This window comes from Melospiza georgiana, chromosome 20 (genome assembly GCF_028018845.1).
Source record: "Melospiza georgiana isolate bMelGeo1 chromosome 20, bMelGeo1.pri, whole genome shotgun sequence".
Classification (NCBI taxonomy): domain Eukaryota; kingdom Metazoa; phylum Chordata; class Aves; order Passeriformes; family Passerellidae; genus Melospiza; species Melospiza georgiana.
The window spans coordinates 8,708,753-8,823,508 of NC_080449.1; the positions used below are offsets into that span (position 1 = coordinate 8,708,753).

General features: G+C 41.3%; 1 protein-coding gene across 1 annotated transcript; it reads right to left on the minus strand.

The window, feature by feature from the left end:
• Positions 1 to 473: 473 nt before the first annotated feature.
• On the minus strand, positions 474 to 86,431 carry MED27 (mediator complex subunit 27). The gene is made up of 8 exons (XM_058038356.1): positions 86,217 to 86,431; positions 83,464 to 83,608; positions 52,945 to 53,075; positions 28,669 to 28,762; positions 18,058 to 18,165; positions 10,803 to 10,844; positions 3,657 to 3,734; positions 474 to 909 (listed from the first exon to the last, which is right to left on the minus strand). The coding sequence occupies exons 1-8, from the start codon at positions 86,420 to 86,422 to the stop codon at positions 775 to 777; spliced, it is 939 nt and encodes a 312-aa protein (XP_057894339.1). The 5' UTR covers positions 86,423 to 86,431; the 3' UTR covers positions 474 to 774.
• Between the last annotated feature and the right edge of the window lie 28,325 nt (positions 86,432 to 114,756).

Sequence of the window (114,756 nt, forward strand, 5' to 3'; positions counted from 1 at the left end):
TTGCTGGGAGGGATCCTGCTCTTCTCCAGCGTGCTCCATGCACATTTTAAATCATTTAGGAAACACGCTGGGTATCTGTGCTGCAGAAACTCTGCTTTAGGGCTGAATTATTTCAGTTGTAGAACACGACTGTCACTGCTCATCACACGTTTTCTAACCACTTAATACATGCAGATTTTGTTAACATTTCTCATTACAATTTCAGTAAAGGGAAACATCTGGTTCCCCCCCGCCTCAGAAAGTTACACTGCATCTTCCAAGCTGCCACAAACCTTTGAAATTCTGTGTTTAATCAATGCCATAATCTCCTCTTCCACAAAAATTCCACAGCACTCAAATAAGCATCCTTGCAACAATTCCCCCCCAACATTTCAGCATGTTTAAATGTTTCCTAAAGAAAAGAGCAGCACTGAAAAATCCACACCAAAACCAAAGGCTTTGCTGACCAAACAGCGAAACAAACAGCACAAATCTTGAGAATACAAAATTTATTTCAAGCTTATAAAAGTCCTCAGCATTGAAAATTCTGTCACAAAACACAAACTGTACAATGGATATTTTCATTAAATTTTGGAGTAATGATAATTAGTGCCAGATCTTCCCAGGCAGATCATTTCAGATCACACACACACACAGCTTCTCCTCCAGGATGGATCAGTCTCACACGTGCCTTGCAGATGGCTGCTCCAGAGTCAAATGTTCCAGTGCAACCTCACTGCTCAGAGTGGAGCCACCAGGGCTGTCCCAAAGCCCAGCGCTGCCTCCCCTGGGCTCCTACTGCCTGCAGGTGTCGTGGAAAGCCTCGAGGGTTCGGAAGTCCCTCCACGTGGGTGGGAGGCCATCCTGCAGGAACTTCCCACAGCGCTGGCACGGAGCCTGGAACAGCTTTATGTAACTCCTTAACCAGGTCTAGAAGGAGAAGGGAGAGAAATTAAGGAAAACTGGATGTGGATGGTCCCCTTCGTCATTACTCTTGTCAAACAGGAGCAGCAAGGACAGAGGATGTGCTTTGGCCAGGCCCCAGTGAGGTGTTTTTATAAACACACTGAAGACTACAAGGTCACTGTAGAGCTGAATTCCCACTCTATTAATCATCTCTTTTTTAGTCAGTGAAGCAAATTCTTTAATAGAAACTCCTGCCCTGTGAGCAGGAGGCATTTGCAGCTCCAGAGCTGTGAGGGGAGGCGAGTGCTGCAAGGCCTCACATTTTCACTGGGATATAATTGTTCCTCCTGGTGGTGCCTTCTCCAGCCGAGCATTGGTTTGTCCCTTGCCATGATCTATCACCCCCTGCTGCACTCCCACTGCAGGCTGGGCTCTCCAGAGCTGAAGACAGAAGGACTCCCACATCCAGCTAATGAACTTCCTCTCTAATGCGATTTCAGGATCAATACTCGCTGCTCATAAAAATACTGAGCCATTTTAAACCTGATTACACTGATGACTACATAGATATAAAATAAATAAAAGGCTAGTAGTGGTGGTGTTTGTGAGGTCTCCAGGATGAGGTGAGAGATGAGAATCTGACTCCATGTTCTCAGAAGGCTGATTTATTATTTTATTATATTATATTCAAAGAATGCTATACTAAAACTATATCAAAGAAAGAGAAGGATACAAAGAATGAATAATAAAAACTCGTGAGTGACTCAGAGAATCCAACATGGCTTCGATTGATTAATTTAAAACAATTCACATGTTTGGATAAACAATCTCCAGATTACATTCCAGAGCAGCAAAACATGGAGAAGCTGAAACTTCTCATCTTCCCAGGAGAAGAAATCCTGGCAAAGGGATTTTTCAGAAAATATGACAGTAACAAATAATGCTGAACAATACAGGGTAAGCTGAGATGCTCCTTCACAAAGTTCCTGCCTCTGAAATGGGTTGTTCCCATCATCACACGCAGCAATGAGCATTGCATAACCCAATTCCCCACTCAAGGAGATACACAACTAAAAAAGCCCTAGACCAGCAGATTTATACTGTGAAGGATGCACATGAATCTTGTCATTTAAAGTCCTATTGAATTCCATCGATAAGAGAAAATTGTTCTCTAAAGAAGAGGTCAGCTGAGTTTATTGAAACAAATCCTTCCATCTTCATCAGAGTCTTCTCTATAGCAACCAAACCTTGGGCTGTCAATAACTCTCCTCCAGAAGAACCAGATCTTGTCTGGGTTGAGCAGTAAATATGGGGACAAGGGCAGCACAACTCTACAAGTAAATTGCTGTTATTTACTTCAGCTTGGATGGGCTTTGCTTGCACTATTAAGAAATCGAATTTTCTGAGCCATAATACAAAAATAAGTAAATGAAGTTAAATTGTGCACTTGAGACATGTGTTGACAGAAAAGAAAGGAATGGGTTCTTCATTCCCATCAGAAAATTAGGGCTCCAGAAGATCCTGTCATGAGGATTGCACAAGTGACAGCTGAAAGGCCCAACATATTGACACTTGTGCTGGTTTTGCTTTGTTGGAAGCTTTGGTGTTTTCTCTGATCAATACAGCAGGGCCTTGGCTCACACAAACCACTTGTTCTACTCAACATTCATTTGCAGGACCATGTTGAACATGGATCTGACCAGTAATGGCTGCTTTCCCCTTTCAAAACTGATTATTTTAAGATGCACTTTGCAAATCTCTAATCTTAATCTTAGTAGCCTTTTTATTAAACAACCAATTCAGCACAGCAGGGAGGAGAGCCTGACTGCTCTGAAATTGCACACTTGAAATTAAGGATGTAAAAGAACTGGTACTAAATACTCCTAAAGACAGTGAATGGCAAAATGAGATTTATGTTTCCCAAAGTCTCAGCTGCATTGCTGCAGGTGAAGGGGCAACATAAAGGAAGGAAGTGGAGGAAAAAGCCTGAATTGTAAAGAAAATCTCCCCAAATCCTCCTCTGACTGCAGCAGAGAGAACAGCAAGCGCTTCCACTGCCAGAATTCATCTTGGTAGAAGGAATCCTGAATCCTAATTCCTTGTATTCACCCTCTGATTAACACGGCTGCTTCTTATGCAAGTTTATTTCACAAACAGGATTCTAAATACAAAAAGAATTAAAGGGGATAAACTTAAATCTGTACATCAAGGTAGAATTGTATTGGATTAATTTTACTCAGTAAGAGAAGATCTGAATCCTCCAGTATTTCCTTGCTTTTCCAGACAGCTGCTGCTGAGCTGGGTGAGTACACACAGTCCCACAGGAACAAAGTTTGGATACAAAATGGAACTTTCTGTAAATAATGCCCATCACTTCCCATGGTAAACTCCTGGGTAAACTCCCTGGGTAAACTCCTCAGCTGGATCACTAATTCTGGGAATTTCAATTTCCTCTTACCAGGGAACTTTCAGTTGAGGAGGTTTTGTACATCCAGAACTGTCCAAGGGCTGGGCCAAAGGACAGAGTTTGGTTGAGGGAGTTTTTCCTTCTGTTCTGACCTTTGCAGACAGGAATCATCAGGCCAATACTGAGACCTGGACAGAAGAACCATTCCCAGCTCAGTTTTCCAACACCAATTCCCCCAGGGAAAGGGGGATGAGATCTTGATCCCAGTCTCTGGGGAAATTCCAACTGCATCAGAACTGCCTGTGTCAGTCACTGCAAACACACTCAAACTGGGCTGGAAAAAGGTGTTTTCCAACACACTTACCATGAAAGACCTGACCACCACATCTGGCATCTGGGGCAGCTGGTAGTGCAGCAGGGCAGTGGTTGCATGATCTGTCACCTGCATCAGACCAAAGCAGAAAAAAATACCTTTATTATTTTATCTTTATTCACTCCCCATTTCACACAGAGCAGTGTCAGCCTGCAGGAAAACCATGAATTCCACGGGGAGGTAGCAAACCAGGGAGTACAAGGATTACTCGGTTTCATTTCCTCTGACATCAGGAATCAATTAATATGATTATGGTTTATAAATACTTGCATTACTAAAAGATTTCTGATAAGAAGCTTTTTAATTTCCCAGACAGAGCCATAGCAAGATCACACATCTGGGAATTGCACATGGGCACAATACATATAAAATGTGTATTTATAATAACAAGAATAATTACAAGAAAAATCAGGAAAACTAACCAATGCTGACAGACTTTTTTTTTTTTTAAGTACAATTTTTCAAATTATTGTGGAAGGGGCAGTTTCTGACAGTTATGATACACTTTTCTAGCAGTATTCAGCCTGTCAGCTGTTATCAGCACAGTCAAGAGCTTACTGCTTCTTAGAAATTCCATGTTGAATGCAAGAAATTACTGGAAAAACTCTTTATGCTGGACAATAAAGAATTCAGAACAACAACACAACCACAAGAGCTCTTTCACAGATTTCAACTCATGAATCTCAATGGTCCTCATCAGTAATGTCAAAGCTTCCAACAAAATACATGACTTTACAGAGAGTGATTTAATTGTATTTTCTAGTTCTGGCATGGGAGTGGAGCTCTTCTCAGGGCCAGTCTACAGACTATAGCAAAGTTTGAGTAAGAGGAAGTGAGAACTGAAATTCCCAGTGCTATTCCCAGCTAGCTCCAGTTGCTCCCCATTTGCAGTTCAGTCCAATTCAGCAATGGGAGCTGGAACACTCCAAGTTTCACTGGAGACAAGAGAGGCTCGTGCTTGAAGCTATTCAGGGAGGTGGTTTTGCCAAAGATATATTCCTGAATAAATCCATGTATAGCCAAGCTCTCATTCACACCACACAAACTTCCTCCACAGAGCTCTCCATCACATCAGGCTGACTGAATCCAGTTCTGAGTTTTTCTGCTATTTCAGACCCAGGATCTGCTCCCCACCATTCTCACACACCCAGCTCCCTCACTCACATGTGATTCTGACATTTGGAAGGCAAAACTTTCAGGACTTTGCACATCCTGGTGAGTTTGCAAAAATATTCACAAAAAGGACCCCGGCCTGTTTTAGCCATTCCTGTGTTACCATGTAAAAATAAATATGAGAAATAATGTGATGAACTGTGCATTAACAGCACAGCATAACTCAAACCAGCCATTGCTTTTAAACACATCTCATGCAGTGCTCAGAAGCCCCACCAGCTATCTGATTTTTTTTGAGCTGGTGCTTTTATAGGATAGTAGCAGACATGTCAAAGAATAGGAAGTTCTGAAGATATTTATGAGCAGCCGTTCTCCTTCTGCTGTATTTCTACTTCTAACAAACTGTGGTTTGTTATTTTTCTTTTTTTTTTCCTCCTGAACAACAAAGTTGTTTTCTCTTGGCACTGAAGGAAGTTGCTTAAAAAATACTGCTATTAACAAATTTAAATTGACTGGCCACTTTGGCAAAGTTGCCCATATGCTGTTGCTATTGTAATGTAAAGATAATGAGATTCCTTGGGGAGATGAAAGCCTTCCCAGCATTGCTGGAACACTAATAATGCCTTCTGCACGAAAAGAAAGCAATTTCTACCCTAAGCAAGAGCTGGTAGCTAAAAAAGATCAAAGTGGGTGTCAAATTTGAGGAAGAAAAGTGAAGGAATGATTCCCCACCCCTTCCCAACCCAGCAGAAAAGAGCTGGGCCATGGATAAACTGCCCAGGGCATGGGAGAGAGGGAGAATTTAAATCATTTAACCCCCCCAAGATAAGAGACAATGAGAGAAAACACAAACTGATCAAGATTAAAAAAGAAGAGGAAAAAGGAAAAAAAAAAAGAGGAGGGGGAAAAGCAAAAATAAAAATCCCAAAAGATCAATACTCAGCTTTCCTAATGGCAATACAATTTCACAGCAAAGCAAAGCAAAACAAACTGTGGATGTGCCAGCTCACTTAAGGGACACACTTCTTCTTCCAGCCAAGCTGGAATCAGAAACTAATTTATTCTGGGTGTAGGATGATATTTTGTACATCTCAGGGTTTTATTTTATTAACTCCACTTTTATCGTTGTGCCTTACCTGCTGCTCTCTAAGTTATCAGTCACTTTGTAATTTCTCTACTTTTTTTTTTTTTTTTTTTTTTTTTTTAATAGGGAAACATATTCAGGGGAGCACACATTGATTGGGATAGCTCTGCTCTGGACCTTGAAATGGATTTTCAAGAGATCTTGCAGAAGAGCTCAATATTTCACAATTCATCTATTGAAAAGCACTCGTGTTTCTTGTCTAAAAAAAGAAAGGAAAAACAAGGCAATCTCCTGCAGCAAAATTCTGCTGAATAAAATAGCCATTGTTGAACTAAGCACTTGGAGACTGAGGAAAAGAGACTTCAGTGACATGGAAAAAACAGATTTGGGAAAAAGTCTCATTTTTTCACAGGCAGAGCTGTAATGCATTGGAATAGTGGTAGGATTTCCAAAGGTGACACATCCAAAAATGGCTTTATTGGGCTTTGATGACACTGGTTAGTCATACAGCATTCCCAAAGCCAGAAAATCCATTTAAAAAATTAAATTATACAATTTACAGGTGGAGAAGGCTGAGCAAGTGCTTCCTGTAAGTGGGAAAAGCAGCACAAAAACAAAGACCTAAGGCACAGCTTTGCCCCACCACAGACCAGGTGGATGCAGCTACACCTGGCCTAATAGAAACCATCACATGGCTGAATTATAAAAGCTCTCCCTCTCCCCATGCATTTTATCTCACTGCCAGGAAATATCCTTCTCAAAAGTAAGTGCAGAACTTCCTTTAAGAGCCACAACTTTCCTTGCCACTCACTGCTTTATTCCCTCCAGCATGGCACTGACAACTCCATCTAATATAAAGGGATTCTTTCAATCCCCTGAAAGGTTTTTAATTTTTTTTTCCCAAACCCTTGTAAGTTCATGGCCTTAACAGTAGCCTGTAGCAATGAGCTGTGAAGGCTGATCACAGCACTGAGGGAAAGGAAAAAAAAAGGAAGTTATTTTATTAGTGTTTAGATCTTTTATAGCGTGGAAAACTGCACCAATGCCTTTGTTCATTTCCAAGGATTCCCATTACTCAATCTTCTCTCCAGGAACAGATCTGAGTCTCTCTGGAGGGAATGTGGTGCCTGAGAGGTGCCGGGAAGGATGATGGATGGAACAGGCACTGAGGAACTCACACAAATCTCTACACACCATCCCCAGTTCAGGAAAGCACCACCACACTCCTCTGTAAAACAGGATTTATCAGTTCTTTTCAGACCTTGCAATGTTTAGTTATTATTTTGCTTGTTCTGCTAATTTGGGCTGGGTGCCAGAGGTTTTATTTCCCTCCAGGAGGTCTCTGGGGAGAGGCAGGGGCTGGTCCTGCCCAGGTGACCCTGGAGCCACCAGCTCCTCTCCTTGAGCAGCAGCAGCAGCAGCAGCAGCAGCAGCAGAGCCCACGCTCTGTCTCATGCATGCATTCATCCTGCATGTGATCTCACTCTGAGATTATTGACAGGAATACATCTTCATACATTACAATACTTATGTGCCCTTGTGCTGGTGAAAATGCCAGCACTTTGGGATCACAGGGCTCACAAACAGCTTCTCCAAGTGCTGCTGAAAATCTGCTTTGGGGAGAAGCAGATCAAGCAAAATCACAACCAGTTTGTGGCATTCCTAGACTGTTTAGGTGAAAATAAGGGTGGGACTCTGAGAACAGAATGAAATAAATGGGTTTAAAGCTTTTGCATATGATTTAAACAGCCAACCTCCTCATAGTACCCAGCAACATCAGCTCTGCTGCTCTTAACTGAGCAGTTGTTTGACACCATCTCCCAGTTTGATCCCCTCACAGCAGCTCCAAAATTCTGTTCTTCCCTCATTTTTTGAATGCAAAGTTATGAACATGGCACCATTGTTTACAATTAGAATTTTGAACTCTCTGCACAATGACTGGAATTATGCAGCCTTCATGTATACCAGGATTTAAGCCTCAAAATCTTTCCTTATTTCCTGTTTTACTCCTCCTCTTGCTTTAGTGGATCAAGAGGCACGAGGTGTTAAAATTAGGAGGTTTAAGATGAAAATATTTGCTCTTCCTGTGGAGTTTAAATGTCACACCAACATGGCAGCCTGAGAAACCTTTTCTTTGCTCCTTGTGCTTCTGCCCTTTGAGCATTCCCCTCTCTTATTTCCCAGCTCCATTCTCTGGATCTAACCCTGCTGCTGCATTCAGTGCCTGTAAGGTTTGGTCACCCCAGGAGCAGATTCAGGAAGTCTCCAGGGAACTGGGAAAATGAGAGTACACTGGAACAGAAATGGCCCTCCAGGAGCTGCCCCCCATCAAATCACACATACCCAGGTCCCCTGCCTAATAAATAGGAGAAAGAAAAGCCTTGCTGACACAGCCAATGTGTGCAAACAAAAAGTCAGGACAAATTTAGTTTGGTTTGACAGGGTTGCATTGAAGATCAGAGGTCTCTGGTCCTACAAAGTTGTGCTGCAACCCTGTGAGGATGTGACAGGACTGCAGCTCCCCCAGGCAGGGATCTGGGGAGCTCCACATGTTTTATTCGTGTTATCATTGAAGACAGATTTTGGGAACTTGGTCGGGGTTTTAAAGAGGAGCAGCCCTGTACTTCTGTTCATTTAAAGGCAGCAGAAAGGGCTGCTCAGCCTCCTCCATGGGGGCAGCAGTTACTCATCCCTATTTTCCCTTTTTCCACATTGCCATACTGGTGACTGCCATGAGAAACACATTTCAAGAACATTCAGATGTGCTCTGACACATTTACTCATGATTTTTTAGTGGCATGAAAACATTTGTTCAGAAAATCCTGCAGTACAGACCCTACCCTGGTAACAGAGTGTGATAGTTTCTGTAACACTATTTTATCTATTTCCTTCATTTTGCTACTCCTAAATCACTACTCCTGGGTATTACAAATAGACACAAGTGCAGCTTTAGAGAATAAAGAGGAAATCAAACCAAGCACTGCACCACAGAGAATTTACTATGCTGAACCACAGCACTTTCTGTCACCTGTTTGAAAACTTGACGTGGGTCTCAGCCTTAACTTCTTCAACTATCAGCTCAATCTGCACCATCTATTGATTAAAAGCTGCCATCACCTTCCATTTTTATCACATTTCTCAGGCAAGAATCTGAGAGCTCTATGCAACCAATTCAGTGAGAGCTCCTGTCAAGTCAGCAAATATTACCCCAGCCTGAGGGATGAGAAGCTCAGCCAAAGAGAGGTGAAGTGTCCAAGGTAACACAGTGACAGAGCCAGCAACAAAATCTATAAAACTACTATAAAAACCCCCCTACAAACAGTTGTTCAGCTGTTACAGAACACCCTTTCCCTGAAGTCTTTCTGGGTTGGATTTATTTATTGGTAAATATGAATAATTTGGTATTTATCAAGAGAAAACTGGACAACAGGAACTTAGGAAGAGAAGAAAGATTCTCATTTATCCATACTGCAGCCACAGAGGCAGGAGGAAGAGGGGTATTTTATGTTTTCTCACTGATCTCTTCCATCTTCTGCTCTGAAAGCATCACCTGGACATGAAGGGAAATTTATTCCACTTATTTATGCATCCTAAGTCCTTAACATAGACATCTAAGCAAACTGGACATTTACTGAACTCTGTTATCTTGCTATGGACAATTATATCATCAAAACCTGATTATTTATTATCATTTAACACAAATTTCAGCAAGTTATTCTAAACAAAAACATCCAGGAGGACAATTTTATGCCCAAATGAGAGTACAACCAAACACGCACAATGGGAAATTGAGATGATGCAGGTCATTCCATAACCTTACATTTATTCCACTGAAAAAATCACTTTAAAGCAGGCTGATAAACAAATGCTGTTTTACTTCCTGCTCTATTACCCTACTTGATGCTAAAATAGAAAGAATATTTCAACCACTAAATCTCTGGGGTAAAGAACCAACTGCAGCAAAAATTCGCTTTAATGCCAGGCAGAGAAGGGAGAGCAACCCAGCTCCCCAAAAGCTGTCTTTGATCTGCAGCAGGGCAATATCCCAGGTCAACATCCTCCCCTCCTGCCTGCCTCAGAAATCTTGGAAGGGAGCTGCACAAGCACAGCCAAGATGCCAGAGTTGTGACCCCTGTTTTTAAGCCCTTTCGAGTCCCTGACCCACATTTGCTTCACAAACTCCAAAGGAGGATGAAAGGAGCCAGAGCAGCAGCTGGAGGCTCCAGCTCCTTGAACTGAGGCTTGAGGGAAGGGAAACTGGAATTTAAACTTGGATCAATGTGAACTTACAGCATTCTGACAAGAGGCCTTCAAAGAGAAATCTTCCCCTCCTTGAAAATAGCAAGATATAGATCTTTCTAAAATACACTTTAACCCTCTTAGCAGTTTTATTTTTATTGCTGCCATTCTCTCATCGGGCTTCTCTTACTTCATGGCACAACATTTATTCCAGTAAGTCCCTCCTCTGGCTTACATCATCATGGGAAGAATACACCCAAACACAGTACACCCAAATATTTCCAAACTCATTCTGGAAAGGGGGTTCCACTGATTTATTAAACTCAAGCTCTCAGGAATGTGAGGCAACAAACCCCATTGAAAACAACAAAGCAAAATTCAAATGAACCTGTAACAGTCCTTTCTCCCTCAAAAGATTTAAACTGATTTCTCATGAAATTTTAAGACTATTGTAGTATAATCTCTGATTTCCTATTCCAAACCATGGACTGGAACTGTGATGGGAAATAAATCCAAATTAAATAACACTAGAAGTGATCTTCTTTTCTGCTCACAGTTTTCCATCATTACAGATTATTGTTTGCTATTTACAAGTTGTGATGACAAAGAATAAATTCTGAATTATTTAACATAAGGGCCCAGATATTTAAAATCAATTCCCCATATGTGCCTTAGGTAGAGAGAAATGATGTGAGACTTACCTTCTGAAAAACTTGATAGTTGGATTTAGACCATATGTCAAGCTACAGTAGGGAAAAAAGAAAAAAGTTATAAATTACTACAGATAAAGAAGCAGCTTTGGAGAGAAAATGGATCAACAAAGATGCATCTCTGAGTTCACTCTTTTGACCCCCTGCCCTCACCTGTTGCAATCCAAGAAAGGGAATTAATAACATAAGATTTCCTTTGTATTGCAATGAAGAATGAACATAGTTCAGCACAGTTTCAATAAAAAAATATTACATACAAGACCTGTTGAATTAATGAGTTCTCTTTAAAAAAGCAAAATCTTCATTTGTATGGGGTTGTGGCTGATCTATGCAAATATTCATCAGCTTGAGTGTGTTTCCAAAATGAGGGCATTTTTATTAAGTTTATGCTTGTCTTGTGTTGAATAAGTGATTCAGTTACAAACGACACAAAGAGCATTTAGCTGAATTAAGCCAAAGCTTTGGGTCTACTGGGGCTAAATAAAACATCCCTCAGGAAACTGCATTTACATTTGCAGACAAAAATCACACTAAGAGAGATTTAAGGTTGTAGATAACTGCATGCATCCATGACTTAAACGTGTGCTCAGCTACACACAAACTAAAAGAACAAAATTGAAATTGAAGATTTCTTAGCTCTGGTGTTTAATAATTCCTACTGACATGTCAATGCTCTCTTAGCCAGCCCTGTGGAACAGCTCAGACTCTGTCAAGGGAAAGCAGCAGGGAAAACCAAGAGGAGCTCCCATCAATCCCAGACTTGCAAATCACCTTTTTCCAACAGATCCCAGTGTACTCAACAATTCTGTATGCACAGAACTTGTCACAGGAAAGGTGTTTGATAAAGCATTAATCTCAGGAATCTCAGTCTAGACAGAAGAAGTTCTGAGTGAATTTATGAAGCAGGAGTAGCTCCTCTAGTGCCTGATACCAGGGTTGGACACACGTGTTCTCACAAGGGGTTCTCTCTTTTCCTGGTACAGCTGATTATTTCAGCTCTGCCTTAGGTGCCCATACATTCCAACTGACAGTACAACTCTCCAAAGGCACAAAAAGAGCCTGAAATGAAGTAAGTCATGTGAAGTGAGTAAAACACATTAGAGGGAGGTGAGGGAAGCGAGGGGGAAGGATGCTGAGTCCAAGTGATTAATTCACCATGCTAAAAACGGTCAGAATGCTAAAAGCTCTCACTCCTGTAGGAGCAGCAGTGTGAAGTGGCCCATGTCCAAATCCTGCCCAGTGACTCCTGGGTCCCCAGAGCTCAGAGGGGACAGGATGATGCTAAAGCTTCAGAAGCTGCTCCAGGATCGATGTTTCACGGCTCAGCACTGCTGACCTTGCCCTGAGACAAAAGGCAGCTGATGTCTCAATGTCCCAATGCCTTCTCCAGGCTGGATGGGGACAGGAGTACCCTGAGGCACCTCCCTGCAAGCCTGGTAACATTTCCTGGCTCTTGGGGTGAGATCAAGAACTCCTGTGAACACCAGCATTCAGACCTTGACCCAGGCTTGATTTATTATCCCACCTGGGAAAGCAGCACTGCACTTCCAGATTAGAAAGGCCTACATTTGAAAATAAAAAATTAATGTGTATTTTTAAAAAAACCCACCCTGTTTTAATGCAATTTACAGCTTTTCTTTGACTGCAGAGTTGCTGTAATTGGAATGTATAGATGGTTTGCTAATCTCCAGTGATCAAACCAAGTATGTGATCCTCTCTAGTTAGGCTCAAAAAAAAAAAAAAGTCCACTTCAGATGCTGCTTTAAGATGAGTCCAACAGGTTCTGAATGTTCATTAGTTGGCATGGAGATGGGAAAGCTGAAAAAGTAATGAATGCCTGTCTCACAGATGTGATGTTATCCATGTTAAAAAAGGAAGAAAGAAAAAAGAAAGAAAGAAAAAGCCACTAGCCCCTGCTCCATGCATACATCCTAAATGAGTGCCCACCTCTCCCTCCTGAAACTGAGGATTAAGGCAGAGGCAGATTAAAGAATGCATCGTTATAGGTCTATTATTCTTCAACTTTTCACTTTCAATCAAGACACACATTTGTAACGAAAAAACTGCTGAAAGCACAATTTCAGGGCATCCTCTGCATGTGAATTAAACAGGGGCTTTCTCTCCCCAGTGCCCCTCTCCCCAGCCAGCCCCAGCAGCTGGAACAAGAGGCCGTTTGCTGAAGGTCGCGGAGCGATTTCAAAGGCGATAACAAACCCGAATGTTCCCCGCATCCCATATCAAACAGGTCCGGTGCCAACACTTATTAGAGAAATCAGATTCAAGCCCCCCTTCACCCAAACACACACACAGCCAGCTTTGAAGTGGTGAGAATGCAGGGATCAGAAATTACCCCAGAGACAGCTCTGCCTGTCTTTGAAGCTTTCCTTTGATACCACTATTTCTTCTCCTCTCTTACGCTAGGAGGCTAAAAGCTGCCTTTTCTTATTGATATGGGGTAATTAATGAAGCCACAGCATTAACATAGCCCAAGTTCCTGAACATGAGAATTCAACAGAGACACTTATGTTTCTTTAGTTAAGTCTAAGGGATGCAAAATAGGAATCTGGCTAGTGCCCACATGCCCTGTCAAGGTGGTTCTTGGTCTCTGCATCAAAAGAAAATCATGGTATCATCATGCCAAAAAAAATCCCAATATGATTTTTTTGTTGGCAGATCAATGACTCAGCTGCCCTGTGAAGATGAGCTGCATAGCTTCATTTAGTCAGGAATCAGGAAAACACTAGTAATTAATTACCATCCATGGTTAAATTTCAATGCACAACAAGCATGTCACAGTCTGAAATTAAGGGTGGCACTGTGCCACCACTAAAATCATGAGGGTAATTAAAATGCATCAGTCTGTGGTGGACATGAAGGGTTAGGATGGTGAGCAACAGCAACTGTGAGCAGGTCCAGCACCCACGACATGTCAGAGCCTGCCAGATCTCACTTATTGTTTTTGCAAAGTGGCACCAAAAATGTCCAAGTTATGCAGCTGGCAGCTTGGCAAAGACATTCTGCAGGGTCTGTGAATAATTCACGAGAGAGGTACACGAGGCACTTAAGAAATGCAATGATTCTGTCTGTATAAGCAAAGCTTGAAAAAAAACCCCAGAATGGCTGGTCTTGTTTTACTCACTGCAAGCTTAAAACTTCTGCTCTTTCACCTTAATTTTGAAAGGATTTAAATGTATAAGAGGGAGAATCCAATTTAGGGAGCCTTCAGCAGAGACCACGTGAGGCTCTCATGTAAGCACCTGTCAACGTGCACAGCTCAATGTGTGAGCACACAGCAAGATAAAGCAACCTGGAAAATGCCGTGTCAGCTTTCCTGGGTAACTGCTGGTGTGTCACTGTAGAGCTCCACCACCAGGAGAAAAACCCAGATTTGGGGTTTTTTTGCCAGACTTGCCTGACTGAAGGACCAGAGGAATCTCAACAGCTCTGCTGTTTGCACTTGTCTCTTCCTTTTATCTCCCCAGCAATGTAGAATTTGCTAAAAACCAGTGTATTTTCAGTAATAAATGATGACTGCTCTGATCAGAGGGGAAATCCTTGGCCTCTTTTGTGCACAGTCCATTTCTCACGTAGTGTCTGTGTGACCAGTCTCCCAGTGACGGCCAGTTCTCCTTTTTTAAATACCACTGAATACATTGCCTCAAACCCCCCTCTACTTGTAAAAAGTCTTTTTCCACTGAATTTCACTTTTTGTACCTTTCCAATGTGTGCAGTTTGGAGGGTGACTCAACAGACCCTCATCCAGTTATTTAAGTGCCAAGAAGATTTATCCAGTGTCCCTTCTTCAGCTTGCCTTACAGAAAAGAGGCACTTCAGCATTGCCATATTGCATGTTAGCACCTAATTCCTCATCTCCCTGTTGTTTACAAATATTAAATGTTTCCTAGGAATACATAAGCTAAGTCCCACGTCAACAATGACTGTGTAAACTGCTCCCTGGAAAAATTATCACCGCCCACTGTGTTCCTGAGGGTTCTCCATATTTCTGTTATTTAATAAGGATGATACTCACTGATCTTTTTCTTACTTTTTTGGTGTGTTTCTCCTTAATGCTGGTGCATTTTTCATGCTATCAGGCTAGCAACTGAGAAGGCAGAATGGTGCAGAAGCCTCACTGAAGTACCTTCCCAACAGCATCTGTTGTGACAGGGAAGGAATTGCAATGGACTCTGTTCCTAACTGACTGCAATCGCTCATTCCCAGCAGGCACAATAAGGAAAGCAAATCATTGTGAGAGCACAATCTTAATTCTTATTCTCCAATTACCAGAGTAGTTAATTAGTGACAAAAAAAAAAGGAGCTTACTGTTTGTCAATATGTGCTCCAGTTGGCAAAACTAGCAAACTACGCATTTATTTAATCTTCCAAGCCAAATTTGCTCATGATTTAAGTGGCTCCAACTCCAATTCTACTTCAGTCAAATGAAATGTTCATATTTATACCTGAAACAGAGACCTTCAGGTTTGCAAAATCTCTGGGATGCCCACTGGAATTGCAAAGTGCCACGTAAAGGTCACAGGTTGGTGCATCCTTGCAGGAGCAATGACACAGCCCAGGGTTGGACACAAAGCTAAATGAGTAGAGAACAGACTCCCCTGCAGACTGGCTTAAAGCAAGAAATGAGGCAGGTGTTAACAGCAATGCTCTGGAGGAGCAGAGCTGCTCCCCACTGACAGCAGGCAAAGGTTAGTGCCCCGTGCCCAGAGCTGGCCTTGGCAAGTCCTGCTGTCCCCTGGCAGCAAACGATGGCAGAGGAACAATGTGCAGCTCCCAGGAGAGTTCACCTTGAGCTCAACAGAATCCCAGTGCCAGATGCTGAGTTTCAGAAAGGAACTCCTTACTTAGCTTTTCAGCATATATAGCATTATTGTATTTCAAGGGAGCTTCAAAGGAAACTGGATTCATCAGAGAAAACGAGCACACCCAAATGAAGTGTGACATGGGAATCCATCACACACTGTCAGGGCTCTCTCAGCAGACCATCATTTCACTTCCATGCAGAACTTAGGGTGAAGAGGGGCTGCTACTGGAGCTCTGTATTTATATGCAAATATACAGGGACTAGAGAGCAGCTGCTTCTGTTGCAAACTGGTATTTAAACCTGCCTATATGAAAAAGGCAAATTAAAATTAAGCAATTTTTATTTTACTACTTCTTAGGCCAATCCTCCACCCTTTGAGGAAGAATGTCTCACCTGGGAGATGGAGCTGCACTATTTCCTTCAGCAGCTCAGCTCCTGGCCTTTCCCAGAGAACAGAGGTTCAGACTCAGAGCTGCTGAACTCTGGGTCAGCACACAACGTGCGTCTGTGTGCTGAAACACAGTTATCACTTCTGAAAGGAAAAGAAGTCTCACCTCATTATAACATGGCCTATGGGTGCCAAATATTCATCTTGATATAATGAACTTCTTATTTTAATAGGCTTCATAATCAGAAGAGAAAGCTCCAGAGAGACAGTGTGAAACATGGAGGTATTTAGTGCTGTTGCTGGAACAGAGAATCCTGGTGGATGTCTCAGGAACAGAGATCCTTCCACCCTGGAAAGAGACCTGAGCTGAGCCAAGGCCATCAGGTCCTGTTAACATCTCCTGATGTGCTGAGGAGAGCCAGGTGGAGAGTGTGCAGGCACAGGAAATCTCAGGGTTCAAGCAGGGTGAGCTGTTCACAAAATAAATCACTTGTGGAAACAGGTAACACTTGCTGTAGTAGCTGCTGTTCAAGATGTGCTGCTGCTGGCAAGCAAATTCTTGAGGAGCACCTACCAGTGATCCTCTCTGTTGTGTTTATCAAGCCAAAAAAACCAGCCCAAGATTTCTCAATGGCTCTCAGAAGAGGGAAAGCTGGACCTTGAGCTGTTGATGTGCTGGTACACTGCAAAAATGTTTTCTCAGCAGACACTACGAACACAGCAACTGGGGTCTAAGGTGATAAATCAGAAATTCAAGCAAAGGCTTCAGAGCTTAGAAAGAACTCAGAGATATGGGATGCAAAACCCAAGCAAAACAAGACAGATTTAAACTGGAATGTTCTGCAAACATTCCAAGTCCTTTGCCAGTTTTGCATTTCCAGTGTGCCTGCAGTGGGATCCCAGTTTTCTGCCATGAAAACAGATGGAAATGAAGTGCAGGCTGTGACCTATTGTATTTGCAGAGCCCCTCGTGGCAGGAAGGAATGATGAATCTGACTCCATGTTCTTGAAGGCTAATTTATTATTTTATGATACTATATTATATTAAAGAATGCTATACTAAAACTATACTAAAGAATACAGAAGGGATACTTACACAATGCTAAAAAGATTATAATGAAAACTCCTGACTCTCTCCAGACTCCCAACACAGCTTGGCACTGATTGGCCAAAGAGTGAAAACAACCCACGGCAGAAACCAACAAAACAATCACCTGTGGTAAACAATCTCACATTCCACATGTGAGCACAACACAGGAGAAGCAAATGAGATAAGAATTTGTTTTCCTTTTTCTCTGAGGCTTCTCAGCTCCCCAGGAGAAAAATCCTGGGTGAAGGGTGTTGGGGAAGATGAAACAGGAAAACCTTATAAATATGATTGTCTGGCAAAAGATTTGGAGAATATGGAAACTATAAGCAAGACTGAAATGAAAGCAAGCTTTGAGATACCTTACTGAACAACTGGAAAACAATGGTGTGGCTGGCTGAAGGTAGATGAAACAACACTCTCTGCTTGCAGACAGGTCCTAGGGTCAGAGCAGACCCTGCCAGCTTGGCAGAAGGGGCCCAAAGAGGAGTTTTTAGGGTTTAAAATGTAACCCAGTATGGTAATGTAATGATTCTTAGGGGCTTTATGTAAATGCTATAGGATTTGTGTCTCATACTAGATTGGTTAGTAAGAATTAGAATATTCAGCACGGAAGAAGATTTATGGTATTGTAACGGGGAACCTCACTCTCTTACCCTCTTTTACTCTTTACCTCTTTTACTCTCTCATAATTTTTACCACGCTCTTGCCTTCTCTCTCTTTACCACCGTCTTTACTTCTCTGTGGCTGGCAGCTCCCAGCAGGGCCCTGCACCCAGGCCCTTTGCAATAAACCCCAAGTTTCACCACGTGGCCTCAGAGATCTCTTGTCTCCGTCCATCCCCACCACTCTACCCCTCGTCACTCCTACAGAAGGGATTTTTCAGAGGATTTGAGTGCCCCAGTGCCCCACCTTGTGAGTGCCCCAGTGCCCCACCCTGTGAGTGCCCCACCTTGCCATCCTCAGTGTAGACGTTCTCGCTGTAGCCCTTGACGATGGTGCGGTCGATGAAGAGGCTCCGCATCACCACGATCACCTTCAGCACCTTCCCCAAGGTCACCTGGCAAGAGCAGGACAGGGACACAAACAGGCTCAGGGTGAGCTGATGGTGTCTGAATTTGTAAGACCAGCGAGTTAACAGCTTAAGCTGATGCAATTTCAGTTTTCAATATTTTATAGAGAGACCAAAATAAAAGATCTAAAAGCAGTGTGTGATATGAGGAGGAGAGATGCTATAAAGTGCAGAACAAACAAACATTCATTTGCAACTGAAAATGTATGAGTTCACAGAATTCCCTTGTGCAGACATGACACTGCCAAGCAATTCTCTCCATTTTATTAACACCACAACTCAATAACTTGTCAAAAACAATGGGCAAATGTGATTATTTTCGATGAATTTGATATTCTCCAATATAAGTCCACTTAGAGAAAAACAATTTGAAAGAGGAATCGGACTCTTCTAATGCTGCCTTGTAAAAGCATACCATGAGTTTAATGGAAAACATTTTCTGTCCAATAAAAATGTAAAATTATTTCAAAGGAAACTACAGCTTAAAGTAAAAATGTTACATTTTCAAAGGTTTCATTTCCTTCTGTGAGAGTGCTAAAGTGCAAAGAATAAAACTAGTATAATGGAAAATATAGAGGGTCAGTCAGAGTACAATAACAGAAACAAGCCTAAATTATATTATTGACAAAAATGCAATAATGAAGGCATTTTAATCTAAAAATCAATTTACATTTCAAAGATGAAGTTGTACTTCAATACTGTTAAGATGTGTGTCTAACAAGGATCTTGTCTTTGTATTTTGTTATGCAGAGATTATTAGAGTTTTTCCTCACCCACAAATGCATAAAACTGAGATAAAAAAGAAACAATTAGCTCATTTTAATATTTCCCAACCAGCAGCAGCTCATTTTCTGCCAGTGTTCCAACATTTCATCCTGTATAGATTAACACCCACTAAAACAAATGTGTTTTTACTGCTGACCTCAGCAGACAAATCCACACCTAAAGAAACCAGTCAATATGCACCTTTATTGATCTGTTGGATGTTATTCCTTTGTAACTTCTGGTAATGACTGCTGCCCATCACCTTGTTCCAACACCAACAGCCCCAGCCTGAGCTGATTTAATCAGCACTGAGCAGGACAGAGCAACAAACCCTGGACAGAACTGATGCCAAACCTTTGGCAAAGAACAGGGAGAACTCCAGCAGGGCAGGACAAATTCACAGCAAGAGAAAAGACAGGGGAGCAGGAAGGGGAGACAATGACAGCCATCAAGCAGACAGGCTGCCAGGCATAATGCTGCAAGAACATAAAAAGTGGGTCAGAAGAATGGGTAATTTGTGAAGAAAAAAATGTGAAAGGCTGAAGGACAGGAAGCTGTATCAGGGCCTGAGCCATGCACACACCAGGAACCATGAACATGTATGGAAACACCAGGTTGTGCTATCAGGTGCTGTGAATTTTTGGTTTAAATGCAGTATCTTGCCAGGGTACTCTTAAACTAGTCCTCATATACAAAAAGCTGGCAGAGTTATTTCAGCACCTGGCACTGAATTAATTAAGTTATAAATGCAAAGTCATTACCCAGAGGTGCCCAAGCTATGATCCTGATCACCACTGGAATCACAGAGTTGTCATAATTGCTAACAGGAGGAAATGAATCAACTTTGAGAAAAGTTGCCAGCACATTAAGAGTTAACAGTTTTCAATTTATTTTTCTGCATTATTAAAACTGGCACTTCAGTGGGATATTGGTCTGCTGAGAGAACTGACTCTTATTTATAACTTCACACTAGGCATCAACCATACATAACAAAATTAAAAGGAAGAAAAGAAGACATTTTAAAGAAAAAGAAACCTTAATGGAAGAAGGATAAGGCTGCCCTACAAACACCCAGACCCAGCTTTCTCTATAATATTTCCTATCCTCACCGCCTTCACACACTTTAGCTGATGCTCCCTTCTTTCCTCTTTCTCTTTCCATTGTGCATTCACAGCACCTCCCGTTGCTGCCAGGTAGAAATAAATCTGAGGTTGATCTGAAGCTTGTGTGGGATGTTCCTGAAAATCCTCAGAGTGAACAGTGGAACATAATACAGGAAAAATCCTGTGTGTGGCACTCCAGCTTGCTGGAATGAACTCACTGCTGGCCTCAAACCTCCTCATGAGTTTCACATGATCCACCTGCACAGATGCTCCTGCATTACCTCCCTGCCCTTTCCCAGGTGATCTGACTTCACACCCTTCCAGTGGTTCACTCCCCACTTCCAGAATCCATCACAGCACTAAAATGTCACATCCTGCACAATGTCCAGGACAGGACCTTGATCAGCCACTTGCCTGACCACAGAAATTCAAAATTCCTGTCTCCCACATGTGTAAGGAGCTGTGGAAACCCAGCTCTGGCTGGGTACCTCAGTGATCTCCTGAGAAAGGTCCTAGAGCTGCACTTCCCCTTTACAGGGGCACCCAGGCACTCTAGAAATCCAAACTTGGGCTGGGTTGTCTGAATGAGCTCTTACAGTGCTCTGGTACTGAAACAAAAACTTCCTCTTTTGTACCACTCTTGTTTTGACAAGAGATTCCTGCAGATTTTACTCTGGCTGGGAGAGAGATCGAGACATTGAGATGATTTCTGTAGGACTGGATCATTAGTCAAGTCTGACAGAAGCAGGAGTTTTGTAAAAGAGCAGCTCAGAGAAATTACAGTTCATGGTTTTGAGAGCACTGAAAGAATGAGGGTAGTAGTACAAAGAATGAACAACAGCCTGTCACCAGACTGGGGGATGCTGTGAGACGTGGAAGCCACAACTCTGCTCCACAGCTATTTTCAGGGTGAAGCACATTCCATATTGTACACACAGCAAATGCAATAGCCTTTATTTTTTCCTCCAGTAATCAAGATTCATAACTATTTCCAGGGCTTAATGTTTTTTGTTCAATTCTGCTGTATTTTACAAATCATGTTTTTCAGCAGATCATTTTATTCCAATCCCTGCTCACTTTGGCTGCTTGGAGGCCGTGTTCAGAACAGATCTGTGTATGGAACATAATTCACATTTACAGTCATGCAGCTGTGTCCCTCCAGATCACCTGAAAGAAGCTAATAAAACACTAATGCCTTTGGTAAACCAGAAATTTGATAGTTCTACTCCAAGCTCCAAAAGTGCAGATCTCTCCTGGAGGTCCAGACTCACCCAGATGGTCTCTATTTAATGGGCACTGAAATGTCCCTGCATTTCCACAGGTACCAACTGAGAGAAATTTCCTTCCTTGTTCAGAAAAGATACCTTTCAATTGTGACAAAATGGCAACAATTTCCCTTCTAAGCCAAGTTTTCCTATTAAATTTCAACTTCTCCTGTCGATATCCTGTTAAGACAGCACTTGGCTTTTTAATATTTTGCCTGAAGGATATATGCCAACTCGTCCTTGATGTAGAAAATTTTAATTCAAATCAATACATGTACAAGGTCACTTTAAAATTCAATTAATATGAATGAAAAAATATGCCCCACAGTTCTGTGAGCTGAAAATGGAACAGTTGCAAGTTAAATACTTCTGTAGCTTCTGTTTTGGGCTGTGTAATAACAACATGCTTCTAACTTCCTTTTAACTAAAGTATACTAAATTCAGAGAGTTAAGTTATTCATAAATCCCCTGCTTCCTAAAATGGCAAGCCCAAGAAGAAGGTAGGACAGGCAGCTGATTGGAATCTGCAATATTATGCAGCTTTTCTGACAAAGACATATAAAATAAAAACCTTCTTGAAATATCCCAGTTTTAAAAATATTTTGTCTATCACCAAGATAAATCTCAAGGAGCATCTGACAGACACAGTATGCCAAGAAAGGGAGAGGGGGAAACAGAATAATCAGGGAGAATGACTTAGATAATTTCTTGTAAGACTGCTCAAGAAAGTTCCCATTTAACACCAGTTATAATTATAAAAGAAAGTACCTTTCCAAGTAAGTCAAAATCAGGGTCCACATGAGTTTACAAAATGAAAAGGATCAAAATTATTTTACCATGCCAGAACTCTGCCTTGAGGAATCAGTTTGAATTTCCCCCTTTAATTTTGCCTCCTCAGTGAAACTAATATCAAGTGAAAAGCCCTTTTATCAACCATTTAAACAACACATTAGCAAATGTTCTTTCTTAAAATAAATTTAAGTTTGATATCAGGAAAATGTATACTGACAACACTGAGCTGCCATACTTTGTGAAATGAAAAATTCCCAAAGCTGCAGATTTCCCCTCAGCATTCCAGGGAATTTGCTGCTGATTTGAGCTGCAGATGCTCTGCAATGCAGAGCTAAAAGAAAGAAAACATTATTTTCAGTTAACATGGGCACCTCCCCACTTCTATAAAAAGGAGCACAAGTGTGTGTGTGGTTTTTATTCACCTCAGAAATAAGGCAACATCCAAGCAGAGATGTAACCAAGCTACAGATTTCCAGCAAAAGGCCAGACACCTGCTCCTTGCCATGGAACCAGCCATAAGCTCAGCCTCCCACTCACAGATCCTTCTTACTAATCAGTACAATGCATGGAAATTGTATTTAGATATGCTGGAAAAAAAAAGGTTTTGCATTAAAATAAAGTTTTTAAAAAAACCCAACACACAGACTTTCAACTAGATTTTTTTCCTCTCATTTTTTATGTCTCATCTGCTGCTGGTATGGCTGCTTTTTCCCTCACATGCTCATTATTCTTTAATGATGCCTATTTGTAAATAGCAAGATAAGATGCAATTAAGCCATTAGAGTCTAAATAAACAAACATACTAATTAGGTTCTTTACACGGATTTCTTTTTTTATGCAAGGGCTGGAATTTACCTTTCATTAGTCTAACCTAATTGCAATAGTGCCTGATAAAAAGTCAACATAAATGAAGGACTTTAAATGCTCCCACCATATGAAGGATGAGCTGGCTCTTTTCCCTCACTAACATTCCCTTTTCTCTTAATAAAGCAAAAAAACTGGCACAGGAATTTTGTTCAAGGTTCAAGGACAGATTTTGCCAGTGGCCAGTCACACTTAGGGAACACTCACACCAGTCCAGCATTGCTACAGAAGATGAAATGGATTTTGTCTCTTTTTTCCTTTCTAAATTAAAGCACACCAGGAATTTTACAAGGATGAAAATGACGTGTGATCTTCCACAATATAAATCTATGGGAATATCAATACACACCTGAGAGCTTTGGGCACAAGCAACCCTGTGGAGGGAGCAAAGGTGAGGACATTTCTCACAAGTCTTTATCCACTTTTTTCCTATTTTTTTCCCTTTTCCCAATGGAAAGGACTCTTCCTCATCTTCCTCATTCTTCATTAGACAAGCAGAGAACACTTTCCAATTTACTTGCCAGCTCTTGTTCATGTACTTTGTTAATTCAAGACATCCTTCCCCTGCCCATGCCACCTCAAACAATGCCCCTTAAATGCCGATTTTGATGCTTTTTAAATGCTGGTTCTCAAATAATGCCCCTTAAATGCTGATTTTAATGCTTTTTAAATGCTGGTTCTCCATCTTAAGGCACAAACTGTGAAGCCACTGCAGTCACAAGTCCCACTGTGAGCTCAGGAGTGATTCCTTAAACACCATCCCAGGGGTTCCCTTCAACACCAAAACCAAGCTACTGCCTCCAAGGCAGTAAATCCCTAAATGAATATTCATCCTACAGCCCTAAAAATCAGGTGCCCAAGCCACCAAAGGTGACCAGCAGAGCTACATCCCTCCCATGAACTGCCTGCTTGTATCCCTGAGCACTGCTCTCCTGATAAACCATCCAACAGGAAAGAAGGAAGGAAGATTACACTGCAAAGCACTTTGGAAATATGAAATTGTTTTAGAAACAACAGCACTGAATTGTTTCTAATCAATACAGCATGAATACTGATTTTAAATCACTTTGCAAATTCCTCCCCACTCCTCCCAGATCTCCAACATCAGGGTCTCATGCACAGAAATCAGTTTGGTGCCTTTCTTGATGGGCAAATAATAAATTTCAGCATTCATTTTCCTTATAAAAATAATAATGGTTTTATGTAAAACACTAATAAACAACAATGAGACACAAGGAATTATTCAGTTTCAGGGAACAGATGTCTGGCCTATTTGCAATTAATACAACCCACTGCCACACAATCAGCCTGCTGCAAATGCTGGGAACAAGATCTGAAAGTTCAAATGCAAATGTGTCTGGTTTTAAGGAGATGGAATAAAACTCTATAAAAACCTGCTTCGTATTTTTATATGACAGATCTATTAAAAATCTAGGCAGCAGTATAAATTAATAAAAAAACAATTTAAAATTTTGTAAGATAACCTGGAAAGAAAAAAATCATGATTCCTGACCTGAGTCTGGCAGAAACAATTCAGTTTTTTGGTTGGAAGTTACTTACACATATCATTATGCTTTAGAAACACAAATTACAGAAAACAGTTCCATTACCTGTAAAAATATTTACCACTGCTTGCAATTTCTGTAGCAGCTCTTTACAAATATTGAGAATAAAAAGAATTTAAAGACAAAGTAGTTCCCAGACATAGATAAGAAAATAAGCTTCTTCTCCAAGTAGGACTGGAAAGGAACTCAGATTTCTCAAATGGAAAAGTAGGGCTGAAGTTAGTAGGGCTAAAATCTTTCTGTTATTAATGAATATATTGTACACAGCATTTGTTTCACACAAAAAATATGCTGAATTTTGGTAATGGAAACAAGGTGTGTGAAACAAATACAAAATAATGTGATTAATACAGTAGGAAAAATAATATATCTAGGAATATGACACATCATTTGAGAAAAAAAGACTAGGTATTTTCATTCATGAAAAATTAGTTAATGTTTTCTTAATACACAAGATAAGGTTTATCTATTTACAATTCCTGGCATTTGACCAACAAAATCTCACAAAAAACCTTAAGGAGTCCACATTTCCCTGTGCTGCTGCTGGAAATTAATTTTGCATTACACAGTTATTAGAGCTGATATAATTCTATGTTTAGTCTATTTTCTACATAGTGCTATTAAAAGATTAATTGAAAAATCACTGGTGAAGACTGGGATTAAACAGCACCTTGAAATGCCACAATAAACTGCTTTTAAAATCAGCTGAGGATCTCACACAGCTCTGAAAGGTTTCAATTATTTATGTGTTTGGCCTGTGTAGCATAAATCCAGCCTAATGAGGTACAATTGCTGTGTGTAAATCTGAAGCATAAAAAACCTCCTCATTGTCTGGAGGCAGCAGTTCATTTTTCTCACAGGAATTTGCAGATTCTGGTCAGGGAGAGCCCAGCTGAGCACGAGGGTTATTTGCCAGCAGAGCTCGACCAACAGGCTCACACAACTCCTAATTATTCCAGAATTCCAGAACTGTTGGGGTTGGAAGGGACTTGTGGAGATCATCTCATGCAACCCTCTGCCCAAGGGAGGGTCATCTGGAGCAGGTGACACAGGAACACACCCAGGGGGGTTTGGAATGTCTCCAGAGAGGGAGACTCCACGTCCTCCCTGGGTGGTTCTGCCACCGTCCATGGAAAGAAGTTTATCACAGAATATTCTTGTTGGAAGGGACCCACAAGGATCAATGGGAATGGCCCACAAGGAGATCAAACCCACAAACCTGGCACCACCCCTGGCACCATGCCCTAACTAAGGGAGCTCATCTCAGGGTTCTTTCTCATGCTGAGGAGAAACTTTCTGTGGTTTCTTTTAGTTTATGGCTGTAACTCCTTCTCCTGCCACTGGGCACCACTCAAGAGAATCTGGCACTGACTTGACACCTCTTGGAGGTAACTGACACCTCTTGGAGGTAACTGACATGGATTGCTGAGATCCCCTCTCAGCCTCCCCTTCTCCAGACTGACCCGGCCCAGCTCCGCGGTGTCTCCTCATCAGAGAGCTGCTCCAGCCCCAAATCCTCTGGGTGTCCCCTCACAGGACCCTCTCCAGCCCCAAATCCTCTGGGTGTCCCCTCACAGGACCCTCTCCAGCCCCAAATCCTCTCGGTGTCCCCTCACAGGACCCTCTCCAGCCCCAAATCCTGTGGGTGTCCCTCACAGGACCCTCTCCAGCCCCAAATCCTGTGGGTGTCCCTCACAGGACCCTCTCCAGCCCCAAATCCTGTGGGTGTCCCCTCACAGGACCCTCTCCAGCCCCAAATCCTCTGGGTGTCCTCACAGGACCCTCTCCAGCCCCAAATCCTCTGGGTGTCCCCTCACAGGACCCTCTCCAGCCCCAAATCCTCTGGGTGTCCCCTCATAGGACCCTCTCCAGCCGCTCCTTGTTCTTCTTGAAGAGAAAGAAATCTCCTTGAACCACCAGATGAATCTCAGTGGTGCAAGTCCCACCTGCACAGCTAAGGACACCAACAGATTTCCACGTGCACATGAAGTTGTAGAGTCTGGGGCTGAAACTTTCTCTCTTGGGTCTTTTTCCTAAAGATAATTTGTTTGGGAAAGGCCCCAACGTTTCTTGAGTTTCAAAGAGTCTCCCAGACTTCCTTTCCCCTTCTTCCCCATCTCCCTCCAATAATTTACATATTTTTAAGATATGTATAGTGCTTACCAGTGCCTTTGAAGATGAATGCAGGGGTTTTCTCTAGTAGATGGAGCAATTGTATTTAAAGATGCTGTAAAAACCAAATCTTTGCATCAAGGACCTTGCTAAGACACCAGGTGTGCTAGGAACAGTCCAAGGATGAGCATGGTTGAGATTACAGTTAGTTAATTAACTCTGGGCAAACAGTTTGGCTGTGAAATATTTTGATAAAATGAGCATTATCTGGAGCCTTTGGCACTGAGGTAAACCACACTGCAGCAGGGGAGCAGCTCCAGATGTAGCTTGGGCTAAGTTCAGAGTGAGAAATCACAAGTGCTGAAGAAACCTCCCTCCTTCTGGAGGAGGTGCTCTTCACACTGCCCATCCCTCAGCACCTTTTCCACTGAAGGATCTGTGGCTGAAAACAGCAAAAGCTTTTGTAGCAGTCAGGGCCAGATGGAAAGTGCCATATTGGCAACATCAACTGAGACAGATGGGGAAGAGGGAAAAACCTGGCTAAAAGCAAAAATGATAAACCCATCACACAATCACACACAAAAATACTTTAAAAACAATCTTTTTTGATCTCTGATCCAAGGAAAATATGCACACCACTGGTTCAACATGGGGCTGGGATCTTGTAGGAACAAAGATGTCCTTGATTTAGAGAGCAACTGCCACATGGAATTCACTCTGTTACTGCTGCTGGTGGAAGGCACTTCCTTCAGTTACCACCCAACCTTGTTCCTTGGCATCACATCCAAGATAATTTACCTTATTTCCTAATTGTGCCTGAGTCTTGAAAAACATCATCTATTTCCTGACCACCTCAAAAAGCCACCAAAAGTGGAAGGTATTTCAGTATGCAAAGAAGGGCTCCAGGAAAATGAAAAGCATTTCAAAGTAAGGAAGTAAAACCAGACATTTTTTTACAGCAAAATAGATAAAACACAAAGTCAGCTTAAGAGGAAATGCAAAAACTTCTAAGACTTATAACTTCTTAAGACTGCACTGATGAATTCCATTCTTTTCTGGAATATATTTTTCCACTTGGTGAATCCAACAATTGCAGATTAAATGTTTTAATGCCAGCTGTTTATTTTAACCTCTGACTCAGTTAATCTCTTGTGAATTTGTGGCTGTTCAAAGAAAGTTAATAATGACATGTTAGACAGTTGATTAATTAAAAACTAAATACAATTAAAATACTTAAAAATTAAAAATAATCACAGCAATAGTTGCTATAGGGAAATTTCCATGAGAAATGTGAGGTGGAAAAGACTGAACTGGCCTCAGTTCTTCATCTGTGCATGTGGTGCATTTTCTAGTTTTATTTAAAATTTGGCAAAATATGTGACTTCTGCCTTTCCCTAGAAGGAAATCAGCATTCAGCTGCCACACCAGGGACTCCTCTTCCACCTAAAGTCTTAGAGCCTTGAAGACTTTGCTGTAAGCACAACAGCTGGCTGTAAAAATGGATGTGAACAATAGGCTCCTCTGCAATGAAATCTTGCCTGGTCAGGCAGAAATAAGTTGAATGTATTGGACTTGTTTATCTCAAATCCAGCCTTTACTGCTCATTTACTTCAAAGGCAAATTCTTAACTTCATCATATAACAGAAATTCACTGACCCAAGAGCAATGTGAACAAATTTAAATCATATTGGTTTCCTTCTTCTTTTCTTCTTGACAACATTCTCCTCCTTCTTAATTATCATGATTAGGATTCACTCATTGCCAAGTCTGCCAAAACCCACAGTGAGTATTTGAGTTTTGCGCTCCTATTTCTATTTCATTTAACAATAAAGCAATAGATCTTCTGTTTAAAGGGGAAATTATTTTTATCACTTATTTGCCTAAGAGCAAGAAGGATGCTGCATTGCTGTGGCAAATGAAGAATGACATGTTTCTGGGGAAAAAAATCTTTAATACCCTGCATATTTGGGACAGTAATTCAACCTGTGAAGGAAATGAACTCAAGGATTAAATGTTCCAGCTTACCAGAAGCATTGCAGAGGTTCCATTGGGCCGGGAGAGCTGGATGGACATTTCAGGGAACATCCTGTCAATGCGACTGATCACATCATCAACGTACCTACCAACCAAAGCACACAGCACCATCAACACAGGGGCTCTCTCACACACAGACTATACAAACTATGCTTTTAAAAAACACTTATTCTTTTTAGGAATTATCCTTTTAAAAATTATCCTTTTAAACCCTATTTATGGGACTTTCCTGGACCAGTTTCTCTCTGATACCTGCGTATTTTTCAAAACCACATGCAAGCAATAATTCAAAAAGTTGTTGATAAGAGGAAACAAACCAAAGCCCTCTGCAAGTTGTTTTGAAAATCAATTACTCTGCCCTTAAAAACATGCACTCTTAAATTTCAGTCCAAATCCGTCAGCTTCAAACTCCTGCCATGGCAGTTCTGTACTTTCTCCTCAGGAGGGTTGAAGGACACATGATTACAATTACTCCTCCAGTGCAGGAATTCACAGGCTGTCATGTCCTTACTCTCTTTGATAAACGTAACAGATAAAGCTTTTATCAAAGTCTTTGGATGATTCTTAGAGGTGTTTCTTTTTTTTCCCTGAATCTTTCCAATTTATTTCATGCACTGGTGACTCTGAAATTGGTTGGTAAATTCCAGATGTTTCTCTGGAGCAATCAAACACAAAGGTAAAACAACATCCTTTCTGCTGGGTGTAATCCCTGTTTCTGCAGGCCAAGGTGAGCTGGCACACAGTTGTCCTGTTCCCTGGGATCAAATTAAGAACTGACCTCCATTAACACTGAAAAGAGCCTTACACAGACCTTATTTCCCAGGACACATCACCCCAAGTCATGGACATGCCACTTCAGCCACCCCTCTGGACACATTAAAATCCAAACATTTGCTTTAGCAGAGTTCCCAGGACAGTCTGTATCATCTGTGCACTGATCTGTCCCCATTTACAAACTCAGACCCATGAATGAATTTATAAATAAAACTGTTTTCATGCTAATCCACATGTGTGCTCTGAAAAAAAAAGACTTTGGGAAAATTGGCTGCCTGAGTTATATTAACAGTAAAAATTAAAAAAAACCCAGGCAAATAATTTCCCTTTATTCTGCTTAAATAAAGGCAAAAAAAAAAAAAAAAGTTGAATTCTTGCTCTTCAAAGTAATTAATTTCTAATGTTAGTGCTAAAATCTCCTGAACAACAATGAGGTGCTATGCTCCAATTGCTACTTTGCAAAGGATTAAAACAACCAGGAAAAAATAAAATCAAATCAGGAAAGCTACACCTCCTCAGCTGGTAAAGTTAGCTTTTAAAAGTAACCAAAGAATGAGATGAGTTAGGACAATTTTGGACAAAAACCTTAATCCACACTTGTCATTGTACAGAGAAAGTTCCCCATTCAGTGCAATGACTCATTAACACTTGCTGCTGGTAAGAAAAGCCAAAACCATCCAAAAGCCAAGAACTTCCTCAGCACTTGGAAGAGGAGGCACATCAGGAGGAATCAACCACACATGGACAGCATAAACCCAGCTCATTTCAAACACTGCTGAATCCCAGGCTGATTTCATCCAGCAGGAGAGTTTATTCTGCTTCATAAATGCCATTACTCCAGGCTCTGCAAATAAATTAATCTCCTGCTTGTGGAGGACCAGGGATGACCAGAGATCCTGTGGCTCTGAACATGTCGTGATGTAGATTTGTGCATTGCTTAAGTTTTGCAATTTGCCAAGCTTTAGGCAAGAAGAAGTTAAACAAAATGAAAAGTTGTAGAAAACAAGACACTGGCATAGTCAATGCAATTAAGGAAGGAAAATTCAAGAAATTCTAAATCATGTGAACAACAGTTGGATGTGGGCACTTAATCTGCTTACGTCCTTCTGAAAATCCCAGTGGACATGTACACTCATCCTTTGAAAATGGGATCCAGGCTGGCTGGAGGTAATCAATTCTTCAAAGTCTTTCTCAGATAAGATTATTTTTAAATGTAAAACTTGTCTTGACCACGAGGCTTAAAATCTGACTCAAACCCAAACGTCACCTTGTACTACGTGAGCAGTGTAAGGCAGAACAGGGAACTCACAGGGTTGTGGAATCTTCCCTTTAAATGAAATCACACATCCAGCAAAGCAGAAATCTCCTAATTTCCTTCTGAAAGCACTTCAAGGTGAGTTACTGTGACTTTTTGGGCTTAGATGCCTGTTAATTTTGTACCACTTTTCATAGATCAGCTGACAGAAGAAGGAAAATGAAAATCACGTGCTCCAAGAACTGTGATGTTTTACTTTGGCAGCTCTGTCAGGACCATCACACAGGGAACCTTTTCCTTCTCTTCTCCATCAATGAGATATCAGAGAAGATCCCAGACCAACAGGAGAAAATTCACTGATGTGTGCAGCATTGTTTTGTGCCCCCATGCCTTTTTTCCAGTAGTCATCAGGCTTTCCTGAGCATTTATCAGAACACAGATTCTTCCAAAAATACATATATAATTACTCAATTAGCCTGACTGGATTGTGTATCAAATACAAAATGACAAACAGCCTTTTCTAAGGCAAAATTCTGTAGATTTGCCATTCTGAGAAGACATTTGGTAAAATATCTTGTAAAGGGATGAACATGAGAAATCAGGTGCAGTGAAGTAATGTAAAAGTGTAGCTGGTGATAACTTCAGAGAAAACTGAGGAACACATGTTAAAGAAGAGATAAAGTGCACTCCTGAGGCTGTTTGGAAAGAGGGTCAAAGAAAAGGCTGCTGTCTGCAACTTATTTTGTAGAACTGAAATACAGACATTTCCTGCCAAAATAAGCACTTACAAAATTTACACATCTCTGTCCAGTTTTAGCTCAAAAATACGATGGTTCCTATTTATGTTACAGAACCCATTGCCCAGTCTCAGAGAAGCAAAGCACTTGAGGATGGAGAAAAGTCTAATTTTACTTTGCCAAAAAGCACTTCTGACGTCCTCTGCACATCTCAGTTTTCTCCTACATACAAAAGATGATGGTTGGAAGGAGCATTTACAAACCCAGAAGAAATAACACAAAGTGGGGAAAAGCAAATGGCAATAGATTTGTCCAGACATTTGGCTTATTTTAATCTTAAGAAATTAATGGAATTCTCAGAATTAAATACAAGCTGGAATTTCATGTCCTAGAGCAGGCATTGTTCCACCTACAAAGGGCTGAAGAGTGTGTCTAGACAAATTCCCTATTGCTTCTCTGGGATGCAAAGGTTGTTCAAAAAGGTCTGAAGCCAGACTGCAAAAGATTGTACCCAATAATCCTCATTTTACAGCACAGAGTTTTAACTCTTCATAGACAGAATTTCATATTATGAACTATCCCAGGTCTCAAAAACATTTAACAAGTTCTCATTGCAACATCCAGAGTTAGTCCCATTCCATTTAATAGAGCTTTAAGTAATTTCATCAACACCTGCAGCCTAATCCAGACCCATAAGTGTCTCCTCATCCAGATTCCTGAACATCCTACTCAGAAAAGAACAGACTCAACCAACAGGTCTTCACCTCATTACACCTCATCAAGTACTAAAACAATTTCCCCAATGTAATTTTACTGGTCTGGGGAAAAATTTTTAAAACATCTTCTACAGCAGGTTTGTACCAACTTCCCCCTCTCATTTTTCCTTCTTCTTTCCTTCATGACAGAAGTTCATGATTTTTCAGGAGGTATTAAAATTCTATTTTAGATATAAAACCTTTACATTAAAAAAAAATGCTAATATTGTCATGCAGGAGTTTGCATCTGAATGTGCAGAGCCAGCCAGACCCTCAGATGCTCTCAAAGGCTGTCAACACTATAAATCAGTATTTTTATTTTAATGTAGAAGAGTTCTTTTTTCCACAAACATGCCAGATTAATACTACAAAAGTCAAAACAAATCTACTTCGTGAACATCAGCAATGACTAAAATTAATTCAAAATATTACACTTCAAATGAAGCTTTGTTAGGAACATGCAGGGGAACAAATAGAATAAAGGAATAGAGATATTAGTTGAAAAATCTCTGCTATTTTGCTAGTAAATGTACACATAAATCCTTTAGTCCCTATTACAGAAACAATGCCTGGGACATGCAGAAAACACCTTTGAAACCAGTTAGAAAATCCTGTTTAGAAAGGCCTAATTATCTATGCAAACCACTCATAGAGAAGTTTCATGCTAAAACATCAGGTTGACAATGTAGAAATAATTCAGGACCCATTTTTGTAGATAAATGGTCTTGTACCATCTCTTTGATTCTCATAAAGGCCCCCCAAAAGACAGCAATATAGGAAAGTAATTCATTATAAATGCCTTTCAATTCCACACTGGACAGATGGCTTCACTCTCTAATGTGACCTCTCTTTTTGATTTTTTTTTATTTTTACTGGATTACATCCAGCAATCCAGTGTTAGTGTGATGTTTAACAGATTAGACAAGACTTAAATAGCATTTTTCCCACACAGTGTTTCACTTGCATGCTGTTCTTTTTTTCCACCCAATACAATGATTTAAAAATTAGAAATATAGGTTTATAATAATTTTCTTTTGGAAGAAAGAAAATTTTGCTAAGTGATCTTGAGAAGATGGAGATAAAGAGAAAAGGGGCAAAAATACACATTTGTGACAGGAAAGAAGTTAATCTATCCTATACACTTAGCAGAAAACACAACACATAAGACAAAAATAAACTCTACAATTCTGTCAAATCTGGATTCATGGTATTTTGGAAAGCAACAGGGGAAACTCTCCACACATCCTCTCACTAGCACAGTATTTACTTGCTCACAGATATTTTTTTTTTTTTTTTTTTGGCTTTCAGTTAATATTTTCAACCCAGTTAATAATTTCTTTTCACATGTGTGATATTTCAGAAGCATGAGCTGGCCCTGCTGCACATGTTGGGTTGGTTGATGGAGGCATCAGGGGACAGCGTTTGCCTGCACTCATTCCAAGACCTATAGAACAGCTATTTTTGGCAGAATCAAGACTCAAACACAACTTAAACATTTTAGCAGCAGCAGAATTTAAAATATTATAATCTTACAAAGAGATTTAATAGTTTTCAGGCAGGCTGACTGGAAAAATAGTATATTTTAACACACAGAGAGTAATCACAGTTCTAGTGTGATTTATTCATCATGGAATTCAAGTTTTAATTTGATTCAGCTACCTGCTAGGCAAGTCTCTGCAGGTAGCAAATTCAAGTTGATAGAAAGCTTTTCAGAAGCATCAATTAACAACAGTTATTAAAACAGTGACCTCTGCCAGCTCTGGTGAGATGACACTTCCTGCTTGGATAGGCAATGAGGAGCGTGAAAAGAAATCCAACACCACTCATGCTGAGAGAGCCACTTCACGTCTCAGGACTAAATTAGACAGCTGGCAGCATCCCTGACATCTGTACAACAATCCTGGAAGTCTTTGCCTCCTCTCACAGATTCTACAGGTTCTGTTGGGTTTTTTTTAAATTATTGTTAACACAAGGCTCTTGCTTTTCACTTCTGCAGAACCTCTATGAAATGCTCGCGGTTTCCTGGCTCCTGTACTAAATTCTCTTGTTTTGAGCAACTTCTCCTCCAGCTATGAGTTTCCTTGCCAGGCTGTTTTCTCATACAGTTGTTAACACCGTCCTCTTGTCCTTTCTAACAAACTGCTTCAGCAGTTTCCTCTCTCTTCTCACCCAATTTCCAAGTTTCTCCTGGTGGAAGATTCCAGCCAGGATCCTCTTGGCTCATCTTTCTCTTCCCTTCTCATCTGCACACTGACTTGGTCTCTGCTACTCCTGCAATGCCTCTGTTCCTGCTGTAAAATCTTTATTCATGACACATCAGAAAGGAAAAATATTCTTTCAAATAACTAACTGACTTCGAACTACCAGGAGGTGAGGGGAGGGCAAAAGGAGCAAATCTGAGTTGTGCACATTTCTTCAGTCTTGGGGCTAAACCACAGAATGAGCAGGAGGGAATTTCAGCACTGGAGAGTAGGAATCCACAGGTGTGGGAAGAAGTCAGGATGTGTGGGCTGCAAGGAATTGATTTGCTAAGACACCTTGAACAAAGCTCCCAAATTTGCTAAAATTTTTGCCCAACCCCACTCCACCTTCAGAGGGGTGGAAGCACTCTAAGATCCAAACCTGAGAGAAGGCAGACTTCCACTGATTCTTAAAAATCCTCCTGCTTTCAACTTTGCTATGGATGTTATTTTGGTCATAGAGGAATTATGCTTTATTACTGAGTGGATGCAAAAGATTAAGTTAAGTGCTTAAATAGTCTAGCAGTGTTTACATATAAACACAGGGTGGTCTGCTGCAAAAGCATATGCACACAGAGCTGTATCAAACACTCACCATCTGCACTTCTCACTCACAACAGGCCAAACCTGGTACAGCACTTAAGGACACATGTGGAATCGTTTGGACAGCTCTCCAGAAGCCATGACAGAGTGTTTAAGGGTTGGATTTACAAAGACATTTAGAAACCTAAGGCTGTGATTCAACAATTTTCAGGCTTCAGCAGCAATAGTGACATAAGGCACTGACACATCCCCTCCTGCACAGCATTCAGCCCCCTCAGCTGTGCTGTGCTGGAGGAGCTGGAGCTCACAACTGAAAAAAGAAAAGTATTCGTTTAAATCTAAACCAGTTTCATGATCCAACTCCCTGTGTGGCTGCACACACAATTCCTGGCACTACACATCATGGGCCAGCACTGCTGCACACTGGGGTCGTCCTATTTCAACAATAAAATATTGGTTTATGGTAAAATGTTGTTACTTAAGAGGCGTTGTTTATACAGCAAACACAATTCAGAATTCTTCAGTGCCACCGTGAGCCCACTGCTAAGAGATGTGGTGCAGACCTGCCTGGAATGTCCTCAAAGGTCTGAGCTGACAGTGATGGCACAAATGAACACAGGTTGTCCTGGTGAAAGCCTCTGCAATGCAAACCTGCTGCTGAATCAAACAGTCTCTGGGCATCTGCACATTTACATTAAATATGAACAAACAGCTTTGTAACACACTTTATCAGTGCATACTTTGTTTTTTAATACAGAACAAAATGACATCTCTTCACAATGCTGAATTCCAGTGCACCACCTTAAAAAGCATAACTTTAATAAGGAAATTTTAAGTTACAAATAGAGACCTTGCAATCCAATTCCCAGGGCTATTTTATTATAGTATTGAAATAGCTTTCTTTGTACTTATGTGGAAAGCTCTTCAAAATGCCTTTAATTCACAGCAGTAATCACGAGAGGAATATGGATATTAGAATGTGTGAAAACTGGTTAACAAAACAAGCATGCATCTACTTTACAGTCATCACCAGGATCCTGCCTGAGCCTGCACTGGTCTGTGCTTTATGAAAAAGAAAAGCATTAACTCCTTTACACACACCTTGAGAGGGAAACCAGCCCTCCCATAACCATTCAGCATCAGAGGTAAAATAATTTCAGAACCAAAGTCCCACAGCACAAATGCATTGTTTATATTTCCACTTTATGAAACATGATGTTGCACCACAACAATAATAATATTGTTATTATTAACAACAAATGCTAAAAGCAGTAATTTTCAAGGGCCTGGGTAAGAATTAGAATTATTGCATTAGATGGTTCTTGAATTATTCCTGACTTTTCAAGCAATTTGAAAAGTTTGAAATTTTAAACTCAACACATCAGCCTAAATTGCACATGCACACACATTTCCATACAGCAGAGCTGAGACAGAACTCTTCAGGAGAAACCCAACCCAGAGCCCTTTAAAAAGGAAAAAGAGCATTTTCACACAGACAGAGCTGTGCCCATGGTGTTCCAAAGCTGGATAATGCCCCCACCCTCTCGGGGCTCACCTGGGGGTGCAGGGTCAGTGCTGGGAGGTGAAATCCTGCAGGCAGGGACAGGGGGTGCAGCTGATGCTGACCCCAGTAAACACCAGGCCCTGGGCCTCAAAGGAAGGCACAGAGTCCAGTCCTGCCTCGAGGAAATGAGGGGCTGGGATGGTTTCTTGGCCAGCCAGATTCCCAGGGGAAGTGAGTGGGGCTGTTTCCCATCTGGGAAAGGCCCTGCTGTGTGCACCAACCCCCTGATGGGACCCTGACACCATGCACCACTCCCCACTGTCACTGAACTTGAGTTCAGCCTTCTCAAGCTAGAATTCATTATTTTATAACATGTTATTTTCAGCTCTCCTATTGAAGATTTACTGCAACAGCAAAGCCTTCTCACTCTCTTTCTTTGTGCTTTATTTCTCCCTCAACAGAGCAGAAATTACAGTACTTACCTCCTTTTATGAACAGCAACAGATGATGCATGATACCTATTATTTACTCTATACTTATGGGAAGCAGAGAGATTTTACCTTTGGGTGCAGTGAGTGATGAACAGGAAACACAGATGTTGTGCCCAGTCAGACCTTTTCACACTCTGGGCTTGACCATGACAGGCACTGCTGGCAGGAAGGGATCTCAGTGATCACTTCTCTTAGGCACATCAGCTCCCTGAACTTAGTGAAGGCATCACAAATTCCAGAGGCTGGGAGGAAGGGAAGATTAGGGATCTGACCCTCTGGAGAGCAGAGCAGACCATTTCATACACAGGACTAAAAATACACAGAATTAGCATGTGAAGACTCAAATTTTAGGCTTCATCAATAGAGTTCAAACAGCCACTCCAAAAACATCATCCACTTCAAGGTCTAGAGCTTTTGTTAAAATTATAAATTATGGTAGAAACAGGCAAGTCTTAATATCACTAGTTCTAAGGGTACTTCAGATACTTGATATCAGCCTTTAAGGATCCTTAAGATCAATTTGTTCTGTAATTAAGAGGGAAGCAAAGGTGAAGAAAAAAGCAGAAAAGATGAGATATAAATGTTGCACAGCCCACTGCAATTTATTACACAAGCTTTTACTCATGCAACTTTTGTGATCACTTAGTTGAAGTTTTCTTGAGGGAATTTCATAATTAGTCTTGGTTTTTAGCTCTTCAGAATGATGATCTGACCAAGTACTTCGATCTGCCTGTGATACTACAGAGATAAAAATCTATCTTACAACTCAGGGGTTTATCAAAAGACTCCTTCAAGGTCATCTTCACACTTCAGTAGAAAAACTGGAGATAACAAGAACAATTAGGCATTTATAAACTCAAGACTCTCCCAGCACAAACATTTAGGAGAGAGAAGCCCTTCAGAACGCTATTTTATAAAAAATATGCTTTCATCACTTCTTCCTCCAGCATGACAAGCTGTTCCTTAGGTTGGGATTTTTTATAGGGCTTATGGAAATTAATTGCGTGGCTTCCGCTGAAAGTCAGCATGGGGGAGGAGGGCGAATTCCCTGGAGGAAACTCTCTGAGAAAAACTCTCCTTGAACAGAAAAGTTGGTTAAAGGAAAGGGCTCCTCATGGCTGTAACTCCTGGGCTTGGGGAGCACAGTGCAGACATGGCAGCAAAGTGGCAGCAGAAATTCACTGCTCCTTTCTGGCCATTTCCCCACTCCTGTAATCAGATTCCCTCTCATTTGTTATTTCCACTCACACAAGGATCATGTGCAGCCCCAGCAGAGATCACACAGGTTTGAAGTTCACTGTGGCTTTTGAAATGTTAGAGCCTCTGAGCTGGAGTTTAAAGTCTTTCATGGGGCTGAGAGCTGGACTAAAGCCAGAATAAGAAATACAGAAATTCAGAAGTGTAGTCCTGTAGCTGCGTTGCTTGACATGACCTGCAGAGCTTCACTAAAAAATAAAACCTAAGCTAGCATTAATGCCAAATATATCTAAAGTAGAATAAGCCCTGCAAAATTACCATGTCTGGTGCAATCTGGGAGAAAAGCTCAGCCTACTAAAAAATAATATGATTCTGTTTATGTAGGCAGACTAAGAGAGGAAAGTGCCCAAGTGGAATCCAAGGAATGAAGATATCCCAAGGTAAGCACAAATATTATCATTAACACTGCCTAGCTTAGCTCCAAATACATTTCCCAATCCTCTTCATGAATATCGAGCTCAGAGCTTGTGAAGAGCAAATTCCTTTAAGGCACGTCAAGTTGCTTATTCAAAGTAAAGAAATTCCAAGTTGTCAGATAATTTCTAATAGTAAACAGATACAGATTAAAAAAATAAAAAAGGACAGTCTATGCATCCACAGTCCCTTATATAAAACAAAGAAAAACTAAATCCTGTCCACTGTAATGTGACTGAGTGGTACAAAATAATCCACCTGTCCCAGGGTCTGGACTTGGCCAAAAGCCAGGGTTTGAACTCTGCCAAACATCTCCAAAGTGCTGCTAGAGAAGAGCCAATAAAACATTTCTTGCAGACCCTGCAGACAACAGGAGCCTGCTGAACCCGTTCTGATCAGCAGCCCCGGTGTCTGGCCTGTCTGTCAATGCCAGGGGCTCTCAGCAGGGAGTGGTTTATTATTCTAATAAGATGCTCCAATGAAGAGAGGGTCAGCTCTGAATCACTGCCATGAGAAGATTTAATTAGATTTTTACACTGACTAAAGACATTCCCTGCACACACACTAAATTTTAAATATGCAGATAAATGACAGTGTCTTTTAAAGCAAGGCTACTTTTGTTTTCTTTCTGTTTCAAATTCCCTGTTTCTATTTTTCCTTTCTTTGAGATAGCTGTTTTCATTACACATTTATAGTGTCCAAGCTGAAAGGTTTATTGTGAAAGAGTTCAATAATTTTCTGATTAAAACTCTCTGGGCAAACCTGAACTATTCCACCCAACACAGAGCTCTGTAATTTCCCAGGAAAAGGTCTGAAAACTCATACCCAATTAAAAATTAGAAAAACCCAACAAAACAACCCAAATTTTCTTCATCACACAGCAAATCCTGCAGAACAGATTGATATTGAATACATGCATGTTATAGACCAATGCATTATTGTTATTAATATGCTGTTTTAATTAAAAATACACTGGATAAAGAAGAGAAAGAGGCTGAGCTGTGTCTGCTCCACACAGCTGCAAACTACCTGTATGAGCAGACAGAATGTTCATTAATGGTAACCTCACATCAAAGATTCTTCTAAAAGCCACCAGAGGAACGCTGAAGTCAAGCACGAGGGCCAGAGCTATTAGGGCAGTTTCAATCATTAGGAAACCATTATCTCCAATTCATGCTGCTACCAGGATACAGGTTCACCCAGTAACATGACAGCAAATTATATGATTAATTAGCTCCCACATAGCTACTGTGAGTCAACCAGTTGAAACTGATGCCCTTCAGAAATGGATAAAATATCACCCAATGGTAGCTACTGGCTGCACAGATCTTCCTGCAGTTGCATCCCAAACATCAGTGAGCTTGCAGGTGTTTGAAGGGAGCTCCCTAGCCATGCCCACTTTGTATTCACTACCCAGTGCACAACATGGATTTCTGTATTTGATTTCTCTTTCACCATTTAATTATTTTCACTCTTTTGCCTAATTGCCATCATCAAGTTTCCTGTAGATTCAAAACATGAACTACACTGGCATTCTTCTAATGGCACCCATTCTTAAGAGCACTTCATAGGCATTTTTAAAAAGAAGACAAAATATTTGCCTCCTTTGGCAATTTGGCAAAAGAAACAATGAGACAAACACTGCACAACTGCACAACAACTCTGAAAAGGATGATGGGAAAGCTGGAAGAGAATGCAAACTGAGAACAAAACAAATGAAATTACATCCAGCACTGAGAACTTCCCTGCTCTGCCTGGTGCCCTGCACCCCATCCCACCAGCTGAGTCAAGTGGCGAGATGTCAGCAACAGCAAAAATAAAAACCAAACACGCGAAACAAAACAAATCTCTCATTTTGTTCTTTTCAAGGGTTTAAAAAAAACAAACCCAAGGGACATGTGTGTACAAACATGACCCAGTATTTCAGCAGTTAGTGCTCCCTGACACCTGCACAGGCTCTGCTCACTCAGAGCTGAACTTTCCTCAGTACATCCTCTCCTCCACGCTCAGGAGACAGGAATGAACGATTTATTTAGGATCTGAAAACACCAGGAGTCAACAGTGGAGAGACCTTATGTGAAAGAAAACAACTTCATCCTTGAAACTCTCCAAAACAAACCAGAGCAGGTTAAGAGATGAAGAAATATTTGAAACAACCTGAAAAATCTAAGGACCATCCAATAACCAGGTTCTCTGTCTACTTTCCTCCCACCAGCATTTTAAGATATCTTGAGAATTTCAGCAGAATGTATTTGAAAGACTTGCAAAATGCAGACCTTCAAGATCCAGTATTTATTTACTGACACTTTAACAAAGCAATTAATACAAAAGCAAACTGTTCACTGGCATTAAGAGTTTTTTGGTGGAGGGTGATGCCTAGGACACCAAAAACTAACTGGCTTTAATACAAACCAACACAGAAAGAAATGATTCAATCATGGCACTGCTGAGAGATGCAAAAGAGCAGGACAGAAAGAAGGCTATTACAACACTCAGGCTTCAATATCAGAATTTTTATCCCTATTGATGACTTAATAAAAAACTGAGGGAAGACAGAAATTGTAGAACAACAAAAAGAAATTAGCAGCAGCAGATAATATTTTAGTTGTACTAGCAAAAATTATAATTGATTTTCTGTCTGTGGTGTTAAAGTTGCTATCTTTGCTCTGAAAATAAATTTTAATTTTAAAAGCATAATCATATGTTAAAATAGTTCCACCTGGCATTTTCTGTCCATAAACTCATTTTACAAGAGGGATACAGGAGCCACCATTGCTCTGTCATGTCAAGAAATCCATTTCATTTCCCTAGGAATACCTAAGATTAGAAAGCATTACATTTGCTTATCATCTGCTATGCTGTAAAATCAGCTTGTTGAAGGAGGAACCTTTTGTTTAAATGAAGAGCAACTTCCAAACTAGAAAAGATCATGGAAGCATCAACACAGAAACTGTTTTTAAGCCAAATTTCAGATTTAAAAAAAATCATGCAACTATTACTTTAAATGCCAAGCACTCCTTGTAGCACTCCTTTCAATTAACACAGCTTCTCACTGTGGAATTTTTAAGCAGGCTACTATAATCTACATTATTACTTAATGTAATTTCTTCAAAAATATCTGTTTTCTCCTTCCATCAGCCACTGCCCTCAAACTGTCCTTCTCAAGGTTCACAAGAAGTGGGCTCAGCTCTTTTCAAGACCTGTCTACATGGCACACACAAATCTGTCACGAGCAAAGGCATCATCTCTGCTGAGCAACTGTCAAAATGCAAAAGCCAAAATGAAAGAAGGTTCTGCATGTAAAACAGGGAAGGAGAAAAACCTGGGTTTGGCTTCAGGGGAGCTCAGCTTTACAGGGCTATTTTGGACACAGATATTACATTCTGACTTAAAACACATCAAAACCGTAGGGTATTTTTTGCCACTCCTACAGCACATTTGGTTTTAATACCAAACACTGAATACAACGATCAGTAAAAGAGTTCAACAATTTGAGGCCACAGAAGTTTAAGCAGCTTGACACAGACTGACAGGCTGCAGCCAGGCTCGTGTGGAATTATTTCATGTGCTGGCACTTTGCCTTCCATCACTGAAATGAGCACCTAAAGGCAAGAACACAAAGGATACAGGATAATCCATCACCACTCATTTATCACAACAAATGCTGGCAGTGGATATTGAGAGCTTCCTATCAGGCCTTGCAAGTAGGAATTATCTGGTCATTCCTTCATTCCTCACAATGTGTCATTCCCAGAGTCTGGATTTTAGAAAATATTACCTGGTCTTGAACAAGCAAAAAGAAAAGGTAGAAGTCCAGACTCTCTGCCTGGATGAGGGCATCTGCTTTGTGGTTATTCCTTCTTGCTCCATTCACTCCCAGCATTCCTGCACAGCCTCCAGATGATAAAATTCTCACCATTCTCGCGGGGAAACTGAGGCACAGAACAACTCAACAAAACAGTAATTTGCTCTGCAAGAAGTTGTTTAGGAGTCTCTGTATCTTGAAGTGCTTTCAAACACACATGGCACAGAATGAAAAGGCTGAACACACTCCACAATCACATTTTGTGAGGGATGGAGTCAAAGCATTACAGGCAACAGTGGAGCATAATGATCATACACAGAATGCAATTTTTATTTCATTTCATTCCAGGTAAGCTCAGCAAACATTAAATAAATGATTCACTACTTTACCACCAACTCTGTGCCAAACTTACTTTCCCAAAACTGAGTTTCAAAGAACAATCCTGAGCAACACTAAGGCATAAATTTAATTTCAATACAAAACCTGCTGCATGGAGGTGCTTTTGGTTGCTAAAATTAGAGGGCTTACTACAGGATTCCCCTGGCCATGACTCACAGACAATAAAGACACAGTGTGCAGCCACAGAAAAAAGCAAACCCAAGTCTCCAATGTTAACAAGGTCTTCCTGTGCAGTTTTCTCCCTGTGTTATCCATGCAAAGGTAAGAATCAGATAATAATGATGAGGTAGCAATGTCCATCACACTATTAATACACTTATTTTCACAATAACATGCACATACTGCTGAGTAACATCAGTGAAATTGAAAGGCTGGTGTTACTCCTGTGCAGGCAAAACCTGCACAGCACAGAGCAAGTGCCTTCCAAAATTGACCCATCAAGAATGGAAATAACAGTAAAGTAGCATCTATAAAGAGATAAAAATGGAGTCACTTTACCCAGGGAAACTTCTAATGGTTCCATTTTATTTATTTTTTCCCACTGTGTGTTGGGAAAATGGGACTAGAAAATAAATACCAAAATACTCCAAATCATTTTAAGTGAAGATTATATTTAGAGGAGAAAACCATGAAGTCATCAGCTGGAATTTGCTACCCCAAGCTTTTTTTCATTTAACTCATCCATAGGATTCCTTGTAAACACATGAATACCCAGAGAATGCCCTAAAGTGAAATTAAAAAGTAATAACAGTTATTTTTAACAGCAGGTAAAGGAAAGCAGAGCAAAGCAGTTCTGTGTAGTTAGGAAGGACAGCCAGGCATCCTCTCAGACCCTGCATGTCAGGAGCATGGCCAGAGCCTGGCACCACCACGGTCCCAGGGATGGGAACAGCCCCTGAGCTCCCAGGACACCCCCATGGTGCAGTTCAGCACCTGGGAAAACTTCTCCTTTCTAGAGTTACTGCTGAAACTACTTCAATTTCTTTATTTCCAGGTAAGATTTGCATTTTTGAAGTTTTTTACCGTGCTACACTCCTAGAGCTTCCTTCTCAAGGGTACAGGGGTCCCCTTTGAAAGCACTTTTATCCCCCTGCCAGCATAGCTGTTTAGTTTTCCTCTCAGATAGACAAAGGTTATTTTGTAGAGATAAAGAAATAAAGTTATTAATTAATACATTCTCCATGGGCTTACACCACCCTCCACAATGCAATTATACAATAAAGCTGGTCTGGCTAAGCCACCAAAATATAAAGACCTTTTCATTCCACCTTATTCCAGCTCTGCTCCTCCTCTCTGACAAGGGAATATACAACCAATGCAGATGGAAACACTTGCTGTAATACATTTTTGAATTTGGCAAGAGGCAGTTTTAATTTCTTCTTTTCAGACTGTCTGCTGCAGTAAAGCAGCCTCAAATCCCCATCCCCCAAATAGCAAAGCTTAAAAAAAAAAGGAAATGGGGAGGGGGTTAAAGCAGTCTTATTATAAAATCACAGCTTTAGCAAAAGCTTTGATATCATTATTGGGTTCGTACAAATTTCCTCTCTTATCTAGTTTGTTCTTCATTGTCTTAATTAGTTCAACCACACGTAGTTTGTGTTCTTTTCCACTTTTTTTGACACAGAAACAAGCAGTTAAACTAGTATTTGCAGTCTTTAATTACACATTAAAATCTTCATCCTTGACTTTTTTTTTTTTTTTACTGAAAGTACAGGGATTCCCTACAGTGCAATATTAATGTTCTGCTCTAAATGCTGCAAGGGCATCTTCTAATGGTTGGGGCTGTGGAACAACTTTTAATTAATTGCCACCTTTTAATGGCACAGTTCTCACACAAACATTACCTTTAAGGCAAACATACATCAAAGAGTCAGAAATTTGCTCTTTTACAACAGAGCTGAGGTCCCCAGTAATTCTAAACTCGCTAAGGGTCTTCTGCTCTGGATCTGTGCATGTTTTGGAAACAGCAGATCAACACTGCTACATGGCCCAGAGTCTCCAACAAGATTCATCTTTTTCACTTCCCAAATCCAGTGTTCCAGTTAATCTTCCCCAAAGTGGATGGCAATGATTTCAAATTGCTGTGCTCGGTCACACAGGGCTCCACATCACCCAGCAATCCTGTAAGGGGGATTATTTGTGCAATATGACAACAAAACATCGACAGCCACCAGCCCCAGGTGCTTTTTGGCTCGTGTCTCCATGACAGGCACGTGCACAGAGCTCATCACATCAGTCCACAGTGGCTCACAACATACTTGTAGAGAAAGCTCCATACACAATAAAGAAATTGTGAAATCTCAATTGCACACACTCTCTTTCCACAGTACTTGGTTATAAGAGCTGTTGAAAAGTGAATAAATAGAATAGATTTTTCCTCCATGTTAAAATACACTGTGAAGTTTTATCTCCTAACTCCTGATGTATTTTATCTCCTCATGTTTCCTGCCCAGAGCAGCTGTGCCTGCCCCTGGATCCTTGGAATTGCCCAAGGCCAGGCTGGACAGGGCTTGGAGCAAGTGGGATAGTGCAAGGTGTCCCTGCCATGGCAGGGGGTGGAATGAGATCAGCTTTAAGGTCCCTTCCCCCCCAAACCATTCTGGGATTTTTTAATGCATATTTCAGTAATTTACTATGGATAAAGCAACATTCAAGATCCTTTTGTATTGTATGGATAGAAATTATTCTCCAGTTAATGAATATCATAAGGAACATTTAGTTTCAGTCAAAGCATTTCCTTTGGACAATCTATGTTGATCAATGCCTGCTGGTTTTTTGTAATTACTTTGTAAGAAAATATGCAGCTGTATAGTACTTAATGGAATTAAATTAAATTCAGCATATAACTGCAGCCAAAAAAAAAATAGCACTGATTTGGCATAACAAAACAAAGAAGATTACTGCAGAAACCCCTGCTGTCAGATATATCAACATATTAGAAGATTAAATCAAGATTAAAATGTTTAAAAGAATTCTGTTTCTAAAGATGCACAGAGCAGCAAAGCTCATGTTCTGTATCTTTGGTACCTACACAGGTCACAAAGCATCTGTGAAGTCCCAAAGTTAACATGATACATAACCCAAGTGAACAGCACTGGAAACAAACCAGAGAAATCAGACAATTTAAGAGCACCTGTTTTAAAATTTACCTGTTACACTGAAATAAAATTTCAACTGGATTACCCCTCCTCTCTTTTTTGGAGCAGAGTTTTGTAAGGTACCTTTGGCTACAAGCTGTGAGATGACCACTGTTATATCCCTGCTATGTTACTGGATTTAATCAACTGGAGCTGCCTAATGAAACCCTTCATGAAATAAAACTGTACTGTGGAGTTTTTTCTTTCCAGCTACATTATTCTGAGTGCTCAACAGTAAATACCACTTAACTGAGACAGATTGCCATTACATTGAACAGCAGACCCTTTCCCCCATCACATTTTAACAAAACGCACCCAGAGCAGCAGGACAAAACAACATCCACTCACAGAGCTCTGGAACATTTGTTTCTGCTGCTGATATGGGCAGCTGGGAAGGAAAAATATCTGTCTTTAAAGGCTTAGACTCATCTCATCCAAATGACAAGGGCTGGGTAACTCACTTGAGTCACACCTGAAATTCATAAAGGACAATGCAACATCCACCCAAGGGCTGTTCTCTGGAAAACTGAGCTCAAGGCAGCTTAATGATTTGTCATCACCCTGGAACTGACCCTGATCATTTCTTACACAGGTGGGTTCAGTCAAGGGAGATGCTTCCCCAGCTTTGGGATCCCAAATCTGGCCCCACAACCCCTGAACACACTGGAATCAGAGTGGGAGTCAGGGGTAAATGGCAACACACTGCAACTCCCACTGAAACAGCTTCACAGAGGAGCTCTGCAACAGCAGTTCAACAATTGACTCAAAATAAAAAGAAAACAGCACAATGATGTGATCCAAACTGTGCACAAGACATCAAATAATAAAATTAATGTTCGATTGACATGGTACACGGCTGCAAAGTAATTAAACTTATTCTTGTAAATATTACTGTCTTACAATATAAAGAACTAATTTTAAATCTTTTTTTTTCCATATAAAAGGGGATTAATTTATGGAGCAAAAGGGTCACATGTTTCAGCAACATGTTCTTCTACAGTTCCTGTTGCACTGTCTGGCTAAAATCAAGCTAAAGAATTCGGTGAGAAACTTAAACATGAACAGGGATATGAAATGAGCTCCCAGTCTTGAAAGTTATTGGAAACTGATCTCTTCCTTATTAATACAATTCCCCATCATGTACAAAAAGATATCTCCATGTTCCAGAATGCAAACAGAGTTTTAATCTTTAATTATATTCTCAACCTCAGCTCTTCTGGAGAGAAGTACAGATGTGGGTCTGAGGATTATTGCTTTATTACATTATCATCTCCGTGGTATTTAATGAATATTGATACTTAATGCAGCTTTGCCAGTATAGGCAAAGAAGAATTTCAGAACTGCACAAAACTTCTGATGACTTTTCTCAAAACAGAAAATACATGTACACACTTCACTCTTCTACTCTTGAACATTCCAGGAGGAGGCCCAAAGCTTGGAGTCCTGATACTGAATTATTGCATTGTTATTATTATTATTATTATTATTATCATCATTATCAACAACATTATTGCAATAACAACACTGGCTGTTAAATAACCTCACCCCTACACCTTGTGTCACACTGAACTGAATCAGATTCACCACTGAATTTGGGTTGGAAAGGACTAACACAGCATAATTAAACAAGTTCTCTTAAAAATTACAAAACTTATGAACATTTATTGTCTTAAGCATCTTTTGCCATTACCTACAGAAATACCTGCCTCTTTCTTACGTACTGAAAATCCCTGAACTTAGGAAGCAATTAGATGCTGTTTATAAAACAAAATGCTGAAAAAATGCTTTCCTCCAAAAAACTCTTGGCAAAGGGCTCAGGATTTTTCCTTAATGCAAAAATGATAAATTATACAAGTTAAGTTCCAAAGAATTTATTCTGGCACATTTGATGACTGGGTGTATAGTGTGTGTGTGTGTGTATATATATATATATATATATATATATATATATATATATAGCTGTTAAAACCAGCAACTTTTTAATTTAATACTATATCCTTCCTTAAGAGTAATTTTGAGTTTCCTGAAGAAGGCTCTTGACGAAAGCCAATGGAATCTGACAGTACTAATTATATGACAGAACCATTGAACAGATAAGACATTAATGCTGTGACAGAACAACACTTCAAGTATGCTGGTACTAAATTAAACTCCAATAAACACAGAGTTTGGGATATCTGTACAGTTCTGTTCCAAACCTGCTGAGCCAGGAAATTAACTTTTTAGGGAATCCACTCACTATACAGCATCTTTAGTAATGCAGTTCCAAAGGATGCAGAAAATATGGATTTCTTTTGAATATATCCTTCTTCTCTAGAAAAATTATCCAGATGAATTCTGAGGTATAGAGAGCAGATCAGAGACCTCCTCCATCTCACCCAGAACAATGAGTAGAAACAGAGTGGCCATCCAGAGTCTCTATATCCTCAAGTCTTTGTTATCTCCTAAAAGAAAAGTTATCTCCACAGATTTTATTTTTTTGCTCATTCATCTAGAACAGTATCATGGGCAGCACTGTCTTTTCCTTTATTAAAAAGAAAAAAAAGTAATTTTGCTGGTGTGCTCCTAGCAATAGAGTACAAATTTACAGAGATTTTTACTCAATCTATTACAGTATTTTCACTGTCAAGTCAGGGCATATATCAGACCACAAGAGGTTTACAAGACAAGTTGAAGAGCCTTAAAACAAAGAAACTGGACTCTCTTTTACTCAAACCTCTCTGTTCATTGAGCCTGAAGTTGTCAAACAAGAACAAGACTTCCACTTGTTTATTGTTTATAGTGTGCCTATTTCTTCAAAACCACAGAGTGACAACAAATGACCCTAAAAGGCACCATAAAGGGCAAGAGTCTCAGTACCTTCTGTAGTGATCAAGTTCTTGTTCTGGCAATTTTCTTCCAGACAGAGAAGACAGATGATCATTCTGGGAGCACTGAGAAAGCCCCACACAACACAGCTATCAAAATCACAGGGTTTCCAACTGAGACTCCTAAAAATCCCCATTAAAACTGACTGACTCTTGTGTGTGCCACTGAACTCCACTGCAAGAGCACAGAGAGCATCCTGGCCTTCCTCTTTTCCTCCTTCTACAGCTCACAGTGGCTCACTGCTGCTCTCCAGCTGGACAGTGACACACCAGATTCCCTGGGACCCCAGCAGGGTGGTCTGTTGCCCTAATTTTTTAAGATTTTCTAAGCCTTCTGATGTTGACATTTTTGTAGCGAGCTTTCTCACACACTTTCTGTAAATAACTCATTGTTTTCCATTCTTTTATGGAGGAAGAGAAATCTGACAGACTGTTAGTTTGTCCAGTGTCATTGGAGAGGTGGCACTGTCACCCTCCAATCCACTGTCACTTTTAGAAAACTATAAATGTTAGAGTCAGAAAATAAACTTTTCTTTTTTCTTCACCTCGAGAACAGCGGTGTGAGCTTCTGTTCTTTTGTGCCCTATAGTGACAGTGGTCCAGCAGCAGGACTGCCTGTGGACTCCCTGCTCTCAGCACTCCCCAGAGAATTCTGCTGCCTCAGGGTCTCAGGGGCAACTTCCTAACTGCAAATTTGTGGTGCCAAGCAAAATAATACCAGATTAATTAACTGCACCAATTCCTACATTTCAAGAGGACAAGAAAAGCCCCACCATCATTTCCTATTGTCTTTACTGATTCCCAAGCAGGAGCAGCCACCCTGCTTGTCAGCAGGGCTGCACACAGACACTTCCCCAGGCTCTGGGAGGAGCTGACAGCTCTCAGCACTCCAGCAAACACTGCCTTGAGATTCCTGAACAGAAGGAAGGAACCCGCAGCCAGATGAGAGGCATGTGAGGGAATGCATCCATTAGCACGTACAGGGAGATGTCTTGTTAATAGAAGACAGAAGGAGGGACAAAGCAGGCAGAGAAAGCAGCCAGCAGTTAGTCATTTTCTCACACACATCATTTGGCTGGGAATGAGACACACATCAATCCAGGCTTCCTTTCTGCGCTTTCAGAGCCAGGGAAAACCAATACTGAAAAGCAAAACCCAACGCCAAAAGGCCTCGCTTCAAAACTGCTCAGCACACTTACAAGTCCTCAAATAAACAGGGAGAAAATGCAGATTTTCCTCATAGGGCAGAGAACTTCCATTTTCAAAAGCACCTTTTGGATTTAAAATTGTTGCTCTGTTTCAGATATTTACTAGTGAAGAATTAGAAGCTCTCACCTCCAAACCAGAGCACATCAGAGGACAGCCTAAGGTTGGGGAGGAAAAGGAATGAGGACCTGCCAAGAATCACTTTTGCCATCACCAAAACCTTTTCTCCAGCTCCTGCTGTGAGCATAAAACAGGAAGAGATGGCTGAGCCTCCAAGACAGGCATGGGTGTGCTTTGCTTGATTGGTTTCTTTTTTAAAAAAAAGGCATTTTGGAGGGGAAAGAAGAAAAGCAGAGCAGGGATAGAGACTGAAGGCTCAAGTGAACAGTGAATTGAACAAAACTTGATTTTTCTGCTTTTATGAGATGAAACACCATTTGGGAAGTTTTAGTTTGTGGAATACAACCCAAGTCTCACACCAGCAGCACAGATCAAAGACCTGGATGAACAAGAAAACTGCTCAGCTTGCACCACTGCCATGGGGAACGTGAAGCACAATAGCAAAAGTTACTCATGCAGTTTCTTCAGGGAACAGGACCATAAATAGACAGATAGTAACCTACCCTCTAATAACACCTGTAACTCAAATACAGACATGTTTACTAGTAAACCAGCCATGTGCAAAATCTGCATAAGAATAAATTTGTTTTAGGAGATTCTTTGCCCAAATCATCACCTCTGATACCTCCTGAGCAAGTGTTTCCTGCATTCCTTTGCTGGCAGAAAGGATTTACTGCAGTGTTGATATTCACTCCAACCTGCTCTCCTGAAATGACATTTTGGCATACAGCTGGTTTCAACTCCTTCTGTTTAAGAAAAGCTCAAGATAATATAGCTGCTCTGAACAACATTTAATAAACACTTGACTCATTGTTACTCAGCCCAATGACTTGTCACTGAACTTAATTTTAATAGCATACATCAAAGCAAAAATAGACCAAGAAATAGTTATCCCTTTCTTGATGAATTAATAAAGCTTAAAAAAAAATCCTTGAACTGCCATGGGAATATTAGGATGCAGGATGCCCTTTCAAGGAGATCTGTAGTTTTGCATCTGGATGTTTTCTTCTTTTGCATTTTATAAAGAATGAAGGGAAAAAAACCCCAGTGCATGATTCATCACTATTTGCATGAAACTACAGCAAAATCAAGATATTAAAATCCATTTGTCACACCTTTTTTTTTTTTCTCTAAATACTTTTCATAAGCCTATTTCAATAAGTCTTTTCATAATCTCCTTCTGTCCTGTGCTGGAAACAAGATACTGAGCCCAACAGGTATTTGATTTGCCTTAATATCACTATTATTCTCTCAAGACACTGAGATAGCAAAGAAGAACAAATATGGAAAGGTCAGAGAGGAGCCAGAGAGGAGGCAACCAGTGACAGATAAAGGGCCAGCTCAGCAGAAACACATTTTCCCTGTGAATAATGCTGGAAGTGGTAATAAGATACTGAAACATAATTCAACTACTGCTTAAAGTTTAGCTACCACACTAAAATTTCAGTCTATTTGCAGATCCTAGGTAAATGCACCACTGAAGGAAAATCATCTACAGATAACAAGCCATATAATACCTTTAAATATGTATATTATGTATCTCACATTAAGGTTTATACAGCTGCAGCTGTTAAGGAACAGATTTTTCTATGCAAAAGTACAAGTTAGCTCTTTATACATATTTCTAGTAACTAGAGATGCCATGATTAAGAAATAAGAGAAAAAACACCAAAATACCTTAAGACCTTTGAAAAATCTGTGTTAACTGATATACCAGTATTCCAGTTTATAGACTTCCTGGAGAAGAAATCCATTTGATGTTCCAGATACCCCAACAAAGAAGGAAAACTAACCAGCCAGTTTGTCACAAGATACTCCTGTTCCATCCCACATATCAGAGAAACAAGATCTGGTTTTCCAACTACTGCTGGAGCCCCCTTCAAACCATTTTCCTTTGGCTGATATATTGGTAAAACAATACAGCATTTTATGGACTCTTGGATTACCAGCCCTTTCAAGTTAATATACAAGGGGAAAGCTCTGTTGACTCTGATTTTTTTCACATTTCCTGTAAGAAGAAACCCTCTAAATGTTAACCGGTGAAATCTGGTGACAACAGGGACTTTTATTATTACAGCTACAAGGTTTTTCGTAGCACAGTGTTTATACATCAGTGACTCTTGTTTTGTGAAGAAAAGCAGGCAGTTTCCACAAACTACAAGGATGCTCAGCACAATGAACAATTGCTTAGCACTTCATTTTCTACATAATAATCATTTTCTTACAGGTAACTAAATATATTTCAGGTAGTTTATTAATTTATAAGCTTTGTTGTGCACATCTCTGTGTTTCTGGCATCACCACACACAGGCTGCTCAAAGTGTTGATACTCTCTGTCCTCAAAACAATTTCTAAGTGTCCTCATAATTGCTTGTCACCTGTAAAAGAGGTTCAGATCCGATGCAAAATTAACATATGGTGAACAGATGGACTCAGAACAGACGTTTGCCGAGAAAGTACTCACACCAAAGACTTTTTGGCTTCAGTCTTTTAGGACCTTCAGAAAAGTCCTGCTTGAAGCTCCAAGTCATAACAATCAGGTGAGCAACCATTCCTCAATGACAAGCTTGTGTTGCAAAAAGTTTTTTAATGACCTGCTACAAAGAGAATGTGTACGGAACAAAAACGCAAGCACGAGGTCGCTTATTACGATTACTGAAATTATTATTATGATTGAAAATTAAACCAAAAAACCAATAAGTTAATAAGAAATGTTTCACCCCCCCTAAGCATGGAAACTCTTCCAAATATTCCATTACTTACTGAGGAGGCAGGACAAGAGTTGTTGGCTGGGCTTTGGGTCTGCGCTTTGCAGAGACTCCCATCTGGTTGGCCGAACGTTTCAGAGACTGCTGATTCAAAAGGCCAGATGCCAGCCCAGCATGGTACTGCAACTGGATAAGAAAAAAACATATATATATTAAAATACACACCTCTGCAGTACTCTGTCTGTGTCAGAGCTCTGCTACCTGTGGCACCTGATTCAAATTACAGCCAGTCAGGAAGTTGGTGTGTGATATTTCAGATATATTGCTGGGTGGAAGACAATAAGGACAAAAGCACATGGGGAAAATCTGCTGTGAAATGGGAGCATTAGGGCAAGTAAGATGGAAAATCACGGACTTCCTCTCAAGTCTACCTCTCTTGAAACTTGGGCTTGCTTTTAAACATTGAAACTGTTTCTCCTCTCTAGGGACTAAACATTCTCACTTTAGGAAGAAGATAAGAGGAAGACAGATGCAACCTTTTCACAATATAAACCAGCTTTTTAGAAATAACACTCATCTTTTTCTTCTTAAACATAAAACCACAAAACATTTGCAAAGGAGTTTCTATCGCTGTAAAGAAAAGTCTTGTTTTTAAAATACCTGCTTGCACATCTCCATAGCACTGCAGAACAATTCACATTCAGCAGCTTTCTCCTCAAAACTTCTCTTTTCCTTTGCCAATAAAAGACAAATTTTTGAAGGACACAACATGAATCTGCAGGATTTTGAGCTCTCAGATTTAAGAACAGCTACAGGGCTCTGCCTGCCCTGCAACCACCTCCAAGTGCAACAGGTTCTCCTCTGAACACTTCCAGTTACATTCTGAGTGCCCCAATTTTGAACTGGAAGGGGGAGGAAGATTCATTGTTGGACAAATGTGATTTCCTGCATCATTCCAGTACCTGGATCTATGTGTTCACTACATTGTCTGAAGATTTGTTCTGAAAAAGATGAATTGTTTCACAGTTAACCCCTCTAACCCCATGGTCTGCACATAAAAAATGGGTTCATCAGGAAAGTATGATTTTAAAATGTTCAGAAAACGAAATGGTCTTAGACCAAGCTGTTCTACAGGGGCTGAGTGAAAAAGTGGGATGAAAAGCTTGGAATGATGTACCCAAAACCACCTGTGAACAGGAGGGGAGCAGTGCCCTGACTCAGATGTCACTGCTCAGCACATCCAGGATTTCCAACAGGCTCCAGGCTCCCTTGGCTGCTGTGCCACGTGAGCTCAGCCTGGCACAACATGAAGACACATCACATTGCTAATGGGAAGGGAGCTGTGCTCTGCCAGGGAAGGGGGGGATTTTACTGCCCCAACCAATGGATTCTGCTCAAATTTGTTTTTCTCCGACAGTTTTCTGAAATGAAAAAAAATCAATGAGAGCGATGGAGGGTCCCTGTTTGAAAGGCCATGTTTCAGTGTCAGGGCTTAGTTTTCAATCTTCACTACCTGAATGTGCAGGGAGTGCAATCTGCAGGGAATTAAAGGCAAAGACAGGCAGAAGAGCCCACTGACTCAAGGTATATGCTTTTCCTTTTCCTTCCTGCATCTTTTTGTGCTGGTGACACCATCCACTGATGTGCCCTGTGCAGGTGTTTCAGGTAAACAACATTATCTGGACACTTGCTCAGAGATGGAAGTAATCACTGGTACTAATCAGAGATGGATTTTAAAGGTAACCTCTTAAAAACATTTCATAACCTCCCAGCTAGTGACATTTAGTGGTCAGGCATTAAAAAACAACCAAAAATCTACTAAAGGAATAAAAAACCTCCAGATTTTAAACCAAAATTTTGTCCTTCAAGGCTGACTCAAGTGATTAAGTTATTTTTATTAATTTTAAGTATTTCTCCCTAATCTACCTTTGCTCTTAGGAATGCAGGTCCAACTGTCAAAACCTGTAAGGGCCATTAAATATTTACCAAACCATCTTTATAATGGGAGAAAAGGTCAAAGTTAATAAAACTGACAGGCAGCTTCTGTCCAGCTTGATTTATGCATTATTAAAGCATCACACTGTACTGCACAGAGTGCTCTCCTTTTTGGGGACAGGGGGTTTTCACTGAAGGGACCAGGAAATTGTTTCTTAATCATTTTTCTGAGGAGCAGAAGCAAGACTGAAAAGAGTGCCAAAGCAGGACCACAGGTATCAGAACTATGGCCAGGAGATTTATGGTCTGATGGATAGAAAATACAGGAGCCATTCAGTTCCCTTTTCTTCTTACAAAATCAACACCTTTGTCTGCCAGCACCAACCATGAGAGGAATGTCAGCTAAAAACACACCAACCCCCCCAGCAAATTTTTGCTTACTAACAAGAGAATGCCATTTCCAAACACACTCTCTCCACTTTAGGGAAAAGTGCTGAAATGCACTGTCAGAGGATGCTGTGGGTGCTAAAAGGCTCAGGCAGGGAGGCTGAGAGGAGCTCATGGGACACAAATCCTGTTTGGGGTTAATGAGCACACAGAAGCTCAAGGAGTCCTGAATCCAGGGAATGCTGGTGGCTGCAAGAATACGGGGAGAAGGTTGTGGAGACAGGAGGTGACAGAGCTTGGGTTGGAGCAGCAGAGCTGTTGTGCGCCAACACCTTTGGGGGGGGAATTTGAGACCTCATGGCCAAAAATTGCAGAATCACCGATGGTCAAACCTGCCCTGGGCAATCCCAACAACATTCCCAACAATATTTCCCACAGCGTTCCACACAGCGTTCCACACAGCGTTCCCCACAGCGTTCCCCCACAACGTTCCCCACAACGTGCCCCACAGCTTTCCCCACAGCTTTCCCCACAGCTTTCCCCACAGCTTTCCCCACAGCGTTCCCCACAGCGTTCCCCACAGCGTTCCCCACAGCGTTCCACACAGCGTTCCACACAGCGTTCCACACAGCGTTCCCCACAGCGTTCCCCACAGCGTTCCCCACAGCGTTCCACACAACGTTCCACACAGCGTTCCACACAGCGTTCCCCACAGCGTTCCCCACAGCGTTCCCCACAGCGTTCCACACAACGTTCCACACAGCGTTCCACACAGCGTTCCCCACAGCGTTCCCCACAGCGTTCCCCACAGCGTTCCACACAACGTTCCCCACAACGTTCACCACAACGTTCACCACAACGTTCACCACAACGTTCACCACAACGTTCACCACAACGTTCCCCAGAGCATTCTCCACAACGTTCCCCACAGCTTTCCCCACAACGTTCCCCACAACGTTCCCCACAACGTTCCCCACAACGTTCCCCACAGCGTTCCCCACAACATTCCCCACAGCGTTCCCCACAGCGTTCCCCATGTTCCCCACAACGTTCCCCACTGCGTTCCCCACAACGTTCCCCACAGCGTTCCCCACAGCGTTCCCCACAGCGTTCCCCACAACGTTCCCCACTGCATTCCCCACAACGTTCCCCACTGCGTTCCCCACTGCGTTCCCCACTGCGTTCCCCACAGCATCCCCTCTGCTCCTGGCACCTGTGCCCAGTGGTGAACACTCACTGAAATGAGCACTGCACCAGGCAGTCGTGCAAATCATTCCCCTATCAGCTGCAGAGGATTTCCCCATCACTACTGCAAGCACCCACGTCTTCCAGCTTTGGGGAATTCCACCTGGCTTGTGTGAGGTTAAGCTTTCCCTAATGAAATATTTTTCTGTATAATATCAATGAGATTGATCCGTTTTCCCCAATACATGCAGATGAAACAGCAAATCTATTTCAGAAAAGCAAGAAATCAAAACCAGCAACAACAAAAATCAATTGACAACATTTAGCAGCCAGGATAAACCCCAGTGCCAACTTGTACAGGTTTATGATGAATCTCATGATAGCTGACATTTTTCTAAAAACTGCAGTTCCAAGCAGATGTGTGAATTCTGCTTAGGAATGTAGGAAAGGTACTGAAAGTAACACTTCAATACATACAAATGCTTTACATGAAGCTAAATAAAAACAGAACTTGGATTACTTTAAATTATTTTTTAAAGATTAATTATTTTTCTACGTTAATGGCCACACAGCTAGATTTTCTAGCACAAAATGCTATCACTAATATTTCACATTTTCAGTGCTCCTGAGTATATGAAAAGTATATTCCTGTATTAACAGCTCTTAATCTTCCTCACTAAGTGAAAAGTATCAACAGTGAAAGCACTTGGGAGTTACTTTTCTCACAGCTGAATTGTAAGGAAGGCAATTTCTTCATCTACATAAGATGTCTTTGGCTTTCACAGGAACTATTTAAACAAAAAAAAAGGTGTATTAAAGAATTACAAATCTGATTTAGCACTGAAAGCATTAATATTTTTAAAGAACTTAATCACATAATATCTTTTCCTTACTCTACTCCAGTGACCCCTCTTACCAGAAATAAGGTAACAATGAAAATAACCAAAAAGAACCTTTACATCCCCCAAAAATCCTGTCTTGTGCAGATGATCTTTAAGATTTAGAGCAGACAGAAAACTTCTGTTATAGCCAGAACCCTGCAGGAAAGGCCCCTTTGTTCAGCTGAGCAGCACTGACCATATTGTGACAGCTTTCCATCTTAGCCTCTAGGGTTACTTTGCAGTGAATGTTATGAAACCACAAACATGGGCCCAGTGCTCATTTAAAACTTTGAAAACTAAAGCTTCATCATTAGAATCAAGCTGGGTCTAGAGGTCTTGAGTTTAAATAATTCATGGGCTGGAGATTTTGCATGTGCTGACTGCTGCCCAAACAAGTGAGTACACCGCACTTACTGACAAGGCCATCCAAAGTTGCAAAACTGGTTGAAAGAAGGTAAGAATCAAGGAAAAAAAATAAAAAAGCAATCAATTGGAGCATTAGCAACTGATCACATCAGCTACAGCTGCACATTACATTTACATTTTGCTATTAATTAAAGCTTTCTAAGCACCAACACTTTAAAAAGTGAAATCAGAAGAGTAATTTTCTTTGTTATCACATTACCCTGTTATTTATTATTCCATTCTTATGTAAATCCTTAGTGATCATATACATAAGCAGAAAAACATTTTCTCAGATCCAGATAACGTAAAGTTTATTTCCATTCCTCCAAGGAATGCCTTTTAGAGAGGTGGCTGACAGATACTCACTGTAATCCTGGGGACGCACATTTGCCTCCTTTAGGATGCACAGTGCTCTGCCCCTCATCATTAAACAACTTCTCCCTTGCAGATGAAAAGGGATTTGTTTATTATGATAAAACTCTACTTGCTCTTTTGAAAGAGCAAGCAGCAAGCAAGCAGGACACTCCCACAGTTTCATCTCTGCAGAGTAAAGCAAGCAAGAGAGAAATTATACTACCTTAATTGATATTTTAAAGCTTTTCTCAGATAATGAGGCCTGTTTGGAAATTCTCTTTTTCTCCCAACAACGTTTGATCATTTTAGGACAGCTGAATTCCTGACTTGACCAAAACAGCATCAATAAGCCAAAAGGAGAGTCTCCAATTTCTCTACTCATTGGTTTTCCTCTTGTTGAGCTGGGTTGCAGGCTTTTCAATTAACAGAAAAACTAGACAGCATGTCTTTGCTCTATTTTACTATTTAATTAGGACATTTTATTCTATTTTTAAAAAAGCATTTATGCCCCCTTTCCAGCTTACAACAATATTTAAGCCAGAAACATGCTATCCATGAGAGGAACAAAGGCTGCTCCCATCTCATTCTTTTTTTAAATCTCTGTGGAAAAGTTATTGCCCCTTTTGCCAAACACCCGGATCTGACTAAATGTGTCAGATCTGTCACTAAAATGTGACAATTATGAGCTCACACTTCTCTTATTGTCCCCTCTCATGCCTGGGCTGTGAGATGCCAGGTCTATAAACTGGGATATGGAGCAGGCTGGGAACATCACCCTGCACAGGGCTTCTCCCTTAGGGCTCTCTCCTCCCTCCCTCCCTGACCTGGGGAGTTCAAAAACAAGCTGAGACATTTTTATTTATTTATATATATAATGACACAATAATAGGAAATGCATTGATACACATCCCTGTTTCTTTTAATGTCTTGTTTTTGCTACAGGTTTTATTCCATTGTCTCTGAATTCCTATTTTTGCTGAGAGTGCTGTTTTAATTAGTGTCAGATTTCAGCCCTAAAATGTGTTCTTCCTACTTTTCTTTTGAAAACACAGAAGTTCTGCTGATGAATGACTGCTGATGAATGCTCCCTCACTCCAATACTGCTTGCAAGTCTTTGGCTTTTAACCATGCAGAGATAGCAAATCTCATGGCACTTTCTTTAAGGAATTGGTCAAAACTTCAGCATTTGCATCCTTGCTGCCAATAAAATGACCTGCACTGTTCAAAGTCTCTGCAAAAGCCAGTACTCCTCCTCCACCTTTTTAAAAAATGTTCTGGAATCCATTTAATAGCTACAGAAATGATATATTCTTGTTTTTTGGATAATGTCAACATAAAGGGACACAACACAGCCACCACCATGGATTTTAAAGGGATCTAGTGTTTAAATTGGATAAAGAGGCCTAATAATCATAATCTGGGGTTACAAGCTACTTTATGCACTCTTTAGAAGAACAACTGTATTTTATGCTTCAAATGTTTATACCTCCAGGTATTCTGAAGGATTTGAACATTCATATTTACTGAAAGATAACTAAATGAACCAGCATTTATTTCCTTGTATATGCAGCTACAACACAAACACATAACAGAATCACAAAAAGCGAAGTAGAATTATTACATTGTGTTCTGCATCTAAATGACAAAATAAACTTATGTGCAGTAACAAACAGCAGCAGCAGGTTATTTTTGAGTAACCCTGAAGGCAGGTGGTGGGTACAGAGGTTTTCCAGAATAGGTAAATGGTCTCATGTCACTCTGTGAGGTGTATTCACAATTGTGTGCTCCTTTAATGGACTTCATTAAAGTCTAAACACCCAAGAAGTGCACATGATCAATAGCTGACAGAAAATCCTACTTCCTTTTTGACAGAAGCATTATCTTTGTATAGGACAAACAATCTGTAGCAGGGGAAAGTCATCGTTAAACTCCAAGATAAGGACACAATTAGTGCCTTCCCCCACAGCTCTGCGCTCCCTTAAACAGCCACCAGAACTCTGGAGACACTGCTCTCCTGCTAAAATTAGTATTTTCTAAAGCCCTAGACTAAATCTTTGGTGTCAGGGGCTCAGGTGGCAGCTGTGTCAGTATGAAGGATGACCTGCTGCCTCTATGACAGGGCGTGCTCAGGTGCTTACACAAGGAATGGGAAGAAAAAGCTCAAATGGAAGAATAAAGGGCTGCAATCAGGTACAGAAACACTCCCCAAACTGTCCACCACCCTGCCATGATTTGCAGCTCTGAGGGGAGCTTTACTACAGCAAACAAAGTGCTTTACAGACAAATCAAGAAATTCATACTTTTCAATATAATGCCTACATGGTGCAGGTTATGTAAATCCAACCAGTACAGTGCACAATCAGACAAAGGGGAGACAGGCAAAGCAGAGATTAGGGAAATCCATTAGTGGGAAAGCAGCGGAACAGTAATGACAACACCCAGTACTTGTGCTGCTGATTTATTCTCTCCCTAACTCATTCAATTTAATTATTTTAACTTCTGTTGAATGCCCTTCCTTAGCTTTGGTGACTTGCACAAGAATTAAAATGCACAATATCTTTAGACTTTAGGCAGATACCCATACTGATGTCTGACAACAGCCCAGCTGAGGGTTTTCCTGCCAGCACAGGGAAACCTGGCTTTTCTCAGCATCCTGTGCCTTTCCTGAAGGGGAAATTAGAAGACCACAATTCCACAGTCCATCCCAAGGCTCTGCCAAGCTACACCAAACATCACACTCTTCTGTGACCACCCCACTGTACCAGCAGAAAGAGCTGAAGGAATATTGTTTAAACTGAGCTGAAGTTGCCAAATTAGGAGCTAATTCTTCCTTAAATGGTTACTTTTACTAATATCTTTCTTTACATCCAGCAGGCATCCTGAAGCAAGGCTGCAGGGGATGCTGATTTCCAGCCTGCCAGTGACAAGCAATTAAAGCTTGGAGACTTCTGGAACAGAATGCAAGAGGCCTATTCCCCTATTCCTACAACAGCTGCAGGATATTCATGAGCAGATTGATTTATCCATCTTTTCTAGACACTATGAAGTAACCCACAGAAAATATTCATCCACAAATAAGAGCAAATCTTAAATTTAAGATCACTATTATCACTAATTAAACTAAGAGGTTTTAACTCTCATCCTTCCCACGTAACACCAGAGACCTTTACAGAGACAAACCCTGGAACCACCACAGGTGTCTGGAAATTCTGAAAAATCTGATTAAAAGCTATTTCAAGTAAGACATCCAAAAAATCAGTAGACATTTATAAAAGTCGTAGGCAAATTACCTCTTCAGACATCAAAGAATTAAGTTATGAATGTTTTTGGGAATGCAAAAAGAATCTATCAGGTTTGATTGATAAAAGTGTAGCTTTTAACTAAGACTGAACAAATGGAAGACTGGCAACATTCTTTTCCAGAATAATATGCTTCCTCTGCTTTTTTCCAGCATAGTGCACATAAATCAAAGAAATGTTAAAGAGGCCCATACATCACAAGTTGGCATTTCTAAACTATTTACAAAATCTGTTATAGTCAAGAGGATGGAAAACACAGAACTGTGACCAGCAAAGTTCCTGAAAGAAAAAAGGTACTTCTACCATCCCAGCAGGGTAAGGGTTGGAAACTCTTGACTGTAGAGTTTAAAACCATCAAACCAAGACAATCCTGATAATGCAGGGCTGCAAAAAGCAAACAGTATAGAGTTACCAGCCAAAATCTGGTGACAACTAGACCAGAGCACTGAGTACCATGTCCAGGGATGGTGATTTCACTTTCCTGATCAGCCCTTTCCAATGTCTGAGCAGCTTTTCTGTGGAGAAATCCTTCCTCATGTCCAACCTGAACCTCCCTGGAAAATGCTCTAAGGGGGTTTGAAGTACAAATGCAGAGCTGACCTCACTGCAGCCAGGGAGCCCCAGAAATCCAGTGCTGAGCTGTGTATCCACCACATCTTCACATCCCCACATCTATGCACACAACAGATTTCAACAGATTAGGTTTTCCTCAACAAATTTTACAGATGAGAATCTCTTCTTTTGAAAGGAAAGAAGTGGATTATGGAAAGTTTATGTGTCCATCTGTTGGAGATGTCACACTCTGACTAGAGAGTGCAAAAAGCACAGAGATGTTTTACAACCAAATCCCAAACTTACAGTAGTCTGAACGAGTGAAGAGCCATATGCCTTGCAAAAAAACACCTCTTTTGCTACACATTTTTTGCCACAGCACAAAGAGTAACAGTTCGAAAGCTGCTGTAATCTTTATTTCTGAAAATAGATCACATATTCTTACTCTCATCTGCCACACTTGGGTGAGTTACTGATAGCAAACCAGAAAAACAAGGAAATACCACTCTGGGAAATGCAAATTAAAGGCATCCTGCACTGCAAGGAGATACTTGCAGCTACAGAAGAGGGGCAGCTCAGAGAACCCAGGACTGGGATGATGCACAACAGAAGGTTTGGTGCAATGACACATGAAATGCTTTTACACTTTTCTCTGTTGGAGACTCGCAGTGGGAGCATTTGAGATGAAGCTGGGGGACCTCAGAAATAACTTAAAGAGTAAAACAAATGGAACACACTTCATCCTATTTTCATGGGAGCTTATAATGATATTATAATTAACTCAATTACACCACAAGATTAATAGCCTTTAAAATGCTCCCAGTCATTCATTACAGGCCTAATTAAAACTCTCTTTTGGTGCTGAGCCAGCAAGAAATATGAAATTACTTACTAGCAACCATATAGAAGTATACAAGGTATTACCTTTACTATGCTAGTGTTTCCATGGTCACAATTCAGTGAGAAGTTTGGATTTGGGTTGTTTGGGTTTTTTTTTAATACCAAAAACAAAAAGAAAAAAGGACAAGATCCACTTTAGAGGCTCCAACACCTGCAGCAGCATATCAGCTCACTACAGCTAACCAGTTTATTTCTAGTTTTGCTGCAACAGTTAAGGGCTTCTACAATAGCAGATGCCTTTCCTCCCACACATCAATTAATTTGCAAATGCGCTCAGGTTGTAGAAATAATGAAGTGCTGAATGCTTCTCTATTGACAAGTTTTGCTGTCAGGAGGTGGATGCTGTGGGCGAGGTGCTAAAATCCTCTGCTTCTCTCTGCATGCCAAAGGAAAGACACCACACGAAACTTGGACATGAAACTTGCTCACAGCTAACAGGGCACATCAATTACTTTATTTACTCCTCTCCTGTTGGAACCAAAAGGAAGAGATCCTCTCCAAAAGCTGTTTATTGTGTTTATTTAGGGATTTATAACACACCGTTTTACAGGGAGGTGGGAGGTTTTGTGCTGACCCAAGAAACACTGTGTATTTGAGGAGAAAAGTAGTATTTTTCATGTATTTTTAGGTATGCTAAAAAAATTACATTAAAATTAAGGTTACAAATGAAGAATTCCGCAACGAGGAAATGCTTCATAATGCCTGTGCAATCTAAATTAGTCTGCCTGTGCTAAGGATTCAGACTTTCATTATGTGCTTCTTTCCAGACCTCAAATTAAGCACAGCCTGCAGGATCTCATGGATGAAGAGGCAGTTACTCAGCACCGTTTTCATGCACAGAATGTTATTTGCAGCATCTCACACAATGCCCACACTTCTCCTCTCAGATGCCTTCTACCATATTTTCCTGCTTTATTCTGCTTCTTTACAAATACTGTTAAATTTACCTTCACAATTCTTATTCCACTCATGCTGGGTGTGGATCTGAGGAAATCTCAGATTTTCAACAACACTAAATGTTTTTACTACATACTTACTATGTTTGTAGTAGAGTTTCCATAGATAATGACTGCAGTCAGGTGCTGAGCAAGTCTTTGAAGCAGCCAGAGGAGGCTTTCACCAGGTTGTGGCAAGGTTGGAATCTCTATCCCCACTTCTACCACTAGAAATAAAGGATTAGTCTGGAGCAGTCCATTGTAACTTTCTGTCTGGACCAGCCACTAATTGGAAATAAAGCACATCTGGCCAGATATCCTCTGCAATCAAGTTTAAAAAATTGTAAGTTGCTGAACTTTCAGGCAGGTCCCAGACTATTCCTCTCCAATTCTTCCCACGCTTAATGACCACAGGTGTTTAAACCATCCATCTCAGCAGCAGTCCAGATTTGTTAAACTTTTATCTTCAATTACTGATTTTTTTTTGTTTGCTATAATAATGAACCCTCTTACTCACTTTCCCCCCAATAGAAGCTGGTAAAAAGCAGGTGAGCCATCCATTATCGTTTCTTTCTTGACTTGTTTGATCATACAGAAGGAGCACAGGAAGCCAAATGCTTCTGGCTCAGTTCTCACATCTCTCAACTAGAAAACCTCATATTAATGAGCGCTAGACAAATGGTAACTAGGTAGTTTTACAATTAAAATGATGCTTAAAATAATTTTCAAGTGTTAATAACTGAAAATGCTATTTTAGTAAAGGTACTAACAGGTAAGGAAATTTGCTGTAAAAAATAGATGATTTTCTGCTTTTTAAAATATGCAATTTTCAGGCTGACCTTGTTCCTTTTAAATTTTTATAGCATCTTCAGTTCCAATTTGAGATTTTCATATGGGGTAGGCAAACCTTCTTATGTTCTGTATTAAATGCAAGACACCTCCTTGGCATGATCTGCAATATTAATAATATAACAGTACCAATTTCAGGAGCAGCACTGTAGCATCAACACATACATACCTACATGAATCAAAATTTAACCATGTACATCATGGAAATCTTTAATAGATCACAAGAAAAAAGCAGTTCTAAGACAGCTCAAAGACAATTTGAGATTTTCTCTTTTGCCATGCAAACACATGACCTTGTCATGCCTCACAAGGTAACACTGAGGTAGCTGATGCAAGAAAACATATGCTTCTTTTTACTGGGCTCAAAATAGGAACAGAGGGGAAGGAGAATAAAACTCAGGGCCAAACCCAGGTTTCTGAAGACCAGACTTGCAGCTGTCACTGTACTGAGCAAAAAATGTCCCCACCCACACGAGCCCTACAGGATTCCTAACACTGACTGCCACTACAGAATTGGGAAAATACTTTCTGGAAATTACAAACATTAGGGATTCATTACTTAGCCAGGAATTTGCACTGGTGTTATCACAGGGTTTTAAGACTTGGAGATTGAGGCATTTTTATGTTGCTGTGGGACACAGTTAAAGCTACAGGAAAACAGAAATTATTATTTTTCATGGATTTCAAAGGAGACTGACATATATTTGATTTTCCATGCACTGGCTGTCTTGCAGGCACTCTTCAACAATCCAATTACTACTTAAATGTTGGCCATCTAGCCCACAGACATTTCAGATCCTCATTTAAACCTGGACATACCTTATTTCTGTATCTTGATAATCACTATGAAAATCCTACCAGATCAAAGCCCAGCAGTTTATCAGTAGCTCAGTTCAAGGCACCAAGTAAACACACATTCCTCTCACTGCTCTGTGGACTTCATTACTAATGAAGTAAAAATTGCAGACATCAATCTATTGCTTCAGATGGCCATCATCAGAAAAATAAACAGGAATGTGGCTGCTCACAGTGGCTCATCTGGCACATTCACTGGAAGGTAAATTAAAAGCACTAATGACCAGAGCATAACAAGCAAGGGAATAACATTGGATTTGAATAGAAAATGCTAAAAATGCTCCTACAGTGCTTCATTCAACCAAGGATGTGTTTTCTCCCTCAATCTTAAGATAAACAACTATCAGTGATGTTTTAATTACTTCACCCATCTCTGCTGAAGGCCATGCTGCCTACAAGCCCCTACAGAAGAAATGAACACTACTGGCACTTTTTTCTGAATGTTCCACAGTATGAAGAAAAAATGAAAGGCAGGAAAATAAAAAAAAAAGTCACCACAATATTCTTTAATCTCTTGAAAGAACCAGTGAGGCTTTGAGGAGGTTCTCCTTCCCTGCATTACCCAGTTCACAGCTGTTATCACACCCATCCCTGAACTGGGTAATTCCACAAAGTCCAGCTGCCTCTGGGAAACAGCACTGACCTCCCTCGACATGGTTTGTGTGGTAACAAAATTTCAGCATCACCCTGCACTGGTCTCCAACTCATCCTATTGACTGCTTCCCATGAAAACCTCAGTACATCCCATATATATGGTCTGCCACTTTCCAAAGCTTGCCAGTCCTGAACAGCCACAGAATACCTTATATTCTAATTTATTCTTCTTTTCTTCACCTCAAAACCCAAAGTAACTCCTTCTCCAACAGTTCTGAGCTGGCCAGGAGCAAACTCCCTATGGAGCTGAGCACAGCACAGTGCCTATCAGTGCAGAACACTGGAGAACCCCTGCAAGTGGGAATGTAAAAATACATCATACATGTAAGAAAAACAAAACCCAAACCTGTATCTTTTGGTCTTGAAAACAGAAAAGGAAATTGTATTAAAAAAACCCGATGCAACTTACATTATAGTTGGAATTTTCCATTACAAATACAATTTTGAAGTAGACATGAGCTGATAAATTCAGCATTAAGTTTTCTAAAAGTATTCTCAACTCTTCAGCAGTGCATGTACTTACACAACCAAAAAGGATCTTTCTGTATGAGCTCATAGCACCAGCAATATGACAAACTGGTGTGCATTTAAGGAAACTGGGGCGGTGGGGGAGCCAGACACTGCTTCTCACAAATTAGGAATTTTGAACTTGTTTCCCTCACTTCTCCAGCTACAAAATCTTTTTTAATGAGGACACTACCTACCTACCTCACAAAGTTTATTTTATCAAGCCAGTAATTCAGCAACACGAACAACTGACAATTCACTCAACTATAGCTTTTGCCTGAGGCATTCACAAAAACATAAAAGAGCAAGAAAAACTTAAAAATGGTGCTGGAGAGCTGAAGCCTTGCTGGCGGCACGCTGAACAAACAGGAACAATTGAAAGCTGAGGAGCAGTCAGTAATTTATACTAGTGAGCCCAATGCCTGGACAGTAAGGAAAACAGATGGCTCTGCAATATGGAGATGGCTCCATGAAAAGCACTCAGCACAGGCATGCTGCAACAGCTCAGCAGCAATAGTTTGCCTGGCTGTAACAGCAAAGCAAAGCAAATCCCATCATTTCACAGGATAAAACAAAAGAAAATTAAACGAGAGTAAAAGAAAACACAAGTTCTTATTACAGTTGGCCTATATTCCATGATAAAGCGTGGGCTCCTTCAGAGTTTTTCCAAGAGTCCTGCACAGACAGTTCTGTGCAAATAAATGAGCTCCATCCACCCAGAGCAGCTCCTCTTCCTGTCCCGGCCCCCTCCCAGGAATTCTGCATCACACCCAACGTCTCTGAACGTCAGCTATTTAGTTCTACTTTTAGCTCTGCTTTAAATAAAAAGTGTGTGGAGTGCAAGCTGCATAATGAAGGCTCAAAACCATGGAGATGGCACAGACTGCACCGGGCAGCATCACCAAGCTGAGGGGGTTTTAGGGTTTGCTTTTCTTGCTGGCAGATTTATTTACAAGGAACAAAACCAAAATTTGCCAAAGGAAGTTTCCAACTCCATGCTGGAGGAGATAGAAGCTGGCTCCAAATGGAAATGGCCCTGTTTGAGCCTTGAGGACAAACCCAGAGGCAATGGCAGGGAACACATCAACAAACACATCAACACAGGAAGAGAGGGCGAAGGAGTTCTTGACAAATGCGTAAGGACCTCAGACTCATTTTTTTTCAAGTATTGCATTTCAAGGCCATCGTGACTAAGCAATATACCAGTTATGCAAGGACTTAAAATAAGCTAAAAATCTAGCACAAAACTTTTCAGAAAGGCCCAAACATTATAAACTCTTTGACCGTAAGAACCTCTTAAAATAAATATATACTCACTGTGGAACCAGAGCACAGGTGAAAGCCTCAATTTAAAGCCAAGCATAAGATCCTTCTTCCTCTGCAAGTTTCCTGTGATAAATCAGGTTGTTTAAAGGGCAAGCTCAGTAGCTGGATTTAGCAGAGAAAATATCATCTTGCCTTGCACACCATGACAGGTGATGCTATTCAGCTACAGATTATGCTGACATATTCCTGTTTCACCTACAGGATTGTTTTAATTTAAAAAAAAAATCCACTAAAACGAGTGTTTTACTGTAGAATATTGTCTATTATTTTTCTTAAATCAAAACTCACTGACACAGTTGCTGATGTTGGTAAAAGGCCTCTGCACACAGTTTTACACATGGTTTAGAATTCAGCATGAGGACACCACTGCCTGAACTTGGGGTAGGCTTGTAAAACTCAAAAGCACAAGTTTATCATCACTCTCAGGGAGTAACCAAATATTATTGTTCTTTAAAGTAATTATCAAATAGAAAATCAAAGCAAGTTCGTTTTAAGGAAGATGCTTCCAGATATATTTATTTTTCTAGACTTAAGCCTGAGACATTGTACAAGAATTAGAACAGAACTTGCAGTGCAGAGTCCCAGCATTCTCCTGCCAGGACTGTGGCCACTGGCATTGCTCTTCTCAAGAAAGCAAATATTAAGATTGATTAAACACCTTTGTTCAAGCACTTTTGATAATAAAGGGATTATTCTTCTCTTTTTCTAATGGGTATTTTATTCTGGCAACTGATGGATCATATATTAAACTGTTTCAATTCCAAACAGCATCTGCTGCTACAATTACCAAACTGAAGAAAGAAGGGATATAAAGCTCTGTGATTTGAAGGAAAAACAAGAGAAATAGGTATAAAGTTTACATGACACTAACAATCCCACTGACAGGTTTTTCTGACTTTGCAAACTTCCTTTCACACAGAAGAATTCTTTTATAACCTGACAATTCCCTGTAGCCTGAAAACCTCATGAACATGTCACAGATTTTTGTTTTCAACCTCTCTGAAGTTCCTGCAAAAATCTTTCTAACCTACTGGTCAGGATGACATCCAACTGCAGACATGAAATTAATAACTACATCTGCAGTACCCTTCTTGAACTACTTCTGCCCTTTACAAGATGCATTGTTTCCCTAAGAACTCTTTTAATGAAGACAAACAAACATCAACAAAGGTTAAAAAAAATAGATTTAAGCAACTTGCAAGAAAAGAAAAAGCAAATCACTCAGTCAAGGCATGTTTGACTTTATCAGCCACTGAGAAAACCACAAAGGACGTGTTGCTGCTCCAGTTTGATCATCCAAGTCTCTGGAAACTTTCCCTGGTCCATTATTTATTCAGGAAAAAAACCCTTTCCATCTTTACCATAAGAGTAGTGAACATGAGACATTAGCTTTCCAGACTTCACAGTGGCTGACAAAGCAAAACACAGACTGAATTTAGGCAGCCAGCAGAGCAAGAGTCTCTGAAAAAGGGCACCTTAAATAAATGCACAATAAATGTCTCCTCAGCCCACTCAAGCAGAGCCTTCAGCCACTGCTGTATGTCCATGTCTGCTTTAAAAGCAGGTCATGGATGCTTAGAGAAAAGCCACAGACCCTGATTTCCATCCATCTGGGAATTGCTGCATTTTGCAAGTTAGCACATATGAAAATGCACTAAGGACAGTACTCTCTGAGTTCATTTAGGCTCACAGAGTTCTACTCCAAATAACCTTTGTAAAATAGTTAGCATGACCTACAACAGATTTTTTGAAGGAATGTGACTCTTAAAGAGAATCATCTTTCCATGTTCTGCTAACACAACAAAACCCTTTCCATAGCCTGACCATCAGCAAATATGCATTTACTAGCCACAGGAAAAAAAAAATCATAAAGTTACTTTGAAATTTGTTTGAAGATTAGCTAAAAGTATCTGCAATGCTGTAATCTCTGATTTAGGAACAGCTCCCATGCCAATAAAGTCTATTCCATTTTAAACTTCTTCTCTTTTGTTCCATGGAAGATCCACAGAAGGAAAAGAGCAAAACTTCATTAATGAAGTCCTATCAAATTGATATAGCAAGAATATGGTTCATGAGGGAACAAACTTTAACAGCAATGTGTTTTGGTTTATCAACCTAAATTAAACCTCTTTTTCCCCATCAACCCCTTTTTCATTTCAAGACTCTTTCACTCTCCAGGGAAAATTAATTTCACCTGAGCAGGTGAATATTCCATGTCCTGGCTGCTTTTAATTCATGAAACTTTCTATGGCAACAGAGTTGTTTCACTTGGGCTCTTGCAAAAAATTAGCAGGAAATTTATTCACCTGTGTGTGCAGATATTGTTGCCTATTACACGGAAATACCACTTTGAAACACCATATTTACAAAACAGAATATTCCAAAGCTGCCTGGTCTCTATGGACATCTGCACAACACCAAGTGCAGCATAATACAGGAGCAATGAGAAGTTCTTTTGAAGGTCCCACACTTGAAAGGGGCTTTGCTGACTCTGTGCACCTGTGCTGCTCTTTGAAAGGACAGAATCATCCCTGGGATGCATCAGCTCAAGCAATTGCATGGATTGTCAGACAAGACAGGCAGACTGCAGCTCTCCTCACAGCCCTTCCCTGGAACAGAGATTTGTTCCTTCCAAATCCATCAGGTACAGTGAACTCCTCTGTGCTTCAGCTCTTCCAGAGGGAAAGGATTGGCCTGGAGGAAATAACAACTAAGTAGCTCCCTCATCGACAGCAGAAAGCGAGCGCATTGACTTGTGCCCTTTCTGTATTGATGCCCTGGCTGAGTAAATGAAGATGTACAGGGGAAAAGCAAAGAGCACCACAAGCAGGTATGTGACCCAGAAAAGCACAGTAGCAATTTTATATCTTCTTCAATCTTCCTGAAATGTGATTACAGTTGACCTTTAAATCTAGTAGATCAACCAATCGATTCTGCTGGAACAACCCTGTGTGTGATCTAAGAGCAATGCCCATGCTTAAAAAACTTCCTGTGCCTGCCTGGCATAGTCATTTTATTTTGTTGTAAAAGTTACCAAGATTTGTCTGAATTGATTTTACTTGCAAGAAAAACACACCATCAAAACTGCAGCATCAGCAGACACTAAAGGTCTTAGATTCTTGCAGGATGAATGCAATATCAATACAATTAGGATGTATCCATATGAGGCACACAAGAGGGATGAAAAGAAGATGTTTCTAATCTCACTTAATCCTAATGCAGCCCCAAGTCTGCTTTTTTAGACTGTGGGAAAAAAATAAATACAAGGAAAACTACAAACACTATAAAGTATTTGCCAGGCAAAACATTGCATTTGGAACGGAAAACATATTTAACAGCTCTTTAGGAAGTAAAGCTTTAAAGCTTTTTCCTGTTGTGTTGGATGAGAGTTTTATTTCAGCTGATAAATTGTCCTTTAAAAGGAAAAACAACCCAAAAGAGACTTCAGGATGGTGTTTGTCCATAGTGGGCTTGGCACAATAAGATGCTCATGTGCAGCATCTCCCTCAGATTTCTCTGAGCCCTCACTCTGTAGCAGAATCCCTATTTTATAGTTAGATATTTTACAGATGGAAAAAGACATGCACAACAAAGACACTTGTGAAAACTCATGCAGCAAGTTAAGGCCAGAGGAAAGAGGAGGATGGATCTCTCCAGTCCCATGACAAACTTGGCAATGCTGCTGGCTCCCAAAATCTTCATCCTCCCCACCAGAAGTGTTATGGGACATCCACATCACACACTCGTGTTCACAGAGTCAACTACATAGCAAGTTGTTAAGCTGAAAGTCAGCAACTTCACTCCATATTACATGCAGGGTGCCCAAAAGAACCAGAAAATTGGAAATGAAAGGTTAGCTGGTGCTTTATCAGGCACCAGAGAGCTTACAGACCTGATCAGCTCTGTGATCTATGATATTTCTACAAACAGCTTTGGAAGAAGCATTAAATAGTGCAGCCAAAAAAAAAAAAAAAAAAGGGAAGAAAAAAAAAAAAAAGATGGCACTGAGCAAACTGAAAATGCTACACAGAAAATTCTAAAAAATACAAGATTTGACTCCAGAGTAAAACTGAAGCAGACGGCAAAGCAGAGAACTTGTTAAGTCTGAGTGCAGAGACAACTGCAGAGAAGACTCTAAATAGAACCCAACTGAAAGCAGATGGGTAGGGCAGGGAACATTAGAATAAAAATCTAACTAATGGTAAAACACACAGGGATGTTTTTTCTCAGAAGAGAAACATATATCCACCCTCACTGAGGGATAACCTCGGAGGGAGGAGGAAGCCATTATTATCTTTTTAACTGCAGCTTATTTGATACAAAAGCGACATTTTCTCTGAATGAGGAATTCTTTTTCCAGAAAGAAAAGCCACCATCTGAAATGAGACAGAGCCCAGTAACGCTGCAGTAGTTGAGAATGTCATGATTTCCATCAGAAAACTGTTTTGCAGAGATCAGGAACAGCTGTTTCAAACTGAATTAGACTAAAACTGGAAACAAGCTGTCAAAACCCAAAAAATATATTTTATACATAAAAGAATGTATTTGATTCAGCTGTTTTATCGTGGTGGTCAGCCAAAAGAGAAATAAAGTAACATTCTGAGATCCAGACGTTGTGGCAAAGACTCTCTCATTTTAACACTCTTTATGTAGATTTATTCCTTTGAGCATTTGGAATAGGAAAAATGTCAAACAGCTCATATCACAGATTCTTGAATATTTTCAAACCATGGGCAGCTTAAAACAGTTTAAAGACACCTGAGGACTCTTGCTGCTCCAGTCCACATTCTCTGCATCTTCCATAGCAGCAACAGGCTGGTACAATAAGGAAAATATTCTGAATCGATGTTGACATGAAAAGACTAAAATAATTCACTTTAACCCACCACTTGTGGGTAATAGCACATGCATCCAGCTCCTTTTTGTGCATACTTGCAGATCCTGGGAGGCTTTTAGTGGGTATTTTCAATATTGATTTCCCTAGGAATTGCAGCTTCATGTAATGAGAAGTAAATACATCTATTTTAGAAAATACTGCAAAATGTCACATCAAGAAACAATTCCTTTGTGTCTAATGGCCCATGCAGTACACAGAGCACCTTAATACTCTGCCACTACCAGTTACAGGAGCTTAGAGAATCCAGATACAACAACTAAATTAATCAAGACTCTGCTGGTTCTGGCTAGAAATATTTGTTGCAAAGCACAACTGTGAAGATCAAAGACCTCTGTGATTTTATTATGTGCTGTAAGATGGAGCCATTGCACCCTGCTTGCCAACCAAGTCTGAGGTAATGTTGAAAATACCCTCAGCATTTCAACATGGTCATTACTTCTCATAATGATGATTCATGCTAATTCCATCTAATAAGGATATTAGTTATTCCTGTCAGTTTGTCAGCAGATGGGCTTTTGAAGAAGAGGTATCTGAGAACAAGCAAATTCATGAGCATATAAAAAAAATGCACACTCTAAGAAATGCATTTTTAACTCTCTAGAAGACCAGGAAATCATGCAACAGCAGCCATGTGCCATTTGTCCTCTCAGATTGCTCACCCAGTCCAGATTTAGGCATTTTAACTCGAGGGTTTAAATTTTCAGCACACACAGAGCAGCTCCAAAGCACGACTGAACGCTTCACACTAAGCCAAGAACTTCACAAAAGAGCACAACAAGGAAACTGCTGCTCAGGATACAGAAACTTTTGATCTTTCTTTGAAAAGATCAAAAATGTGAAAGACTAGCACCTGGTAGAATCAATCAGCTTTCATTAAATCTTCTTTTATTAATTCAGAGGACATCTTTTTCCATACACACTGTAACTGAACAAGTGTCAGTGGTTAAAAGATTTATTCATGTTTTCTGTTTCTTCTGCAAGAATCATTACATTCAGGCACTTTAAAATTAGATTAAATGAACTGCTATAAATGCTTGGGCTAATCTTGTATCAGCAAAGGACATGATAACATGTACTGATAAGTGTCTTTATTTCCAGAACTTCAGGATTTGACAGCTCTAGTAGATTTAAATGCTAGCTCACACCAAGAAAATACACCAGCAGGAAATGGGGTTGGGAGTGAAGCAGCTCTGAGTGTAATGATCATATTCTGGTCTCTTCTCTATTTTCCTATCCCAACCATGGCACCACTGAGATTCCAGGAGAGCCAAGACATGGTTCTGGAAGTACTCAAGAAGCCTGAGAACAGGCACAGAGTTACACAGCCTGCAGCTCTTATCCAGCAATGGTCCTGATGTCTGTCCTGGTCATTCAGCTGCTCTGTGTGTGATGAAAATTTAAGCCCTCAAGTTAAAATGCCTAAATCTGGACTGGGTGAGCAATCTGAGAGGAGAAATGGCACATGGCTGCAGTTGCATGACTGCCTGGCCTTCTAGAGAGTTAAAAATGTATTTCTTATGCTCATGAAATTGCTTGTTCTCAGATACCTCTTCTTCAAAAGCCCATTTCACATTTTTCAGCTGTCACACAGCCACAAACCACCACCCTCTGTCCAGGCCAGGATTACTCTTCCCTCACAGGAAAACAAAAATCAGTTTTCATTGATCCCAAGAGAATTCAAGGGTCACCACAGACCCTCTGCTTTGCACACCTCCAACATCAGCAGCTCAGTATTAGTTCCTGCTGAACAAAGAACTGCTGGCACCTTTCTGCCAAATGCACATTTCCACAAAACAGCAACCAGTGGTCAGAAATGAGTTTTGATTATATGCTTACACAGTTCCTTACACACAATAATCTCAATTTTATTATCAGTTAAACCATGTCCATGTTTTGTTACCCAATTATCAACTGCATGAGATTAAGATACAATGGGGAAGAACTGAGCATTGTTTATGTGCAATTCAAGCAAATAAATTCACTGTGAACTGTCTGGGGGGGGAACTTCAGTAACTTCAAAAGAGAACTCAAAGAAGAACAGAGATGAGAATACCTCTCCATTAAAAAACCCAAATAACAGGCACAATAAAAGACCTGACAACAACAAAAGTAGAGAGCAACAGGGTGACATCATTAAATTTTCCATTTTATTTGATTTCCTCTAGAAGCTACAAAAAAATCTTTTCCATATGAAGAATACCTGTGGGAATTTTATCACCTGCATCAGTTATTTTATATTAGTGTTCATATTCCTTGAATGCCCTTCATATGAAGGTCAGAGAATGCTTTACAAACAACTTTTATTTGCCTCAAAGAAAGCAAGAAAGGACATTGAGTCTCTGAAAATATTCTTTGTGCTTTCATGGTGGCACCACCCATAAGATGGTCAGGCTTGTTCACCAGCAGAGTCAGCCTGAGCCATGGAGAGCTGAGGCAGAACTGGAAATTCAAAGCAATGCTGAGGCTTTCTCTCAAAGCTGCTCTTGTTCTGCAGTCTTGAATATTCATCAATTAATCCCCAGACAACATGGATTTCCAGTTCTACTTTGTTGTATTCCTCAGATTCTGCAAGTAAAGCCTTTTCTGCTGCTCTGCTGGCTGTACTGAGTTACCCAGGCCACATTTCTGTGTCTGTGCCTGGCTTAGCTGCACTCAAACTCAACACAGAGCAAGGCACCTTTAATTTGATTTGATGGCCACATTATACAACTTAGAAAGAAAAAGTGATCACTGTCTTATAAATTACATATTTGAGCCATCCAGCATGAAATGTATGAGGAGTTCTTGCAGAGGGAAGGGAGTTAGGGGAGGAGGAACCAGGAGTGGGCAGAAGTGTTTTGGTTAAAACAGAGCCACATCAATCATTTCCATCCTGAAATAGGCTAACAGCTAGGACATTAATACTTATCAAAGAAACAGGGGAAAAAACCCATTCATTAGCAAATAAAGGTGTTGCAAAGCATTAAATAATTCCCACCAGCTGACAAGGGGGCTGTGATTTATAATAGTGTGTTATTGATAGATCACTTCCCATAATTAGGAAAAGTGAGACTGGTACTGCTTACAGCATTATTTTGATCAGAGCCTTGAAAAATACTGTTGAATAATAACAAACACTAGGCATAACAATAGAAAAACACCATAACATTGCTCTCAGGCTGCTTCAGATTTGAAACAAAATATTCTAAAAAAAAATCAGTAAGAAAGGCAATTCTGCTTGGACACATAACCTTATTTCACAACAGCATCCTGGTGTGAATTATTACTATGATAACTCTGGGAGGATCACAGATATAAAACATTCAAACTATGCAGCAAAAATAAGTCAGAACCAATGGCTAATTATTTCTCATTTTTTAAGCAACAAGTTACTCCTCATAACTCTTCCCTTCCTGAAGAAACAGAGTAACTTCAGTCTACTAAAATGTCAAATAAATTCAACTAACTTCCCTAGTAGCACAAGTCAGCATATGCAGGAAATTCTCACCTGCCATGATAACTTTCCATGGTGCAAGGAAAAGAAACACACTGGTAATTTTCATTTTCTTCCAGTCACATTATTAGGTGTCAAAACCACTATTATACCTGACAATAAAATAGTTACAATAGCCCTGGCTTGAACTTTTGTCAGAAAGCAACATAAAAATGAAAGGCAAAGAAACAGCCCAAGAGCTGCAGACTGCAGGAACTCACAGCTGAGGAGGGAAGATACATTTCCAAGGAGAAGACAAAACTGATGTTATCCATCCCTAATGCCCCAGACACTGCTTGAGGCAGGATCTCCAGGGAAAACAAGCCCTGTCTAACAAGGAGTAGCTGCTGATTCTGCCTTTATGTTCCTATTATTGTAAGCTTCCCTGTTTTCCTTATGGTTTTCAGCATTTTCTGCTCTCACTATATTCACTTTATTTTTTTAAACTATCAATGCAGAGCTCAAAGACCCTCTGAAAAATTTCGTGTCCCACCTTTTTCCTTCTCCAGTATAACACAGGTGGACTACTGAAATTACATTTTGGTAAAAGCACTTTCATCCTCATCACAGCTTTTCCAGGGCTTCTTCCCCTCATCATTATAATATCAAGGATAAATTCCACACTACCTGAATTTTCCATCTCTGGTCACTAAAATCAACCCTGCAATAAGAAAAGTGAGTATTCTTCAAGCAGACAACTGAGCAGTAATTAATAATTGCAGAGTTGGAAGCACAGAGGTAATCAACCTAGTCATACTTTAAAAAAAAATTAAAAAAAAATCTGAACATTAATGCATTAATGTAATTCTGAACAGCAAGGGCATTTCACCAGCTATTTGCCCAAAACCACACAGAATTAAAAGCCCATAAAGGACATTTTTCCAGACTGCCAGGCAAACAACATTAGTCACTGGCTATATAATACTTGGCACATGAAAAACATTTCTGCCCAAAGAACCCAATGCACTTGGGACACATTTAGACTAGAAACTCTCCCAAGAAGTAGGTTAAGTGATATTATCCTCTTTTATCTGCACCAAAAATGAGGCACAGTAAAAATGAGTGTGTCCTGTTCAAGGTTACAACAATTAGTGAGAAAAGCAGGAATAGAATCCAAGTGGCCCAGCTCCTATTTTGTGTCCAGTGTACAAAACCCACCAGTCTGTGCCACTCATTTCTCCAGTGACAGGAATATCAATTCCTGTGCCTGATCTGCACAGGAAAGGAGCCCACAGGTGAAGCTCCCAATGCAGCTCCCTCCAGGATGCTCTGATTCTGCTCTTACAAAACAGATTCCACCACAATCTGAGGATCAACACATGTCACAGTATTACAATGCTGCATTTTTGTAGGAAAAAAAGTTCTGAAAGGATATTTTGGCGACCTGCCTGAAATTCCCAAGAAGTACCAACACAGTAATCCAATTACATTGTCCATGCTGCTGTAAAACTACAACGGAGTCACAACGTTTGAGCACGACAAAAATTCAGAATTAATGTTCCTTGCAATGAACACATCCTTTTCCAATCAAGATGAAGTGATTTTTTTTTCCTGTTCTGCAGTGCTTCTCTACTATCATGGTTAACATTTAATGTCATTTATTGTCATTAAACTCAGTATTTGTGTCTAATCAATACTAAGCTACCAAGTGCAGCTGTAACAAGTCTGGTCTTTCTCTACATGCTCTATTGATTGATTTTTTTTGAGCCCTACAATAAACACAATTTATACAAATAATTTATCAGGGAACATATCAAAATAATTTAATAAACAAAACCTATCTATACCTTTTCTCTTCAGTCATGTGACAGAAAATCATTTTAACTCATTAATGGTAATCTTAACAGTTCGATTTTAAATTTATGTAAAAACAAGAGGAAGCTATGAAGCAACAAATTTAAATCCAAATATTTTTAGCCTATTTGCACATGCAGATCAACAGTAATTTTTTTTTCATTTTGTAATTGCCAGCATATTACTTTCAAATAAATTCATGACAACTCCTGTCCAGTTGTGTTCACTTAGAAAAGTTATAATGCAGATATTATAAAGTTTATCCAAGTTGCCAGAATAATCTTTTCACAGATGAGTAAATTAAATAATTTGATGTAATTTCTGATTCCTAAAAAGTTACAAAGTCAGAAAAGTTGACTTTTTGCTTCCTGCTTGGAGCAGCAGAAAACAGCCCTCCCAAACACGTGGTTATCACGTTTTGTAAGCAGCATCTCATGAAGATAAAACAATACCACCACCCCTCACACACCCCCACACGTGGGTTCAACAAGAGTTGGAACTGGAGTAAAGCACATGGATAAATGCAGCTCTGAAAATAGCAGGGGATACAACATTGTACTTCAGTGAAGTTAAAAATCAAGGAAAAAATTTAAAATAACATCACCTGTTCAAGACTACAATTGCACTCAATTTCCCCACCTGTACTTCTGTTAATAAAATAATTTGAAGGTCTGAACACAAACCCTTCAGTGCAAAGGAAGGGGGAGAAGCAAAGATGACTTGCAGACTATTTTTACTTGAGCAAGTGAACTCAGCTGATGCTGCTGTCACTCAGGAATGCAGGGGAGACTGAGTTTGCTGCTCTCCAGCAAACACAGCTTTCCTTCACTGAAAGTAATTCTGATTTGGGAGTTGATCCATTCTGCACACACCCTTCACCTAAACAAACAAGCAAAAAACCTCTACAGTGGTTGAAGCTCAAGTGCGGGCCATGAACGACTTAACAGCATCCCAGCAAGAAAGGGGAAACCTGCCCAAAAAAGCATTTTCCTTGCTCAGTGGACATAAAATACATTTATTTTCTGTTCCAGTGGAAACCCCTTACCAGGCACTGCCTCAGGCACCCGCAGGGCGAGGGCATGGAACACTTCACCAAGGACAAAGGATGAGCCAGGGCACACTGCAGGCCATAAATAACCTCAGTGAAGCTGCAGATGGATAAACCCACAGTTTGTACCACTCAAAGAATAAGCTGACACTCCTGGGCTCCAAAAACCTGCTCTGACCTCCAGCATTACTGTAGCTGGATCAAGTGACCACACCACCAAAAGCTTCAGTGAACATTTCATGTGTGGGGAAGTATGACATGGGATTAATCACAGCACCAACAAGCATCTTCTCCCCCTACAAAACCTCTTTGTTGCCCAGTATTGAAAACAAATATTGAGAAACAGGCAGTTGCTTAGTAAAGGAAGCTGATATTCATGAGTTGGTGGTCTCATCTCCTGCAGGAAACAAGCAGCACTGGGAACAGGGAAGGGTGGCACAAGAGCCCTGGCACAAAAGCGTCCTGAAGAGCAAGAGGAGAGTTCTTACAGTATCTACCACAAATCACATCTCTTAAAAAAACCCCAAAAAACCAACAAAACTCAATCAGTATCTCAGTCTAGAAAGTGACTTTCAAAACTTCCTTTAATCTAAGCTTAGCTGATGCCTTCTGCTCCCTGGTGATAAATTCCAAGATAATGCAAGGAGCAGGCAGCTGGTAATGAGGGACAAGGCAGAGCCTCTGCAGACCCAGTGTGACTGCTCCAGGCAGCATCAGGGCTCACACACCCTGACCAGGAGCCCTCCTGGCTGCTGCTGTCAGCTCAGATTGCTCCTGCTCAGACACAGCAGTATATTACAAAATAAAAAAAAAAATCAACTGCCAAGATGCACGTAACTCCTAAACCCAGAATTCAAGTGCAATGACTCAACAGAGACAGTCCATGAGAAAAACAACTACTGCTATCTACACACATCCTGTCTTACCCATAATAATCTCTCTGCATTAACCTTGCAGAATGATAGCTCATTTTTACCTTATCTAATATTATATCTTCAGTATTACATTAGAGGTACATATGGATCCTTCTGGGAAACAGCACTTCAATTGTAATAAAGATAACTTCTTTTCTTAAATAAAATTGAAGAGGAGAGGAAAAGAAATTTATCAACTAGACCTAAATACTGTTCCATGGCTACTCCATGTCTCCATGCACCCCACAGGCAGCAAAGTAAATCACTTCCATGATTTCTACTATTTATGATACATAAAATAGGTTAAAGCAAAGAAGAAAAACCACTTAGCTGTTACTTGCAATAAAATAAACTTCCTGTGTTTTTCAGTTATGGCTTGGTGAGAGCTGTAAACACCTGAAAAAGGAAAGTTCTTTTACAGCTGTGTGTGTATGCAATTAATGCATTTGACAAGCTGTTGTGTTCCCAAACAGCTGCTTCCATTACACAGACAACTTTACCATCTGCAAAACTATTGGATAAACTACAGTAAGTAAATATCAGGAGAGCAGGTGCTCATAAATAACAAATGCTGCCAAGATAACACACTTCTGTAAGGGAACTTTTCATTCTTCCCCCTGGACTTCTTCTTACTCCTGGAGCAGGTAACCTCACAATTAGAAATGGAGGAACCAGTGCTGTGACCCACAGAAGCATTAAAAAAAGGTTCAGGGCAAGAAGCTGTGAAATCACAATTAAATGTAGCTCATCTCTACTGCCCTCAGCCAAAGGGGTCAGTAAATCTACACCTGAAAGAGGGTCCTTTCCAAATACATAAAAGCTACAAGAATTCATCAGGGTAAGCAAACCAAACCAGTGCCAGCTTAGTCTCATCTCCTGTGTCAACACTCCCATCTTAAACGCAGCATTTTCCATTTATGTCTGTGACTATGATCTTCACTCCATTTCACATCCAGTACTGCTACTTCAACCAAAAACTTGTCCATGCATCCAGGAACAGAACAAAATCAGGCATTTGCTGGACCCAGCATCAAAACAAAGCTGCAAACAGAAAGAACCAGCTATTCTAACATCCAGTACCTCATGAACCACAGGACAGTGCTTTGATATACTGAATACTTAATTTGCTTCTCATAGGTAGCCCAGTTATTACCAACTTTACTGATTATTGTCCTCAAAGTGACTTTTAACAGTCTCCTCATGTCTCAAAAATAAGCAGAATGCACTGAGACATGCAGCACAGTCTGTGCACTCATTTTCCTTGTATTTCATGAACGTTCTTTTGGAATGGCACCACAGCCCCAGAAGTCTCCTCCCCTGGCAGCCATGGGGCTGTTCATGCCATCAGTAATGCATGAACAATCAAAGGCAGAGGAAAATGCCCTTATCTCAGCTCATCAAAAATACAAGCAGGCAAGCCACAAAGGGGTCACAAATTAAAAATTAAATGCAGGCAGATCTAAAGTGTATTGACAGACCATCACTTCGAAACCATCCCTGAGAAGCAGCTGGAAACAGGAGACACATAATAAGAATCGAAGGCAGCCAGAAGAAGTAATGAAATAACTCTTATTCCAGAAGTGTATTTAGCAATGAAGAATTAAGCAGGAACAGAGGGATCTGTGGTGGTAAAGCCAGCAGCTCACACCCTCACACAGGCAACACATTTCCTGCAACTTAGCCAGTGTTCTTCTCTTTTCTCTGTTGTCTCTGACTTCAGTTTCACAGCTAAAATAAAAGGTACTGTTCTTCTCCTGCAACATTTCATTGTGAATATGAGTGCACAGGATACTGAAACTCCCAGCTTCTTGAAATCAGAATCCAGGATTACAAAAAATTGCTCTTCAAAGCTCCATAACACTCTAAGTTAATAAAAAACTACATTAGAACAGCTCTGTAAAGCTATTTCATTACTGCCTGAGTTTACCCTGATAATGACCTAAAGAAGTAATTAAATCCCTGAAGACTTAACTGCATTACAAGTTTATAAGTTTTCCTACTTTTACTTTTGCTGAAAGTAGCAAATTAATTATTCTTTCTTCCGTGCCAATAGTCAGCTGCTAACAGCAAGGGATACAAGCAAACATGTAATATTTTCTCAATTACTAAATACCCACTTAAAAATTTTTCCTGTCCCCCTTTTTTCCAATCATACCAAATTTCTCTTAATGTCAAATCCTGCTGATTTTAAAAACCAGATATTTGTATTCTGACCCATTACTGTACCAATATTACTGTGGTATTCATACAAACATTATTGCAGAATCCTATCTTAAATCTGAATAATATTAGAATGGTTGGCTCAATGTATAACAAGAATTTGCCTACAAAGTATTTGTGCACTCTCGAAGTCTTCTGGGCTCACGTATCATAATAAATAATTTAAAGTGGAACTGTTTCTTTTAATGCTCTAAATATTTTCAGATTTATTATTCCTGCTTACCCCTGCTGTCTTGCATAAGGGTATTAAAAGCTACAACTCTGACTACACTTACTACTAATAATTATTGTAACAGAAATTAATCCAGCTTTTATATTTCTTAACGGCTGATAGTATTCCAAACATAACTTTAAGAAAGCTTTTAAATACTTACTCATCTTCATACTTCTATAAAAAGTAATAGGCATGCTCAAAAAAATCAGGATGGGAACAGGCAACCTGAAATATAACAGTGCTCAGAGGCCAGCAAGAATTGGAATGCCATGTTTACTTACTCAAGAAAATTAGGTGAGGAAAGGAGTATTTTTTGACCTACAAGTAGATTGGTTCAGGGTACAAAAGGAAACATACCTACCCAAATCCTACACATATTCAATATACAGGTTTATGAAACTGAATTATGCTGTTGAGAAAGAAGCTTTTTTCAGCAAAACCAAATTTTTTAAATGTAAAAGACTACATTAATATTATCTGCCTTTTTTCTTTTACTTAAAATTCAATGCCATATATATGATATTAAAACAAGAGGGATGCCAAAGCTGCTGAATACAAAGCTGCTTTTGAGACCATGGGCAGAAAATGGTAGGAAAAAAGCTTCAAGATTTCTGATGATGAGAACTCCCCTAGAGGACTTTTTCCTAGAAATAATTTGGAGGTGACATAAGCTGTTGATTCTCTGTTCTAATATCCCACTGCAGTGTTTGCTGCCAGATGCAAGGACACAACATACTTTTAATTTATATCTACATAAGATGCTAAATGTGGAAATGCTTGGGAGCTAATACCCCCTTTGAGATCAAGGGCACGCCTTGGTATCACAGAAAAGCCTCCTCTTAATTAAAACAACATTTTATCCTTGAAAGTACATTTAGGTATGCATTATGCTCCTCAAGTCTAAAAAATTCAGCTCTTAACACTCCGAAGTCAGCTGTGTGGCCAATGCAATGGGAATTCACAACTCAGTCAGCCAGGTGTGCTTTGTTACCTTGTTGGACCATTTGTAGGCCTGCAGGAGCTGGCTGTACAGGGGGGTTTTGTCCTGCACAGGGTCAAGGCTCAGGAGCCCACTGTTGTGCAGGGGGTGGTTCTCTGAGGGCTTCCCAACGAGGTTGCTCAGACGTTCCAGTTCCCTGGGAGGAAGCAGAAGGGCAATTTCAGAGTCAGAGCTGGGAATCACAGATGTGCAATCCTCCACGGACAGCAGCACGCACCAATTCTATTTTAGTAGCTAAATGAGTTTTAAATATGTCCCATATTTGATTTAAAACATAATCCCTCTTATTACCCGAACAATTTGAAGCAGTCTGTTGGTTGTTAAGCTCAGTTCTTCTTTGGAAAGAAAGTACAAGTCAAGAGTCTTTGAAAACAACCCGGGAAGAGTCAGACTATGGCAGGTCCTACTCACAACCCAGGCCACCTCCTCAGAAACCACAAAATTCTGATTTCAGCACTGCCTGCAATACTAGAAGTTATTTTTGTACCCACCAAGCAAACAGACGCCTCATCATTTCATTAAACTCCAAATTAACATTGTCCTCATATAAATACACACAAGAACTGGTATTAGTCCTAAGCCTGGAGACAATCCTGCAAAGGCTGTGATTACTCTAATCAAGTATCTGCCTTCCAAGTTCTCAGGATCTTCTGATTTGCATGAACAATTTGTATATCTGTAGTGTAAAATACTCAAATGAAGCATAATAAGCACCATTTTCCCATGAAAAACTCCCTCACTGTGAAATGATCTATCATTGCTTCATATCTCATTTGTCAAACACAACATTTAATCATAACAAAAGTTAAGCAATTTTTCAAACTTGCATTAATCAGCTGTAGAAGAAAGGCTGGCCACTTTGCACAGATATAAAAAGCAGTTTTTCAAGTGACATGACTAAAGTGCTTTTCCTTTTGACTGCCCAGTGCTACACCCAAGTCTGAACTTCAGAAGCTACACTAAATTAAATGCAGCACTCAAAAGGCAGCTTATGAAAACATCTGCAAAGAGAAATCCAAAATATCTCCATTTACATTTAAGAAAGGTTACAAAAATAAACTCCCAACAATCAGGGAACTGACAGTTAAAAGACTTCCAGACTTCACTAACACAAAATTCTCCTTTATTAATCATCATTCCTTGAAGTTTTCATGGCCTACATTCTTTCCCATCCTCTGGTGCTGTGAACACTTGCAAATCTGCTTAATACCCCTTGACAGAAGAATACAATAAAACAAGTGTGACTAGGCATAATAACTGAGGATTTGCTGAACAGAGATACCAGTCAATATTTTCACTACATAAAAGTGCACTGGTAATATTAACTTCAGCACACCTTGGAGAATTCCCTTGCTCCTTTAACAGGCCAGTTCGTGGAATACCCTGGGTTGGAAGGGACCCACAAGGATGCAATTCCAGCTCCTGAGTTGTTATTTATTATTGTCTGGGAGGGAGATATACAGATTGGGGTTATACAGATTACTCTTAGGAGGCCACAGAGGCAAGAAGGAGAACCAAAGGAACAGATCAGCAAACTGTGAGGCCTTGGAAACTGAAAACCAAAGGGATAAAACACCTACTTCTACAGCTGGGTACAGCATCATTAAAGAGAAGGGTTATCCACCACCCTTCCCAACAGAAGAGAAGGGGGTAACAACATTAGCATGACCACAGCTAAAAAATCAGCAAGGCCTTGTAATTGACAAGAAAGAAATTCTCAAATCAGCAAGGCCTTGTAACTGACAAGAAAGAAATTCTCACAGCTAAAAATCAGCAAGGCCTTGTAATTGACAAGAAAGAAATTCTCACAGCTAAAAATCAGCAAGGCCTTGTAATTGACAAGAAAGAAATTCTCAAATCAGCAAGGCCTTGTAATTGACAAGAAAGAAATTCTCGCACACAAGACCCTGAAGTAGAAGATGTCCTGGGAAAGGGTGGTTAAACACCTGGGGACACCTCCCTGGACAGTGCTGATGGTCCCAGGAGAATCAACCAAACCCAACCCAGTGGTGGAACCAACACGGACAATCATTGTGTCAGTGAGGTTGGAAAACACTTTATTATCGTTTAGTCCAACCATAAACCTCACATTGCTGAGTCCACCACTGAACCTTGTCCCTAAGTGTACACAAAGTTCTCAGTTCCTGTGTCTGTGTAGGAGTTTTCAACTTAAATACACAAAATTGCTGAATGAAACTGTGTGTCCACCTCTCTCTTTTGCCCATAACTTTCCTCCTCGTCTTCAGCCTCAGCAGTTTGTCTCTACTTACAAAAAACACACCTGCTGGCACTAAGCAGCTACACTTACCTGGGATAACTTTCCAGCCTGACAAGTTTTGGTAGTAAAACGATCATTCTTGAACCCCTTACACGCTACTGTACCTAGAAAGTGTCTTAATTTTTAACAAAAAGCTTTAGATGTAGAGATAAATCTCCCTGCAGCCGAACACCTTCACCTTGTCAATGGAACCCCACCGACAGGTCCTTCGTGAAAACAAAATGACAACAAAAACCAGGTAAATATTATGAGCATATTGAACTATTTGGAGACTCTGGAGCAGAACCGCACGAAGGGGTTAACGCGTACGGTGCTGGGGGGGAAACAAACCGAAGCATTTTCGCATTTATTTGCCTAAAACTTTGCCGTGGAGTGAGAACGGCCCCGCCGGGCGCTGAGAGGAGCCAGGACAGCCCGGGACCCCCTCCCTGCCCACCGGGGCTGCCCCGCCGGGGCCGCTGCTCACCCCAGGTCGCGGCTGACGGAGTGCAGGCTCTCCTGGAAGGCGGCCACGAAGCCCTTCTCGCGGCCCTCCAGGGTCTCCTTGTTGCGCATCCCATCCTTGAGGCAGTCGAAGACCCTGGTGACGCTGGAGCGCAGCGCCTGGATGGCGGCGATGGCCTGCGAAAACGCCTCCAGGTTCACGCCGGGGCTCAGCGCCCCATCCGCCATCTTGGCCGGCACCGCCGGCCTCGCCGCGCGGCCGCGGTGCACGTTGGGAAATGTAGTCCCGGCATGTGTGGGGGCGGCCGGGTGTTGATCGCCACGAAGCGATTTTTAAAAAGTTTTCTCTCTTCCTGGGTCGCTTATATGAAAAATATGTATTTTATGATTGGCCTTTCGCAAATATTAAAATGAATGTTATATGTGTTGTGTTAGAAAGTAATGCTGTGTTTCTTCTCGTAAGTAGTGGGTTAAATATAGTTTTAGGTTATAACAAAATGTTAAAATAGAAACTATGCTATGTAGGATACTTGTTTTTCTAGACAAAGGACTGGCACTGAGATAGCAGTCACACGACACCTACATCTTTCAGAGAAAGAGAATTTATTGCTCCATTATCAGGAGAAACAAACTTCTTCCCACCTCGCTTGGGCAGGATGACACCATTAGGATTCAGAGGAAGAAATTGACACTGACCAGACAGAATCCTGTGTTTGAATGGAATTTATGCATCATGTATGAGGTGTATGAATATGCAACAGGCTGTTGTTTTTAAGGGTTAATCCTCTGCTAACATGTGTCCTTTTTCAAGCCCAGAAAAAGGTACCCGGACGTTCGTAACTCTTTGTTTCTATTGTCTCATATTGCCCTAATTCAAATTGTCCAAATTATTATTACTCTAATTGTATTACTATTTTTATAACCATTTTATTACTATTAAACTTTTAAAATTTTAAAACCGATTGGTGTTTTTCACACTTAGGTCAACAATCACGGATTTGGCAAGGCTGGAAGAGCCCTGTGAAATCATGGGATTAGCTCAGCTGGATAGAGCATGATGCTAATAGTGCCAAGATTGTGGGTTTGTGTGTGGGTCATTTACCTCAAAGTTGGACTTGATGATCATTGTCAGTTCTATTCTTTTCAGTTCGGAATATTCTGTGAATCTGTAAATCATCAATTCTAACCATCCACCCAGTACTGCTATCATAACCCCTAAACCACATCGCCCTGTGCCACATCCATATGCCTGGAACCACAAAAGTACAGAATCATGGAATCACAGAATATCCTGAGCTGGAAGGGACTCAAGGATCATCCAGTCCAGCCCCTGGCCCTGCACAGACACTCCAACAACCCCATCATGTTATCCAAACATCCTGGAGCTCTGGCAGCCCTGGGGCCGTGCCCATTCTCTTGGGACCCTGGGCAGTGCTCAGCATCCTCTGGGGAAGAACCTTTTCCTAAATCCAATCTAAACCTCCCCTGACACAGCTCCATATCCTTCAGGTCCTTCAGGAGTGCTTTCACAGCATTGAACAGTACTGGTTTGATTTTGTAGGAGCTGCTTGTGTTTCCCATGCCACTGCCAGCTCTTTTCACCCTCAGAATGCAGCTAAAATAAATAGAGCTAAAGTAAATGAAGCACTGCACAGGCCAATAGTCACACCACACAAAGTAAACTGCAGCACAGGGATGGGTCCTTTGTTTTCTCAGCTTCTAAAGTAAATAACAACCCCTTTCATAAAGGTATTAATTAAATTCAGTAAAATCCACACAGATTCTTCGGCCATGGGAGATCTTTCTTTTTCTGTATGTAAAATGGAAATGAATACAACAAGGAACAGCCGAGGTGTCAGTGGCCAAGTGAAGCGAAGCTTCGCCCTCCACTCGGTGACACTTTCTGTCTCTCAAGTGATGGATTCTGAAAATTGTACCAAATCAATTAAATGTTCTCAGAGCACCATGTGAGGTATTGGAAAGTCAAGCCCTATTACTTAGCATGAAGAATGAGAAAATGAAAGGGCTGCGGTTCCTCTTGAGCTGAGGGATGCTGTTCTGTCTGAGCACTGGGGTAAAGCAAACCTGGAAGCAATGTAGTCTGAAGCAATGGAGTTCAGCCTACTCAGCCAGGGAAATACATAGCAGTGTGCTTCAAAGAATCAGCAACAGACTGAGCACACTTAGTAAAGTAAATAGGAGCAAGGTAGGAATAGTTCTTTGTGTTAAAAAATACTGAATCAAAGAAAAGCAACCAGAAGCAGAAAGGACAGGACTATCTCAGCCAGACCAGCAACCTAAACTGTTTATGGATCTGTAATGGCAGTTATTTTAAACATAAAATTCCTTTCTTTGGACTAAAATAGATTGATCAAGAAAGTATTGTGTTATTAGGGAATACTTGCAGCCTGAGAGATCATTCCTGCATGACTTGATTTTTTTTCTTCCCAACAAAGTTCAGACTCTCAGTGCACATTGCAGATGTCTGTAACTTATTTTATGTGTTATTACTTGGAAGTGGATGATTCTTTTCCATTTAATAGTTACTATTTTAAAACATATATTCCTACATGTCAATACTGCATTTATTTTAATTATCTCCAAAAGCCCTGTCATTGTGGTGCCCAAATGCAAGGAGTTCTGATTTCACATCCTACCTGGAACAGCAAAAAAGGTTTGACAGTTGTTTTACTATTTTTAAACAAACGACAAAACAGTGGCCTAAAAACAAACCCATAAATATATAAGGAACCATTTGGAACTTGCCCCTATAGAACAAAGTGCACCACATAGCTTTGCCTTAGAAACTCAAAGGAGGGCATTCACAATTTTTTGCTCCAGGGATCTGCTTTTTCTTGCATAAATGAGGAGCCAAGTCCTCCTGAACAGACAACAGGCAATTCAGAGCACTCAGAGCTCCACTGGCTCCTTGGGGAGTTAAGGCAGGCGCTGCTTCCACACCTACAGATAATGGCTGAAGGAGAGCGCAGAGCTCCTTTTCCTCTTGTTATTCCTCCTCCTGTTCTGCCACATCTAGAAGGAAAAGGCTGCATCATTTTGTGTGCTCATTTGTAGGGCATTGCCGTGCCGATGTTGCTCGTTTCTTTTAAGCAAAATTCCTTAACTGGCAGCTTGCCCAAGCCAAGGCAGTATGTTCATTTCATCTTCATTATAGGTGCATTGTAAGGGGGCATTATGGAGAAAAAATATGTGGAACCAAGATAACTCCAAGGTACTGATAAAAATCTTCTTGCCTTAAAGTCATTAATAAAACATAAAAGCAAGAATCCAGCTGATGTTCGGAACATCCAAAAATCTTATTATCTGACAGCTGTTGAGTGGGCTCCTGCAAAATTACCTGTGTGGCTCAATATGGGCAGGTTTCACCTGAGCAAGTAGCAGAACTGGTATCTTTAATCCTCTCCACCAGAAGTTCAAGGACCTGGTGATCTCCCACCAAAAAAAAAAAACAAACCACATTTAAAGGATAGGGGGTAAATCAACATGGCACAACTTGATGTCATGTGGAGAGGCGCTCCCTTAGTGCAGCATCCTGCCCACACTAATTAACCCTGTGTCTCAGCCTGGCTAATTAGCTGTGGCAGACCCCTGTGCTAACACAGTGATGCTCCAGCCAGCTCAGCTCTCCCCATCAGTGCTGCTCCATGAGATGGGAGAGGGAAAGCTGCTCTGAGCTGCCAGGTCTGGATCTGTTCTGTGGCTAAAGAGAGAATTTCATTTTGGGTGCTGTCAGTCTCGGATCATGCATAAGCTCTGAACTCACTTGGAGAGAAGGGAGGGGGAAAAAGTAACAATCCAACCTGGCATCACATGCAGCAAGAGAAGTTCAGCTCCCTTCTCAAGAAGAAGCTTGGCTGGGGGAGTGTGTAATTAAGATGAAGATTTCACAGCAAAGTGTGTTACTCAAATTGCAGCTTCTAAGAACCACGTGGGCTGTAATTAATCAGCAACATCAAAGCAAAGAGATGACTTCAGAATCCTTGCAGAGGTACTGTAAACAATTTGTCAGGGAAGAAAGTGTCCAATTAGAAATGCATTCTCATTTAAGAGAAATTAATTTTGTTGTCAGGAGAGACAATTAATGGCCACTATTGGGTTTCTAAGCAAGTGCAGATAATCTCTCACAAAACGTCCGAATAGGGCTCAATATTTGAAATAACTTATAACATAAGAAATTATCTTTATCTTTCTCTGACAGAGATAAATGCTGATATTTATTCTATGGCAAGCTGGACTGATATTCATCACCAGAACCTCTTCATTTCTTTATACTTCATTGCTACATTCTTGACAGCACTTCAGATAAATATAATAAACTGATTTTGTTGTTGTTGTTGTTGTTCAAATAATTGTGATGCTCAATAATGCAATTGGCAAGATGTTCTTGCTATTTTTACTTTCCTATTAATTTATTTCAGGTTTTCAGTCTTCAGTTAGCCACAGAGTTTACTACACGATGCATTATTGAAACAGAAGAGAAGCTGAGGGGTTATCGACTCATGTTTGAGGCTTCTGCCAAGAGAAGGGAATGAGTCCTGCCTCTCTTTAGAGAAGGCTGGAATGGCAAGACATTTTCAGATGTGGAGGAGACTTGCTCTTCAGTGCTATTTCTCTCCTATTGTTCCCTGAATCAGAATCCCCCACTATATCCAACAATAGTGAGCAAAAATCTTATCTGAGCACTCCTGCCAGAAGAAACAGTGAAATAATGAACCGAGCTGACAATGATGTAGCTATCATCAGATTTCCTGTGGGATGGATAGAGTTAGCTTCCTATTGTTTCATGCTCTCAGGGACCAGGCTCACATTCAAAAGGATCTTCTCCCACATCGTGCTGGATGGAAAACAGACCTGGAGGCCTCCCTGTCCCCTTAGGGGATCTCTGTAACTGTAGGAACTACGATTTTCAGGTGGATATTCGGTAATCCAGAGTGTTTTCTTTCAGTTTATGGTTTTAGTGTTCCCGTGACACACAGAGAATCCAGATTTGTCTGCAGAACCACCAAGGGCTGGCTGGATTATGACTCTTCCAATCCCTCTTGCCTGATGAAACTGGTACTCTTGACATCAGTTTTAAGAAAATTGAAAGAGATCTGCTGTTGTGTTGTGCTGCTTCTGGAACTTGGTTCCTTGGAGATGTCAACTTAACACCTTATCCCAGCACCCAATTTACATGAGAAGTGTAAAGCAAAATACAAAAAGTAAACCATACCCAGCAAAACCCATGGTGTTATTTTATGCATGAGGAATTCTGTCCCAAAATATGTCAAATTTTACTTGCAAAAAAAAAAAAAAAAGGCTGCTGTTTTATTCTCTGTGTGTGCAATCTGCAGAGAACTCAGTTACTTCTTTTCTTTAAACATTCAGTGATCAAATGGGGAATCTGCTGTAAAACCGAATGGGAAGAAAGTACCATTATTTAAAGGCTACAGAACTGCTTAAAATTAGAGCTGTGAAGGCACCAAAAAATACCAGAAATCACAGATGGTTTGCAGATAAATTCACATTGCATTTAGTCCACTCAACATCTAAAAAAAACCCCTATGCTTTTGCCTTGCCTTTCAGTCTATCTGTTGATGCCTGCTCAAAACGTTCTTTCTTTAAATTGGGCTTTGAGTCGTGTTCTGTTGCCCTACACATTCAGATCCCAGTCATTTTGAAAAATCTGCACAAATTTATGTATTTTTAAATGATGCTGTTAAAATTTAATCTATTCTGCATATTTGCAAAATCAAAACTATCCTGAGCAGGTTAAATAAGACATTAGCAGGGATGAAATAATAGCAAGAACAGACAAGTAGTTCTGCAATATGCAAGTGGCTGAGACAGAATGACCCAGTTGTTTCTTCTTGTCTATACTGATGATTCTGCAGTATTAGAGTCAGTTAAACATTGTTTTCCCCACTCAGAGACTGCAGGATCAGGCTTTTACATAATTCTGGGATATTTGTGTATTCTGTAATTTAACTAGTTAAAGCCTATATGTTTGGGTTTGTTTTTTTTTTTAATGCCTAGGCCGTATTTTCAAATGCTCTCTCTCGTCCCCTGGGTTTTCCCTCTGATACTGGCTTGCTTAGGGGAAAATTCCGCTTCCATTATCATGAAAGATCAGGATTTGGCACAATCATTCCAGCCTCACTGCCTAGCAGCATCAGCAGAATTTGTTGAATACATAATGCTCCATTCTCCTCCTTACCAGGTTCTTGCGGAGGGGTTTTGCAGCAGGCGAGGGAAGCTCGGAGCGTGATGGTCGTTCAAAACCTGCTTGAGACATCCAGGAGCTCTTGCTCTTTGTTGCCCAGGCACAGGGAAGTTTTAGATGGCACTGTACCCACTGTTAAGAGAGTAAATATGAATGGTACAGTGTATGGCATTTCTTCTTGCCAGGAGCAAATTCTCACCTGCAGCCTGGAATAGCCGAGGCTGCTTTTCCTCCGGCTTGTTAAAAATCCTGACACAGTAAAAAATCCCTGAGACAAGTTCAGAGAGTTCTCAAGTCCCTGATTAGTAAATATTATTTGTGCAAAATGTAATCTCAGGACAATAAGGCCTGACATGAACCAGATTCAAGCATGTGTTTGGCAATTCTCAGCTTTATTCCTTGTAAATACAAATGCAGCACGCCAGGCAGCAATCCTCTAACTCCTGAGCTTAGCTCTCCCTGTTCCACCAGCCACTTGCCAACAGTCATTTGCTCCAGTACTTCTCACAAAAGCCAAGCTACTTCTCATAACTCTCCATCCTAATTAAGCTACTTGCTGGCTTTTATAATCACCTCTCCATACACCAATCAATCTCAGCAGGATTTTTAACAGATGAAACTTGGCTGATTTCCCCGTAAAGCACCAACCATCAGGAAACAATAAGGTCTGGTTTTTTACTCTTTACTGCTTTTCTTGCAGGCCCTTTTTCTTCTCTACCTGTCAAAAGAGGAGGCCAACAACAAAAATAAATATAGTCAAGTAGGCTTGAGGCTGAAGGAGGGCATGGAAACCTGCTGTTTTCCAGATGAGACAAGCAGTTCTAGCAACTGCACAGACCAGTATTTACTTCAAGCTATTCCACACTCACTATTGTTCATCAAACCATCAAAGAGGACAGACAGCCAAACTTTTTAACAGATATCCAGACAAAACAGGCAGAATAAAGCAAAGTTCTGGGATATGCAGAACTTTAGCATTTCAGAAATTCAGTACTTCATCTTGACCTTTACTCAGGAAAGCAGCTTGAGCTAAACTTGGAGAACATACAAAGGGAGTTTTCAATCAATAAGTCCTTCTACAGTACTGCTGCCTGCTTCACAACCCTACCCTGGAATTTGCAGGGCATCTAAAAGAGCTCAGTTCAGAGTCTGCAGCCAAGAGAGCATTGCCTGTGGAGGGGGTTTTGGGTGGAACACACGTATCCAAAAAGGGCTCAGAGCATCCTCGAGTTGCAGCACTCAATACCTACCAGAACCCAACTGATTCTGCTCAAATTGCCACTGGACTGGATTTGCCCAGGAGCTTCTAACCCCTGAGACACTGTTATGAGAAATAAAAGTTAACCAATTTGATGTCAAAGGCAGCAGAGTGCTCCTTGCTGTCTCATAATGAAAGGGACATCAACACTTGGAGATAGTGGAGGTGCCAGATGATGTGGAACCGAACTGGCCTCAAACAAAAACCCATCTTCCTTTAGTCAGGACAGAACTGGGGCAGATGCCCTCACAGTGGGGCCACAGAGCTTCCAGCACCCTCAGGTGTGACAGTGTTCACAGGGGTTTTCAGGTGAGGGAAGAGACAAGAATGCTGACTCCATGTTCAGAAGGCTTGGTTTATTATTTTATGATATATATATATTAAATTTTAACTATACTAAAAAGAATAGAAGGAGAAGTTTCATCTCAAAAGGCTAGCTAAGCTAAGAATCAAAAGGAATGAATAATAAAGGTTTGTGTCTCGGACAGAGAGTCCAAGCTAACTGGGCTGGGATTGGCCATTAATTATAAACATCCAACATGAGACCAATCACAGATGCACCTGTTGCATTCCACAGCAGCAGATAACCATTGCTTACATTTTGTTCTTGAAGCCTCTCAGCTTCTCAAGAAGAAAAATCCTAAGAAAGGATTTTTAATGAAAAGATGTCTGCCACACTCAGGCAGGGTCAGCCCCTTTGGGTCTTGCCCCACTGAGAGCAGCAAACCCAAAAGCCACATGCAGGACTGTGCAGTCATTCCCTGCCCGCTGCCACACCTCTGTGCCAGTGCCCACAGGGCTGGGATGTGTGGCGTGGGCAGCAGATACAGAACAGACTGGATTGTTTCCAAGGGCCATTATCTGAAAAAGACTTTGCTTTATGCTTGGGCCAATATGGTAAACTGCATCCAGTTAGCTCAGGGAAAGGTCAGACATATTTTAAAGCTAAGAAAGGCCATCTCTGGCAGGTGTATCCAATTCAGAGAGATATATTATCCCCGAAGGAACATGAAAAAAAAAATCCTTATTTATTTTATTTCTGCATATTCCACTTAGAGTTACCCTGGTGCATTGACGATATGGAATTGAGCAATGTTTTCAAGCAGAATCCAACCAGTCTTTCCTAAAATGAGACACAGTTTGTCTAAGCAGACAATCACTTCCTGGAATTTGCAGATCTAATTCCGTACTTCAGTATTTAAGGCCTCCAAAAAAAGTGACATCCATCTTCCTTCTTATCAAAAAAAAAAAAAAAAGAAGAAAAAAAGAAAGATTTTCCTTCTATCTGGAGATTATTTAGTGCTCTGTTATTGACACTGCTTCTATTGAAAGATTTAAAGATAAAAATGCAGTGCATTCAAGTAGCGATCATTTTTCATCGTCACTTAGTGACAGAACAGCCTGTAGTCAATTCCAACAGATTTATCTTTTCTGCTATTGATCCTGTGTGGGGCTGAGCTGTGCACTGGGACTTGGCTGTGGCGCTTCAGAACTGCAGCAAGAAACGCAAAAGGAGTGGACAAGAGAGGTGCCAAGCAGTCTTGTTTTCCTTCTCAGGTTATCTAATTACTTCCCTCTGAGCGATGAAACAGGCTGCTAGAAAATAACTTGTGTGTAGACACATGGCACTTCCTGATGGACAAAGGGAACAGCTCACAAATGCTGTTTCCCCATGTAGCTCAGTCTACAAGGTGTTCCAGAGCTGGGTTCAAGACATTGGATGCAAATCAAAACTTCAGGTGCCAGAGGGACAGATGTTTTGTGAAAAGTAGGAACTGCCAGTCAGGTCCCTAAAGCAAACCTCCCATGAGGTGAAGATGCTCTCTTGTGCTCTCATGAGGATGCCCATCACATCATGGGAAGAGTCTTTCTGCTTTTTGAAGCCCAAAGGGAATGGAAAGTATTATCCTGAGGCTTTGGAGCACTTCAGCCTCTAAAGTTCCATGACCAATTTTTATACTTAAAACACAGATATTAATTCTGGTCATCTTCTGAGTACAGAGTGAAGCTGAAGGGGAAAAAAACAACAAAACACTTAGATGCAAGGTAGAACCTGCATCTTCTCACACAGTTCAATACTGGATCCCAGACTATCTACTATTTTAAACAGAGACAGACTTCTATATATGCTCTTCTTCACTTAAGCCAAATACATCGGTAAATGCTGATACAGAGGCTGTGACTCTGATGGCTGAATAATATTTGAATCCTTCAGAGACCAAGAAAGCTTTCTCCAGAAGCTGTCATGCCCCTCCTGATGGATCACTGCTCACAAACCATAAAGGCACTTACTGTTGGGAGCAGGCAGAACCAGATCTCCAGCTTCCTACAGCAGCTGCTCTGTTATGGAACTAAAAGGTGATTTTGGGCTTGCTTTCCTTCAGGTACTGGCTGAAATGTGGCACAGATACCTTTAAGGTTCCTATATATCAGGTGTAAGTTTTAAATATATGCTGGAAAAGAGGCACACGAAGAACTGGAGTGAATGAGACGATGGTGCCCCTGTGCAATTTGCAGCTTTCTCATCCTGCTGATGCCATTTATCCACAGTTCCCACCGTGAGTTTGGGTCTGTTTTTTAGGTATTTCCCACATGGGTTAGGAGATGGAGACACAAGCACTGGCTTGAACATGGAGAGCTGTTCTAGTCCTTGTGGCTGGGGACACCCAGCAGATTAATTCAGACAACAGCAAAACCCCCAAACATTGCAGCTGCAGGAGCTACAGCAAGGTGAAAATCACAGACTCTGTTCTGGAGGCAGAGACTCAACCAAAGCCAAGCAAACTATACAAATAAAACACATATACAGGGTCACCTCATACATGAGCTTGACAACATCCTAGCTTTCCTCTCCTTCCTTGCTCATCATGAGCTTCTGAGGTTCCTTTTCTAACCACTTCTGTGAAAAACATTCTTCTACAGAGACCTCTGCCCTCCTCTCTGCCTTGTCACTTCCTGATCCAGACCCTTTTGATATTAACCATCTCTGAACAGGTTTATCAGTCTGTTCTGGAGCCTGCATACAGGAACATACATGTTCAGCAGATATCTCCTCTGTCACTTTCTCTGCTACACTATTTTGGAGAACTGTTCCAAGCTGTGCCAGCTAACTCTTGCTATTTGCAGACATGGAGATGGGACTCTAAGCCATGAGCATTTGCCAAGGTAGCTATATGGGTATACTAGCAAAAGGATATTTCTCCTACTGTATAGCTCATTCCTGCTCTTCAAACAAACTGTACTAGTAAAAAGACTTCCACTGCCTCAGCAGCAGGGTTTTGTTGATAGATAATTTCACCTCTTTCATTGCAAACCAATGTAACAGTGATAATGCAGCTTTTGACCAGAGTGAGTTGTTTTTCTCCTCAGTATTCCCAGCTGCCAGAGAAGGAATATGATCAGTGTCTTAAAGAATAACAAGTGGCTTCATTTTGTCCCCCAAAATAATCTGCACTTTAAATCCATTCTGAATTCTTTCTCCTGCAAGGCTTTCCTGCACAGAGAACAATGTTAAACAAATTAACAAATTACTCTCTCTGCAAGAGCCAGGTCATATTTCATCATTAGAGAAAGAGTCTGATTTTGGTTGGGTGAAAATAAATCCACGGTAACACCATTTGCTATCATTCATGTCTCAACATTTCCCCTCAAAATAGTTTCATTTTGTTATATTTAATGCTTCAGCATTACATCTTAAAATAATGCCAATAATTACAATCTCGCTGTTTTATTTTAGGCACTGTTCTCCTGAAGTGACAGAAGCACACAGATTGGAAATGTTGCTGAAAGATTGCTGGTAGAGAGGAAAAAACACATCCAAGCTTTGCCTAAGTGGTAAAAAGGGAAGAGATGCTCTTTGGACACAGTGGAAGGAAATAAAAAAGTTGGCAATATTCGTCATTTGCTTAAAGGCTGAAGAGGATTTTGGGACAGCAAGCGGAAGCACTGCAGTGTCGTGGGTTCGTGGTGCAATATTTTGGTCCTTGTGGGATGTTACACTGCAATATTGAAATGAAGGATCATCCTCTGAAGTCTGCAATCTGGTGCCCCTCTCTGGCTGTCATACCCAATTCTAGGCACAAGAAACCCAATAAGGGATATCGATCAAACTGTCTGATGTGTCAGTTAAAAAATAGCCCTTCATATGTAAACAAAAAACTATGCACAGCAAAAAAGAAATAAATTCAAAACCCTCCTCTTCTTCAAGTTATTAAAGCTCTTTCTGTTGCTATACAATGAGAATCTTTGTATAAGTTTTATGAGCTCTATCACTGATCTATTCATTTTCTAATGCCTGAAAAATTACAGATCTTGTGCCTATTGAATGAAAAAGCAAAGCCCTTTACAAGCCTATTAGGAAAACAATATTTACAACAAAGCACCAAGGAAAATTCTCCCATTAAATTTTACAGCAATTTCCTTGGAAGAGTCCTTTCCACTGAGAACAGCTGGACTTAATTGCAGATGAGCTGACTGAAGGAAGTACATCTGATTGCAGATGTAATAAAATTCATGCTTGACACCTTAATTTTTTTTAATATATATTGGCCACCATCAAATCACTGCATTTGCTGGTTTGCAGGCTGAATCTATCAAAGTTTTGGCAGGAGAATAGACAGGGAACGGAAAAGCTTGTGGAGGCCTTCAAAGCTTGGTGCTTAAGACACAGCTTTTTAATGCTATTGATTCCTAACAATCAATATTTTTTTTCAATAAGAAGGTCTCATATTACCCCTTTTCCCAACCACCCTTCACAATGAACTTAGTTAGGATGAAAAAGCACTTAATGGCTTTCTTTGGAGATTTTTTAATTTTTTTCCCCATGTTCATTGCAGTCTTTTCTCCCTTACAAAGTTCACCTTGCTCAGCCCTTCTGGTCGGTGCTACATGGTTGGGGAGTGGTTGACCAGATGTTTTCCAGCATAACAACCTGCCATGAGGTTAAGCTTTGACCCAGAAGAGGTAATTTCTTTCAAATAAAAGACATTGCAACCACATCAACCTCTAGCCTTTAAGGTTATTTGCTTAAAATCTACCATAAAATCAAAGAGCTTGCTCCTCTTCCCCATCTCTGTTGAAATCCTGTAGATAATTTAATTCTCAATGAGTTTCACAAACAAGGTTTTTAGTAACTTTTTACCATTAAACTTGAACCAAAGCAGTCATTTCTGTTAGGAGTTTTTTACAGTGACTTTTCAAAAAGTGGGGTTGTTCATCTTCTGTTGTGCATCACCAGGGTGTGGAAACTGCTTAGAGAGAGAACAGGGGGAGTGGGAGCTGTGCTTGCTGCCACTGGAGATTGCCCAGGAACTGAGTTGCAGTGCTGACTAATTGCAGGCAAATTGCTTCTGCTGGAATATATTGAGTGAACAGCAGCAGCAGGGCTTGCCTGGAAAGCAGAAAGTTTAACAAGGATGGAATAAACACTAAATGCTGCCTGAATCCTCCTGCAGTGGGGGTACAGAAGCCCTTCCCTCTTCAGTCTGTGATAGGGGAGTGTGGGATCCCTTCCCATTTGCCCGGCTATTCCATTTTCTGCTGAAGAAAATATTGGGATACTCCTCCAATCCTTTCCTGTCTCCTGACCTAACAGGATTATTCCTGGACAGAAACCTACATTTCTGTGAAAGGAAAATGGTTCTATTTCATCCCTGTGTTGTGAGCTGAAGGTGATAATCAGGACTCATTACAAACAGAGGCTGCTTTTCATGCCTGGGGGGTTTTTGTTTGCAGAGTAACACTGTGTGGGCATCCCAGCACTTCAAAACCAACCTGCTGCTCCTCACGTACCTAGCATGCAACTAATAACAGCTTCATGAATGTTGCAGAATCTATAATAAGAAACTTAATTTTTTTTAAAGGAGTAGCATTCGCTGCTTGTTTCTGTAAGTGGCTGTTTAACCAGGCCTGCCAAACATTGCAGATGTGCACACAACTGCATTTTAATCAACCACAGAAACACTCTGTAGCCTAAGTAGTTAGGCAGCTATGCCCACAAGAGCACAGGTAAGTGGGCTAGTAAATATTTAATCAACTATTGTTGCATGGGATAGTAAACATTAATATTTAGTATAATATTTACTTACATTTATATCCCATGTTTAGAATAATATTATGTTTAAGGACAAGTATACATTCAGATGTTTGGTCTGGTAATACTACTCATAGACACCTGCTTAGGTAAGTTATTTAAACACTGTCATGATGCAGGCAAGAAAAGGAAAGGATTAGTTTATAAGATATAGACAAAGGACACAGCTATATACATGTTTAGTTTTCTTTGTGGAGTAATTTCACTATGAGAAACAAATGCAATGTATACATCAGAATCTCTTTGCAAGGTGGTAGATGTTGGGTTTCCAGCATCAGATTCATCACCTGGCAGGGAATGACCTTGGGGGGCTGCATTACAAAATGCTGGACTGGCACGAGGGCAGTTTTCCAATGAACACAGCATGAAGTGCAAATATCACTCCCCCAAGGCACAGCCCCAAGCACAGACAGACTTTATGCCTTTCTTAGAGAGTAAGATGGAGGGGTTGGTGAATTCTTTAGAGAAATGCAGGATCCAGTCACGCCAAAGGAAAAACTTCCTTACCAAAAGCCCTGGAAATGCAGCAGCTCCCTGGCAGGACTGCAACTCATCCTCCATCAGGCTGGCTTTTGCCTCCATCCTGAAATAGAGGTGGCATCCAGCTTCTCACATTAATATTTACTGCAGCTTGCAGTGCAGCAATAGTCCTACATCAGAGCTGACTCTATTATAGAAAAGACCTGCATTATAGCAAGAGGTGGCCCTTTACAGGGATTTGGGTTTTCTGCCTGATAACACATTTTGGACTACAGAGTCTCTATATACATTGAAAATTTCCTGTTACAGCCACCTTGCATTCATGATGACAGACAGCCTTTCTCTTCAGCGGGGGGCCTTCTGAAAGAGTTCCTTAAGGTCTTTTTTTATTTATGAACTAAATGAGACTTCTTGTAAAATGTATATCTGTATGTTGTTGTGCAGGCTTGGGTACTGGTTAGTGCCATTTATATTGGACCCCTGACCAAAGCCACATCATCAGCTTGACCAGAACATTTTGTGCCAAAGCAGAGAAGTCCTCTGAGGACCAGTAAAGCAGTGACAAGCATTTAATCACTATTTCATGGACTTACAGCTGGCCCATGTTATTCAGGACTGGTTTCACAACCATGACCTCAGCGAGATGTGGCGTGGCAGTGGGGCTGCTCTTGGGGGATACAAGTTGTCTGTTGTACAAACAACATTGTCACTGCTGATATCTCTGCCAGAAGGACCTGCGTGCAGCACTGGGGTTTGTTGCTTCTTTCCTTAGCATGCTCTGCCTCTTTAGCAATATGCCTGCTGAATATTAACCACCCTAACGATCCCAGCGCAGCTCCACAGCACTGCTGCTGCCTTTAGTTCTGGCTGAAGTGATTTTCTGCTTTTGTAGCAGTTTCAGTAGAGGGGCCAAGGACTGGCAGAGCTACAGCAGCTGAGCAACCTTCCTCCTCTTCACAGGCAGCTCACAGCCAGGCACCAGTGCTGACGCACAGGGCAAAGAGATGCTCTGTCCTCTCAGGCTGCTCTGACAAGGGCATTTGGTGGTAGGACAAGGGGAAAGGGCTTTAAACTGGAAGAAAGTAGGTTTAGATTAGATATTAGGATAAAATCCTTCCTTGTGAGGGGAGTTAGGCCCTGGCACAGGTTGCCCAGAGGAGCTGTGGCTGCCCCAGCGCTGGAAGTGTTCAAGGCCCTGTCCTCTCAGGCTGTTCTGGCAAGGGCATTTGGTGGTAGGACAAGGGGAAATGGCTTTAGACTGGAAGAGAGTAGGATTAGATTAGATATTCTATATAGAAATTCTTCCCTATGAGGGGAGTTAGTCCTCGGCACAGGTTGCCCAGGGGAGCTGTGGATGCCCCAGTGTTCAAGGCCAGGTTGGAGCAGCCTGGTTGGGTGGGAGGTGTCCTTGTCCATGGCAGGGGTTTGGCATGAGATGATCTTTAAGGTCCCTTCCCACCCAAATCACTCTGTGACTATGATTCTGTGGCTTACACACCCTCCCCTGGCCGCAGCTGGACTGGCTGAGGTGGTGGCTGTGTTTGGATGCCCATCCCTGCTCTCCCCTCTGCGTACCAGCCTGCCTGGGTTACTGGGGCTGAGGGCATCCAGGGCAACTGACCCAGCCAAGACCTCCCAAAACAGCATCTGCTCTCCCTCTGACCTGCCCCCAGCCTCTCTGCAGGCACACTTCATTTTTCATTGACTGCCTGGTAGCATTGTGCCTGACTTCATTGAGAGGCTTTTAAAATCTTCAGCTTTGCTATTAGTATTGATTAGCTTTGTCCTCTTAGCAGGCTATTCTTTTTGTGTGTATGTGTGTCTCCTGGCTTGTTGCATCATCAGGTTCTATATGGCTCTTTAGGGTCCTTCCCATGGATTTACAAGTGTGAATACAGCTGGGGACAGCTCTGGGAAGAGATGCTAATCTTCTGAACAAACCCCCCAGGCCATCTTTCAGTGCTTAGGAGACAATTCACAATGAGAAAGAGGACAAACAGTCTGGTCATTGCATCGAGGCAAAAAAGAAAAAAAAATAAAGAAGAATAAGAGAAAAGAGGGAGAGCAAGTTGCTCTTCCAAATGAGCATTCAGTAACTTAGAGAGCCAATGCACCAACTTCATTCCTGCAGCCATGGGTTCTGAGCTTAAAAATACAGGAGTAGTAATTAATAGTTTGCACTTACATAGCATTTTTGCAGATTAACCTCTCCACCAAAATTTCACCTAAATCTAATTGCAGCAATTTCTGGAGTGGAAAATAGTGGGAATTTAATAATGCATAGAAACACCATGCAAGAAATCAAGTCAGGAATACTACACAGATACAAAAATGCAGGGGCAACATTCATGGTGAGAGAACTCAGCTACTCAGGCTGAAATTGCTTTGTCCTGTCCAGTGAATAACCTGCCTTACAAAGTTGTGGCTGAATTGTTAAATATTACCAGTAGATGTTGCAGGTCCACTTCAAGTCCATATATTATCTTACAGCCAGCATCTCCCAGATGCTCACTGCAGACCATGAGCTCTCCAGCAGAACACACCTCATCCTCCAGCTGCGTGGAAAAGTCCTGCGACATCTGGATCTGGGGATGTTGCTCATGCACAGTGAGCTCAGCTCATGGAAAAGGGAGAAAATCCTCCTTAGGGGGGTGTTCAGTCGTTAGCTGACCCCAGGTATTCCTTAATTGGACTCTGCTCCCCTCAGAATTCTCTCTTGAGGGCTGAGCTCTAATCAAATTAATTTGTCTTTTGGCCGGTGAGGAATAACAGTAAATCTGAAGTCCCTGAAGGCGTGTGGAAATTGGCCCACATGAACCATATAATTTTTAAATATGAAGGAGAAAACGGATTTGCAAAGGAAGTTTCTTAGCTGGCAAAATAAGCTATAACAGAGAGCACAGCAAAAGGGAGAAAGTAGTCAGGAGAATAATGCAACACAGCTGGAACACAAGGTTTTGTCTGAGAAAAGCACTTTCTTGTATTTTACCAGAAAGGCATTTCACTCTGAAAATGAAATCCAGGATGTTACTGAAGGTCCACATCTTATTTTCAATAAATGATGAACCTTCGTGTCCCATGAAATATGAAAGTATAAAGCTGCATTTCTATCAAATTCAGCAAAGGTAGGGGTTTTTTGTTCCCTTTTGTTTAAATAAATTCATTATCAAAGGTGTAGTGCCCTTGAGAAGCTGAGACAGTTGCTTGGGTTGCTGTGCAAGGAATTTGAGAGACTTTGGTGAAGTTTTTATGAACAGTGATGCAGAGATGTGTAGTGTGTCTTTCAAGACCCCCGATCCATCCATCCAGAGCTGACACTTGAGCTGTGGAGAGACATCCTTGTCAAACCACTTACATATTGCATATGCAATGAGATAGCCATTTCCAGCACACCAGTTGCAGGAGGTAGAATTTAAAGCAGAAAGGCTCCAGAACTCTTATTTCGGATTCCTGTGGCACCAAGTGTGGAAATCACATTGGCAATAATGAAAGGTCAGTATCTTAATGCACATTTCGTGAGAGGGCATGGAAATATTTTGATGAAAAAGAACCTGTGCTTCAGGAATTGTCAGTGTGTTACAAATCTGAGGGGTATGGAGGGCCAGGGCTTGTTTGGGATGCAGGTTATCCCTGTACATCCTTTGTTTTGTCCTGCAGTTAGGAATGACACAATGGAAAACAAACCAACCTGCATGTACCATATAGACCTACACTGCAAAGGAGAGGGAAAACTATCTCAAATGGCTGGTTTCTGAAAGTCAGGGGAAAAAAATTCAGTTCAGCCCTTAAATACACACCAATGGCCTTATCTTATGATTCCTCTGTACGTTTTAACCCTCTTACTTTCACTATGATTTTATTTTAATAACACTTTTCTACCTTCTCCCCGTCCTTTAGACACATTGGCTACTATTTCATATAGCATCTTCATTTTTAATTTATGTGATACCCTCACACACAATTCAAAATCAGGGAGAATTATTAATTTTCTCAAAAAGTAACAATGGTTGCTATTAACCAAATTTTGGTCTCTGCAGTGCCATGGGGAAAAGGTGGCTCGAGTAACTCCAATTGTAACCCAGGAACTGAAGCAACCAGAAGTCAATGCCTAAGTTGGCAGGGAGCTTTCTCCTCTGGCTGTGTGTTTCCAAGGAAAGTGCAGGCACAGTCATGCTGGGTATTAAAGGAGATCCATTTTATGCCAGTTTTTGTCCGTGACAATCTCATCAGCAGCCATAGAAGACGATGTGAAAAAATCTGAAGATGGATGTTAACAATTCATTTCTTAAATTTCCATACTTAATGTAAACTTAATAACTTCCACATCCTACCAGCTTGATCGTGCCTGCTGGAGTTCATTGCTTAAATAGTTCTCCCTTGTAAGGAAAATGTACCAGGGGCATCATCTGGAGACCAGCTCCTTCACTGCCAGGAACTTGGATGATTTCTTAGAATAACGATCTGGGCAGGTTTTTTACAAATCCCTGCAAGTTCAGCTCCTGTGAGAAGGGTTTTCTGAGGAAGAACCTGCAGGCACAGCATGTTTGGAGGCAAGCAGGAGTTGAAGATTCCTCTCTGCCTCTATGGGAGCAGCGCCTTTCCCAAGGCACCTCTGAGAGCAGCAGAAATCCTGCATGACATCAGGTCAGCCTTACCCAGCGAGGCTCCAAAGGCTGCTCCAGCAGCTGGAAGTCCTTGGAGGTGCTTTATAAACGTGCCCACTCAGAGCAGGTGCCACATCCTGGTCCACCGAGGAATTTTCCTGCATCTGTTCCTCAGAGAGATCTGTGCGAGGCTGAAGGTCACAGCTCTGAGGAGCCCTGAGTGTCCTCAGCTGGCTGGGATGTGGTCCTGGCTAATGCCTGAAGGCTTTCACATGACTCAGGCTTTTCTCCTTTGTCCTTCCTTCTCCTTGCCCAGCGTTTTGCTAGTTAGTGGTTGTGCAGCAACAGCTGCAAAGTGTCCTTTCAAGGCAAATTATTATTAACATCCCTTTGCCAAATTGGCACAAACTATGGAACAAGGAGCCACGGAGCGGTTTGGATTGGGAAGGACCTTAATGATCATCCAGTTCCAAACCCCCTGCCATGGGCAAGAACATATCCTTCCAAGCAGCGTGCTCGCTGCATCCCTCTAAGCAGAGCAGGCATTTTTGACTCCACATTCTTTTACTCCTATAAGAGGTGAGAAGCAGGACATTGGCTGGCAGCAGAGCGGGCACAGCCCCGGTTTTTCTGCTGTGAAAACTGCGGGCTGTGAGCGATGCTGCGCGATGTGGCAGCTCCGGAGGTGCCAGGCGAAGCTAATGCTCCGCAGCGATACTAGAGGGCACTGTAAACCTGGCAGTTTTGGCTTCCGAATGGGACGAAGTGAAAAATTGAAGCGTTCGCTATTTGCGGTCGTTAAAGCTCTCCTGGTATTTAGCGCGAAATTAGTGCTAACCCCAGGGTCCTGAGCGAATTAATTTGTGGAATTACACAGGAATTACTCCCTTGCAGTCCTTATTCATTGCCAGGCCCTGAATTGTTGCATCCACTGCTGGTGGGGCTCCTCTCCCAGTAAATGGGCAGGAAAGGGGAGCAAGAACCATTATGAGAACTCAGCAACTTTTTTTTTAAAGCTATCACTTAGCAGTAATGTGTTCATTAATTGGCAGCCAGACCACTGCCTGGCTTCATTTAAAACCTGATGGTTTCCTTTCATTGCGGTAGCAAAGGTTTCATCCTGCACCCTCCCTATATGCCAACATCATTTTTTTCCCTGTGCCTGATTAAGAATACACACCTATCAGAGAGAAGGAGAGTTCCTGCACTGCAATAAAACAAAATTGTTTTTAAAAGGGTCTTTTAAAACATATTTAAAAATAGGAACATGCTACTCTAAATTAAACACTCCAATCAATGTGATCGATAGATTAATAGGTTTCAGTACCTGTCTCCTCAGACAGTCCTCATACACCCATCACTGTAATTTATAATTCAGTGTTCAACTTAAATTAGTAAAATTTAAACTGAAACAACAACGGACTGATAAGTAAACAAGACTTCCCAATTTAAATGTAAAATGTTTACCCAGTGTGCAGAATCAAGCTCTCCTCCCTCGCAATATCACCACCACACAGAATAAACACAGAGCCACAGGGGATAAGAGGAAAAGGCATCTTGAGAGGTCACCTAGTCCATCTCCTTCCCCCCAGGGCAGGATCAACCCTGCCTAAATTGGTCTTGACAAGAGAGTTTCTCTAACCTGTTCATCCCTGGAGGTTTTAAAGGGAACTCCACAGGCTCCTCAGATGGTCTGTTCTGGGTGTCAGCTGTTCCTATAGATGGAACATTTTCCCCAAAGTCTAACCCAAATTACTTTTACTGCAGTCTAATCCCACTAATTCTGTCTGTGAGCAACAGTTCATTACTTTTGTAGCATCTTTTATATTTGGGGAGATTATTACTGTATCTTCATCAGCCTTAGGCAATGGGCCATAGTTCTTTTCCTCTTGGGAGGTTTATTTTCTAGACTGTTCTTTTCATTTTCTGCATTTCCCTGGAAGTCTGATGACAGAACTGCTCCTCCCCAACACTCAGCAGAGATGGGAGCACTGTGCCAATGTACCACACCACACTCTCTTTATGTACAGCAGTGTCAGCTTTGCTTTGCTCACACCAGGGCACCACTGTTGGCTCAGGGTTCATTTCTAGCCCATGGTATTGTCCCTTTCCCTTACAAATGCTGCCTATGCAGCCATTTCTGGGCACACATTTCTATAGTTTTAAAGTATTTATCTTTTCTCCTGTTCCTGTGGAACATCAATGTCTTCTTTCCAGCCTGTTTCTTCAGTTTGTAAGGATTTTTTAATCTTTCTCTTGTTCTCTTACAGCCCCTCTCAGCTTGGTGTTGTTAACAGCTGCAATATGTCTCCTCCATATTCCACTAGCCAAGTCACTAATGCAAATATTGAGTAATGCCAGAGCTGCACAGACCCCTCCAGCACCGTATTCAAGCCATCCTTCCACTTGGACAGCAAGCAGCAAACAGTTTTCAGTGTGTTTCCCAGCTGGTTTGGTACCTTACAGCATTTCTCCCCATTCCCCCACCTTGCTCCTGGAACTCCCCATGAGTGAAAGCCAAAAGCCTGAGTGCAGCCAAGCTGCAGCTCCTGCTCTCTCTGCTGCCCTGCCACAGGAAAATTAGATTGGTTTGACATGATTTATCCTTGACAAACCACAGCTTGTGGGGCTACTGCATCCCTCATGCCAATGCCATGCCTTTGGATCTAGCGAGCAAAATTCTGTCCCCTTTGAAGTAAGGGACAAAACTCCCAAAATCCAGGGGCTTTAGCATGTCCAGACTCCACCCAGCCCCCAGAAGCAGTGGAAATACCATCACATTACTGCTCATTTTGGTAAGAAAGGGTTTATTTCCACTGAGAGCTGCAGAGGCATAATCAGGGATATCACAGCTGGGTTTGAGTTTTGAATCCCTCAAGTACCATCAGGTTGTGGACACACAGCCCCTCCCCAAAACTCATTTCCCTGGGACAGTTCAATAGAGGTGGGAGCAGGTGTAATTTACACTCTGAAGGGAGCTGCAAGGAGGTATAAATTACTCAAGCACAAGCTACCTAAGATTCACTTAAAATTCACTCTGAATTTGGCACCAGAAATGCAGGAGATAATCAAGTTTTCCTTTTTGAGATCTTGTGTATTTAAAACCTGCTGTGTTTAATTTTTGCAGTCACAACAATGCTCATTCATAAATATTTCCTAATGTTTGATCCTATTAGTATGTGCAGTGCAGTGTTTGATTAATGGACTGGAACAATGCGATCAAATATATTTTGGGCTCCAGAATACCACTTTGTAATGCCTAATATTTGAGGAAATATTACAGATAGGCTTGTCTTCTGACTAGAGGCGATTGCACTTGAATTCTGAGAAACCCAGATACAGATCTTGGATAAGATCTGAATTTCAAGCAAGTCCTAATTACAGAGCACACTGGACCAAAGCTCGAGGTCTGCACATTTCCAGTGCTGGATTCTTCACAGCTCAGATGCAAATGTTGTTTCTTAGCCCTCTCTCTCAGGAATTCATAACATATTCATCAACTTGTAGTACCTAAGAGCCCTGTCCGACTGTGTTTGGAAGACCTTAATTTGACTCCGGTAGGAGTTTAACAATATTAATAACTAATATTAAACTGGATTCCTAACGGGGATGCTGGGACAATACTCTTTGATCACTGCATTAATCTGGTGCAATTGTGTTTATATCAGCCTCCTTCATCCCATGTGAGCTCAGTGCCATCTTGGCATGAATATGAAATATGCAAATCTGGGGGATACACGTTAATAGTGGGTCCATCTGCTTGGATCTTTTATTAAAGGGAAGTGTGAATGCAGTTGCCATGCAATGCACTCTTACACACAAAGACCACGAGTTACGAAAACAAGAGAAAACATCTCGTGCTTTGGCCTCATTGGTATTTCACATTTGTCGTTTCTGTATCTGGCCTTCATTTTAATTTAGAAATTTTCCCCAAAACGAAATTTGAGTGAAAAAGCTCAACAGTTAGGAATGACTGTGCGTATACATGCACGCACATCTCTTCCTCTCTAGTGACAGACAGGATATTACTTTTCCACTGCATATGAAATTAATACCAGAAGCACAAGAAAAAACATGTAAATGCCATTCCTTAAAGCCTGATCTGGATCTCACTTAAGACATATATAACATCAAGGAAAACTAGTTGTTGGAGTGAAAAAAGAAGGTAATCCTGAGCTGGTTTGGGAGAGCCAAGCCCAAACATGAGCTCAGCACCGGCTGTGGAGTCATAGCCCAGTGCCTCCACAGGATGTGGATGAGCTCTGTGTTCTGCTATCCCACTTTCTCTGCAATAAACAACTCCCTCAACTCCATCCAAAAGGAAAAAGCTTCTATGGCTCATTGTTGCTGTGCACTGCCATGACCTTAGCCTGTCTCCCTTGGCTGTGTGCTGCTCCATGCTAATGGTCTGGGGGGAGTGCTGTGATTTTTTCAACAGCTGGCAGGTCAAACCTCCGTGCCCCAGATGTGCAAGTTCTGACTCGCATGTGGAGGGGAGAAGGTGCCCTGGTGACACAAAGTCAGAGTATCCACCTTGCTGAGCATTCTTAATCCAGGGACAGCCCTTCATCCACCACCCTGCAGGAATGGAGAGCTCCTGGCACCACGGTTGGTTCTGAGCCTCACACTCATCCCAGAAGGCTGGGTTGAGCAATCATCTTATTCAAGGACATTGGGATCTGATGTACAAAAGGGCCCATTCTCCTCCTTGATTCACAGATATTTGAGTAGGCAGCAGAGTAAGCAAGAGGAGTTTTTTCCATATCTTCAATATGCAAATAGATGAGTGAGCTCAGCTCTCTATTCATTGCTTCCAACATACATGACACAGATGATGCTGTTCCCATTGTCACGCTAGAACTGGGGGCTTGATGACAAGAAATTCACTGAGGTTCCATCTGCATAGAGCTGAGATGGTGGTTGGGTAGGGAAAGTCACTGCATTGGATTATGTCAGCTCTACTGTCTGCATCCACAGTTTGCTAGCTGTGCTTGGGATCTGAAAGCCAGTTGAAATCACAGTTATTCCTCCAGGATCAGCTCTGGTGCCACCTGGGGTGGGTCTCATTTGTCACTACCCAGGACTGGCACCTTTTTCTCTAGCAGGGACACAGGGACAGTGATCTGGAGCCAGCAAAACGACTGAAGGGAGTGTTCAACCAGCAGGTGACCCAAGAACAAAGTTAAGTGTTGAGATTTATTACATGTGTATTTCTTAATAGCATCTTAGCATAACTGGGTCAGTTATCAGGGAATCAGCACATGTGTGCCTGGGAGGGGGACATGTGCACAGGTCTGCTGGTTCTGTGCTGCTCAACACATCACCTGCTTGGGAGAGAATGAATGTGTTTATCCCAGTGCTAAGGAAAGAAGGAAAAAAAGAACAAGCCAACCTTCCACAGCCAGCTGATTATGCATTTTCCACATCAAATTGTCAGCATTTATTCAATTACTTCACTCATTACAAGTGCGTTCTTCAGCCACTAATCTAAAACCCCTCCCTGCTGCTGTCAGCTCCATTAGAAGTGACATGTTCCTTCCTCAGGTGGAAAAGCTTTTGTGGAAGGCATCTCCTCACAGGACAGGGCTCAGGGATGCTGCTCAGGGATGCTCCTCTCCCTCAGCTGCCCTCCTTGGGCACAGGAGTCCACCCAGGGACTGAGGTGAGTCCTCCAAGGGGTAGCAGGAGTTGTTTTTAAAGCCAGACACTCTCTCAGGCAGGAATTAGAGGAATTCACAAGGCTCAGCCAAGGATACAGAGGAGATCCCCTGAGCCAAAACTGTATATTCTCCAAACACTTCCACTTTAATAGTAAGTTAAAAGGAAAGTTCCCCTTCTGAGGGGTTGTTAATTATAGATCCCTCCTTTAAACAGTCCTCCTGTTTTTATCCACGCTTACACCCCCACAGCTGGTAAAGAGGAGGAAAGCTCTACCTTCCCCAAAAAATCAAACACATCCGAAACGCTTCCTGAGCTGATTCACTTGGCTGGGCTCCTATTTGATATATGAAACAAAAGACAAGGCAGCAGAAAGCAACATATTTTCCCTGTGTCAAGGTGAAGCACTTCCCATCACCCAGCCCATCTCTGCTGGGGTTAATGCACATCAATAATATTTAAATGATCAAAGTTTTTCAGCACAGACAGTGATGGGTTGTTTTTTGGTTTTTTTTTCTGACTTGTCATGCTTGTTTTCCTTAAAGAGGCAATGACCTGCTGTAGTCAAGGCTTGCAGCTTGGCACGCAGGAGCGTTTTGAGAAGCGTTATCTCCCGAACAGAACAGCAGCCTCATGTTTCCCTGCACAACAACCTTTCTTAGCCTAAAATGCTTTGCATCCCATTTTCCTTGATCTGGCTAAGTGCTTGCATGCTGAAAATCCCACCCTCCCTCCAGCTGTCCTTCTGGCAGGAAAGAGACAGCATCTTCTCTCGGGAGAGTACAGTCACTGCTCCTTTGGTTATCTAATCAGGGAGGGCAAAATTCACTCAGGGCCCTGTGAAAGCGCCTGAGCTGCAGAAAATGCATCCCGAGGTCTTGTGCGGGAGGGTGGGAGGAGGCAGCCGGGGAAGCCTCCCCTCCCAGAGCAGATGCTCTCTGCCATTTCCCCAGAAGCTTTCACAAAGGAAGAAAAATGTGGAGAGTACTCCAGGGACTGAAGCGTTCGGCTCTTGCCTCTGCTGCTCCTCGGAGCAGGGCAGGGCAGCCTGGGCAGGAGGGCAAGGAAATAAATGTCCCCCACCCACCCTGCCAGCCTGCCAGAGCTCAGTTTCTCAGGCTTTGTGTGGGTTTTCCAGCATTTCTCCTAACTACAAAATATTCTGCCTCTCTGCCTTCTAAAACTCTGTGATTTTTGTCTTTGCACCGAGCACGAGGAGCTGGGAAGCACAGACCTTCCCATCCTGATCAAGCTGGGAGCTGTCTTCACTTTCAGCTTGCTGAGAACAAAAGGGCAGCACAAGGGTGGTGAGATGAGACAAATCCCCCCTGGAAGTGCGAGGTTCAAGCAGCCTTTGCCTCCATCCTCTGTAACAACCCAAAAAAACATCTTTAAGTCGCTTCCACCCTTTTCCAAACTTCTCCCCAGAGGTCCTGGTGGGCTGGAGAAAGCTACCACTGGAACAAGGTCTGGGTAGAGCTGTGCTTGGCAGATTCACCCCTCACAAAGAGGTCTCTTGCCTGCTGATGGGCTCAGAGCACATTTCCAAGCCGTGTGTTCCCACTTAATAAAATGCTTACTCACTTGCAGGAGGCACTTTGACATCCTTGGCCGCACACTACTAGATAAGGAGCATAAAAAGAATGTATTGCTGTTATAGGGGATACAGCAATATGTATCCTCAAATGAAATATCCTTTATAAGCCTGGTTATTATTCTGGCAGTGATCTCGGGTTGCTCTCAGCAGGCTCAGCTCAGCTGAGGTGTTAGTGAGCACATCACCACGGCCAGTGGGGACTGCCAGGTGTCACATTTACCTTCTGCTGTTCCAGTGCATCCTCTATCATCCCAAGTGGGGAAAACACTTCCCTCTTCTTCCATGCATGTCAAAAGCACCATTTAGGGAGCCAGATATAGCCCTGATATAAACAGGTGTGAGCCCACATATGTCAATAGAATTACACTTGATTTTAATGGGCTTACATTTGGCCCTTGAGCCCTGGGGATCCCTCTGAGAGCAGAGGCTGTATTAAATATTAAGGGCCTTATTCTCCACCCCTGCCTGTGCTGGAGTAATTAAATCTCCGTGCAGACCCATTGATTTTCAACTGTGCTCTCCTTGTGGGAAGAGGCAGCACGAGGGAAGGTGCAGAGATGTTCCCTCGAGGAAAAACACATCCAATTCTCCTCCCCACAGAAATCCCATCCAGAAGAAAACTATACCCAACATTAAGTATTTGCAAAACGTGCTTGAGTAAAAGAATGCAAATGGTCTAAAATGAAACAATTATTCCAACTCTTCGCCATTGCCTCCAGGCTGTGACAGCAGCGCTGCTGGGTCTGTGAGTGCCGCACAAAATCCTTCTCCTTCCCACATCGGGACCTGCGAGGAGCTGGGTGATTCCCATCCTCCAAGGATCTCCTGAACCGCGGTGTAACCTTGGACAAGCCCCACAGCTGCTGCCAGCCTCTCTGGGGTGTTGTGCTCACTGGTTAATCCCGGTGCTTTGCCTGGAGCTAGCGCCTTTTACCTGTGTCTATACAAGTATTATTGCCAGCTTGTGATCTTTTGAGCTAGCAGGGCTGTGAAAAACGACTTTGGTTTTTCCTTAAATGCCACGGAGTTTAGAAGTGTGACGGCTCACACTGTGCTGTTATTCTTTCCAATTGAAACCTAATGATGCGTGCATATCACTTAACTCTGATGTCAATAATCAGCACACCACTTGGTCTTTGCCGTGGCTATTAGAGGGAATGAAAATGAAATACCAACTCCGTTTTATCCTGTTACTGTACCATAATAACTAATAAAGAAGTAATAAGTGAGACGTGGGGAATTTCCAGGGGAGTCATTACTACAGAGCAGACCTAAAGGCACAAAGTGAAATCCAGGAATATTAGCCAGCCCCGGATTCCCAGCCAGTGCTTCTCGCTTAAGCTATACTGCTGCTGTAAAATAAGTGTTTACAGAAGAAGTTACCATGTGGAAAGTATCAGACCATGTCCTGGAGTGGAAATTGAGCCAGAATTAAAGACATCCTTGAAGGTAAAGACCACCCAGTGCATCAGCGTCGTGTTTAGGCTGGGCCACAGTCAAGACACAATGCCAGCATTTCATAAATCTCACTTACGCTCCAGAATATGGGAAAAGTTTCCCAGAACAGCTCTAAATCACCTCTGTCTGGTTACAGGATGAATCGTGGGTTTTCCAAGGACTCTTAAATGGGAGAGGACACCCAGAGACCCCAGGGCAATGGGTCAAAGGAAACCATATAACAAAATACTGAGTGCACGAGGTTCGAACCACGTGTAAGATGGACAATGCATTTTCTGGCTTAGAAATCACTGAATTCTTGGTTAGGAAGGAGCAGTCATTTTTGGGTGGTTGTATACATAGGAGGCAGTGGTGATTCTTTGGATTTCCTCCCCATAAATGAACTGTCGTTTTTCCGTGAGCTGTCATTTATCCACATGTCAAAAACCTGTCGCTGCTCAGGAGTTCTGTCTTCAGCAGCTGCCTGGTGCAGGGAAAACTTGGACCTTTACCTGCTACAGTTTTATCCACTTTTTCCACAGCTGGAGCCTCCTCTGCCCCTCAGCATGGACGCAACAGAGTTGACCTAAGCAACCCCAGCTGCATCTCCAGCCCCGTGCTGGAAGGTGCTGTCACACCTCACAGTCTCCCACCTTCCCAAAGCAAAACCTGCCTCATTTAAATCTCACAGCACATTCCCACCAGTATCCAGCATTTCCCAGCCATCTGATTTCCCCATCTCCGAGTTCCTGCTTTGTTTATCCTATTAATTCCAACCACCCCCTCTTCCCCCAACACACACGCACGCAGCCTCATTTACAGCATCTCCACCAGCAGAAGCCTCCCCAAAATATTCAGGGCACACCAAGCGAGGACTTACACGTGTGGGGAAACCCTCGTGACTGGAGATTTTTTTTTTTTCTCTCTCTCTCTCTCGAGCAAACATGAGCTCATGATTTTAAATTTTTTTTTTTTTTTTTTTTTAAGCTCTTAAAGGAAAAAAAAAAAAAAAAAAAGAGAAGCCCCGAGGAGCGGCATTCCCGGCTGCCGCTATCCAGCCGGGGGCAGCGGGACGGCGCGGATGCTGCACCGGGAGCCGCGGGGCCGCCGGGGCTGAAGGCTCCCGCTCGCAGCATCCTCTTCCTCGGGTGGTTTTCCCTCCCTCCCTCCTCCTCCTCCTCCCCCCCCGCTGCATTTCCTCCTGCACCTTTAAG

What these genes read in the sequence shown, in the direction of transcription:
- MED27 (XM_058038356.1), bottom strand. Translation starts at nt 86,422, where the DNA reads ATGGCGGATGGGGCGCTGAGCCCCGGCGTGAACCTGGAGGCGTTTTCG. An exon ending in ACTATCAAGTTTTTCAGAAG is followed by an intron (nt 3,735 to 10,802) that starts GTAAGTCTCACA and finishes GGTCTGATGCAG; the next exon opens with GTGACAGATCATGCAACCAC. An exon ending in TGGTGGTCAGGTCTTTCATG is followed by an intron (nt 910 to 3,656) that starts GTAAGTGTGTTG and finishes TTCTCCTTCTAG; the next exon opens with ACCTGGTTAAGGAGTTACAT.